Consider the following 144,179-nt stretch of genomic DNA (forward strand, 5'->3'; position numbering starts at 1 on the left):
GTAAACCTTTTGAAGTTTTTTGTGATGCCTCTCATCAGGGATTAGGATGTGTACTGATGCAGGAGAAGAAGGTAGTGGCGTATGCATCAAGACAACTCAAAGTTCATGAGAAGAATTACCCCACTCATGACTTGGAGTTAGCGGCTGTGGTATTTGCTTTGAAGATTTGGAGACACTATCTGTATGGCGCGCAGTTTCAGGTGTTCAGTGATCATAAGAGTTTGAAATACCTCTTTGATCAGAAGGAGCTTAATATGAGGCAAAGGCGATGGATGGAGTTTCTTAAAGATTATGACTTTGATCTCCTTTATCACCCTGGGAAGGCAAATGTGGTGGCGGATGCTTTGAGCAGGAAGTCAGTTTATATTTCAGCCTTAATGGTCAGAGAGCTTGAGTTGGTAGAAAGCTTCAGAAATTTGAGGTTACAAGTAGAATTTGAAACCGACATCATCAGATGCAGTAATTTGGTGGTGTCCAATGACTTATTGAAGCGTATTAAAGAAGAGCAGTCGAAGGATGTTGAGCTCCAAACGTCATCCAGTTTGATTGGGACTGAACAAGGAAAAGATTTTGCATTGGGGGCTGATGGTATCTTAAGGTTCAAGGGCAGAGTATGTATCCCTAACAATTCAGAAATGAAGAGGTTAATCCTTGAGGAGGGTCATAAAAGCCGTTTTAGCATGCATCTTGGCATGACTAAAATGTATCAAGACCTCAAGGAGTCTTTTTGGTGGTCTGGTATGAAGAGAGATGTAGCTGAGTTTGTTGCCTCTTGTTTAACATGTCAAAAGGCTAAGATAGAGCATCAGAGACCGGGAGGTTTGTTGCAACCATTAGAAATTCCAGAATGGAAATGGGATAGCATCGCTATGGACTTTGTTACCCATTTGCCACGCACTGTCCGAAGACATGATGCAATATGGGTAATAGTGGACCGATTGACCAAGAGTGCCCACTTCTTGGCAATTGATTTGAGAATGTCTATGGCGAGATTGGCGCAATTGTATGTTAAGGAGATAGTAAGGTTGCATGGAGTGCCTTCAAGTATCGTATCAGACAGAGACCCGAGGTTCACATCCAGGTTTTGGCAAACCCTTCAGAGTGAGATGGGAAGCAGACTTCAGATGAGCTCAGCTTATCATCCCCAAACAGATGGACAGTCTGAGCGGACGATCCAATCGCTTGAAGATTTGCTGAGGACTTGTATTTTGGATCACCTAGGGGTATGGGATGAGATATTGCCACTGGTTGAGTTCACTTACAACAACAGCTACCAGGCTAGTATCGGCATGGCACCATTTGAAGCGTTATATGGGAGACGCTGCAGAACACCTCTCTGCTGGTTTCAGGATGGAGAAGCAATTTTGACAGGACCAGAAATAGTTCAGCAGACTACAGAGAAGGTAAAACTTATACAAGAAAGGATGCGAGCATCTCAGAATAGGCAGAAGTCCTATGCTGATCGGAGGCGCCGACCGTTAGAATTTGCAGTTGGGGATCATGTGTTCCTCCGAGTGACTCCTACTACTGGTGTAGGAAGAGCTATTCGTGCTAGGAAACTGTCTCCTAGATATCTTGGTCCTTACCAGATCCTACGACGTATAGGACCAGTAGCATATGAGATGGCTATGCCACCTCAGTTAGCAAACTTGCATCCAGTATTCCATGTATCTCAACTGAGAAAATACATGTCTGATCCTTCTCATGTGCTTGAAGTTGACGATGTGCAAGTCAGAGCAGATTTGTCAATTGAGGTGCAACCAATAAGAATTGAGGAGAGTCAAAACAAGCAACTTAGAGGAAGAACTGTTAGACTTGTAAAAGTTATCTGGAACAGTGAAATGGGCGACTGTCACGCCCCATTAATTATTCTGCTTAGTCACCTCCCTGCTTCCATTAATACGTGTGACACGTGTTCTGTGCCATTAAAGAAGCACCACGCCCTCACTCTGCATGCCACCGCCAGGTGTCAAATTGGAAGGTTCTGAGTTTGATAGTGGAAGCCAAGTGGCAGCGCAGGAGAGAATGTCCTTTTTGACTTGGGAAGAGAAACTAATTTTCTGAAACACTCTTCCCTTCTCTGCGTGCTCTTTCATCTTCCTCAGAAAACCAAACCCTCATTTTTCTCCTCCTTCTCTCTAGAACTCTCCGTCTTCCCTCTTCTGCAACTCACCCTCCTTTTCTCCGTTCACGTTTCAGCACCGTGAGAATCAGCACTGCACCGTGAGCTTTCCATCAAACCGATTGGTTTTGGATTCTGAAACGGGTAAGTTTCACGTCCTCAACCACTCTTCATTTTCCACATGCAAGCTCGTTTTAAATCTGCATGCACCTTCTCTGAACCAGTATTGGTTTTCTGAATTTTTAGTTGAAGAGTTTTTGGGTTTTTGAACGAAAAAGGGTAGAAGAGTTGATACTGGGATCTGGTTTTCTTTAAGAACGAAAGCACGTTTCCAATCCAGGTAAGGGAAGCTTATTGGTTTAATTCATGTGATGCCTGTACTGCATGCGCGTTATGTGATGTTTGAAAGTATGATTTCTGATATTTGACTTTTGAGTATATGAATATGATGCTGAAATGATATGTGAAAGTGTTGCATGTATGTACTGGGAACTATACGTTTGTGTGTATGAATGTTCTGTAAATTGTATGTAATGTGACCCTGAAAATTGATGCTGGTATATGATGTTGATTCAAAGATTGAGAAGTTTAGAGTATACTGTGATATGATTAATTGAATGAATGTAAGTTATAACTGGAAAATGAGTTACTGTAAAAGAGGATTTTTATATGAAAAGTGCATGAAATTGAACGTTCGTTATCGATACGGTCATTGACCGTTCGGTATTAGCAGTAAATTCTTGACGTAGTCGGACCCTTTCATTTGGAAAGGACTCCCTTTGAGGACGAACGCCCTCTTAAATAGCTTTACGTTTGAGCACTTGGCCAATGTACTCTTTATGAGTGTTGCGTGAGATTTGAGAAGCTTGATAACCTCCTTTTGAACACTTAGTCAAATTGCAAGACATGAATTTTAAACATCTTAACTTATAGAAATCCCAAACTTCTGAAATTTTGAATCAATGGAAATTCCCTATCTAAAAGCGTATGTCCTGAAGTGGAGCTCGGTCTTAGACCGAACGCTCGTCCTAAACAGTGTAAATGATAAGTAGCGCTCGGTCTGATACCGAACGCTCGTCCAAATGCGTGTGTGATAAAGAACGCTCGGTCATATACCGAACGTTCGTTCAGTCTCTCAATTATTAGCGAAAGGTAATAGCGTTCGTCCCAAATTTGAAATAGCGTTCGTCCATAATTTAAATAGCGTTCGTCCAAAAGTTCTATTGACGTTCGTCCAAATGTTCTCAGTGACGTTCGTCCAAAATTCATCAAAAGTCTTTTCGCGCTCGTCATTGACTGGCGGTTATCTCTTGAATTACATTGTGTTCGGATTCTTTATTTAAACAATTTGTGATACATCTATCCATTTGATTCATTCCAGAGTTATTGAATTTGGATTTTTCTAAGTAAATTATAAATCATTCTAGATTCAGTTCATCTAACTGATTCAAGTTCGTGAACGAGCCTATTGATATTACATTAACGTTCGTCCTCTATTACAAAGGGGGCTGGACGTTCGTTCTTTTATGGAAGTAAAACTAAGAATGAAAGTGTGAATAAGATGAAAGGTTATTATGTGCGAACACCATGAGAATTGAAATTGTGATTGTTGGATTTGAACGAGCGTTCCAGGGTGGAACGACTCTTGAATGGAATTTGAGATTTGTAAGTATGAACGTGGTAAGCTTAGATGGTGGTTCATCCTGATATTCCGTGAATGCTCGTTCTCAAGTAGAGATGAGTATGTCATGCGTGGGAATGGCAGGAGGTCTAGTCCATAACTGTAACTTGGACAGAAAAGACTAACCTCAGGTGGCTAACTGATGAGTATTCCAGTCACTCACCTGGGTGCACGGACACCTTAGCTACACAGGATTCATACATGTCCGGACGGTCTGTCTAGTATCAGGAATTTGTTTGAGTTAATGTATGAATTGGATGCATGTGTGGTGAATTATTTGTTAATGTATATGATGTGTATAAACTGTATGTTGACTTGAATTAAATTCAATAAGCTTACCCTTGCATTTCCATTGTGTTGTATTGTATATGTATATCCGTCTTGTCAAATGCAATGATCATCCGTTGTGGATGTGAGCAGATGGTGGGGCGTCCCTTGAGCAAATGCTGGAAGAAGAAAATTTGGATGAAGCCAACTTGGTTGAAGTTGAAGTGAAGGCCGAGCAGTGAATGTGTTCGGTTTTTTTTAGTTATTGTAATTAGTTTAATAGGATCAGAGTGACTGTGAGTGAGCGCTCTTTTGATTATGTGTATAGTTAGACGTTCGGTAATGGTTTTGAAAACCGTTCGTCCTTATTCTTTTGTAAGCGCTCGTATATTAATCTATATGAAAGGCCGTTCGGCCATTTTTGCTCACTGCTTACTGTATTATTAAACTGTTTTGCCATATTGATTAATGTGATTATTCTAAGTATATAGTTGATGACTGTATATTTCCGGGATGTTACATTATTGGTATCAGAGCAGTTTTGTTCTCTTAAGGACGCTGTAGGTTATGAGTGCATTGCATTTTGCTGTGTGCTTTTTTAATGTTTAATGAGTTACTGTTTTAACTCTTAGACATGACTAACGTTCGTTTTCTCTGATCCAGAAAACGATGGCGCCTAGATTACCTCCTCCCCCACAACCAAACGAGTCTGATGCACCTAATCACACTAGGTTGTTGGAGACAGTGATTGAGAGGCTGCAACAGCAAAATACTACCCTCATGGAGCAGAACGCTGCTGCTCTACAGAGTTTGGAGGCCGCACGCGCCAACTCTGAAGCCACTCAAAGACAATTGATGGAATTAATTGCCGCCACCAGAGGCACGCCAGGAGCGTCCTCTTCCAATGCTGTTCATCATACTGAATGGAGTTTAGAGAGCTTTCTTCAACACCATCCGGCCAAGTTTAGTGGGAAGGGCCTTCCGGATGAGGCAGACCAGTGGCTGCAGGATATGGAACGAATTTACAATGCTAAAAGATGTCCAGATGAGAATCGCTTGGCTTTCACGGAGTATTTGCTTACTGGAGAAGCAAGCCACTGGTGGGCGAGCGCTAAGGCTATACTGACGGACGCTCAACGTCCTATTACCTGGGAAGTGTTCAGAGGGAAGTTCTATGAAGAATACTTTCCAGATAGCGTTCGTTTTGCTAAAGAGGTGGAATTTCTTCAACTGGTACAGGGAGGGATGTCGGTTTCAGAATATACAAACAAGTTCAAACATCTAGTGAGGTTCTATACAATGGCTACTAGTGAAGAGTGGCAGTGTAGGAAGTTTGAAAACGGGCTGAGAAGTGATCTCAAGGTGTTGATCTCTAGCTTGTGCATTCGGACGTTTCCAGCCATGGTGGAGAGGGCTAAAGTATTAGAGAAAAATATGGCTGAGGCGGAACAACAGAAGAAGCAACAAGTATCAAGAGGACCAGTTCTGACAAGGACCAATTTGAATCGTAACAGGACCCCGTACGCTCGTCCAGCTCAGTCAAGTGGTTCACAAGCTATGGTAGTTGCTGGACAGTCAAACCAACAGGGGCCGGTTAGATGTTTTCAGTGTGGAGGACCTCATTTCAGATCATCATGCCCGCAATTGGTTGGAGGAAAGTATTGTAATCGGTGTAGAAGAACTGGACATCTAGAGAGTGAATGCAATATGGGTGGACGTGCAGTGATGAGGCCACCCAACACTGGAAGAAATCAGACTAGAGGTGGTGGACGAGCCCAAGCTGTTGGGCGTGTTTATGCGATCACTGGTGCAGAAGCAGCGAGCTCAGGTACGCTCGTCACTGGCACATGCTTGCTGTATGGAATAAATTGTTGTGTGTTGTTTGACTCGGGGGCGACACACTCCTTCATCTCGAAGGCGTGCGTTGATAAGTTGGGGATAGTGGAGAGCGAGATGCAGTTTGATTTGGTGGTGTCTACACCAGCTGCTGGTGAGGTGAGAACGTCTACCGTATGTGTTAGATGTCCTCTTGAGATTGAAGGGCGTAGGTATAAGGTGAACCTCATATGTTTGCCTCTCAAGGACTTAGAAGTGATTCTGGGGATGGATTGGCTTACTACCAATCACATACTCATTGATTGTGGAGCAAAGGAATTGATTTTTCCTGAAGAATATGAAGAGAAGTTGGGTGTGACACTCGGCCAGTGGAAAGAAGATATAATGGAAGGAGCCAGTTGCTTTTTGATCATGACTCACGTGGATAATGAATCTGAAGGTTCTGAACGAACGCATTCTAAGTGGAGAGAAGCACGTTCAGTAGTAGATGAATTTCTAGATGTTTTCCCTGATGAGGTGCCTGGATTGCCACCCGTTCGTGAAGTGGAGTTTACCATTGATCTGGTAACAACCGCAGCTCCCATATCCGTTCAACCATATAGAATGGCGCCTGCTGAATTGGTTGAGCTTAAAAAGCAAATTGAAGAATTGATGGACAAGAGGTTCATCCGTCCAAGCGTGTCCCCTTGGGGAGCGCCAGTGTTGTTGGTAAAGAAGAAGGATGGCAGCTCTCGGCTTTGTATTGATTATCGTCAATTGAATAAGCTGACCATCAAGAACAAATACCCACTACCTCGCATTGACGACTTGCTGGATCAATTGCATGGAGCGAGCGTTTTCTCAAAGATAGATTTGAGATCGGGCTATCACCAAATTCGTGTTAAGGAAGGAGACATCCAGAAGACAGCCTTCCGTTCACGTTACGGACACTATGAGTACGTGGTAATGCCGTTCGGTGTGACGAACGCTCCAGCAGTCTTCATGGACTACATGAACCGCATCTTCAGGCCATATTTAGACAAGTTTGTAGTGGTGTTCATTGATGATATTCTCATCTACTCTAAGAGCTGTGAAGAACATGAAGAGCACTTGAGATTGGTACTTGGAGTGTTGAGAGAAAAAGAGCTGTATGCTAAGTTGTCTAAATGTGAATTCTGGATGAAGGAGGTACAGTTCTTGGGTCATGTGGTGTCCGCGGGTGGAATCTCAGTTGATCCGGCTAAGGTACGAGCAGTTTTAGAATGGGAAAGCCCACGTTCGGTCACGGAAGTGAGGAGCTTTGTTGGATTGGCGGGTTACTACAGGCGTTTCATAGAAGGATTTTCTAAGATAGTAGGCCCGTTAACACAGCTGACCAGGAAGGATCATCCATTTGCCTGGACCGATAAGTGTGAATCCAGTTTTCAAGAGTTGAAGAATAAGTTGACGAACGCTCCAGTTCTAGTGATTCCTGACACTGCCAAACCATTTGAGGTTTACTGTGATGCATCTCACCAAGGTTTGGGGTGCGTTCTCATGCAAGAGAAGAAGGCAGTGGCGTATGCCTCTCGGCAGTTGAAGATACATGAGAGGAATTATCCAACCCATGATTTAGAACTGGCAGCAGTAGTCTTTGCCTTGAAGATTTGGAGGCATTACTTGTATGGATCCGTTTTCCAAGTCTTCAGTGATCATAAGAGTCTCAAGTATCTCTTTGATCAAAAAGAGTTGAATATGAGGCAAAGAAGGTGGCTGGAATTTCTTAAGGATTATGACTTTGAGTTGCTTTATCACCCTGGTAAAGCGAACGTTGTGGCGGATGCTCTAAGTAGGAAGGCGGTTCATGTCTCGGCAATGATGGTTAAAGAGCTAAGTTTGGTGGAGAGTTTCCGAGACCTGAGGTTGCAGTTCGAGTTGGAGCCGAACAGTATTAAATGCTGCACCTTAAGGATATCAAGTGATGTGTTCGACCGAATCTGGAGGAAACAGCGAGAGGACGAGGAATTGGTGAAGATTTTTAGTGCGCTCGGTACAGATCAAACCAAGCATTTTAACGCTGGAACGGACGGCATGTTACGTTACAGGGGACGTACGTGCATTCCCAATGATGGCGAGCTGAAGAGAATTATTTTAGAAGAAGGTCATCACAGCCGTCTTAGCATGCATCCAGGCATGACTAAGATGTATCAAGATCTCAGGAAGTCGTTCTGGTGGCCAGGGATGAAGAGTGACGTTTCACGTTTTGTGGCATCATGCCTAACTTGCCAACGTGCCAAAGCTGAATATCAAAGACCGGGCGGCCTACTGCAACCTTTGGAGATTCCAGAATGGAAGTGGGACAGCATCTCAATGGATTTCGTGACACACTTGCCTCGCACATTCAAGAATCACGATTCCATTTGGGTGATAGTGGATCGCTTAACAAAGAGTGCTCACTTCCTACCAGTTAACCTGAAGATGTCTTTGACTAACTTGGCAAAGCTCTACATTAAAGAGATCGTTCGTCTACATGGAGTGCCATCCAGCATCATCTCTGACCGAGACACAAGGTTCACCTCTCGGTTTTGGCAGTCTTTGCAAAATGAACTTGGCAGCAAACTCCAAATGAGTTCAGCATACCACCCTCAAACGGACGGTCAATCCGAGAGAACGATCCAGACGTTAGAGGACTTGTTGAGGACATGCGTACTTGATCACATGGGCGTTTGGGATGAAGTCTTGCCTTTAGTTGAGTTCACCTACAACAACAGTTTCCAGTCAAGCATTGGAATGGCTCCCTTTGAAGCGCTTTACGGACGCAAATGCCGCACACCTCTTTGCTGGTTCCAAGAAGGAGAGAACATATTAACAGGACCGGAGCTTGTTCAACAAACAACTGAGAAGGTGAAATTAATTCAAGACAGATTGAGGACGTCCAGAAGCAGGCAGAAATCATACGCAGATAAGAGGAGACGACCTTTGGAGTTCAAAGCTGGTGATCACGTTTTCTTGAGGCTGCATCCAACTACTGGAGTAGGAAGAGCATTGAGATCAAAGAAATTATCTCCCAAGTTCGTAGGGCCGTACCAGATCACAAGGAAGATTGGACCAGTTGCATACGAGATGGCTTTACCTCCACAGTTGTCCAACCTTCATCCAGTGTTTCACGTCTCGCAACTTCGGAAGTACGTAGCTGATCCCTCGCACATATTGGAGCTGGAAAACATTCAACTTCGCCAAGATCGAACGTTTGAAATGAAGCCAATTCGCATTGAAGACGAACGCACCAGGCTATACAAAGGGAAGGATGTCGTTTGGTGAAAGTGTTGTGGGACGACAAAACTGGTGATTCTACTTGGGAAGTTGAGGATGCCATGAAGGACCTATACCCTCATCTATTCCCTGGTAAGTCTTCCATTTTCGAGGACGAAAATTTTTTAGTTAGGGGGATTGTCACGCCCCATTAATTATTCTGCTTAGTCACCTCCCTGCTTCCATTAATACGTGTGACACGTGTTCTGTGCCATTAAAGAAGCACACGCCCTCACTCTGCATGCCACCGCCAGGTGTCAAATTGGAAGGTTCTGAGTTTGATAGTGGAAGCCAAGTGGCAGCGCAGGAGAGAATGTCCGTTTGACTTGGGAAGAGAAACTAATTTTCTGAAACACTCTTCCCTTCTCTGCGTGCTCTTTCATCTTCCTCAGAAAACCAAACCCTCATTTTTCTCCTCCTTCTCTCTAGAACTCTCCGTCTTCCCTCTTCTGCAACTCACCCTCCTTTTCTCCGTTCACGTTTCAGCACCGTGAGAATCAGCACTGCACCGTGAGCTTTCCATCAAACCGATTGGTTTTGGATTCTGAAACGGGTAAGTTTCACGTCCTCAACCACTCTTCATTTTCCACATGCAAGCTCGTTTTAAATCTGCATGCACCTTCTCTGAACCAGTATTGGTTTTCTGAATTTTTAGTTGAAGAGTTTTTGGGTTTTGAACGAAAAAGGGTAGAAGAGTTGATACTGGGATCTGGTTTTCTTTTAAAGAACGAAAGCACGTTTCCAATCCAGGTAAGGGAAGCTTATTGGTTTAATTCATGTGATGCCTGTACTGCATGCGCGTTATGTGATGTTTGAAAGTATGATTTCTGATATTTGACTTTTGAGTATATGAATATGATGCTGAAATGATATGTGAAAGTGTTGCATGTATGTACTGGGAACTATACGTTTGTGTGTATGAATGTTCTGTAAATTGTATGTAATGTGACCCTGAAAATTGATGCTGGTATATGATGTTGATTCAAAGATTGAGAAGTTTAGAGTATACTGTGATATGATTAATTGAATGAATGTAAGTTATAACTGGAAAATGAGTTACTGTAAAAGAGGATTTTTATATGAAAAGTGCATGAAATTGAACGTTCGTTATCGATACGGTCATTGACCGTTCGGTATTAGCAGTAAATTCTTGACGTAGTCGGACCCTTTCATTTGGAAAGGACTCCCTTTGAGGACGAACGCCCTCTTAAATAGCTTTACGTTTGAGCACTTGGCCAAATGTACTCTTTATGAGTGTTGCGTGAGATTTGAGAAGCTTGATAACCTCCTTTTGAACACTTAGTCAAATTGCAAGACATGAATTTTAAACATCTTAACTTATAGAAATCCCAAACTTCTGAAATTTTGAATCAATGGAAATTCCCTATCTAAAAGCGTATGTCCTGAAGTGGAGCTCGGTCTTAGACCGAACGCTCGTCCTAAACAGTGTAAATGATAAGTAGCGCTCGGTCTGATACCGAACGCTCGTCCAAATGCGTGTGTGATAAAGAACGCTCGGTCATATACCGAACGTTCGTTCAGTCTCTCAATTATTAGCGAAAGGTAATAGCGTTCGTCCCAAATTTGAAATAGCGTTCGTCCATAATTTAAATAGCGTTCGTCCAAAAGTTCTATTGACGTTCGTCCAAATGTTCTCAGTGACGTTCGTCCAAAATTCATCAAAAGTCTATTTTCGCGCTCGTCATTGACTGGCGGTTATCTCTTGAATTACATTGTGTTCAGATTCTTTATTTAAACAATTTGTGATACATCTATCCATTTGATTCATTCCAGAGTTATTGAATTTGGATTTTTCTAAGTAAATTATAAATCATTCTAGATTCAGTTCATCTAACTGATTCAAGTTCGTGAACGAGCCTATTGATATTACATTAACGTTCGTCCTCTATTACAAAGGGGGCTGGACGTTCGTTCTTTTATGAAAGTAAAACTAAGAATGAAAGTGTGAATAAGATGAAAGGTTATTATGTGCGAACACCATGAGAATTGAAATTGTGATTGTTGGATTTGAACGAGCGTTCCAGGGTGGAACGACTCTTGAATGGAATTTGAGATTTGTAAGTATGAACGTGGTAAGCTTAGATGGTGGTTCATCCTGATATTCCGTGAATGCTCGTTCTCAAGTAGAGATGAGTATGTCATGCGTGGGAATGGCAGGAGGTCTAGTCCATAACTGTAACTTGGACAGAAAAGACTAACCTCAGGTGGCTAACTGATGAGTATTCCAGTCACTCACCTGGGTGCACGGACACCTTAGCTACACAGGATTCATACATGTCCGGACGGTCTGTCTAGTATCAGGAATTTGTTTGAGTTAATGTATGAATTGGATGCATGTGTGGTGAATTATTTGTTAATGTATATGATGTGTATAAACTGTATGTTGACTTGAATTAAATTCAATAAGCTTACCCTTGCATTTCCATTGTGTTGTATTGTATATGTATATCCGTCTTGTCAAATGCAATGATCATCCGTTGTGGATGTGAGCAGATGGTGGGGCGTCCCTTGAGCAAATGCTGGAAGAAGAAAATTTGGATGAAGCCAACTTGGTTGAAGTTGAAGTGAAGGCCGAGCAGTGAATGTGTTCGGTTTTTTTTAGTTATTGTGATTAGTTTAATAGGATCAGAGTGACTGTGAGTGAGCGCTCTTTTGATTATGTGTATAGTTAGACGTTCGGTAATGGTTTTGAAAACCGTTCGTCCTTATTCTTTTGTAAACGCTCGTATATTAATCTATATGAAAGGCCGTTCGGCCATTTTTGCTCACTGCTTACTGTGTTATTAAACTGTTTTGCCATATTGATTAATGTGATTATTCTAAGTATATAGTTGATGACTGTATATTTCCGGGATGTTACAGCGACTCTACGTGGGAACTAGAGGAAGAGATGAGAGAAACTTATCCCCACTTGTTTCAATAAGACAAATTTTCGAGGACGAAAATTTTTGTTGTTGGGGAGAATGTAAGGAATCGTAAATAATAATAATAATAATAATAATAAAAAAAAAAAAAAAAAAAAAAAAAAAAAAGAAGAGAGAACGGGAAGGAAGGAACGTGCGCTGCCACAAAGGGACAGTGAACGTTGATTCCCCTTTGAAAACAAAACAACAACGGGGGAAAGGGGGAAGGAAGGAACGTTGGCCACAAGGAGACAGCCAACGTTGCTTCCCCATTCAAAAACAAGAAAAGGAAAGAGAAGAAGAGGGGAAGACGGAAGAGTTTGGGAAGTTAAAAAGAAGCTTTGGAGTTCTGCCGGGAGGGAAAATTCTGACTGCCAAATTTGAGAGGGGAGAAGTGGGAGCTGCTGTTGAAGCTGCAAGGAGGCTTTGGTGGTGCATTTGGAAGAGTTGAAGAGTGGCTGGAAGTTCTGGGAAAGAGGAGAAGTGAAGAACTTTTGAAGTTGGAAGGAGATCAAACTCTCTGGAAGTGATTCAAGGAAGTCTTCAAGAGGTAAGGGGAGCTAGATATTTTGTGTGATTAATTGTATGTGCTTTGTATGATGTAAATCTGGGTAAAATCTGGGAAGAAAGGGTTGAATTTGATGTTTCTGGAAATCTGCAATTCTGCAGAAATTCTGCAGAACCGTTCGTTCAATTTGGTTTCAAATTGGACGTTCGTCCCAAAATGGCTTAGCCAAATTTGTGAACGTTCGTTTATTTGCTGAACGTTCGTCCAAATAGACAAATTTGTGAACGTTCGTTATTTTTCTGAACGTTCGTCCTAGTAAGGTAGGACGTTCGTTCAATATGTTCGGTAGTCGTTGGAGAGCGTTCGTTTGGGGAAGCTCGTTCAAAGTTGGTGAAAATGAACAGTGGACGTTCGTCCCATTCGCTATGCGCGTCCGTCCTTAAATCCAAGTGTTCGGCATTGAGCGATTCGTTCTGTATGTGTGAACGTTCGTCCGCAAAAGCTCGTCGCGCGTTCGTCCAAGTTCCTGAACGTTCGGCCTGTTAGGAGTTCGGCCTGTTGTTGAGCTGAGCGTTCGTCCAAGGAAGCGGCCTGCTGAGCGTTCGTCCAATCGGCTTGCTAAGCGTTCGTCCAAAGAAGTATTCGGCCTGAGCGTTCGTCCAGACGCCTAAGAACGTTCGTCCAGATATTGAACGTTCGTCCAAGTTGCGCGTTCGGTCTCATGCTGTTAGGAGTTCGTTAGCGTTCGTTCTTGTTGAGTTTTAGTGATACTAGCGTTCGTTCTTAGTAGATTTTGTTTCTGTATGTATAAATAGTAAGCGTTCGGTTTTGTCAAGGTTTGATCTTTGAGCGCTCGTTCAGTATTGAATTTGGTGTTCGGTAGTTGAGCGTTCGGCCTAAGTAATTGATCTTGAGCGTTCGGCCTTAGTTTGTGAGCGTTCGGCCATAGTTTGTGAGCGTTCGGTATTATTTAAATTCTGAATGTAGCGTTCGTCCTCGGCCTGAGCGTTCGTCTTAAGAAGTGGTGTGTTGAGCGTTCGTTCAAGGTGATTAGCGTTCGTCAATTTGGTATTTCGCGTTCGTTCATTTGAAAATTAGCGTTCGTCCTTTTGGCTCAATAGCGTTCGTCCAATTAGGATAATGACGTTCGTCAGGAACGCTCGGAAGATGGCATTTGGTGAATAGTATTCAGTCCAATGATGGTCCGTTAAATAGTGTTCGACTATAAGTTCCCTTGCTTTTCGGTTGGATTAAATGTGCAAATATTTAGAATGAATATTCTGATGTAATTTATGTGAAAATATGTGAATGTATGAAATATGTTGGATTTGTTGTGATAATATGGTGGTATCTGAATATTCATAATTGTGGTTAAGTTTCAAAGTAACAATATGATTCATGGACGTAATTCCATGATCCTCAAGGAGAGGATACATGGTGGTATTTTGGGGTTGTATAGAATGATTACATGGTAGCTCAGTTTTGGGGGTCATCCTGAAGCTCCAATGGTCTTTCTTCTCATGTAGAGAGGATTGAACCATGTGGTGAGGAGTAGCAGGAGGTCCTAGTCTTGGGTGCTTCCACATGACCCAAGGTGAGTGATAACGGATTAACCTCGTGATTGTGGCCAGGCGGTAGTGCCTAAAGTTCCATCAGGCGGTAGTGCCTAATGTTCCACCAGGCGGTAGTGCCTAATGTTCCACCAGGCGGGAGTGCCTAATGTTCCACCAGGCGGTAGTGCCTAATGTTCCACCAGGCGGGAGTGCCTAATGTTCCACCAGGCGGGAGTGCCTAATGTTCCACCAGGCGGTAGTGCCTAATGTTCCACAAGGCGGTAGTGCCAGGGCGGGAGTGCCCAAATTTCATAAAGCCACCACGAGTGCAAGACCCGCCATAGCTCGGTAATCATTCTAGTCCGGACGAGTCGGTATATAAAGGAACAAGTCAGGGTATAAAGTAACAAGTCTTGTGATGTCAGTTTACCATGTTTGGATGAATGTTTACATGTCATGGGAGTGTGTGAATATGGATCAATGAGTATGCTTTAATTGTTATTTTATATGAACCTATGAATGATTTCATGAATTAATTGTGCTAGGAGATAACATGTTTTTATATCTAGCTCACCCTTGCATTGTTTGTGTTGTGTGCCAATTTGGATATGTTATTCGGCGATGATCATCCACTTGGATGGGAGCAGATGGCGGGGAGGATACCTTGGGAGCAGCTCTTGATGGAGACGGCAGTGCTGCAACCTAGCATTACTAATTCTTATTTCGTGGACTCGTTTAATTACATTTGCGTGTATTTTAAGTTTTAAATTTTCCGTAATTTCCATGGGAGATTCCAATAATCGTATTGTCAAATTCCGCACTATTCTGAGGATGACTGTAATCCTTAAATTACTCTTGACTGCTTTCCTATATTATGCATGATGACGTCTTTATTATATATGAATGATGTATATAATTGGGATGTCACAGAGACCAAACAATCAAGGAAGATATGGAGATAGTTTTGTACCTGCCCATCGAGAAAGAGGAAGAGGTGGTTATCAAGAAAGAAGTAATGTTAATTGCTTCCACTGTGGAAAATATGGCCACAGAGTAGCAGATTGCAAATTCCGACAGCAAGCAAACATTGCTGAAAATCAGTACGAGGATATTGGTGAGAATTCTAATAACCCACAAAGTTTATTTTTGACAAGCAATAACTTCTCAGAAGATGAAAATATCTGGTACTTAGATACTGGGTGTAGTAATCATATGTGTGGAAAAAAGGAATTATTTTCTTTGCTAGATGAAACAGTTACTTCAACTGTTAAGTTTGGCAACAGCAATATTCCAATTTTGGGAAAAGGCCAAATAATGATTAGCTTGAAAGATGGTTCACAGAATTTCATTTCTGATGTTTTTTATGCTCCTGGTCTTCATCATAATTTATTAAGCATGGGACAACTATCAGAAAAAGGATACAACATGCAGATTCATCATGGGAACTGCACGTTGATTGACAAGAGTGGAAGATTTATAGCCAAGGTAAATATGACTCCAAATCGCCTATTCCCTTTGAAAATTCAACATGAAAAATATCCTTGTTTGAGTTCTATCATACCAAATGATGATTGGTTGTGGCATATGCGCTTTGGACACTTTCATTTTTCTGGATTAAACTATCTGTCAAAGAAAGAATATGTTTCTGGTTTGCCTATTATAAATATTCCCAAGAATGTGTGTGAGACTTGCCAATTGGGAAAGAAACACAGAGAATCATTTCCTACAGGAAAGTCATGGAGAGCAAGAAAGCCACTGGAGATTGTTCATTCAGATTTATGCACAGTTGAAATCCCAACACATGGTGGTAGTAAGTACTTTATTACCTTTATTGATGATTTCAGCAGAAAAACATGGGTACATTTTTTGAAGCAGAAATCAGATGCTTGTGATGCCTTTAAGTCATTTAAGGCATTTGTGGAGAAACAAAGTGGCTGCAAGATTAAAGCATTGAGAACAGACAGAGGTCAATAATATCTTGTCTGTGCAGATTATTTTGAGCAACATGGAATTCATCATCAACTAACAACCAGATACACTCCCCAACAGAATGGAGTTGCCGAAAGAAAGAACAAGACCATCATGGATATGGTAAGGTGCATGTTAAAAGCAAAACAAATGCCTAGAGAATTTTGGGCAGAAGCTGTTGTTACCGCTGTGTATATCCTGAACAGATGTCCAACAAAGAGTGTTTGTGAGAAAACACCAGAAGAAGCCTGGAGCGGAAGGAGACCATCAATTTGACATCTCAAAGTTTTTGGGTGTATAGCATATGCCCATGTACCAGATCAGCTAAGGAAGAAGCTCGATGATAAAGGAGAAAAAAGTGTGTTCATTGGCTACTGCACAAATTCAAAGGCATACAGGCTCTACAATCCGGAGACAGAGAAGGTAATTATCAGCAGAGATGTGACCTTTGATGAAGAAGGAATGTGGGATTGGTCATCCAAATCCCAAAATAAGCCTACAACAATTCTAGAAAATTATGAAGAGGAGAATGGACATGTAGATTCAACACCTGATGAGCCAGAAACATCAAGCAGACCACAGAGGCAACGGAGACTACCAGCCAGATTAGAGGATTATGTTGTGGGTAATGACAATGACCCATTTAATGAAGAAATTATCAATTTTGCCTTATTTGCAGATTGCGAGCCTGTATCATTTGAAGAAGCGTCAAATAATCAACATTGGAGAAAAGCAATGGATGAAGAAATTCATGCCATTGAGAAGAATCAAACATGGGAGCTGACAGACTTACCAGCAGACAAAAGGCCAATTGGAGTGAAGTGGGTGTACAAAACTAAGTACAAGCCCAGTGGAGAAATTGATCGTTTCAAAGCAAGGTTGGTAGCAAAAGGGTACAAACAAAAGCCAGGAATTGATTATTTTGAGGTATTTGCTCCTCTAGCAAGGTTAGATACAATTCGTATGCTCATTTCTCTATCAGCTCAAAATAATTGGAAAATTCATCAAATGGATGTTAAATCTGCTTTTCTGAATGGTACTTTGGAAGAAGAAGTATATGTTGAGCAGCCTGGAGGATATGAAATTAAAGGAAAAGAAAATAAAGTCTACAGATTAAAGAAAGCATTATATGGCTTGAAGCAGGCACCCAGAGCGTGGTACAAAAGGATTAATTCCTATTTTTACAACATGGATTTCAGAGATGTCCATTTGAGCACACTTTATATATTAAAGTTGTTGATCCATATGATATTATTATAGTATGCCTTTATGTTGATGATTTAATTTTTACTGGCAATAATCCAAAGATGATTGTAGAATTCAGGGAGGCCATGGTTCAAGATTTTGAGATGACAGATTTGGGTCTAATGTCATATTTTCTTGGCATTGAGGTTGTTCAGCAGAATGATGGAATTTTTATATCTCAAAAGAAGTATGCTACAGACATTTTGAAGAAATTCAAAATGGAGTATTCAAAGCCAATATCAATACCTGTTGAGGAAAAGTTGAAATTGAAAAGAGATAGTGATGAAAGAAGGGTTGATTCAACATACTACAAAAGTTTGATTGGAAGTCTGAGATACTTAACTGCCACTAGACCAGATATTGTATTTGGAGTAGGATTGCTCAGTAGATTCATGGAAGAGCCACGTGCAAGTCATTTACAAGGGGCAAAAAGAATTCTCAGATACATCAAAGGTACTCTGACTGAGGGGATTTTTTATGCTAATAATTCTAATGTAAAGCTGGTTGGATACACATATAGTGACTGGGCAGGAGATATTGAAACAAGGAAAAGCACGTCGGGATACACGTTTCATCTAGGCACTGGAGTTGTATCATGGTCCTCAAAGAAGCAGCCAACAATTGCACTCTCAACAGCCGAAGCAGAATATATAGCTGTAACAAGTTGTGCTACAAAAGCAATATGGATGAGAAGGATGCTTGAAGCTATGCATCAGAAGCAAGATACTCCTACAGTAATACATTGTGATAACAAGTCTGCAATTGCACTATCCAAAAATCCAGTTTTTCATGGACGATCCAAGCACATTGACATTCGGTTTCACAAGATCCGAGAACTAGTAGCTGAGAAAGAAGTAGTAATCGAATATCTTCCAACTGAAGAACAAGTTGCAGATATTTTTACAAAGCCACTGAAAACTGAGTTATTTTACAAGTTGAAGAAAATGCTTGGAATGATAGAAACTTGATTTAAGGGAGGCAATGTCAGAAATAAATCAAGTATATGCACCGCATCCTTTTATTGGACCATATAATACCTCATCTGAAAGCTTCCAATTCTCATTGGTTTATTAGGAGGCAACAAAGTTGTAGGCACCGTTTACGGAAAAGCTCAAAACTGAAAAGTTGCTGACAAATCACGTGGTGTAGCTTTCTTTGTAGTTAGGAAACATTTACTATTATTATATTATAATTGTAGCCTATAAAAAAGGGCAACTCTAAAATGCACTGAAATGCACAAGTTTGTTAAGTGAATGAAATATCAAACTCTTCTTCTGTTTCTTACTTTGTATGAGTGTCTTTAGAAAATATTAATCCCACTGATATCATGTTATGCTTTTGGTGTGTCATTTTAATTGGTTCTCACAACAGTTATATAATTCTTTTAACCAACTCAATCTAACTTGGGGACCACAACATTATCTCAGCTTAGATGTAGCACTTGCCAATCCATGCCTAATAGGTTGAAGATCATATCCCGAGTCGCTTCATAGTATAGGACTTCGTTCAAACATAATTATCTCACTATATGCAGATGTAGCAGCGTAGACACATAATTTAGTATGACGTTTATCTCACCAACAAGGAGATGAAAAGAGTTTGTCTCTTTATGTCATCTCTCAACGAATGTCAATATCAATCCTTTATCGGCATAACAGTAAGAAATATTGCACAGAGGCACCAAACTAGAATTCATACAAAATTTTGAACAACCAAATGACATGTTCTAAATTTGTTTAATTTTTTTCCATGTCAGACCAAGTCGATTTTCTCTTAGTTCTAAACAAAACAATTGGATATAAAGTTCAAATAACTCATCAACCATTAAAATTAAAAAAATAAAATAAAATTCAACTACTTAACTAACATGACCTTACAATAACACAAATGCAACATGATGAATATAGCTCGTCAATAATAATATATCATTACTTCATGTTATTATTGAACAACATCATCTCTCCTCAATAAAATTCTCTTACTCCTCATGAAAATCAAAATAACTTAATGTTTCAACTTTTTCAAGAAGATATCTTTCACCAGCAGATGTTATAAGTCTCATTTTGCCTTAACATTGTGAAAAACTTAGTCAGATATGTTAATAAACTTCTCATTCTTATAATTTTTATAACAAACAAATTCATAACAAATTAAAACCAATACAAGTAAAAAGTAACTAATTTAAAAAGAATAAATAAACAAAACTATAACACAAATAAATAAGTAAAATTAAAAAAATATATAAATACTTACGTACGGTTAAAAAGTTTTATCAATCGAAATCCAATTAATAAATTTGATAATCCTTTAATCAAATTTCAAAATTTCATAAAATCTATTTCGAAATTCCCTCCTATTTCTCCAAATCTATAACCCTACTCCTATATCCTCAATTTCTAAGTTCATATACACTGTTCTAATAATTTAAAATGAAATGTAAACGAAGATATCTAAACAAATATATACCTTGTAATCTTGGAGTGAATGAATCTGTAGTGTAGACGTGTATGAACAAACGCTAGTGTTATTAAGTAACTCACAAGAGCATCAACAAAGTAAGTTGTGGTGCTGGGATTGGAGAACAAAATGGAGCTAGGAGTTGCGATGATAAGTTAAAGAAATGTGAGAGTAAAAGTAGGTGAATGGGGTTATTATAGGAAAGAGAATTTTTTTTACAAGGATAGTTTTGGCATTACGAGTTTAGAGTTACAGGGAGAATTTTAAGAGGTGCTTGGAGAAGTCACAGCATTTCCTGGTTCAATTCGATTCAAAATTTCAATTTGCGAAGATCTTCTTCGATGGATCGCCGGAAAAGCAGCAGGAAAACGACGGCGTCGAAAGCCTCAGCCGTGGAAGCGTCACCTTCAATCTCAGTTTCTGAGGCTTTTATAGTAAACGCGTTGTGCGTCGTTGGTCTGGCCTTCGCATTTTGGGCTGCCAACACTGTCTTCTCCATCGACATCGTTTCTCATTCTTCTCTCACACTCTTCCTCATCTCGGTACTTTCAATTCGTTTTTTCTGTAAAATTTTCGTTCACTTTTTCTTTGTTTCTTTCACATTTTCTCATTCTATGGCGTCGTTTAGATTGTAGAGCTCCCGATCGTGATCCTTCTATACAGTCGATATCGACAAAATCCCCAACAATGCTCGGTAATTCGTGCTCCTTAATTTCTCAGAAACCGAGTAATTCTCCGATTTCTGGGGATATTCTAAGTTTTAATGTTGTTTTCTTGCGATTTCTATTCTTTGCAGTACCTAAGAGCTGTTGGAAGAGGTGTTCTTGGGGTGCCTGTAGGTGAGTCTAAACTTCTTTTTTCCCTTTTTGATGATGCATTTTTCAATTTCAGGCTTAGTATAGTAAGTTGTTAAAGACGAGGATCAAAGTTTGTCTTGGTAAAACACTGTTTTGGTCCTTGAAATTGAAATTCTATACCACAGTCTCTCAAATTAAGCACACTCAAATGAGACTTGAAAATATTAAATAAATCTCTAATTCTTACACGTATAAGGTAATATTTCTTACGAGTCACAACTTTTTTAATAATGGACCAAAGTGATTTGCAGATTACACTTTCAGGGACTCAAATGGCGTTTTAGCCTAAGTTAGTTTTACTAATAAATCTTCTTCATGAAAATTTGTTTTTATTCATTCTAATATTTTTTTTTTATTCTGCAGGGGCATTGTTGAATTTTTTAGGAGCTATCGCTTTGGGGGCGCCTGTTAAATTTCAGTATGTTAAAGTAGTTACATCACAGTACAGTGTTTTTTTTTGTAACATAAGGTCGTTGTTGATGAGAAAAAGGATTAGTTGTAATTACTATTGTTCCTTTAAAGCGAGACAAGTTGTGTTATCTTTAATTTGTTGCCTCTTCTATTATGTAATTAAAAATAGCTTTTCATTTTTTATTTTGAAGATCACCACAAATAACCGGAGCATGTTTTGACTTTGCAATTTTACTTGAGACAGGTATCTTCCGAAGACTATAAATTGGGCTCTCATGATGTCGGTATTCACGGTAAGTGACTATTTCATTTCTGTTCTGTAGCAATTACAGCTTCTGGGAGATTGTTTTGATGTTTTTTATTGGACATGTGATAAGCACCCAAAAATTTTGGGGGAGCCAGTCTTTAAAACTAGCCATTAAGGAAGGAAGAACCAAACACTTAAATACTCCACCAAACATATCATACTACTCGATATAGGACTTAGACACTCAATAGTATCAAAGTTCCTATCAATTTGTCTCATATATTATTCTGCCCTTTTTTTCTTCGTGATACTTTGCATTTTGTCTGGATATTCTTTTCTTTTTTTGATAGGAATGAGAAGAGATGGAGATTTTATGAGAGAAGGAAGAGAATTACTTAGTTAAATAACCTAACTGCATATCATCCGGAGTCAGACGGACAAACGGAGGTTTTAAACCGTGTATTGGAGGGATATCTTTAGTGTTTTTGTTCGGAACAACTGAAAGGATAGATGACAGTTTTACCCTGGGCTGAGTATTGGTACAATACTAGCTATCAGGGAGCAATCAGGAGGGAGCAATCAGGTGCACCCTGTTTGAGACGGTTTATGGGCGGCCACCTCCATCCTTTCAAAGATTTATACTTGGAGAGTCACTGGTGGAAGCGGTGAGCCAAGAGTTGCAGACCCAAGATGAGGCTTTGAGACCGATGAAGTTCCATTTAGAGAGGGCACAGGAGTTAATGGTAAAACAAGCCAACAAGGGAAGGCGGCCGGCGAATGTTGAAGTAGGTGACTGGGTCTACTTGAAGATAAGACCCCATCGACAATCTTCCATGCCCACCAGACTTCACCCGAAGTTAGCGGCCAGGTATTTTGGACCGTTTCAGTTGATTCAGCAAGTGGGAGAGGTAGCCTATAAGCTTCAATTACCCGAGACAGCACACATCCATCCTGTCTTTCATGTCTCACAATTAAAGAAGGCAATAGGAGAACAGAGAGTGGAGAAGGAATTGCCTCCAGAGTTGCAGGCCGATGGACCATCATTTTGGGCGGTGAGGGTTCTGGGAAGGAGATTGACACAGAAAGGGGAAGAGGAAGTGCCACAACTGTTGATAGAATGGCAGGAAGGAGGACAAGACGGGGCAACATGGGAAGAGGAAGTTGCTATTCGGGAACAGTACCCCGATTTCAACCTTGGGGGCAAGGTTGAACTTCAGGCAGAGGGCAATGATAGGAATGAGAAGAGATGCAGAGTTTATGAGAGAAGGAAGAGAATTACTTAGTTAAATAACCTAACTGCTTATTACAGTTAGGAAGGATGGGAATAACGGTTGTATAAATAGTTGGGTGTTTAGGAAGAGAAGGACTTTTGGTAGTTGATTGATTAACAGGCTTTGTCCTGTGAAAGGGGTTACGCCCTTGTTTCTGTAAGTGTACAGAGAATTCTTTTGTGAATAATACACAAAATTGTTTCCATTCTTGTTATCTTTCTATTCTGAGAGGTGAACTAGAGGGTTCTTGATTAGGTTTCTTAATCAGAAACCTATCATTTTTACTGTTTGAACAGTGGCGCCGGCGGACGGACCGGAAAGAAGCGACGTGTCGCGTCTGGTGTGGAGGCTTCGGAGGAAGAGACCACCAGGGTTGGTTGCGCTTCTCAAGGCGCACCTAACCCTTGACTTCGCCGGAGGCGGTGACAGCGACGAACAGAAGAGCGAACAACAAAAATGACAGAGAGATGATGTCGTCGACGATAGACGAAGAAGACACAAGGGTCTGGCTCTTGATACCAACTTGAAGTTGAGAGAAAATGAAAAGTCTTATATTTTGATTAAGCAAGTCTGATACAACTTACTACTGTATTTATAGAAGACAGTAGTTCTGAAAGATAAAAGGGCGGGAAGCCCTTAACAAAACCCTAACATAAATATTAATAATAAAATAAAGACATTATACTTCAATAGAAAAAAAAAGCCACCATTTGTGAAATCTTCAACTTATTAGTTATTTCTACTATACGATAATTAAAATTGGATGGTTTCCACTTCGTATCTGTTTGAGAACTTGTTTGCTCCTTAGGCGTCAGCTTAGTCTTTTACAAGGTAAAGAAAACCCCATCCATTTGTCAGGTGCTACTTGTTATTCTTGATCATGTACAACATACATTTAATGCAATTGTAGAAGTTTCCAGATTGTAGCCTATAACTCTCTGAGACTTGCATATTTGTGACCTATGACTTCGTTTCATTCTTCTGCAAATGATGATATCTATATGATCTCACACTCAGAGGGTCTACTCCAACTTTAATGGGAATCTAATGATCAATATCTCTAGTAGGTGTAATGTCTTTTATTTCTAAAAAAACCTCAGAAAACTCAAGCAACAATTCCTATAGTTGCTTTCTCTAGACAACTCTTGCTATATGATATGTATTTTTCCATTCCTATAGAACTAACGTCACTATCTCTATCCACAGTCCTTAGAGATTTGGAAGAAATAAGAGTTTTGGATAGACTGGGATCTCTAATAATAATGTTTTGACACTGATGCATAAAAGACACTAGTAACTCCTTCCAATTTACCTTTTCCTCCCCTTAGTCACTAACCTTGCTACTCCAATAATCACATCCACTTCTCCTAATTTGAACTAGGAAAAAACATATCTTTCATCTCATAAGAATAGAGCTCCAAATTTTTGTAACTTGAGTAGATTTTTTATTGCCATCCCCAAATCATAGTAAGGTTGTGTATTGTTCAATTTAGAGACCTAGCTATTTTACCAATTTAGTGAACACGAAATTATAGTTGGCTCCACTATCAATTAATATGATCACTTTTGCCTCTACCACTGTTTCTAGATCTCCTCGTCAAAGCCTCTGAAAGATCCTTCCGAAAAAGATTCTTGGTTTTTCGTTGCCAATACTGAAACCAATGTACAACATCACCTTCCATGTTGATCAAGGCCAACTTTAAGCATTCTGTAAGTTTGATTTATTGCATTTTGAAAATAAAAAATTCTACTTTTGCCAGCCATTGTAAAGGATCTTGATCCTCAAAAGGAGGTAATTTTATGCATATTGATGAATGGTACTTTTTGTAAGAATTTTCCTTGGAAGGCATTCATAATCAACTCATAGAGATTAGGCGGTGTGACATCATAAAGATGGGTCTAGTACAAGATACTTGAGAAGTGTGTCTATTCTTCTTGACTTGTGAAAGATCAATTTTTGCTTTGTGCTTTTAAGAATCTATTTTTTACTTTAACACCTAGCGTAGCATGCATGTAATTGTGCTTGCTATGTCTATTTTGAACATGTATGGTGTTTGGACGAGACATTTCATGTCTTTTGTATATTTGTCTTGTAAGAGTTGCTTCTGCTGATTTGATCTTCTAGTAGAGCAATATGTCTTTTGATGGCATGGACGTCTAGTTTAAACATAGGCAATTAGCACTTCTTAAGTTTGATGCATTAGTGTCACTCCCTTGTCCTTGTTTAACATGTGTCTATTGTGCAGTCTGATCTTGTGGTTTTTACTTTAAGGTTGACTTGCATCTTGTCAACAACTTGTTCTTTGTTCATGATCTAATACTGTCTTTTGTTTTTGTCTAATACTTGTTTTCACTATTTAGCTTATATTAGACAAACCAAAAGTTTCTTGTTTGGCATGATCAAACTTGGGTGCGAATGGCCAAATTATGAGAATAAGATTTGCGTCTTATCAATGTTAGCAATATCAGATATCAAAAAATATCGGCCACCCACAAATCCGTTATCAGTCTTCTCCTAGCCTCTTCTCCCAGCTGCTGCTGCATTTTCTCTTCCACTTGCTGCTGCTTATCTCTTTATCCACTTCACTTTTTTGCCATCACCATTCCACCACCGCCAGCAGCCATGCAAAAAGTCGTCATGGAAAACCAGCTTCGCCACCACCTTGTTGGGAAGCTGTCACCAGTTTCCGCCATGGCTGAAATTTGATAACACTGCATCTTGTAATGGCCTGACTTGTATTTTTTCTTGACAGTTACAACTAACTACATTTTAACCTCTATGTTCCTCCTATAATAGACCTGTAAGGTCATTTCCACTTCATTTTGGTCTTGTCACCATTCTTAACACAAACACCATTTCAATTATTATGACCCACTAAATTTATATTTTCAAGTTTTGAAATTAGTTTTCAAAGGTTACTTATTTAGTCCTCTTCCTTTTCCGTGAATGAATTGCAAATTTACAACTTTTGTTGGGATGAACATTTTTTAAATTGTGGTCCCATGTTTATGTGTACTTTATAAATTCATATTTGATGTTATTTCAGACAGTTCCAGCATCATGTGTTCTTGGTTCATCATGGGCTGATTGGAGACGTATATTTGCTCAAACAAAGTAGGTTTCTTTTGGCTAATAATTTCTTATTCATAACATGTTTGTTCGTATGAAGTTTCTTTATTGGGATTTTGATGAATATATTTAATGTTGTATGTTGAATACTTTTTTTATAGTGTTGGGTTTATTTGGTCCTTCAATTATTTACTTTTAGTTACATTATTGTTATTCTTATGATATTTTTAGGCCAAATGGATCTATAGAGTACTTGATTTGTTTACCAGCTCATGGAGCAGTTATTGGGGCTTGGTTTGGGGCTTGGCCAATGCCACTTGACTGGGAGAGGCCATGGCAGGTAATTGATTTCTTTGTTATAGTGCTTTGTCTTTAAATTCATTGACAATTTTGTTAAGCAAATAGGAAGACCAATTCTTACCAAATTCATGTTATTTCAAAAGCCTCTATGCACAACCTCTTCACCTCTTCACTTGTTTTTACTATAAGTATTAACATTTTATCCAGTTTGTACTTTATTGGAGATCCCATATCGGCTAAAGCTATGATCCACTTATAAAATGTTGGTGGGTGTCTTGTAAGTCAGTTTTGTGACATTGAGTTGGATTTAAAGTTCGTTTTCTATGATGGTATCAGAGCTAGCCTTAGTAGATCTATTGGGTCTATCATGTCAATCGTTATCATGTTGTTGAACCACTCCCAAATATATAGTCCCACACTTGAGATGTCTAGTCTTCAACTTGAGTAGATATGTTGGAGATCCCATATCAATTTGGGATATGACTAAATTATGGTATATGATGATTTTGACAACATTGCTTCAAGGTTTGTTTTGGGAGTGGAAAATTTTCATTAGCATGAGAGACAACAACTGTCAAGCCCTTTGAGAATATTTCTTTTTTGTCCTGTTTATAATACTATTGCGAGGAAGGTAAATATACTTAAATCTAGAATGTGGAAATATTGTAATTTAAGATATTGAGTCAAATTCATTTGTTTTTCTGTTTGGTTTTGTTTATTTATAGGGATTTGGGTATCATGGAATGCCAGTCCAATAAATACTATAAAATACTCAGTGCAGTATTTGATTGTTTGGTTTTCCCTTAGTAGTTAGCTTTTGAAGATAGACCCAATGTGCTTGGGTGTGAATTAATTGGTGGTGCCAAATCTAGTTGTTAGTTTCTTGGAAAGAGATACCCACATAGGGTTCTAACAAGTGAAAGTGTCATTGAGTAAAGTGTTATAGTGTAAAAGTCATTGAGAAGCTGACTCTGTTGAACGATGCTATGATAGGAATTTGAAGAACAGAAAATGAATTAGAGAGCTTGATTCCCCTTTCTTAGGTTCTCACATTTGTATTGATATTGATAGTTTAGATACAATGGATGAGAGGAAAATTGTAAGAACAAAAAAGGTCATATCTAGAACCTAGGCATAGGATAAAGCACATATCAACTTTTCAATAAACTCTATTTAATATGACCTTTTCTAACACTCTCTCCTTAAGCAAGAGCATAGAAATTGTATGTCCCAACCTTCGAACAAATAAATTCAATCCTAGTACATATTTCTTTGGACAACCTCTTTTCCTAAATAAAATGATAATCGATTTCTATGTGTTTAGTCTTCTCCTGGAATACTAGATTTGAAGCAATTTGGAGAGGAACTTGATTATCATAATACATCTTCATTTGTTCATACAAGTTCACAAAGGAGAGATGCCAATTACACTATACTCAAGTTCAACTGTAGAGCGGATGACAACATTTTGTTTCTTGCTTTTCCAAGACATAATATTTCCTCCAATGAAAATACAAGATCTTGTAGAAAAGCTTCTGTCCATAGGAGAACCTGCCGTACTTTCATATAGTTAGAATCATATGAATCGCAATACGTATCGCGATTCGGTTCAAAATTCTTCTACCATGATAAATATCGGAATGTGACTCGTTTTATGCCTTGAATTGTGACATGAATCGGATTGGAATTGTATGATTCACGATTCAATTTTGTTACACCCGATTCAGCTATGCATACACTTCACGAAGTGACACACACTGCATATGCTTTATGACACGGGAAATGAAGTGTAAAGAACAGAAAAAAAGAAGGTTATACGATAGATGAAAATATTCTGAGATGGCAGCAGTGGAAAAGAAAACAAGTTGGAGAAGAGAACATGTTTGCATGTACCCCTCACTATTTCAAACGAATACTAACAAATTCAAACTGAGACATATTCTAAATCTACCTCAACAGCACACTTACACAGTATTTTTAATCTCTCACTTTTGTGAAAGTTTCTGTTAGGACCTGGCGAGTGTACGAAAGGAGAAGATATAGGAAGGACGAACGTGCGGGACGACCACAAGTGAGGTCGAGCGCCCATAGCGAGCAGGGCGAGGACGGACGTCCTCAGCGAGAGGAGGACGAACGAGAGGGACGACCAGAAGTGAGGACGAGCGCCCATAGCGAGCAGGGCGAGGACGGACGTCCTCAGCGAGAGGAGGACGAACGAGAGGGACGACCAGAAGTGAGGACGAGCGCCCATAGCGAGCAGGGCGAGGACGGACGTCCTCAGCGAGAGGAGGACGAACGAGAGGGACGACCAGAAATGAGGACGAGCGCCCATAGCGAGCAGGGCGAGGACGGACGTCCTCAGCGAGAGGAAGACGAACGTCCTGAACAAAGGGAGGCGAGGACGAACGTCCTAAACCTAAGTATGGACGAACGTCATGGTCAAATGGAAACGACGACGTACGTCTAAATGACGAGCAGAAGATCAGGCGTGGTCAGCAGAGGATTACAATAATAAATACAGAAGATAAGGATGGAATGATCCTTACCAGATAACTCTAATAAAGGGGCAATTATTATTATTATTCCCTACCTTTTTTAGAATAAAGGATTAGTATTAACAAGGGAAGAACCCAGAGCTTAGGGTGTGTTTTTTATTTAGTATTTGAATACTGTTAGAGAGGTTATGCTCTCGTGAGACTGAAGGAGATCCTGCTCCCAGTCAATAATTGTATTACGTGACCACCTGAATATTAATAACAAAGGAGTTTGATTCTTTACGTTCGTTCATTCACGTAGAAAGGCTAGTTACGTGGTCAGTCACGTAACAATTGGTCCGACCTGCCGGATCCTAGAGGAGGGAGGAAATCGTCATGGAGGGAAGGATGAACGCGATGGAGGGAAGGATGGAGACCATAGAAATCTCCATGGGTGGACTGGAATCGGCAGTCCAGGAACTGGTGAGGATATTAGGGGAGCAAGGTCGAAGGGATGATAGACACCTGGATGGGAGTCAGAGCTCCGTCAACGGGAGAAGGAACGACGAGGACGAAAGGGACGGCGGCGTAGACGGTGGACGCCGAGAGGAGCAGCCACATTGGAAGAGGAGAGTCGAGTTACCCTTGTTCGAAGGCAGTGAGCCTATGAACTGGATTTATAGGGCGGATAAATTTTTTGCACTACAAGGGGTACCAGAGGACGAAAAACTGCGCCTGGCATACGTTAGCATGGAGGGAATAGCGGGACATTGGTTCCGGTTTTGGAGGGAGAAGGCTAGGAACCGAACATGGGACGGCCTAAAAGAGGCGTTGGTGGTTCGGTTTGGAGGCAACAATCGAGGAACGGTCTTCGAGAGACTGGCATCCTGTAAACAGACAGGATCCGTGGGAGACTATATCCAAGAATTTGAGGTATTGGTGGGCCAAGCAGGGAAAATACCCGAAGCTCAATTGATGGGGTATTTCATGGCAGGACTACAGGAGAGCGTTCGTAACCACCTCAGGTTGCTTGACCCAAAGGAGTTCATGGACGTCATGAGACTAGCAAGGGACGTGGAGGCGTTCCAAGGGGGAGCAAGGGCAAGCGGGGGATTCACCAACAAAGGGCAAGTGTGGGGGAAACCGAGCGGCTCAGTAGCAAGGGTGGATAATGGCCGTCCAACGCAGAACCGAACGAGTATCCTTGAAAGAGGAGGAGGTCCAAGGAGAGAAGGAGAACGTACGTCCTCTAACACGCATGGCAGGAACGTGCGGGACTTACCGTACGCGGAGTACGTCAAGCGTAGGGAGGAGGGAAGGTGTTTCAAGTGTGGAGGACCGTTCGGTCCGGGGCACCGCTGTCCAGAAAGGGGACTGAGGATGCTAATATTGGCCGAAGACGAGGATCCGGGAGGAGAAGAAGAAGTGGAGGGTGAACTCGCATCAATGGAGCTATCTGCTCTTTCCGCTGGAGGGCTTACTCAGCCCAGAACTATGAAGCTGCATGGACAGATAGGAATGAAACAGGTTTTGATTCTAATTGACAGTGGTGCCAGCCACAATTTCATAAGCAAGGAATTGGTTAACGAATTGGCATTAACCGTAGTAGACACGCCATCCTATAGGGTGAGTTTGGGGGATGGACGGAGAAAGGAGACGATGGGGTGCTGTGAGGCAGTATCGATCCACATGGGGCAGGTTGTGATCAAGGAACGGTTCCACTTGTTCGAATTGGGCGGAGTGGATGTGATACTAGGGGTGGAATGGCTGGCAAAGCTGGGTGAGGTGACAGTAAATTGGGGGCAGCTAACTATGGCGTTCGTTCAGGAAGGGCGCAAGAAGACCATTCAGGGAGACCCTACATTAACTAGGAGGTTGGTGGAACCAGCCGCGTTGCTCAAAATGAAGGACGTCGAAGTTTGGTTGTTGATGTGGGAGCTTGGGGAGACAAAAAAGGAGGAGCAAAGACCGTACGTTCCTGAGACAGAGACGTTCGGTCCGGAATTAACAAAGAAGCAGGCGTTCGACATGGGGCGGGTATTGGAACGATACGCGGACGTATTTCATGAGCCACACGGATTACCACCCGACAGGGGCATGGTCCATCAAATTCCCTTAAAAGAAGGGACGGACCCCGTGAACGTGAGACCGTACAGATATCCCCACATGATGAAGGGGGAGATTGAGAAACAGGTGGCGGAAATGCTAAAAGCAGGCGTGATAAGGCCAAGCACCAGTCCATATTCTAGCCCGGTAATATTGGTCAAAAAGAAGGATGGCAGCTGGAGGTTTTGTGTGGATTACAGAGCATTAAACCGAGCCACTGTACCGGATAAATTCCCCATTCCATTGATAGAAGAGTTGCTGGACGAACTAAGGGGGGCCAAATACTTTTCAAAGGTGGACCTGAAGTCGGGCTATCATCAGATACGAATGGGAGCAGGTGACGTGGAGAAAACAGCTTTCCGAACACATCAGGGCCACTATGAATTCATGGTAATGCCGTTCGGTCTCACCAACGCACCAGCCACTTTTCAGAGCGCTATGAACACACTGTTGCAGCCTTATTTGCGGAAATTCGTATTGGTATTCTTTGATGATATACTGGTGTATAGCCGTACCTGGGAAGAACACTTGGAGCATGTGGGGACGGTGCTGAGTGAGCTCGTGACAAATAGATGGGTAGCCAACAGGAAGAAGTGTGATTTCGGCAGAACCCAAATAGGTTACTTGGGCCACCGCATATCCGAGAAGGGGGTAGAGATGGACGAGGACAAGGTACGGGCTGTGATGGAGTGGGAGAAACCGAAGACGGTGAAGGCCTTGCGGGGATTCCTGGGACTAACGGGATATTATAGGAGGTTTGTGAAGGATTATGGGAAGATTGCCAGACCATTGACTGACTTGCTTAAGAAGGGCCAGTTTGCGTGGACGGAACAAGCAGAAGCAGCCATGCTAAGTCTGAAGAAGGCCATCACGACAGCTCCTGTCTTGACGCTGCCTGACTTTGATCAGCCGTTTCACATTGAGTGTGACGCATCCGGGAAGGGTATTGGCGCGGTTCTCATGCAAGGCAAACAACCCATAGCTTTCTTCAGCAAAGCGTTATCTGAAGGGTCGTTAGGAAAATCGATATATGAAAAGGAATTAATGGCGCTGGTTTTAGCCATACAACACTGGCGACCGTACCTATTGGGGCAAAGGTTTGTGGTTCACACGGATCAGAGGAGTTTGAAGTACCTCTTGGAGCAACGCATCACCACTCAGAATCAGCAGAACTGGCTCGCGAAGCTCCTGGGGTACGACTTTGAAATTGTGTACAAGTCAGGGGTAACCAACAAAGTGGCGGACGCCCTATCCCGCAAGAACGAGGATGAGCTGCAGGACGAGAAGGAATTAACGGTAGTAACTCGACCTTATTGGCAAGATTTCAGGGAAATTTTGGAAGAAGTCGAGGCGGATGAGGAGTTGAAGAAGGTGATTGACGATTTGAAGAAGGATCCCAATTCCCACCCCTCGTTCACGCTGGAAAACGAACGCTTACACTATAAAGGGAGGCTCGTGCTGTCAGCTCGCTCAAACTGGGTACCCAAATTGATAGCCGAATTCCATACCACCCACACAGGAGGCCACTCATGGGGTTTACCGAACGTACCGCAAGGTGGCCCAATCCCTTTATTGGGTGGGAATGAAGAAAACCGTTACCGAGTTCGTGGCCAGCTGTCTGGTCTGTCAACAACACAAATACTTGACCTCTTCACCACAAGGGTTGCTGCAGCCGTTACCCATTCCCAACGCCATTTGGGAAGAGATCAGCATGGATTTTATTGTCAAACTACCCAAGTCTAGAGGATTTGATGCTGTGTTAGTGGTGGTGGACCGCCTTAGCAAGTATGGGCATTTCATACCCTTAAAACACCCTTATTCCGCACGCACTATAGCCGAAATCTTCGTGAAGGAGATCGTCCGATTGCATGGGGTGCCGCTATCTATCGTAAGCGACCGGGATCCACTGTTCTTGAGTAACTTTTGGAAGGAGCTGTTCAAGTTACAAGGCACTCAACTGAAGATGAGCACAGCCTATCACCCTGAATCTGATGGGCAAACGGAGGTTCTCAACAGGATCTTAGAAGGATATCTGAGATGTTTTTGCTCCGAACAACCCAAGGGTTGGAGCATCGTATTACCTTGGGCGGAGTACTGGTACAACACCAGTTATCAGGAGTCAGCCAAGTGCACCCCATTTGAAACTGTCTATGGGAGGCCGCCCCCCTCACTGCACAGGTTCGTCCCAGGGGAAACATTAGTGGAAGCTGTCAACCAAGAGTTACAGACCCGAGATGAAGCTCTCCGCCAGTTGAAATTCCACCTCGCGCGGGCTCAAGAATTAATGGTGAGGCAGGCCGACAGGGCAAGGAGACCGTCCCAAGTAGGGGTGGGAGATTGGGTCTATCTGAAGATTAGACCTCATCGCCAAAGTACGGTGTCGTCCATTGTACAATCCAAATTGGCCGCTCGTTATTTTGGACCTTTCCTCGTCATTCAGCAGGTGGGAGCAGTCGCCTTTAAGCTGCAACTTCCAGATTCGGCACGAATACACCCCGTGTTCCATGCGTCACAGTTGAAGAAGGCAGTAGGGGACCATCGGGTCGAACAGGAATTACCCCTCGATTTAGAGATGGAGGGACCATCTCCACGACCGGTCAGAGTTTTGGACACCAGGCAGGTGCAACAGGGGGAGGACGAGCGGCAGGAGGTCCTGATCGAATGGCAGGAGGGAGGTTCTGATGGGGCGACATGGGAAGATGCCCTCACCATCCAAGATCAATATCCCGACTTCAACCTTGGGGACAAGGTTGATCTTCAGGGGGTGGGTAATGTTAGGACCTGGCGAGTGTACGAAAGGAGAAGATATAGGAAGGACGAACGTGCGGGACGACCACAAGTGAGGTCGAGCGCCCATAGCGAGCAGGGCGAGGACGGACGTCCTCAGCGAGAGGAGGACGAACGAGAGGGACGACCAGAAGTGAGGACGAGCGCCCATAGCGAGCAGGGCGAGGACGGACGTCCTCAGCGAGAGGAGGACGAACGAGAGGGACGACCAGAAGTGAGGACGAGCGCCCTTAGCGAGCAGGGCGAGGACGGACGTCCTCAGCGAGAGGAGGACGAACGAGAGGGACGACCAGAAATGAGGACGAGCGCCCATAGCGAGCAGGGCGAGGACGGACGTCCTCAGCGAGAGGAGGACGAACGTCCTGAACAAAGGGAGGCGAGGACGAACGTCCTAAACCTAAGTATGGACGAACGTCATGGTCAAATGGAAACGACGACGTACGTCTAAATGACGAGCAGAAGATCAGGCGTGGTCAGCAGAGGATTACAATAATAAATACAGAAGATAAGGATGGAATGATCCTTACCAGATAACTCTAATAAAGGGGCAATTATTATTATTATTCCCTACCTTTTTTAGAATAAAGGATTAGTATTAACAAGGGAAGAACCCAGAGCTTAGGGTGTGTTTTTTATTTAGTATTTGAATACTGTTAGAGAGGTTATGCTCTCGTGAGACTGAAGGAGATCCTGCTCCCAGTCAATAATTGTATTACGTGACCACCTGAATATTAATAACAAAGGAGTTTGATTCTTTACGTTCGTTCATTCACGTAGAAAGGCTAGTTACGTGGTCAGTCACGTAACAGTTTCTATATTATGATTTTAATAATATTTAACTGATTCTGGAACAGCAGCTCATTCACATCAACTTTAATCCACATTAATTCTAATACCACTTTTTCTGAAACATCTAGAATTTAGATCACATGATCTTTTATTTTAACTTTATATCCTTTTATTTGTTATCTTATATTTTTTCTTATATGCAAAATTATTCTTTTGCAAATACTTCAATGAATATTTTAAAATAAGTATTGTTTACTGCACTGCATTATTGTTATTATTATTTGTTTTTTTTTATATAAGGGAAAGTTTACTATAAGAGCAAATGATAATGAAATTGAAAAGGTGGTTGAGAAGTTGAGGAAGAGGATGAAGATGAATATGAGCTGCAAGAGAATCTTATATTAGAGGAATAATATGACTTAAGTGACATTTTTCTTGAAGATGATGAATGAAAGTGTAAGATTAAGATGTAAGATTTAAATATAGGAAATAGGATCTTATTATTGTTATTATGTTTTGGTTTTATGAATTGAATATTTTGACTTCATTCTAATATATGAAATTTTTAATATTTTTTACACCACTTATTTTTACTTAAAAATATCATATTTTTTTATCATGTATCTTACTATTCATAACAGATTCGCATCACGATTAAAAAATTTGAAATGATTCACGATTCGAATCTCAATTCGATAACCATGCATATCACAACCAATGCCAATTGCAAAAGACAACAAACAAAGGTGGAGCAGGAATATGAGTGAGGATGAAGCTCGAGAGACAAAGGAGAGATAAGCCTCTCAACCAAGGTTGAGACAACATAAATAGGGGTCGAAACATGGGCATGGAATTTGGAAAACCTTATTGTTTCGACTGGATCCGGCCGGACCCTACGGAAACAAATTTCAGAATCGGACGAACGTCTCCGAGTGGTCGAGTCGGGCGGGCGGACGCTTTCTCTCCAGCGGACGGGCGGACGCTTTCTCTCCAGCGGACGGAAATGTTTCGGCTGGATCCGGCCGGACCCTACGGAAACAAATTTCAGAATCGGACGAACGTCTCCGAGTGGTCGAGTCGGGCGGGCGGACGCTTTCTCTCCAGCGGACGGGCGGACGCTTTCTCTCCAGCGGACGGGCGGACGTTCGATGACGGACGAACGCGAACAGTACTGACCGGACGAACGCTTCCTGTGCTGCTCCTCACTCCAAACTGGGCGGACGCTTTCTGTGCTGTTCCTCACTCCAAGCTGGGCGGGCGTCCTCCCTCTCCTCGGCGCTGCTCCAACCTCCCAGTTGGGGAGGGGCCGGGTACCTGCTAAAGGCACTCCGACGCTCAAGTCAGTAATATGACAGAGCGATTGTGATGCGTGTATGCATCGTTATCCAGTTCAGTTTTCAGTTCATACCTGAGACCTTTATTTATAGTGAGTTTGTAATGGGCTTTTACCTTTTGGGGGCCTCGGAACGGCCCAATAATACCTTAATCTTCATTAAGGACTTTATTGTGTCATTAGCGCAACTAAGTGCGGATCGGTTGGGATTGGTGGTCGGTCAGGGAAGTTACCCGGGGTGGGCGTCAAGTCCTTGGGCGGACGTCAACTCCTTGGGCGGACGTCCAATCTTTGGGCGGACGTCCCATCATTGGCCGAACGTCCAGCTCTTGGGCGGACGTTCAGTGAATGGGCGAACGTCCCATCTTGGACGAACGTCCCATCTCTTGGGCGGATGTCAACTCCTTGGGCGGACGTCAACTCCTTGGGCGGACGTTCCACACTGGGCGGACGTTCCACTTTTGGGCGAACGTCCCGTTTCGGGCGGACGTCCAGCTCTTGGGCGGACGTTCCACACTGGGCGGACGTTCCACTCTTGGGCGAACGTCCCGTTTCGGGCGGAAGTCCAGCTCTTGGGCGGACGTCCAGCTCTTGGGCGGACGTTCCACATTGGGCGGACGTTCCACTCTTGGGCGAACGTCCCATCTACTAGATGGCTGGGCGCTTGGTCTATGCCGGGAGGTCTTGTTAGTACATAAGCCCCCCAAGCCCGAGCATAATTTTATTGTGCGAAGGGGTTGTCCGTGCCTGGATGGGCGTCATTTTGGAAAACCGCTGGATCCATGCAAACTCGGACTACTGTTTATTTGGGCGTTCGGTCTTTGGTGCTTGACACGGGTGGCCGCTCGTCATTTTGAGCGGACATGCCATCTTGGGTGGACGTCCAAATGGGTGGACGTTCGTCATGATTGCCGTCTTAGGGCGGACGTATCATTCTGGACGGACGTTCCGTCTTGGACGTCCCTTCTTGAATGCTTGGACGCTCGTCCTATGCCGGGTGGACGCTCGTCATCTTGGATGGACATGCCATCTTGGACGGACGTCTCTTCTTGAGTAATTGGACGCTCGTCCAATCTTGGGCGGATGTGCTAGTTTAGATAGACGTCCGGCTCTTGTGTTATGCGAGTCGTCCTGGGTGGGCGCTCGACTTTGGTACTCAACATGGGTGAACGCTCGGCCTTGTGGCGCTCGAGCGGCCTCGGTACTGATTGCCATTTTGTAGGGCGGCATTGTTAACCGTTCACTCGGTCTATGTTGGGAGGGCCTATCAGTACATAAGCCCCCCAAGCCCGAGCGTAATTTTTATTGTGCGAAGGGGTTGTCCGTGCCTGGATGGGCGTCATTTTGGAAAACCGCTGGATCCATGCAAACTCGGACTACTGTTTATTTGGGCGTTCGGTCTTTGGTGCTTGACACGGGTGGCCGCTCGTCATTTTGAGCGGACATGCCATCTTGGGTGGACGTCCAAATGGGTGGACGTTCGTCATGATTGCCGTCTTAGGGCGGACGTATCATTCTGGACGGACGTTCCGTCTTGGACGTCCCTTCTTGAATGCTTGGACGCTCGTCCTATGCCGGGTGGACGCTCGTCATCTTGGATGGACATGCCATCTTGGACGGACGTCTCTTCTTGAGTAATTGGACGCTCGTCCAATCTTGGGCGGATGTGCTAGTTTAGATAGACGTCCGGCTCTTGTGTTATGCGAGTCGTCCTGGGTGGGCGCTCGACTTTGGTACTCAACATGGGTGAACGCTCGGCCTTGTGGCGCTCGAGCGGCCTCGGTACTGATTGCCATTTTGTAGGGCGGCATTGTTAACCGTTCACTCGGTCTATGTTGGGAGGGCCTATCAGTACACTTATTAAGGGAGACGTGAAGATGCTCCAGTGAGGGGAACGCGGTGTGTGGCTTTGATATGTCAAGCTACAACAAACAAAGAAGTTGCATGTGGAAAATAGTCAGAGGATGTGGCCAAGATGGTTGGACGTCGCATGACGAGACACCAAATCTGGTGGTCATCAAAGAAAAAACGGGGGTCACCAACGGTAGACAACAAATGACAATAAAACACAATGGAAATGTGTTATGTCAATGAGATGAAGCAAACTAGGTGTGCATCGTACAACAACAATGAAGGATAAGGATGGACAGCCTCAAAACAAGTACACTGGGATCAACCTGATACCAACTTGAGATGAATACAAAATAATAGAGATGAATGGGGAGCTTGATTCCCCTCGCTTATGTTTTCATATATATAATGACATTGGTAGTTTAAATACAATGGATGAGAGGAAAGAGAAAAGAAAAAGAAAGGTCATATCTAGAAACTAGATATAACACAAAGCAGATTGTAGGTTTTCAATAAAGTCTATCTAAGATGAACTATTCTACCAATGTTGTAGAGTGAAGTCATTCAGATGCTAACTCTTGTGAACCATGCTACAATATGAATTTGGGTATTATGGAATGTCTATGTCCCATGCAAGTAATATGATATGTTTGGCAAAGTATATGAGTTTTTGGTTTATTCCTATAATAGTTAGCTTTTCAAGGTGAGTTCTTTGAGTTCTTAAGTTCTTATCATCTATCTTTTTCAAGATACCATGATTATTAACCAAACCAAAACCTATAAGATTGTTATAGTTGTATAAATTGATTAAATACCAGTTTTAATAGTTTTCATATTGTTAGATGTAACAGGCTTAAACCCGTCTCTTTTTATTTTCTTATTCATAAATACATAATCCTATGTACTTTACACACGTTAGGGATTCAACCCATGCCTCTTTCTTTTATTTTAACACAAATGAAATAGTTAATTTAATTTGTTGTTTCATAGCATTAAGTTATATTTCATCTTAATTTGTAGGAATGGCCAATTTCTGTTAGCTACGGAACCATAGCTGGGTACCTGGTGGCATTGGTTGCGTCATTGGGGTTCGTTCTTTCGTGTTTTAGGTCACTACATATCAAAAGTGAATAAAGTGCAAAGTTTCTGGTTATTGTAATTGGTAAGCAACTTTACTAACATCTATTTCATTTGTTTTACTTTGTTGAAGTAATAGGCACAAGGTAGAAAAGAAGGAAAGAAAAAGTAAGACTGTTAATAATAAATTGATAATGTGATTGATGTCATATTGAACATTGATATTCGTGAATTAACATGCGATGAGTATCTTGTTTTATGCTCATGTATATTTCATCTACACATAAAGGAATATCCAATACGTTATGCATAACGTATTACGTCAAATCTTAATATTCTTTGTTTGTATTTTGCTAATAGTGATGGAGATGTAAAAAGCATAATCTATTGATGACCTAGACCTCGAAAATTGACATCTTTAGGACGAAATGAGATACATACTATTCCTCCATGTGCCTTTCTTTTTGCACCCATATAATCACCGTGTGCACCACCATAAATTCTCCAAGTCTGCCCTTGTGGTATTAAATTTGACAGCAGATGGGGATTGTAGTTTTGATGTTGTGTTGTTGTTTGTTGAGTGTTTTTACACACTTCATGTTTGTGGTGATGATGCTTGAAGCGTAGAGTGAATATTGTCACAAGATTGTGTGAAGTGAGAATTGTGAAGGAAGGGAAGTTTGGATAGATAAGTTTCTCATTTTTTTTTGTTTTGAAGTTTTTCTCTAGTTTACAATTTTGAACTTGGCTTCCAGATTGTGCAACTGAAACACTATATACAGAAGAATTTTAACTTCTGGAATGTACAATTTGTAATACCTTTCAAAAGTCTAAATGTATATTTATGAACTTGTGTCGATAAAACTGTAAGTTGGTTGTCCCATACTGACTATAGATATTTTGTGATCAACGTATTGTTATCTAGAGGCTCAATTATGATCATCATCTATGTTAGTGGGATCCAAGTATTTTTTTTCAACTATTAGGAGTTGCACGTCATTATGTTGTTCTTGCATACGATTAACTCATATATTGTATATTGGTTGGATTGTGTTAATTATCTGACTTGGGACAAATTTCCGTTGAAAACTAGTTGTGATTTGTGTCATACTTTCTTTTACTTCACGTTTGTACGAAGTGAAAAAAAAAAAGAGTTGACAAACAATAAACAATTGCATAAAATAATCAAAGGATGATTGTCACATTAAGTAAAAAAACCATAACTAAGAAGGATTTGGGTTCTATAACAAGTATCTTAAAATTAATACATGCAAAACGAAAGTATTTAAATATAAGATACTAGTTACTCGACACATATATAGCCTTATGTTAAAACATATGGTTGTTTACTATTGGAATAACCAATGAAAGAAACAATGAGTGTGTAAAAAATATGGAATTGGTTAATGTCATAACTTTTGATAGCAATCTTCAATCAAATAGTAGAGGGAACCTATGAAAAACAATTGAAGAAACAAAGCATATTTTTTAATCTTTCTTATTAGAAGTACAATTTTTAGGTCATAACCTTGAGAAGAATGTGGGATAATTGTTGTATATAATACTCGAAGATGAAAAAAAAAATCATTTTCAAGTTCATCAAGATTTAAAAGATATCTTCCATGTTGTTTAGTTCCTTTTTCAGAAGTTTGTATTGAATTTTTTGAGCTTGAGTTTGGTTTGGTCCTCATGTTTTTGTTTTTTTTCTCTTTTCAATGGACTAGTTCATGTGATAACAAATGATGAATTATAGGATATCAACTTAACTAAAATGTCATAGTTGATAATGATGTTTGACATGTATTTTAATAAAAAACAATATGAAAGATATAAGGATAAAAGAAGACGTTTAGCTAGATAAAAATTAAAATAGTATTCCTTTATTATTTACAATGTCATGAGAACAAAGAAGGATATTTCTTAATACATTAAAGAATGTGAAGATGCTAGATGGTTACTCAAGTATGATATCTTGTTGCATTGATGATGAAAACTCTAAGATCATCGGCCTTTGTGATGATTGTCACGTCCTCATGCAACATTTACTTTCAATGGTTATACACAATGTTTTGCTTGACCATGTGATTGCTTTGTCAGTAGAGTTTTCCTCTTTCTTGAAATATTTATGTTATAAAAGATAGAATGTCTTCGATCTTGACAACCAACAACATTGTATTGTTTTCGCTCTTTTCCATTTGGAAATTTTTTTTGCCTTCATGATTCTTCATTGTGATGATCCATTTAACTCTGCATATTGTAATGTATTCAATTGAATCTTAAGCACATGTTGTCATGTTTAACTCATTTCCTTCAAAGAAAGTATTGGTTAAATTATTTTTTCTTTATCATAGCATGTTAAGGACATTGATAAATTATAATATATATTACCATTCAACTTTTTAATACAACTTACTTATATTTTGTATAAGTTTATTAATTACTTTTTTTTATTTAAGGACATTAATAAATTGTGATATATATTACCGTTCAACTTTTTAATACAACTTACTTATATTATTGAAATTTTATTGAAATTTCAACTAATAAGTGTGCTAGTAAAGTGTTGAAAATGATAATTTGGACTAACATTACAAAAGGCCATTACAATGTTGCATTTTAGCCCACCACTGGATTTAGTAGTGTAGTGTGCAATTTCTCAAATTTTGATTTGAATGAAAGTTCTTAATTAAAAAAGGAAATTATTAGCTTAAGGATAATTAACAACTTTTGAAAAAATAAAAATAAAAATTAAGACACTAAAAAGAGTCATGTTTGATATCTAAATGAAGGAAAACATATTCCTCTTTAGTTAGATATCATGTTTTGTTGGGCCAGTAACTTACTTGTAAGTATTTAATATTTTACACGGTAAATAAAGTTATATTATTAAATAATTGAATAGAAGTTAATATTTTGTGTATATCTGTTGATTGTGTTAACATGATTTTATTTTCACAATATGAAGCGAGTGAAAAAAATATGTCAATATCACAGAAATTATCTTCATTTGATATTAATTTTTATGAAATTTGACATATATGGTGTAATATTTTTAGAACGAGTAAATTGATTTGACATGTATAATGTGATATGTCTAAACTATATAAAATAATTTAACATGAATATTATGATATTTTTGAACTTAGTAAACTAATTTAACATTATTTTACTAGAAATATTCTGTTAATGTTCTATTAAAATGAATGTGTAGCGATTTGTAATACATTTAACTATACGTTTATCACCTTGTATTATTTCAAGAAATTAATGATTTAATAATTTTAAAAGAAAGTTCAATTGATAATTTTCATATTGTAACCTTAAATGCATAAGAATAACTATTTTGCAATAACTACTTGTGATGTTATACAATTGCAATATAAATTTCTTCAACACGATATATCTTTAAAATTAATTATAAATAAAATAAATAATTTAATTATTGATTACAAAATTATTGAAAAATAATTAACAAATATTTTTCAGAAAATGTTAAAATTTTGATCAAAGCATTTTGCTTAATACTTTTTGAAAGCTTTAATAAATAGTAAATAGTAATAAATATGATATATCTGGATTTTATCCATTATGGATATGGTTTTGTGAAAAGAAACAATCTTTCTAGCATGCAATAGTATCGGAGAAGTTATTCTACATGAAATGAACAAAAAGAAGAAAATATAATAATAAAGGATTAGACTATACAAGATTAATGTAAGACACATGAAAAATATTTATAATTTTATTACTAGTAAAAATATATTTCTTTAGGAATGGAGAATATAATAAATTTATAAAATGTGAAAAGTTAAAAAAAAAAAGATATTTTGGTAGCTTAATTGGTAGAAAATTTTGGTAATGAATTCAAAATCTTTTCTACCTTTTTGTAAAAAAAACGAAAAAGTAAAATTAAAATTAAAATATTGATAATGGAGAAAGCATTCAAATTTGAAGTCATAATTGAGGAATCCATTATGAATCCATTATGTAAGTGAAAATTAAGAAATTAATATAAAAATACATATATTAAAAAATTGATGAATAGTAAATTTTTTTTACTATAAATAGCCATGAAGGGGAGAATAATTTTGCACAAAGAGAGGAAGAATCAAGTGAGAAACCTTGAGAAATAGAGAAGAAAGAGTTAGGAAGAAATTTTAGTTGCAAGAAGAGTAGAGACTCTGGAGGGTTTTCAGGAAAACGAATTCGGAGCAAGAGAAGTATGAAATAGAGGTAGGGAGCTAATCCTTCTTATACATGATTTTTATACATGTTATGATCATGAATATGAGTTATGAACATGTTAAAATTTTGGTAATGGTAGTTATTTATTCACTTGTATAAATTTAGTTTTCATGATTATAATTTTCTTATTTTCGAATTACTGTGGTAAAACCTTCCTTTTAATTGTTTTTACCATTGGATTTAGCTAAAAGTTTAATATATGAATCTTAAGACCTATTTCTTCACATTGACCATTGGGATCATCAATTAGAAGTCTTTACTTGGAGAAATAAATCCTGCATGTTTGAGTAAATTAATTACCTCTATAATTTGGTTACTGAGTCCTCTCGGTAAAATATAGATTCTGACCTATTTGACCGTTAGATCAATCTACAAATTTGATATATGATTCCTAAGATATATTAATACACTTTGACCGTTCGGATTTGTAATTAGAAGTCTATACTTGGAGAAATAAATCCTGCTTGTTTGAGTAAATTAATTACCTCTATAATTTGGTTACTGAGTCCTCTCGGTAAAATATAGATTCTGACCTATTTGACCGTTAGATCAATCTGCAAATTTGATATATGATTCCTAAGATATATTAATACACTTTGACCGTTCGGATTTGTAATTAGAAGTCTGTACTTGGAGAAATAAATCCTGCATGTTTAAGTAAATTAATTACCCCTATAGTTCTGTTATTGAGTTCTCTCGGTAAAATATAGATTATGACCTATTTGACCGTTAGATCAATCTGCAAATTTGATATATGATTCCTAAGATATATTTATACACGTTGACCGTTTGGATTTGTAATTAACAGTCTGTACTTGGAGAAATAAATCCTGCATGTTTGAGTAAATTAATTACCCCTATAGTTTTGTTAATGAGTTATCTCGGTAAAATATAGATTCTGACCTATTTGACTGTTAGATCAACCTCAAAATTGGATATATGATTCTTAGGATATATTACTACACTTTGACCGATCGGATTTGTAATTGGAAGTCTATGTTTTGAGAAAGAAATTTTGAAGGTTTGAAAAATCTGATGAACACTATATTTCTGTTCTTAAGTTATCATGGTAAAAACTTCATATATATTTCATTTACCGTTAGATTGAGCCCAAACTTTATTATGTAATTCATAAGACATATTAAGTCATCTTGACCATTCAGATTTGTAATTAGATGTCTGTGCTTAGAGGAATTTGTTCTGCATTTTGAGTACAATCGAAAACCAATTAAAATTTTGTCCCTGAGTTACCTTGGTAAAACCTCAATATCTATCTAGTTAACCGTTGGATCAACCGAAAATTTTAATATGTAGTTTCTAACACATAGTGAATTAAGTTGACCATTCAGATTTGAAATCGGAGTTACAGATTTAGAGATATTAATTTTGTATCTTCTCAGAGATCTCAATATTGCTTAATTTTTGTAATTGAACCATTTATAAAAAAAATTATGAATTTTAATTGTTATGGTAGGATAGAAGAATCTTAAAAACCGGAGTTGGTACATCCCTGATCATAGAGCAGCCTTGGTCCAATCCAGTAAGTTGTGACTAGTCATATGTACTGACGTTTATGGTGAGTTTGATTCGTCAAACATTTGATTCTTTTCTGGTGACCATTTATGGTGATATTTTTAGTATTGTTAATTTATTTTGTGATATATTCATTTTGCACGATTTTTGTGATGATTGTATTTTATTATATTAGATTTGAATTTATGCGTCTGAACATGATGTGATTTATGTGGGAAGTATGTGAATGTATGAGATATGTTGGATTCACTGTGATAATATGATGGTATCTGGTTATTCATGTCTTGGGTTAAGTTTCAAAGTGACAGTATGGTTCATGAACGTAATTCCATGATCCTCAAGGAGAGGATACATGGTGGTGCTCTGGTAGTGTTTAGAATGAAAGTAGGAGCTCAGTCTTGGGGGTCATCCTGAAACTCCAATGGTCTTTCTTCTCATGTAAAGGGGATTGAACCATGTGGTGAGGAGTAGTAGGAGGTCCTAGTCTTGGGTGCTTCCAGTATGATCCAAGGTGAGTGATAACGGACTAACCTCGTGAGTGTGGTAGGGTGGGGGAGCCCAAGTTTCATAAGCCACCACGAGTGCAAGACCCACCATAGCTCGACTATCATTCTAGTCCTGACGAGTCGGTTTATAAAGTAACAAGTCCTGTGATGTCATTTTACCATGTTTGAGTGATTTTTGCATGTCGTGTGAGGTTGAATAATATGCTTTTTATGTTTAGCTCACCCCTACTTGTTTGTGTTTGTGTTTGGATATGTGCGATGATCACCCACTTGGGTGAGAGCAGATGGCAAGGAGGATACTTTGGAAACCGTACTTGATGTGGATGGCAACGCTGCAGCTTAGATTCGCTAGCTTTTATTTGCTAGCTTTGAAGAACTTTTGTGCATTTAAAGTTTTAAATTCTCTGTGATTTCAAAGAAGAAACTTTAATACTCTAGTTTTCAATTTCATACTATTATAAAGATGACTGTAATCCTTAAAACTACTCTTGACTGCTTTTCTATATTATGAAATGATGACGTCTTTATTATATATGCTTCTTATATAATTGGGATGTCACAATTAACCTAACATTAGGAAAAAAGTGAAAAAATATTTATTTAAATATATATTAATTTTATTATAATTATACTAAAAAATATATATTCATTTTATTATATTAATAACAATAATAATTCATATATAATTTTAAATATATTAAGGTGATTCCATCAATTTTCATGAGACGATATTGTCAGAGAAACAATTTGATATAGCTGACCTTGATGCATTTTTGGTGGATACTTCTTTCTAATTTTGTTGCTATATTATGTATAATATAAGATAATATTCTACGCTATGTGCAAGTAATTTTCACATTTTACTTTGTATGTCAAAGGAAGATGCATGTCTCATTAAGGAATGCAAAAGTCGTCCAGTGTAATATAATTTAATTTGTAGAAAAATATGTAATCATTTTATTATAATTTCAAAAATTAAATTCATAATTATGATTAAGATGAGTAATTTGTTCCAATAATATACACACGCACCCATAATTTATTTAAACCAAAATGTTAATTATCAACAAATATTTAATTTTTTTTTTCAAAAATAATCTATTCCTATATCTCTCATAACATAACCATGCCTTGTTTAAATCGAATTAGAAGACGAGTAACTTTTATTTACTGTTGATAACTGTTCTTAATTATTTAATATTTAAAAAATAAATATTTTAAATATTTAAACTATATTATAATTAAATTTTACAGTAAATAATTTTGGATATTTAATTATATAATAAATTAAAAACGAAAATTTTTAATCATAATTTACTGTATAGATTATTTTTAACTCTTATTATTATAAATTTATTTTAATTTCTATAATAAGTTTAGATTTTGGGGGGAGGAGTAACGGTTATCTCGGATCTATTTCCCACGACTCCTCACTTATTTTCACCTTTCATCTCATTTGATTTCGTCACACAAAACCACTTTTCCGTTGAAATTCTGTTCCATACGCGATTGTAAGAAGAAGGAAGAAGATCATCGTGCAGTGGAAGATCCTTGGAAATGATGCTTTGTTGAATGGGCAATGTTACAGGACCGGTGGCGGCGAGATTGGCGTTTTTCCCGCCGGAGCCAGCGACGTATGAGATTTCGCGGGAGCGGGACGGGAGGGTGGTGATTTCCGGCGTGAGCGGGGACAAGAACTTGGAGGCTCACGTACTGGAGACGAAGGGTGGGAATAAGATCGTTGCGACGTTTTGGAAACATCCTTTTGCCAGGTTCACCTTGCTCTATTCCCATGGCAATGCCGCTGATTTAGGTCAGATGCATGACCTCTTCCTCGAACTCAGGGCACACCTCCGCGTCAATATCATGAGGTTTCTTTTTCCTCTCTTTACATTTCTCTCTCAGTGAAACCATGATTGCTTCTATGTTAGTTTATTTATTTATTTTAGGCTTTTACTTCCTCCACTTTCACAGTTTCAACAACCATGAATATTTCTTGACAGAAGAGATAATAAAATATGTAGAACATTATTAAAAAGATCTTAATGTTTTACCATTTTTAAATGAGTATTTGAATTAAAATTTTAATAACATTAATATCACGTATAACAAGCTAATTCTTAAATATTAATAGATATTAATTATAATTAGATTAGTATATATGTAACGAACACTGACCTAAATAAATGTTAAAATTAAGTAAGGTGTTACTAGCTTTAATAAGTATTAAAAATAAATTACATTAATGTTGGTTAGCTCGACACATAAATTAATATATGTTTTTATTTAAATATGTATAGAATCAAGGTGAGTTTTAAGATCTTAACTATAAAATTGTCTTTAACTCAATTTTTTGGTGAGAAAATGTCTTGCTCAATTAAGGAAGATCAAACAAATTCCTTTTTCTCAGTTGTAGCTATATCACAGTTCTTACCTAAATATTAATTTATAAAAGGGTTTTTCAATCACAATTAAAATTATGAAATCATTTTTGGAGGATCAAGACAAACAAGAATTAATAATAGGGTTTTAAAAAAAAATTAAGCGAATAATAAAATAATGTTGAAATGGATAAGATAAATTACATGTGGGAGGTTGCATCAACTTCTGGCAACATGGTGTTCAATCGCTCATGACTTCACACTGACATCACAGACCGAAAAAGAATGACTAAAGAGCTTGGAATACACAAATATTCTTATGTGTCTTTGGCATGATTTACAAGATTGTTTAACCCTAAATTTATAACAGATGGAGTGGATTTTTTCTTCACAACCGGTTCTCATACTTTCTCCTTAGGTCAAGTAACAACGCAGTGGTAACAAATAAAAGCAACCAAAATGTAAAATTATAATATAAAATAAAGAAAATTGAATTTGACCAAAAAACTTCTAGAGACTGATCTTGTAATAGAGGCCGGTTTCTTGATTTAGCAATATATTTCTAACATATTATTGGTTTGGGACTTCGTGGTTCTTGGATTCGTTTTTAGCTTTGATGCTCTTGGAGAAGATTGGAATGACCCAAACTCTGATACCATTTTGGGAAACTTAATCAAGACAAACAAAAGATTACCAAGGACCGTCCAAAACAAGCTACAAATATAAAGATATAAAAAATAAATTATGTTTCTCTAGGTTGGGTGTAGTTCAACTATGAAGTTATTGGAGAAACTTCAAAAGAAGTTGGCAAAAGCTATCATCCACCCCTTTTTCTACAAAAATATTTTCTTCTAATATTACTGCACTATCTACTCGACCTCATTAATAAGTTCACCAACGGCAAAAAGAACAACCCTCAAACTCTTCTCTGACACTTATGATTTGGACCAAACGATTTGTCACACCAATAATAGAGATTCATATCACTTCTCTTGATATGGAATATTCTTGGTTCCTATAATCCCTGACATTGTTTGACCCGAACTAGGCTTGGTCACTGACGATCTTAAGAACAATTCCCCACTCCATTGCCATATTTGTCTAAATTCATTGAACCAGTGTAAGTTCTTTGTGCTTCCTCGAAGTTTCATTCAAGACATAATTCCTCTTCCACCTTGATAACGGAAACCTAAATAAGGTTCTTGATACAAAGGTACATTGATATATTACTCATCCTTCATAGCTACCGCCACGCCTTGTACAGTTTTCAAGGCTCAAATCAGGTCCTTTAGGTCATGTGGACGAACCTGATTTCGAATATTCTGGAGTAATCCTATGAGGAAAAATACCCAATAAATTGATCTTCCAATGTCTCATTTGCTAGTGAGACCAAGATTTCAAATTTTTCGATGAAATCTTCGCTCAAATGCCATGCTTCACTTTTTCTTCAAAATCTCCTTTGTAGTGTTGTTGCAAGATCCTCCCAAGATTGGTTCCTGGATTCTTATCACAAAAATTTGAACTAATGAGATGCAATCCTTAAGAGATGAAACGATCTTGATCAATTCAAAAGGTGTTGGAGAGAAGAGACTCCATGAAAGAACATTAAAAGGTAGCGAAAACATGGGTTCCGTGGTGATTTATTTTCACAACACTGGAAACGCAAGATAGAAACAAGCACAAATTGCAAAAGGAAATATAAAATGGATTGAGAAAGAGTAAGAACATGTCACCTTCAAGAGGATTCTCAAAAGATAAGTGTATAAGGATTGGCCATTTGAAAAACAATTCAAGATAAGACTCAAAACAAAAGAAGAACTATCTCAAGAATCTGAAAGATATATCTGACAATGATTTCGTATATTCCAGAGTGATTTAAAATAGAGACATAGACTTTCTTTATATAGAAAATGGCCTAGAAGAGAAATGACCCGAACAAGTGTATAGAAAAAATAGAAAATTCAAATGTAAGTATAAGATTATACTTAAGTTATAAAGTTAGCTCAACTAATTCCTATGTTTAACACTTAACTCTTAATTAATCCTTACATATATGGTTGATTCCTTTAAATTAGGAAGAGACACACGGCAGTTCCTAAAATTAGAGAAAAATTCATTATTACACTTCCAAGAAGCACGTGTGGCACATGAAAAAGGTAAAAGTCAGTTACAATGCATCTTGTAAATCCAGTACGTCGAACCAAAATTGTTAAGCATCCACATTTTTGTAAGAAAAATAATGAAATGAAAATTAGAACTAATTTATTTGATCAAGTGTAAAAAGTATTACCAAGGAGCGCTTTCCTTTTCACTGGATTATTCAAGTTACACTTCTCTCTAGTCTAAAATAAATTGTCTTCCTTTTTCCCTTTAAGCTTCTTTTTAATGGGCTTCTTTGTGCTAACTAACTCTTAACTATAATAACTACCTTTCAAGTGTAATTATACTTTTTCATTTTAAACTCCTTTCATGATAAATCTGCCATCCTGCCTTATTATTTTGTTGTTGTGCTTGCTCCTTCCTCAGAGAATAGGATGCTTGGTTTTGAATCTTATTGAATGCAAAGTTAAGTCCTCTCTAATAAAGGTTGTGTCTGTTTCCAAACCAGTTGTTTGTGTCTTGAATTATATATTTTTTGTTCACCCTAATAGTTCATAAATGTTATTGTACATACTTGTTTGAAGTAAAATAAGTAATATTCCTTTCGGCATATAATTTTGAAACTTTATGCTACCATGCAGCTATGATTATTCAGGATATGGAGCCTCTACAGGTAAGGTAAGTATCATCCCTGATTCCTTTGCCCCAACTTTCACTTCTCTTTTATTTACTTTATTGGGTTGTTTCCAAACAAAAAATTACAAGGGATTGAATTGATCATAGATGTCTAGATTGTCCTTAGGTTTGGGATTGTGCATACCATGAAATATGATATAAAGATGCAAGATTAATAGATTAGATAATCCATTCCATTTGAATTCTACATTTTCTCCAAACCATTCTTTCCACCAATCTAACTGAATCTGTTATGTGTGATTATCTCTAACTTTGATAGCCATCAGAGTTCAACACATATTCTGACATAGAGGCTGTGTATGATTGTTTGAAGAGAGAATATGGAGTTGAGCCACAAGAGTTGATTTTGTATGGCCAATCAGTTGGCAGTGGGCCCACAATACACTTGGCTACTAAGTTACGGAATTTGAGAGGTGTTGTTATTCACAGTGGAATCCTTTCAGGGATAAGAGTCTTGTACCCTGTCAAGGTCACATTTTGGTTTGACATATTCAAAGTAAGTTTTTTCTGAGTGATCTCCTAATTCTTAATCAGTACCTATATTGAAATTTATCAGAGTTTTGTATTAACATACTTCTCTTTACTAATTTCAGAATATAGACAAAATAAGGCATGTTGACTGTCCAGTCTTAGTTATTCATGTAAGGTTATCTTTCTATCTATTTTTCTTATTATAGTTTCTGCATCATGTTTCTTGCGATGTTCAAAAGAGCTCATTGGTTTCTTTCTTCAGGTTTCCCTCCTAAATATATTATTGTTTCTTCTACTTTTTGAGTATATGATAAAATTGTTCTATATAGAATTTCATATTTGCTTGCTATATTTATCGATTAGGTAAATATGAAAACTTGGTTGAACCCGACAAGGAATTATTTTCCTGGTACTGTAGTTTATTTGACTAAAATATTTTCCCATTATACTTCTCACCAGTGTGCAGAAAGTCTTCAGATCTTGTTTCAATAATTTTAGTGAATCAGTTCATATTCTTAACAACAATTGTTAGCTGAATATCTCTTACAAAGTGCAAACAATAGATTTTAGTTCTGGAACTGAAACAGCCTAGCAATGGAGACACAAGTTAGTAACATATCTTAAGTTTTGTTTTCAGGGGGGTATCAGGCAAATTTTCCATTCGAACCTGAATTTAAAAAGCAATCAATGATTCAAACAAAAATTTGAAACATAGGCACAATATTTAATATGAAATGTTACATTTGAAACAGTTCTCCAATTATGCTTTTATTTGTCAGTTGTGTTCTGCTGCTATTGGAAGAGGATGGATCCTTACAGCACAATTTGTCCTATTATTGCTCATGCTATTATTTCTTAATCTTGAAGCCTATCCATAATCTAATCAATGCATATATTTTAGAGTATCAACGCATGTTTTCTTTTCTTAGGTTGTGGTGAAACATTGCCACAACATAAGACCCTGTTGTACATAAGTTCTTACCAGATAAGACCACAGAGCATAGTATCATTGTAGCAAAATTTGAGTCAAAATTTCAAACTTAGATGTTAGGGTCTGGATTATGTGTGACCATTGATGAGTTGAGTAGTCTGTACAAAGACCTTATCTTTGATTAAATAATGCACTTTCCGTGCAAATAGTAGTTTTATTTGTCTGGTTGTGTTTCATGGGCAGGGAACTAATGATGAAATCGTTGACTGGTCCCACGGAAAACGATTGTGGGAACTTTCGAAGGAAAAATATGACCCTTTGTGGGTAAAGGGTGGGGTCATTGCAACCTTGAGGCTTTTCCTGAGTACATCAAGCACTTGCGCAAGTTTCTAAATGCAATGGAGAAAATCTCAATCACAGGAGAAACAAACAAACCACTCACCCAAAATCCTCCTCATACTGAATCCAAACATAATTCTGAATCCAAACAAAACAAATGTTTAAGATTTGGTCTAATGAGATAGCTGGATCCGTTTCAGCTTCTAAAAGTAGGAAATCACGACCATGGCTTGATGGCAAATTCTTCACACACCTTCATATTTTCCCTCCTCCATGAATATAAAACTTATCATTTTGTCCCTTTTAAATTATGTAATTCTGAAATAAAGAATGATTTTCAAACTGTACAATTCGAAAAGTTTTCAAATTAGAAATCATTTTTTAAAGAAGATTTTTAGATTGCACCAAGTAAAAAAAATTTACTTGTGAATTGCACCATGTGGAATCTATTTTTTCTTTTAAAAAAACCCTTTTGGAGTGTAGAATCTTAAATTTGGAAACTAAAATTGACTTCTAGAAGTAGGAGAAGTTTAAGAAAGAAATAACTTTTAGATTACACAATTTCAAATCGTTTTTAACTTTTGGGTTGCTCAATCTAAAAGTTAATTTTAGCATAATTTGGAAGTTATTTTATGTTTGGACTGTAAGATCTATAAGTTATTTTTTACTTCTAAATTATATAATCCTCCAAAACTCTTATTTTAGTTTTAAGTATAATTTGAAAGTCTTTTCTAAAAAAAAAGTGACTTCCAAATTACGTTATTTTTACTTTCTGAATTTTACAATCCAAAAGTCATTCTTGATTTTGGAATTGTAAAATCTAAGAGATTTTTTTACTTGTAGGTTATACAAACCAAACAGAATAAAATAGGAATTTTTATATTCATAAGTAGCAAGATGAAAAATATGGAGGTGCGCAAAGAATTTGCCTGGTTTGATTGAAGGTTGAGAGCAACACTAATTTCAGTGAGGTCCAAGATTTGGAAGATAGTATATTACTTAAAAATTGAAGGATGTCTTTATTCCGAAACCTTTTGAAATGACCTTTTTAGTGAAGAAAGTAACAATTGAGAGTGGATAAACATCTGTTTTTGTATTCTCAGCATGCAATTATTATAAGGATATACTCACTGCACTCGGATATCTCTCTCGTAATCAGATTTTAAATATTAATAAACTTTAGCTTCTGCTCATTAAAGTTTATTTTAAAAAATATATTTTTCTATTTAAAAAATAGCTTGTATATCTCTATGTATAAATTTAACATACTATTCAGTATATAATTAAGTATTTTTATGACGTACAAAACGAGCTTATAAGGTTTTTGTCTAAAAGTAAAGGGATAACAGCCATTTTGATGTTTAATCATTAACGAGTTCAAAATAAACAACTGAATTTAAAGTTATACATTATTCGACGTTGACTTCCAAAAGTAACAAATTTAGTTTTGTTCTATGAAAATCTTAAATGGAGACTGAACTAGCGGTCATAATTTAAATATAAACTTATTAGTAACTCTACCTTTTAGCTTTTTTTATAGAAAAAGATCAGAGTCAAGAAGATTAAAAGTAAAATAATAATAGTAATAAATAATAACAATAATAATATTACCAATAATAATATTAATAGGAATAATAACAATATTAGTAGTAATATAATAATAACAATAATCATTATAATAATATTATCATTAGTTCTAACAACAATAATAAAAGTTGTGATAGCAGTTATACTAAAATTAATAATAGTAATACTACTACTAATTTGTAATACTTGTAATAGGATATATATAATTACCAATAAAGATAACTAATTTTAGCAACATAATTATGTTTGACTATTACAATTAATTTAAAAATAAAAAGTTTAAGAGATGTTTAAAAAGAAAAAAGCTTGTGAAAACATGTCTTATGGTTATGGTGATTTAAATTTGTATATAACACCAAAAACCCGTGAAAAATAATATGTGAAACAAAAATATTTTGTAAAAGAAATTAGAAAATGGACTGGGACTTAGAGATGGAAGAGAATGTCACCTGTGATAAATATCAAATGATGAGTGTAGTAAGTTTCGTCATCCGATAAAGTTTTCCATATAAAAATCAAGACAAAACTTGTTATAAATTTGATAAATGTATTATAAATAATAAATAATAAATGGATAAATCCAAATATTGTTTGTCGAGTTACCATTACATTGTTCAGAAAAATTATATTTATATACTAATTAAGACTAAAAATTTTAAAAAAATAAATATTGTGTATGTGTATGAAATAAATCTAAAACTAAGAAAGCAATAAAATTGAATTAATGAAATATATGATAAAGATTTCACCGAGATTCCAATCCATGATCCAATTTCATACAAAAATAAATCAAACAATATACTTTTAATTCGTACTCGAGCATTAACCAAATGAAACAAGCATTAATGTCTTAACAAGTCTAAACTGTAATAATAAAATCTCCAACGTCTTTGCAATTTTAATTATAAGTTCATATTAAGTTTAACATTCCCGTGTTAGGAATGACTTTTTACATTTGTGTCTAGCATGTAAAATCTATTAGTTGTCTTATCCCAATTAGGTTTTTCAGACTATTTTTCTATCACTAGGTACTACCAAATATGCATACAATAATCATCCAATTAAGAATAAAAATAAAACACAAGAGTGGTGGAAAATAAATATATTGAATAGTAATAATCACAAAGAGATAAATTACATTATGTTCAACTCCCGCTGATAAGAGAGTTAATTACTTTTATATATTTTGAACACTAAAAAAAAAAATAAGTAATGCCTATACCCTTAGAGCATAAGAAAAAACTTTAAAAGAGATACGATAAATTCTCTTTCTAAAGGCTTAAATAACTTTTAAAACTTTCAAATTAAACTCACAAAAAGAATTTTATTCAATCTTCAAAAGTAAATTTACAATTGAAAGATGCATCCTTCTATAAAGACAATGTTCTTCCTAAAGGAGAAGAAAAAACAACAATCACTTTAACTAAGTTAACTCTCTTAATCTCTTTAGTTAACTCATAATCTAGATTAGCACATAGGTTATTCCTTAAATCTAAGGAAGTAGTTCCTTTATTTATGGTGGAACTCACTATGACTGGTACTAACTATTCTCCAAAAGGCACACATTAGCTTGCAAAACTATAAAGAGTCAAGTGAAAGAGTTACAACCACCCATGAGTAGTCAAGAATTCCTTTCGATTATAGGATATTTTGAAAGAATAAATGAATATCATATAATATAATGAATCTACAAATTTACATGTCTTTTATCTTTTCTTTCGTTTATTTGAATCTTCCTTTTATAAATATTTCTTAATTTTTTTTTGTATTTATTCTTCTTTGCCACATGTTTCTTGTTTTTATACTTTATGTTTCTTTTCTCTATCTTCAACAAGCTATTTCTAATCCTTATTTACATCTTTTTTCCTATCTAAGAGGGAATTTACCCACAAATTCAAAAGCCTTATATCACATTAAAGCCACAACTCAAACCATACTCCTCATGTATATCTAATTGATTTGCGTTGTTGTTTATTCTCTTTAGGAATTGAAAAGGATTCTTAGTGCTTTGTCTCATTCTTTACCTTGTCATGTAGTTCCTTTATAAAATTTTCTCTTGCATTTACATCATTACACATCATATCCTTATGAAGAGAAAATAAATATAGAAGGATTAAAGGATTAAACACATAAACAATATCAAAAGGTGATTGAGAAGTAGTATAATGAACTACTATATTATCTACAAACTCAATATGAGGTATGTGTATTTCCCACTCTTTGAGATTTCTATAAATCATTCATCTAAGAAGATGGTTCTGTGACACCATTCATCGATCATTTGTTTTCATCTTTGTATTTTCTTTTATGGTTATGTATTGTGTTTCTTGGTTGCACAACTTTTCCCTATTTCCTTCTATTGCAAAGATATTGTCCATAAATAAACTTGTTGGAGTCTAGTAAGGGTCACATGTGTTATATCATATTTCAACAAACCTAGCATTACTCTAAGTGATTTTCATTATGTGTTTTACAACAAAATATGAAAAATAAAAGTATATTGCTTTTTTAAGTATCATATCCCATTAGATGTATTTGTTTGATAAGATCATACTCAAGCAGATAATAAGATATGTAATCTTTAACATTTCATAGTAAAAAGGATATTCTTTTTACAAGGTTTGCGAAAATCCTTTTAGTAATGATCTTGCGAATGAATAATTGTGCCAAATCAATTATTAGACTTAATATCTTTTTAATTATCGTGAAAAAAATTTAATACACAGTCAATCTTTTCTTCTTGTATATTTGACTTGTTTTCATAGTATGTATCGACAAATATATGGTGGAGTTTAAGAATGTTGTGTGATGCTCTAGCAAAACAAGTTATATAATTGATGAAGGGTTCAATTTTTCTTTGTGTCACTATTCAAAGAGATTGAATTTGTGACCATGAGTTTGTTGTTTGAAAGATGAGTTGAAAACATTGTGCAAAAAGTTTGAAATTACTCTATTAATTTTCTTGTTAAAAAATAATACCATTATAATGGTGGTCCTTTGAGGGTAGTTGAAAACACCTTGCAATGCACATCCAAATTATTGGAAAACAAATTTGCTTGTGTCATATGTGCTTATGTGCTTTTAGATGCATGCCTAAGTTTGGTGAATCATCATGTTTTTCAATATTGAGACACTTCCACTTCTGAGGAAGCGTGATGCTCATAATTCTAAGGTTGAACATATGGAAGTATAAAAAATTTACAAAGTAAAATCATCCAATAGAGTTGATATGGTAACTTTATAGTGTTGTTGTTGGTCATATCTACAAGACTCTTTTTGTAACATGGAGTCATAGTCGTGATTTAATGTTCAGAGTTACTGTAGATGCATTGCTTTTATTCAAGTTATTCATATATAAAAAAAAGATATATTATGAATTATATGAACATTATATATGATTATATTTCAGAGTTACTAGATAAAATCATTTCCCAGTATATTCAATCCTTTGGACAAGAAAAGGAACCAAATTGGTACTGCATGTTATATTTTTTGTAAGAAAATAAAATTATTTTTAAAATATAAGCAGATCTTATCTAATTTTATTTTATTTGACAATATTTTTATTTAAAATATCCTAATTTTAGTTAAATTTTTATATTCGATTGCATCATCATTATCTATACTTTTTATTTTATGACAAAACTATTTTGAAAAAATATTAGTTATTAGAAATATTTTAGTTTAATTATTTTTTGGTTCTAAGTTTGGTTAAAAATATTCAAATATATTTTTACTTGATTTTTTTTCTTTAATCAAGTACCAATTGAAAAATCGAATTAATTAGATATTTTTCCTTAATATCTTACCAACAATACTAAATACATATTATGTGTCATTTTGCAATATTTTTAATTATTCCTTTTAAAATTATTTTGTTTTCAATGTGTCAAATTCATGTCATGTGATATTATCAGTATTACATAACATTAACAGTGGGACAAGTTAATGCTAATGTTGCAGGTTACTATCTTATATTTAATTTAGTTTCTATGTATGTATTTTTGTTTCAATTCAATCACAACTTTTTTAAATTAGAATAATATTGTCCTCTCCGTATTAAAATTAAATTTATAATTTATATAAATATTATATTGATATTTTTATTAAAATTGATTTTTTAACTTATTAAGTTAAAAATAATTAAAGTAATTACATATTAAATTACTTTACAAATATTACAATAGATATTAATCAGTTAAATTATTGTATATTTTTATTTTTTAATTATGTAGTAAAAATTGATTTTTTTAATAATTTTTATTTTAAAATTTAATATTTTTAAGTCAGACATATTTATTCTATATATTATTTTATTTTAAGTTAGATAATACTTTGTTATTTACCATATAAATATTATTATATTTATTAAATAAATTTAAGTTTCATTTAAAAAGAGCATGTATTTAAAACTACTATATTGTTAATCTATATTTTTTTATAAGATTAAAAGTAATTTATTTAAATAAAATTCAATAATATGTTGATTTAAAAATAATTTTATAAATATTTAATACAAAATTAATTTTAATATAAATATAAGTATAATATTTATACAAATAATAAATTTAGTCTAATTTAAAAAGAAGCAACATTGTTTTAATTTTAAAAAAAGCTTAGAATTGAATCAAATCATAAAATGAATATAAAAAATAATTTGAATAAAAAAAATGACACATAACAGTGATATATTTACATGAGTGTCACTTGACTCACCACATACATAACACATACACAACAATTTTTTTTTAAACAAATTAAAAATAAAAAATAAATAAAATTATAAATTAGTACCTGACATATAATCTAAGGCTGTTGATAAAGTAATAACGAAAATAATCTATTTGAATTAATTTTTAAAAATTAAAATTAAGATTTTTTTCTTAGAAGAAAATAGTTTTGAAATTGTTAGTTGATGGTGGTGAGTGATTAACTCAAGACTTTGAAATTGGAATATTGCATAACAACCGACAAAGCCATTAATTTAACTTTTACTTTAATAGGTAAATTGAAAAAGAATAATTAATAATAATTAATTGGCGTAATTAGATGTTAATGATGATGATTGGGATTTGTTTAATAATTAGTGTAAGAGCATATGCCAAAACAATGCATTTCTGACTGACTAAGAACTTTCCACCTGTCTCGGTCAACCCACTAACGAAAATTAACAATAAATTCATCAAAATTATTTATTTACTTTCTTAACAACATTTCTCTATTATTCTTATAAATTATACCAACCTTTTTTTATATTTAAAATAAGCTAAATAGTCAATTTTATACATAAGTATTACATAAAAAAGTCACAACATTGTTTTGTAAAAATCTTCAATTCAGATAATTTCGTTTCAAATTTATTAATATTTAAGGTAATTAAATACGTATTTAACTTTCAGTATTTGTGTCATAAATTTCTCAAGAAGAAATTAAAATTAATATACAGTTAATTTTGAAAGAACAATCAATTATTGTAATTTTACAAAACAAAAACAAAAAATAAAAGATTCTAATAACATATTAATTTAATTTTAAACACTTGTAACATTATTATTTTTATTATACTAAAAATGACAATATTTATTTAATTTTTAAAATATTACATATATCTCTATAAAAATTTGTCATAAAAGTAAGAAATAGGCACATTTTGTACAACCCACAAAGAAAATTTCATATACTTTCACTAATATTCTTTTAAAAGCAAAAAAGAAGAAGAAAGATTGTATCCTTGGGTTAAAAATATATATTTTCCAATTATGGTTGATTATTTTAAGAGATTTTTATTATTAAGGAATTTAATTTGTTGTTGTGAATTTAAATACGATATATTATATTTATTTACTTTTATAACTACTTACTTTTGATATATGTTATGGTTTTTATGAGGTTTTCAAATAAAATTCAAATTTTATAATTTTATTTTTGTATTAATATCGATCAATATACTATATTACATAGTATGAAAGATAAAGTGAAAAATATTTTGTTAATCCTGATTAAATTTGAACCCATGTATTGAGCAATCAATGACCTATTTTAATAAAACACATGGAATTAAAAAAAATATTTAAAGGAAAATATTCTCCTGAAAAGTTTTTGACCATATTCCATGTACAGAAACCTTAAAATGGTATATACATTTAAAAAGAAACAGTTATAGCACATTACCTAAATACGAAGATTCTTGTTGAGATTTTTCTCAATTTCTAGACATGATATTTTACTGGGTTGACCACAAGGCGCACTTTGGGTAATCAATATTTAGCAGTGAATTTAAATCGCATTAAAGATGAATAAGCAAAGAAGAAGAAGTTGTGGCATTTATGTTTTGAATAATCATAGGAAGCATTGATAGTAGACATGATTGGAATGATTTGGAAAAATGATGTCTTTAGTTTTTGGTTTGACTAGGGCATAGGGGTGTTTGGAGAGAGCATTTGCATCAATGAGTTGAGCACATGAGCATTTCTATATCAGTCCCCAAAAGGGTTTAATGGGGAACATGTCACACTGGCATTGGCGTGAAGAGGAGAGAGAAATTGGGGAATGTCATGAATTAAAAACTAGAGGAGTGAATCTTCCTGCACCTCCCTCACCTCATCCTGCACCCCCAAAATTACGTATATACCCTTCAATTAATTAAAAAAGTCAAAACCTTCATTTAAAGTCAAAACTGTAATTATTAAATTTTCTAACTCCCAACCACATTCCCTTTTTTATAAATCCAGCTGGTGCGTGCACTGTTCATTCATGATAATTTTTACTGTAGCAAGTGAAATTTGGAGTTACAGCAGCAGGAGGAGGAGGAAGAAGACTGCGCCGGCGAAGGTACGCAACCGCAAAAAGACTCCGCCGCACTTCGAAGTGCGTTTTTAAATTTGGGTGACGCACTTTGAAGTGCGTTGTGTTTATTTTTTTTTTTTCATGTTTTGTTTAATTTTTTCTTGTTTTTATGCAAATTTTTTATTTAATCTTTTGTAATTATACAATGGTGGGGTGGGGTGGTGGTCTAGGTTTTTGGGAGATTTATTTATGTGAGCGTGAGGTAGAGGAAGACAGTGAGGTAGTGAGGTGTGGGTAGCATTGGTTTAGGGTTTAGGCCGCGCCGCACTTCGAAGTGCGCAATTTGTAGCCGCCGCACTTCGAAGTGCGTTTAGGAATTTGTATCCGCCGCAGTTTGAAGTGCGGTTGTGGTTTTTTTAGTGAAATTCTAATTTTTTTTAATGTTTTTCTCATTATGTTATTATTTTTAATTTAAATTTATTGTTTTATGTTTTTTTTTAATATTTTTGTTATTATGTTATTATTTTGAATTTAAATTTATTGTTTTATGTAATTTTTTTAATGTTTTTGTTATTATGTTATTAATTTTAATTTAAAATTATTGTTTTATGTTATTTTTTTAATGTTTTTGTTATTATGTTATTATTTTTAATTTAAATTTATTGTTATTATGTTATTATTTTTAATTTAAATTTATTGTTTTATGTTATTTTTTTAATGTTTTTGTTATTATGTTATTATTTTTAATTTAAATTTATTGTTTTATGTTATTTTTTTAATGTTTTTGTTATTATGTTATTTTTTATTTAAATTTATTGTTTTATGTTATTTTTTTAATTTTGTTGTTATTATGTTATTATTTTTAATTTAAATTTATTGTTTTATGTTATTTTTTAATGTTTTTGTTATTATGTTGTTATTTATAATTGAAATTTATTGTTTTATGTTATTTTTTTAATTTTTTTGTTATTATGTTATTATTTTTAATTTAAATTTATTGTTTTATGTTATTTTTTTAATGTTTTTGTTATTATGTTATTATTTATAATTGAAATTTATTGTTTTATGTTATTTTTTTAATTTTTTTGTTATTATGTTATTATTTTTAATTTAAATTTATTGTTTTATGTTATGATTATTTATTTTAAATTTTTTTCATGAATTATGGTTAGTCATTATGGAGTGATTAGGGAGTGTATTTAGGTTATATGAATTTTTAGTAATTTAGGTTATATAATTTTTTATTAGAGAGTGTTTTTGAATTTTTGATTTGTAATTTAATAAATTTTGAATTGTAATATTTATTGTAGGTCATATTTAATTATATGAGATGGATAACTATCCATATTTGGATTCTGAAATAAATTCTGATTTTATATCGGAATTTTCTTATTCTTTAAAAGAAGTGGGTGAGGGTGATTATTCAGATCAATTTTCCACTGATAAAATATTCCCAACACGCGCCGATTTAATTCAATGGGTTCGAAAGATTGCATTTGATCTTGGATTTGTTGTCGTCACTATAAGATCTGACACAGCAACTGGTGAAGCTGGTAGAAAGACATTTATTTTGTTAGGCTGTGAAAGAAGCGGGAAGTATAGGAAGTATAAGGCAGATGTTCAACCTAGTTTATCTGGCACAAGAAAATGTGAGTGTCCGTTTAGGTTGAGGGGTAAACCTAAAGGAGATGGTTGGGTGTTGAAGGTTATGTGCGGCTATCACAACCATGAATTAGCAGAGACTTTGGTCGGTCATCCTTTCGCGGGTAGGTTAAATGCGGCTGAACAATCAATTCTTGTGGACATGACTAATAGTCAAGTAAAGCCGTCAAATATTCTTTTGACTCTGAAAGAACATAATGAAGATAACGTGACAACAATAAAGCAAATATATAATGCGAGGTACACGTACAAACGATCTTTGAGAGGGTCTAGAACGGAAATGCAGCAGTTGATGATGTTGTTAGATAGAGACAAATACATCCAGAGAAGTAGATGTTTGGACGATTCTGACGTGGTAAGTGACTTGTTTTGGACACATCCCGATTCAGTGCACTTAGTCAATTCTTTTAATATTGTTTTCTTAATGGATACGACGTACAAGACGAACAAATATCGACTTCCGTTGCTCGAGATTGTGGGAGTCACATCAACTGGTTTGACATTCACAGCCGCCTTTGCATTACTTTCAAGTGAACGCCAAAGTAATTTCACTTGGGCATTGGAAAGGTTCAAAGGATTATTATTGACATCAGATGGCGGTCCACGCGTTATTATCACTGACAGAGACCTTGCTTTGATAAATGCAATTAATAATGTCTTTCCGGAGACTTATCAGATGTTATGTACATTCCACATTGCGAAAAATGTTAGAGCCAAATGCAAGATGTTAGTGGATAAGGTTGAGTCAGTGGATGTGTTGATGGAAGTGTGGCAGAATGTCATGGATTGTGACGACCAGTCTATGTTTAGTGCTTATGTTCATCGTCTTGAGTATGCCTCTTCTCCATGGCCTCTATTTTTGATTATGTCAACCGCACTTGGATAATTCCGTACAAGACATACTTTGTCAAGGCGTGGACGAACAAAGTTATGCATCTAGGCAACACTACAACAAACAGGTAATTTTTATTCTCATCGGCTTTTGTACTTATGTATTTCACATTTGTGTGTAATGTATTAATGTGATATGTGACAGGGTTGAGTCTGCGCACTGGAACCTGAAGAGATTATTGGGATCTAGTATGGGAGACCTATGCTCGTGTTGGGATGCCATGCATAACGTCATAGTCCTACAACATAACAAGATCAAGGCGTCCTTTGAACAAAGTTTGAACGTAATAAGTGATGCTTACAAAGGTTTAATATATAGAAGACTTGTTGGGCGTGTTTCACGATACGCTTTAGGACTTATTGCTGATGAAATGGAGCGAGTCAATAAAATAGGTATGGACAGTGGTCGTTGTGGATGCATTTTGAGCTCAACATACGGCCTACCATGTGCGTGTGTATTAGCACGATATCAACCTGGAATAATTCCACTTGGTGAAATTCATGTTATGTGGACCCGTTTAAGCATTTCAAGTATTGTTTCTAATGAATCGCTTCCAGAGTTTAGCATTGACCGTGAAGTTCAATTGGTACAAGAAAGATTCAAGAAGGTTGACATCGGTGAAAAGGTCAACATAAAGCAAAAAAGAAGAAGAAAGGTTGTATCCTTGGGTTAAAAATATATATTTTAATATTATGGTTGATTATTTTAAGAGATTTTTATTATTAAGGAATTTAATTTGTTGTTGTGAATTTAAATACGATATATTATATTTATTTACTTTTATAACTACTTACTTTTGATATATGTTAGGTTTTTTGGTAAAAATTGCTCTAGAGGAGCATATCTCTGGGTAGTGGGATTTGTTATCCTTTTGTATTCTGCTTCCATTAACAAAATAATCCAACATCAATGCTTACTTCATTTCTTTCTTTTTCTTCTTACTTTTAAGGTGTTGGTTTGTAACAACCTTACAACTTGGTTTTGTTTGGTTAAGTTAGGTTTAAAATTCATTTCTTAATAGATTTCAGTTAGTGGTCCAAGTGGATAAGCCTCTTAAGGTGTACACTCGAAGGCTCAAACATATAGGCCTTAATTCTCACTTTAGGTAAGAAATGGAACTGTAGGTATAAGTTAGTTACGGGACAGAGGAGATACTGAAATCTATTATATAGGGAAATAATGGAATTTTGGGATAGGGATTTTCATTTTGAAAGATAATAGTATCTGGGGCTTGGGATGCAGACTGTTTCTTCTTGTATTGCCTTTTACTGCAGAATATACTGAATTTGATAGACATTCTCTGTAAAAGTAAGCCCTATCCAACTAAGTGAGGTAAAAAGGGGCTTTTCATGAACTGAAAATGCATTCATTTGACAACCTTATATGACAGATTTTCTGAAGTTATAGATGGGACCAGAATGAATTGGGGTAACCACAGCATAAATTTCCAAATTCATCCAAATGGCCCAAATCCATACAAGTGCCTGGAAATTGTTTATTCAATCATGTAATTAATTCTCAACTTTGCATATATTCTTGTTTGACTTGTAGGTTCCTTTACCAGATAAGCCACCTGTAGAGGATTTAAAGCTAATTCAGGAGTGGAAATGTGGTCTAAGGAAGGCAAAAAAAATTAATATGGAAAGGCATTCTCTAAGATGTGACACTGAACTTAAGCTTTCTGTAAGATCTTCCTTTCATTATAGAATAACTTTCATGTGATACATTTAATCTATCCCATGATTCACTACACCAGTGATAATTAAAACCAAATAATTTATAAAACAGGTGGCAAGAAAAATGAAGGACGAGGAAGGCTTTTATTATCCACACAATCTTGACTTCCGTGGCAGAGCATATCCTATGCATCCTCACTTGAATCATTTAGGTTCTGATCTGTGTCGAGGACTACTTGAATTTGCAGAAGGGAAGCCACTGGGAAAGTGTGGACTAAGGTGGTTGAAGATACATCTAGCAAATTTGTATGCTGGTGGTATTGAGAAGCTATCTTATGACGGGCGGTTAGCATTTATAGAGAATCATATTAATGATATAATTGATTCTGCTGATAACCCTGTTAATGGAAATCGGTGGTGGTTAACTGCTGAGGATCCTTTTCAGTGCCTTACTGCTTGTATTAATCTATCAGAGGCATTAAAAAGCTCTTCACCAAATTCTTTTATCTCACATCTTCCAATTCATCAGGTAAATTCTTCATTACAAGCTTTTAAACAATGTAAAAAGGAAACTGTGCCTTTTTGGTGTTCTTTGCATATTAATCAAATCAAGTCTAAGTGTAGACCCTCAAGACAAAATTAGATTTTCAATAAAGTTTTACTATCTGAAAGGTAGCATGCAATCACAGAGAAAACCAAAAAACACGAAAAAAAGAAAATATAAATTTGGTAACCAAACACTTTAAGTGAACGCACTGTGGGTTTTTGTTGTTGCAAAACTCTATGGTATGAGATTACTTTTCAGTTTATAATTTTTTCTGTATGAATAAAAATATTTCTAGTAATGCTGCTCTAATGAATTTTTAGGACGGTTCCTGTAATGGCTTACAACACTATGCAGCACTGGGAAGAAATGAGGTAGGTTTACTTGTCTGACTTTTTTTGTTTTGCAATCACTCTTTATATAATCTGTTATTTCATTTGTTTATGATTTTTCTGTTGTTTAATGTTTTTATATAGCTTTCTTCAACATTTACACTCAGATTATTTTTCAACATTTTTTTTCCCTCTTTTAGCTTCATTCATGCTCAATTTCTTATTTAAAATCTTATTTATGTTGTATCAGAACAAAATTGATCTTAAAACAACTTTTTACCAAACATACCCAATCAAAATATTGATTTGATAATTGTTGAAATATGGGTGTATATACTGCACATTTACTGTATGTATATAGTATGTTTGTATGCATGTATGTATATACATATGTATGTTTTTGTGTGTGTGTATATATATGTATAATGGTATCAAAGCTCTAGGTTTTTCTTACAGTTGCTGCAATTTCATCGTAACAGCCTTTATTGCTGTTTTATTTTTGTAAAATCACCCATTAGACTGGCAGTTGCTAATTTGCATCTCCACGATGTTTGATCCTAAATCAACAAAAGAAGATTCCAATTTTTTACAAAAGACTGGTGAACTTCAAGGCATTAGAACTTTGTATAGGTTAAATGAGAAACTCTCTGATTCATGGTCTCATGATCTCTGCGGTAACATTTCTTGTATGAGTGTCTCGTATGGTGCTATTGTGGATTCAGTAGCCATGGATCATATGACGTACTCATCTCAACTCTTTCATTCTTATGCCCCATGTCCAAGCAATAGGAAAATTATTGTTGCCAATGACTCTTCTACAGTTGCAGGATTTGGAGATATCCTTTTACCCTCCAAACCTATTCTTAAAGATGTTCTCCATGTTCCAAAACTCTTGACAAGTCTTTTCTCCATCAAAAAATTAACATATGACCTCAATTGCTTTGAAATGTTTTCCCGATCTTTGTGTGTTTTCCAAGAGCAGGACTCAGGGAGGAGGATTGGACTTGGTCAGCAAAGAAATGGGCTCTACTACCTAGAACCATTCCAAGAATCCAAAGTTGACCGACCCATGTCTCATCTCAATATATCAAATGAGGCCACTCTTTGTTTGTATCATTGTTGCTTAGGAAATCCATCATTTTCTGTTTTTTAAAATTATGTTTTCGCCTCAATTTTAAAATCTAGGCACCTCAAAGTTGCATTGTGAGGCTTGTGAATTGGCTAAATTGATAGGATTATGAATGTATATGTAAGGAGGAAGGTTGTTAAAAAATAGGTAGTTGTCAGGAGGTTTGGAGGGGGGAGAGACTTTCAGTGAAAGTCTATATAGTGAGAGGTAGCCTTGTCTGGGAATGAGGATTCTGGTTTAGAAGAATAGAGAACATGATTATTGCTATCCTGTGTAGGAGGGAACATTGTCCCTGGAGACATTGTACAGGTTGTTTTGTTGACTACAATCTAATAATCAGAGTATTTTCAGTGTTTTGGAGTGTGATATTCCTTTCTGTGTGTGAGTGCTGATAAATAGGTTTCTTTTATCAAGAAACCTAACAAACACACCTGTGTGTCTTTCCCCATCAACAATAACAGAAGTCCACAATCTTTCCAATTAATCCATAGTGATATATGGAGACCATATACTACATGTAATATCCCTGGGGCTGTTGGTTTGTGTTTGTAACCTTTTTTGATGATTGTGCTAGAGTTACTTGGCACTATTTGCTTGAACAAAATCTAACATGAGCACTATTATTCCCATTTTTCATTCAATGATTCAAAATTATTTCGAGCTCCACATAAAAGGATTTAGGTTCCACAAGGCTAGGAATTATTTGAACGAAAATGTGTATACTTATTTTCATTCCAAAGGGATTATTCATGACTCTTAATGTCTATACTCCTCAACAGAATGGAGTGACAGAGAGGAAAAATAGGCATTTGCTTAACACCACCCAAGCACTTCTCTTTCAAGGGAAAATTTGAAAAAGTTGTTGGAGAGAAGCTGTCTTCACTGCTGTGTATATGATAAATAGGCTTTCTCTCACATAGCCTAGAGAACAAAAGTCCACTTGAAACCCTAAACTATTATCTCCTTCACTTCCAGATCTCAAATGGCCTCTTTCCTAGAATATTTGGGTCAACTTTTGTACATACCCACAACCACAATGGAGACAAACTTGATACTCTGGCAGTTAGTTGTGCCTTTCTTGGTTATTCACCAACTCAAAAAGGTTACAAATGTTATAAACTTTCTTAAAAATTGTATATCTCCATTTATGTCACTTTCATTGAAACTTAATCTTTTTCTGCAATTCTGGCTCCCAAGAAGTCCTTTCAGGAAATTGTGATGACCACCTTGAACCCTTTGTTCTGTCACATGCTCTAACTGAAGCTGATAGGATATGTAATGTGTATGTTAGGAGGAAACGTATAAAGAAAGTAGTTGTTGGCTGGTTAGGTTGAGTGAGACTTTCTATATATAGTTGGGGGTCTTTGTTTGCAGGGATGTTTTTTTGGATCATTGCCATCCTGTGAGAAGGGAACATTGTCCCTTGGATGCATTCAGGCTGTACTTGTTGCATAGAATCAATAATACGAGATCTATTTAGTGAGTTTAGGTGTTTGCAGTGGTTTTCCTGGTTTCCTCTATCTAGAAACCTAACAGAAGCCTACAAAAATGAACTTACAACTGAGCAAATTAATTCTAGGGCAGAGCACTCCAAGAGATTGTACCCATAATTTTCCCAAAAAATACTGGAATCGAATGCTCAGAGCAGCCCCAAGAGTTTGTACCCATAATTTTCTAAGATTCAAGAATGTCTTCACAAAAAGGAAGAGCATACCAAACATGTGGCAAGTCCATGAATCCAATCCACATAAAAGGATTCCCATAAAAAATACTGGAATGGTCAGAGCAGCCCCAAGATTCAACAATGTCTACACAAAAAGGAAGAGCATACCAAACATTTGACAAGTCCATAAATCCAATCCAAGTTCTGAACCTGAAACTACAAACATTTAAATCAGAATGTATACACTTTGTTTACTAAACATTTAAATCAGAATGTATACACTTTGTTTACTAAACATTTAAATCAGAATGTATACACTTTATTTACTAAACATTCACAGAAAGTGGGGGTAACAATACTTCTAGTTTATCTTGATGACATTATAGTGTCTGGAAATGATGAAAAAGAGAAGGAAGACTTGAAACAGAGACTAGTCCAGTAAATTGAACTAAATGAGCTGGGAAGACTAAAGTAGTTTTTAGGTATTGAGGTAGCAAACACTAACCAGGGAATTTTCAAATCTCAGCAAAAATATATAACCTTTTTGCTGGTAGAAATTGAGAAAATTTGGTGCAGACTAGTGTCAACTCCAATGGATCCCAATCACAAGTTATGTAAGGCTGAAGAAGAATCAGCTGGAGACAAAAAGATGTATTAGAGGCTGATTGGAATATTAATATATTTGGTTCACACACAGCCAGAAATTGCTTATTTAGTGAGTATCATCAGTTTATGCATGAACGAAGGAATCTCATCTTCAAGCTGCTTGTAGAATTCTACAGTACTTGAAGGGAAGCCCCTGAAAAGGGAAATACTGTTGAAAAGAAATGGAGGACTAACTCTTGGATCCTACACTAATGCAAGTTATGCAGGTTCTCTTGTTGATAAAACATCAACAACTGAATATTGTTACTTTCCTAGGTGAGAACATAGTGACATGGAGAAGCAAAAAACAGAATGTGGTGTCAATATCATCTGCTGAATCAGAATTTAGGTCCACAAGAGCTATGTGAGTTATTATGCATAAAAATTATCTTAGATGGCTTGAAGATTAATTTGGAGGGACCCATGAAGCTCTGCTGTGATGATAAATCAGCAATAGACAATGCACATAAATACGTTGAACATGACAGAACAATACATATAATAATAGATAGACACTTCATCAAGGAAATATTAGAAGAAGGTTTAGTATGCGTGTCATACACTTCGTCCAGGCAATTGGTGGCTGATGTGCTGACAAAAGGACTCAATACCTCAGACTTCCATAATCTCAACCAAGTTGGGAATTGAGGACATTTATTCCTCAGCTTGAGAGAGGGTGTTGAAATATGGGTATAAATACTGCATTTACTGTACAATAAATATATATCAATTAGATAATAAATATATATTTGTTTGTAAGAAATCCCTAAAATTAAGAGATTGGGATTAGGAATTTGTTTGGTAGGTTTGCTCCAGATTTAGAGCTTTTATGTCAGGAATTTATTTCCTTTACTTGTGGAAATTTATTTCTTTTATTTTAGGAGTTTTATTTCCTTTTAATAGAATTTCGTTTTTCCTTTAAAGACCTATGTATTGTTTCTTCTTGAGATCAAGAAAAGTAATTCCATAATTATTTTTTACTGCATATACATTTTTTTCACAATTGCAATGATTGATAATTACATTTGTATGACAATTAAGGTGTTTGTCACATTCTAAAATGGCTACCATAATCGTAGTCAGTGCAGAGTTCATTAATCTTTCCCACATAGATATTTGGTTACTTTATTTTTTTTTTATATGCTTCCTTCCATTACTAGAATTGTTAAGTGATAAATTATTTGATTTTATTTTCTAATCTCTGATTTACCACTCCATTTACTGGAATAAATGTACTTTCTCAGCCGGAGGCTGCAGCGGTTAACTTAGTAGCTAAGGAGAAACCTGCTGATGTATACACAGAGATTGCTGTTAGGTATATTAAACTTATTACAGTATATTCAGCTCTGGGCATTTCTTGTTACTTCCGTACTCCCTCACCTTATAAAAATGTTTACATTTATTTCTTTTCATGGAGTGGTTACATTTTTGTGTGATCTTACTTCATGACCGACTATGCTTTTGAGTAAATTATCCAAACTCAGAACTTTTGTGGTCCATCATCCCATGTATGTCCAATTAATTCTTGTCATAATTGCTTTGGAAAATTAATATTTTAGTCACTTAATTACAATATGAGTAGGGTTTATGATATAATGAGACGAGACAGCAACAAAGACCCAGATACCTTTCCAAATGCTTTGTTAGCAAAGGTGTTGATTGATCAGGTCAGTCTTTATTTAAATTTTCAAGGTTGTGCTGATTGCTAAATGATATTGATTATGTCTTTTTTATCTGTTCCTATTCTAAACTTTTGGAAATATTCAGATTGATAGGAAACTGGTCAAGCAGACGGTAATGACTTCTGTTTATGGTGTTACTTTTATTGGGGCGCGGGAGCAAATTAAGAGAAGATTAGCGGAGAAAGGTCTGATTGATGATGATAGACTTTTATATGCTGCAGCTTGCTATGCAGCTAAGGTGGGTATCAACAATATTATATTCTAGGATTTTAGCTTTTTGAGATTGCAATAGCTTCCTTGATGGGCTATTATTAATCTATGATCATTAATGTTAAACTATATGAAAGAGAGAAATTGAGATAAAGCCATGTGTCTGAGACAATATGAATGTTTTATGTATATTGAGAAAGAAGAGTAAATAAATAAAGGAAGATTTAATATCGTATGAACATAAATAAGACCTCCATAACAGATTCTCTTGTATTTTCACACTATATTGTTGGTATTCAAAAGGTCGACTTGTCTAACTATTCCACTTGGACTTCTGAATTTGGGTTATGGTTAAGTGGGTGTACCTACAAATCCTTTTTCACTACAATTGCTTAATTTGTTCATACAAAAGATGTGAACACTTGTTGATTGCTTGCATAAACTGATTAACATCAATTGCAAAAAGATAGATCAGGTATAGTAATGGTAGGGCTATGTATTGAGGTTCACGTTGATCAAAGTAACAGATTCTCTTCTATATCTCTCTAGATCAAAGTGAGGTTCACGTTGATCTGCCATTAATTTTTTATTTAGATCCATAGGGCTATATATTGTTCCAGAGTCAGTCATGCCTGTTTCTTTCAAGGTATCTAAAATATATTTCCTTTTGAGAAACTACAATACCTTCTTTTTATTGAGCCACTTCAATTCCTATAAAGTATTTAAGACATCCAAGGTGATTGCATAGGTGTTTGTTTAAGATTCTAGAAGCATCATTCTGTGTCGTGACAATGTCATCAACACAGACAAAGTAAACACATTTTCATGACAATAAAAAACTAAGGCCTTGTTCACTTGAAGGGATTTGGAGGAGAGTAATTGAAGGGATTTGAGAGGATTTGGAGATAAATTTTTTTGTTGTTTATTTGAGTGAATTTGGAGATAAATTAGAGTATATTTGGAAGTAAAATTTGTGAGAATTAGTGTAGGATTTTATTGACGTGACAGATTAAAAAAATTTACTTGCAAATCCACTCTCATTTACCTCTAAATTCACTCAAATAAACAACAAAAATATTTATTTTCAGATCCTCTCAAATCCCTTCAATTACTCTCCCCCAAATCCCTTCAAGTGAACAAGGCCTAAATGATCTACCTCATTGTATTTAAGCCCAATGGTTTGAACATGACTAAATTTTTTAAACCAATCATGAGGAGAATTGCTTGAGATCATAGAATATTGCAACTTACAAACATAGTCAAACTCCCCGTAAACATCATAAGGTTGCTACAAGTGAATCTTCTCTTCTAGATTACCATGAAGGAAATCATTTTTTGTTGCTAATTGATGAATAGGAAAATGACATATAACTATCATGGCAAAAAAGAGATGCATAATAATCATTTTGGATACGGGAGAAAAAGTATCACCATAATCAAGGTCATAGATCAAAGTATATGATTTGGTTACTAATTTAGCTTTAAGGTGCTCAACTTTATGATTTGGCCCAACTTTTGCGGTATAAACCTAGAGACAACCAAAAACCTTTTGTCCAGCAGGAAAAGGAACTAGTCCTATCTATCATTATGTTCCAGAGCTTTCATTTCAACAATTACCAGCTTGTTGCCATCCAAAATTATCAGGTGCCTTGATTACATTTCTAGGAATAGTAATATAAGATACAAAGGAGAGAAAAGGAAAAATAGGAAGAAGACAAACAATGATAGCCTGGAAAATTGGAAATAAGATGAAGATTGTGTGTCGAGCTAGGGGTACCTTTGCAAATTACATTAGGTCAATTTGAATCTTCATTATTAGAATTCGTAGTATGGAATGATGATAGTGAGGACATTGATGACAAGGACTCACCATGTACATTTGAATCCATTGTTGGTAAGTGTTAGGAGGGAGCGTTGGTCTAAGTGAGCTGTGCTAACTAGAGGAATTTGAATTATTGGGAAAAGTTGGAAAACTGTTTGGAATAGGATACACAAAGGGATTAACTAAAGGCATAGGCAAGACCTATTGGACAAAGTTATCATCTTGGGTGGAGAAAGAAGAAAGAAGTTTATTCAAAAAAGGTGACACTTGTAGACATATAATATTTTTTATTGTCAGGGCAATGACACCACAACCCTTACAAGACGAGAATATCCTAAAATCACACATTTGGTAACTCGACCTTAGACTTTATCCAAACTTGATGACACTCCATGTTTAAAATTCGCACAAGTTAAGACTTAAGGATAAATGGAAAGTAGATGTTCATTTGAAAACATTTGGAATATGGAACCTTATTGTCCAACAAAGAAGAGGAGGACATTCTATTAATAAGATAGCAAGCACTATGAGTAACATAACCCCAATGATAGATAGGTAGATTGACACCAAGCAATAAGGTACAATCAGTTTCAACTGGTTAAGATTCTTTGAGATTATCACTCCTTAAGATCTTTATTCCTTGGCCTAACTAGTTTTTGATTTCTTTAAGGAAAGACAGGTATTCAAAAGTTTGGACCAATATTTCTTTTAGTAAACCTAAGTATGACATGAATACTCATTAATAAAAGTGACAAAATAACGAAACTCAAAGGAGGTGACTATCAAATTTGTACCTGACCAAAGAGAATCACATGCTAATTGTGGTATAGAGAAGGTTGGTTGGTAAGCTAAAATACATCACTATAACTCATCCTGACATTGTCTTTGCAGTGTCTTGTGAAAACCACTAGGGTGTAGTCATACAAATCCTAAAGTATATTAAGAAGGCTCTTGGAAAATACCTTATTTACAAAGATAAGAGAAATAGTCAAATTGTTTGGTACTTTGACGATGACTAGCAGGGTCACCAAGCGATGGGGATTAAACTTTAGGGTATTGGGTTCCTGTTCGAGGTAATTTAATATCATGGAAAAGTAAGAAACAAAATACAAAACAATGACATTAGTCACTTTTGAGCTTATATGGTAAAACAATTCCTCAAAGAACTTGAATTTTAAAAAAGTTCCTAAATGCTACTTATACGTGACACCCATATGGTGGAAAAATGTGTGAAGGCACTAGGCAATAATTATGAAACTACTTTTCTTGATCTCAAAAGGAAATAACAAATTGGTATTTAAAGGAAAAATGAAATCCTAATAAAAGGAAATAAATCTCCTCAAATAAAAGAAATAAATCTCCTAAAAATAAAGGAAATAAATCTCTAGACATAAAGACTCTAAATTTTGAGTATATCTAGCAAATAAACTCCTAATCGCAATCCCTTAATTTTAGGGATTTCTTACAAAAACCTCTATATATTAAATAACCAATCTATATTTATTGTACAGTAAATGTGCAATAATTACACCCATATTTCAACACATAGAACATCACACATTACTTCTAATCCTGTCTTTCACGGGAGTGAGCTGGATTGTCATTTGATTAGGGAAAAAACTTGAGTTTGGAGATATCATCATTAGATTGGTCAACTCTAGTGCAGAGGTGGCTGACATATTCACCAGGTTTTTAGGAAGACCAAAAGATCAGTTATATTTGTAGCAAGTTGCACACATCAACATATATCTTCCAACTTGAGGAGGGGTATTATAATTATAGAAATAAGGAGTATATGTTCTATAATGAATATCTGGATAATATATCTATTATTAAGAATGTTTTTATTTATTTCCACATCATATTTTTATTATTAGGGAATATTAAATCTTTTATATTTGTTGTATTTGATTCCTTTGTCTCTGTAAATTAAGTATTCGTGCTGTCTTAGTTACATACTGTTTCAACTCGATGTCTCTCTTTCCTATAGTTCAACAATTTTTTGTTAGGTCATTTGTTCCTGGAACAGTCAATTCTTGATAGAATAGAAAAATGAAGTTTGCTTTCGCTAAAATTTCAGCATTTATGCAAAAAAAGGAAAGAAAGAAAAATCTCTATAGACATTTTCTTTATGTACTTAAACACTCTGTCTTTTTGAATCATGTTAGGAATTTTGATCAAAATTCTCGAACTTATTTTCAATAGGTGACATTGGCTGCCCTTGGAGAAGTTTTTGAGGCTGCACGTGGCATCATGAGTTGGCTTGGGGATTGTGCAAAGGTAGCTCTTTTGTCACTGTATGTTGGATTCCAAATGATGCTATTAGTCCCACAGTATACTTTTGGCATTTTTCTTGTGGGCTTATGCATGTATGTAATGTGTTTCTGCAATTTTTCTGTCTCTTTTCCTGAAAAGGGTGGCTTTGAAGCTTTGTACAGGTTAGGGCTGTCTAGAAATAATTATTTGGAATCAAAACTTTTAGTAACTTCAAAAGAACTGAACTGTCTTCCAAAATCAGTTTCAGTACTGATTTGTTATAGAAAAAGGTCAGTGCACTTGCACTAAACCTAAAATGTTTTCTATAGAAAAACAACTTATGTTGTTCGTTTCATAGAATTTTTGCTGATTTTATAATGCCCAAATTGTTGGAGACGACAGCTATAATATGAAAGTTATTATGTTTAGGAAGAGTTTTGTTACTTGTCTCTTCATTTTACATTATTAGTCTGTATGGCCCATTTTTCAGTTCTATTCAATTTGGATAAATTATTCTTACAATTTAATTCAATTTTTAAGAATTCGGTTCTGTTTGGTTATTTTTGAACAATTCTACTACAGGTGATTGCTAGTGAAAATCAGGCTGTTTGCTGGACCACTCCTCTTGGTCTTCCTGTTGTACAACCATACTGTAAAAGTGAACGTTATCAGGTGAACCTTCAGCATATCAATATTTTTTTTTTTTTATTTTGGTGGTGTTGAAATGAAGAGAAACCATGAGACATGGGTTATAAAAAGAAGAGACAACTGAATCCATATTTTCTAAAAATGAAGTAACTACTTTATCTAATATATTAATATGTCAAAAACTAACTAAATTTAAGATTATATTTGACTGAATTCTAAATTGTAATTTCTTTAACTTACAAAATCATCCTAAAACTTGCATGTATATATAATGACCTCACCAGAAAAATGATTGTCGCGTAGCTATTGGCAGAAAAAATGTAATCTTGAATTAGTTCAACTTAACTAGAAAAATAAATAAAATACTATAATCTTAAATCCTACAGTATACTTCAAGAGAAATAGTGGTTGACCAGCCAACGTCTTGTTTAGAAACCAATTCTGTAAAAATATGTAAAACTTTTGTTACTTAAATATTGTAATAACATTCTTTGGTCATCACAAGGAAGCTCCTCAAATTCATAGGTCTAACAATGATGGTAAAGGTGAATCTTTTAGCAAATCATGTGTACAAATACATGCCTCCACCTTTTCATGTGATAGAGAATTCCAATATGGCTCAAATACTCTTCCTTTTGTGCTGAATGCAGACTTAGAAATCGGCACAACACAACTAATAAATCACGTGCTATGTTTGAAAGGATTGGAAATCTGGATGAATTAATTTTCCACCAATCTAGAATATACAAATCAGCACTTATATCAAGTTCTTCCTTTAAATAATTTTGAAGCTCGGATTTATGTGAAAAGTTTTTATTCAAACCATATGGATCATTCTTGTAACTAGGTTTGTCTACATGTGCTTGTTGTGTGACATTGAGTTCCCCCTTTATGACTTTTATATTCACCAAACACCAACTTCAAAGAAATATCCAATTTTGACTTTAACAATCTTTTGTCTTTTTTGGATCAAAAAGTTGATCATTTTTGTCCATTTCATTTATCTCATTTTATATCTAGGATCTAAGACAACAACAATTAGCTGTAACATTCAATTTGTTAGAATCACCCAAATATTTCCCATTTTTTCAGCCTTATTATCTTAAATGTTGTATTGTTGATCCATTCCAAATTCTTACCACCTCTAACATGTGCATATTTCTAGAAAGATTAGAGGTACCATAGATGCTAAAGTATTTGTTGGAGATCTCATATCAACTAAAAATATAACCAAATATATGAAGGGGATGCAAATGTCGTCATAGAAATTAATGATAATTAACCTGGCAATTATCCCAGCTCTACTCACATGTATTCTAAATCTAGAGTTTTGATTCCATATTAATGTTGATATTCCAATCAATAAACACACATGACAATTACTAAAGACCGAACACATGCTCAATTACTTCAAACATTAACAGAGTTCAAGCAAAACTAATGGAATCAAAGTTTTGGTACTAAGGCTATTCTTTTTTTTTTCTTCTTATTGCACTAAAAAATGAAACATGACAATACTTAATGTACTCAACTGACTATTTATCCAATTTAAATTATAGAAAATATGAAACTATTGTCAGGTGCCAATAATTATATATTTCAATCAAATTATATGGATTTTTAAGTTTTTGGTTGATCTCCATATGTTTTACTAATGAATCTCACCATTTACGGCAGATAAGAACATCTCTTCAGCTTTTGGCTTTGCAGAGGGAGGGGACTGCTGTAAGTGTAAACATCTTTATATCCCAATTTTATTTTCTTTCTGAACTATTTTGGTTATTAAGACTGTATTCCAGGTATCTGTCAAGAAGCAGAGAAGTGCATTTCCTCCTAACTTTGTACATTCATTGGATAGTTCACACATGATGATGACTGCTCTAGCCTGCAATGATGCTGGATTATGTTTTGCAGGTTTGAAATTCTCATTTTACCAAAGATGACAACAAATATATGTGAAGTTTCCCTTTGGAGTAAAATATTAATAAATAGTAGTTGGTACTTTGTTATACTTTTTAAAGGTATTGGAATTGTTTGTTTTGTCTTGTGTTTTTTAATTGCACCACGAAGTACAGATGGAGTTGAAATCTATTACTTTTGCCATTGTGAAAAAAAGAAAGTGCAGTTTTCTTGACGCTTGCGTTTAGAGGAGTTCCTTTCTCATGGAATTTGTAGAGAGAAATAGTCTATATTCATGTGATAGAATTCCCCTTTGGTGTGTTGCCTAGGCTGAGGAACATGTATACATATATCATACTAGCATTACCTAGGGATGGCCCTAACCCATATACAAAATACATCTGCAATACATCTAACCAGATCCATTTTTTTTCTGGTGAAGTTCATCAATAGGGAAACTTATAGAATTGATATATGTATAATAAGTGATTAATTTGTTTTTTTTTTTAGAAAATTGCTTATTTGCTCTCTTTTTGTGAGATAGAAAATTCAATCTTAGTACAATAGAAGTTTCTTTAAACCAGCTTCACTATAATCAATGCTGTCAAACATGAGAGATTTCATAAATGATATAATAATTTGATATTATATGATGCTATAAATAACTTTTTATATTTTCTTACTGGAATATTATTATTAGTTTATCATATTATATATATTTTAAAATATATATTTTTCTAATACCGCTATTCTTTTATCATAACTCTACTTGGTTATATGATATATTATACCTTACATGTAATAACGAAGTTGTTGGACTTTAAATAGAGGCCCAACATAGAAACAGCAATAAAAATAACAAAGCTAAAACCCGTGACTCAACCCTCTACTGCGAGCCTTAAATCTGAAATTGCACAAGGAAATGGGAGTAGCGACAATGGCTAACAAATAGAGAGAGCCTTCCATGTGGGGAGGGAGAGAGAGAGCCATGAAATACATTAGTGCACTTGTCTCATACATTATAACAAAACAGCATGTAGAGAGGAAGAATACACACCTATTCAAGTTACATGCTTTCTAATGTTGAATGCAAATCTCTTGTGCATCATTAGTGAGATGCAATTCTCTCTGTGCTTGTTTTTTAATAAATAAAATGACTTCATCTCTTGATATCAAATTCCTCACTCCACTGTTTTTCCAAATGATCTCTTATTTCATCTCTCTCCTAGAGTATATTTAGTTGTACTTGTTTTGTTCATAATGTCTTTCCAGATTTAGAAAAAGTTTATGCTAAGGCTATTAAATTTTGGGGATATTTTCGTTTTAAAAAAGGGGGTACAAATGATATTCGCCAACTACCAAAAGATACTATGTCAATTGATGTCACCAATTCTTAGGACAACCCTTTTCTTGTCCTCCAAGAAGACCCCTATTTCCATTCAATATGTTCTCCTTGTTCCAACCTGTGGTCCTCTAATTATTTTTGGTTTTGTTAACACCAACTCAACTGATTACCAATCTGACAACTCCACCACCTCTCTTCACATACCAATACGAGGCACAAAGTTCCTCCCATTCTTTTTGAACTCTCATGATCCATATCCTCCTCCAACAAACTCTCATGCTATGGATCCTTCTATATCAACTCGTTCAATGACTCCACTTTAGATTAGCCTATTACTCGGGAAGGTATTCAATCTACACATAATCCATTTCCTATAGTTTTTTAAGTTACCATAGTGTGTCTCTATCATATTCTGTTTTTTTTTTCATTGTGTATCACCATTGTTCCTAAAATTGTTCATGAAGCACTTGATCATCCTAGATGGCGATTAACCATGATTGATGAAATGCAATAAATGTCATGTGGAAGGTTGGTTGCAGATGGGTCTATGTTGTGCAAAGTGGTGAAGTTTATCTCTTTAAAACTCAATTGGAAGCTAAAGGATATACACAAATTTATGGATTTAACTGTTGTGATACTTTTTTCTAATGTGGCCAAGATCACCACAACTAGGCTTTTTTTGGGTACTATTCGCCCATTGGCCATTTCATTAGCTTCCCTGTTAAAATGTTTTCCTTCATGGTAATTTTGAGGAAGAAATTTAGATGAACCAACCTCTTGGATTTGTTGCTCAAGAGGAGTCCAGTATAGTGTGTAAGTCTCTCAATGGTCTTAAGCAATCACCTTGAGTATGATTTGGTAATTTTAGTCATACTGTGTAGGTTTCTGGGTTGAAATGAAGTGAGACAGATCATTTAGTTTTCTATTGTTGTACTTCTTTTGGAAAGTGTGTTTATCTAATAGTCTATCTATTTTGATGATATGGTTATCATAGGGATTGATACCACTAAGATCTCTAAACTAAAGGACCACTTACTCAACCATTTTCAAATTAAAGATCTTTGTTATTTGAAGTATATTCTTGGCATAGAAGTGGCTCAATCAGAGCAAGGTATTTTTATTTCACAAAGAAAATATACTCTTGACATAAAGGAGATGGGGGTGGAAAATTGCAAGCGTATTAATATTTCTATGAATCCAAATCGGAAGTTGAAGGTAGACCTAGGTGTCAAATCAAGATGGTTATATGAGGTTGGTGGAAAAACTCATTTATCTCAATATTATAAGACCTAATATTTCTTATGTAGTTGGAGTTGTTAGTCAATTCATCCAGAATCCTCACACTGATTACTGGAGTGATGTTGTTTGCATTCTGACTCAAGGTCAAAGATTGTTATGAGAACTATTGAATATAGTAAAATTAGGTATAAGATTAATCTCCCTTGTGTTTAAAACACACATGGTAATATATTTATAACGAAGAATGATACAAGTATATATGACAACCAAACATAAATATGGTAAATAGAATATATTGTTATATTGTTAAAAAGCCATATCAACAATATTTACCAATATCAAAAGTTTGCGTTTCCCCAATTAACATAAAACACAATATGTAGATTAGGTTGGTTGTCCTATTGATAGAAGATTCACCATAAGATATTGTATATTCATTGGAGGGAATATTGTCTCCTAGAAGAGCAAGAAACAAAATCGTGTTGCTTGATCAATTGTAGAAGCTAAATATTCTGAGTTTCAAATAAGGACCAAGCACATAGAGATCTATAGTCATTTTATCATGGGAGAAGTTGTTGTTCAAGGAACTTTAACTGGATTTATCAACTCCAAGACCAACTTACAAAAATTACTAAGTTCTTGAGAGAGTCTAGAATTCAGTTTACATGTTATAAACATGGTGCATATAATTTATGTGCTCGAGTTTGAGGGCATTGTTAACATTATGGTTGTTATTGTATTGTAAAACTTTCATAAAGCTGCTTTTTGGGTATGTGTGCGTAGTCTAAGGGTGAGTTTTATATGATATACTTTTTCTTTGTAATGCACTTTTCCTTTTTCTCATAATTAAAATTTACATCACTGAGATTTGTACTCATTGGTTTTTCGTCATATCTAGTTTCGAGTAACTCATTCCTTTGAATTTGTCTTTGTTAAAATAGTGAATATACATTAGACTGTATACCGTGTGTAGGAACATACAGCGTATATGACTTTATATAGACTTATTACATCAGTTATGCATGAAGAGAGAGGATATATTTTTCCCTCTAAAATAAATAAGACATAGCTTTAGCAAACAAAATATGCTGTTCTGATTCTCAACAGTCTCATTAAATGTGTTCTGAATAGTGAGTATACAAAAGTTCTTGAAACCGTGGTTGAATCAACTTGCAATTGAAATGCTCAAGACATCTAATCTGTAAAATACCAATAACACAATATCTTACCTTAATCCATTTTTATGAATAAAAAACCCGTTTTAGTTTTCAGGTTCTATAAATATATTTACATTTATTCACATTCTAAGCTGAACTTCGATAAATTTGGAGGGGCTGGGGCCAGTGTCTGTAGAAGAAATGTCTGTTAAGAAGTGATATCTTAGTGCTTAATTATTGTGAAATTATTGTTGCAGGGGTTCATGATTCATTTTGGACCCACCCTTGCGACGTTGAGAAAATGAATCAAATTCTGAGAGAAAAATTTGTGGAGCTTTATAACATGCCCATACTTGAAAATGTAAGTACTTTCTCTGGCTCAAGAATTGTATGCTTATTTTCTTGAAGTACTTGGAATAAAACTTATTGTGGGTGAAACGATGTTTTTTTTCTCTCACTATCAAGCATATACAAATTTCAGTTGACCTTAATTGTGGGTGAAACGATGTTTTTCTATATTTAAAATATAATTATGTAAAATGAAAGCAAAACTGCAAAGGAAAAGAAACTTGCTATGTGGTTAATTTTTCTGAAACATGCCAATAGACAGATGTAACATCCCAAAATACAGTAATCACTATAATTCAGAATTAATTACAATTAACAGTAATCACAAACAGTCTTTGCATTAAAACAGGATTAAAAGCCTAACGGCATCAGTACAGAGGACGCGTATAAACGCATACAATGAAACCAAGAGTGAACGCTCTTAAATACATAAACTAACGAGCACCAAAATACATCTGAGATGAATAAGGCGAACGGCCTTACAAAAATAGGTGGCCGAACGTTATAACTATGCTAACACATACAGCCTAAATCAAACGAGCACTCTAAGGCTCGGCCTTTACTTCAACTTCAACCAGATTGGAGTCGTCCAAATTTTCTTCTTCCAGCATTGCTTCAAGGGATGCTCCACCATCTGCTCACATCCACAACGGATGATCATTGCATTTGACAAGACGGACGTACATATACAAGAGACAACACAATGGAAATGCAAGGGTAAGCTTATAATATTTAATTTATACAATCAACACATACAGTTACAATTCTAAACACACATACAGCATGTGATTCATCAAATAATAATCATAGAAAGACATATAATAAGACAGACCGTCCGGACTGTATGAACCATGTAGTTACAGGCGTCCTTGCACCCGAGTGGTGTATTAACTGATCAATCCCCAGCTGCCACTCGAGGTTAACCCTATCTGTCCGGAGTACTCAATGGACTAGAGCCTCCTGCCATTCCCACGCATGACTACCCCCTTCTACTTGAAGAGGTGTATCACGGAAAATCAGGATGGACCAAGCCAGCATTAACTAACCACAGTCATACCTTACCAATTCAATATTCAATCATATAAGAGACGTTCCTCCCTGGAACGCTCGTAAAAATCCAATTCCAATAATTCGTTCAACATATCATTCGTCCATATTAAACATTTCTCATTTTCACATTTTCATTCTATGTTCCACTCTCTTAAATTCACGAATGTTCACCATTTAATCAATAGGGACCAACATGTTACAGTACTCCTACCTTCTCGTTTCTGAACAAAAGAAACGAACCATTTATCCACTTAATACGTTTCGACACTTAATAATTTGAAGGTACTGATCTTAGAAAATATGGATGATACTTAGAAAGATTTTAAGTATAAAGACTCCAGGTAGAATCCAAAGGATACAACCAGTAAGAAAATATTTAGATAAACAACCAAATATGATTAAATTCAGAAGACAATTCTGCCAGTCCAAGAACGAACGTTAAATAACAATTTGGACGAACGCCAGTTACGTTCGCATCAGAATTCAATAATAAGGACGAGCGTTCAGTTATAAAACCGAACCCTCTTTGGACGAACGCTGGGTCAATGACCGAGCACAAATCAGAACGAACGCTTGGTATAAACCGAGCGCTATCTAGGACGAACGCTCAATCTAAGACTGAGAGCTCCTTTGGACGAACGTTCAATATAATAACGAACGCTCTGTAAAACGAACGTTCGACACTAGGTCGAACGACATTAAGGACGAACGCTCGACTTAAGGCCGAACGTCACGTATTTGTAAAGTTTCAAGTATTTATCTATACTGAGCTGAACCGAACGCTCATTCACAAAATTGGGGACGCTCGTTCTCGAGCAGAATTCCTTCCAAATGAAGGAATTCCAAATCTAAGTTATTTTGCTGAATCCCGAACGGTCTATGACCGTACAGGGACGAGCGTCACTTATCAGAGGGGAGATTAAAATTCCAGATTTCTCAAGTTTAACAGAAGTTTCCAGATTTCAAATTTATAACTTTATAACTTTCATTCCAGATTTAATTCATCACTAACATCATTCTCATACAGATTTCAACATTTTAATCATTCCAACTCTACCATAATCATACTCCATTCATTCGTAATCAAATCATCATGCATTTAAAACCACCAACAATATATACAATCCACACAAACAGTGATCGTTCATGACAGATAAATCAAGATCAGAAAACCAGATTCCATAACAGTGGTCAATCATACAGCTCAAACATCATGCAGTTCATACATGCATAATAACAGTGATCATCCATACAACTCAAACCTTACATTTTTCATTCATACAACTCAGATTACACAACATGCAGTATAAATTAAACACATAAGCTTCCCTTACCCGGATTGAAATTCAAGCTTGTTCTAGATGTATAAAATGGCTTCGTCCAACTACGTTTTGCTTAGGATTCTTGACTCTTCCAGAACCAAATCTAACCACAGATTACAGAACTCTTAGAATACCAGTTTGCATGCAACTAAAACTCTATTTTTCCAGAACCTAAGGACGAACTACGAAAGGGACTCACCAGTGTCAGTCTTTGAAGCTGTTCGGTCCAATGGATAGCTCTTAGTGCAGTGGTTGTTCCTACGGTGCTGAAAACGCGATTGGAGAAGAAACGTAAGGATTACAGCAGAGAGAAGTTTAGGGTTTTTAGAGAGAAGTTGGAGAAGATGAAAGGGTGAGTTCAGAGGTTGAAGATGAGTTCGTGCAAGTGAGAGAGAGTTTTCGAAAAGTCTGGTTTTGGTTAAACCAACGTTCAATTGGAAGAACGTGTCACAGGTTGCCACATGCACACCAAACTCTGATTTAGAAGATTCCAACGTGACAAGTGGCGTGTGTGCATGCAGAGTTTAGTGCGTTTTAATGTTTCAGAGAATGATGAGCGTGGTGCTTCGTGCACGTCAGACAGAATTGTGATCAGATTAGGAAGTGGGTTTTAAATGGCTGGGAATGAGGTGGCAAGCATTAAGGGTGAGGTGCCAGGATTAATTTAAGCTAATTATTAAGGATCTCACAACAGACATCATATGCACACGTTCATTAACAGCCATTTAAATACATGATTGGTCGTGGATTTGGCCTTATGCTATAATGGTATTTGGTTGAGGACACAAGCGCTAGAACTGGAAGGTTTCTACTGCCTGAAAATTTAAATTAAATTTATATTATGGTGGAATTGATGTCAAGTCTTGGGCGACTGTAAGTTTGCTGCCTAGGGACAAGGTCATGAATTTAAATCTTGGAAATAGACTGTTCTTATGGTTGCAAGCCTACCTGCATCGACCCTCTCCAAACCCCTCTTGGTGCGAGTCTTGTGCCTTTTATCTATCTCTTGCATTATTGTTGAATTGACTATTTATTTATTCGCTTTGTATGTATAAATTACTCTCCGTGTGAACTAGGAGCACTTAAAGCTCAGCTGATCCCACTACAAACTATTACAGATGTTGATTGAGAGAATGCTATGTTTATTATGAAAGTATCGTTGGCCAATATTAAACTAGATAACATCTAAGTTGAAAGTAAAAACTCACTCTAAAATATATTGTTCGTGTAATTCAAAACTTCTTTTCATTTTATACCAAACAAAACTCAGGCTATTTTCATGATGAAACTTTGATTTGTTGGCAGTTGCTCGAGGGCTTCGAGTCTACATATCCAGGATTGGCTTTCCCCTCATTGCCAAAGAGAGGTGAGTTTGACTTAGAGAAGGTTCTTGATTCTCCGTACTTCTTCAACTGAACAATTCTCCAGTCAACAATTATAAGTTGCAGTCAAAGTATTCGTACTTCCAATGCAAAATACGGATGAACGCATGGGTTGCAATTCATCCTTTCTGGAAATGGGAATAATGATCCAACATTTCTTCTAGAGAAGACCAGGAGGGAAAGAAAACAGGTTCTGAAAATATTTTGAAAAATTTCTTGTTCTAGAATGGCTATAGCTGGTGTCGAGATGTGTGAGACCCTTAATAATTAGCCCCATTTAATCCTGACACATCACTCTTAATGCTTTCCACCTCATTCCCAGCCATTTAAAACCACTCCCTAGACTGATCCCATTCCCTCTGACGTGCACAAAACACCACGCCCATCATTCTCTGATTTCATTAAAACGCACTAAAGTCTGCATGCAAGCATGCCACTTGTCATGTTGGAAGTTTCTGAAATCAGAGTTGGTGTGCATGTGGCTACATGTGAGTAGTTCTCAAATTTTAACGTTGGTTTAACAAAATCAGACTTTTCGAAAACACACTTTCACTTACACGAACTCATCTTCAACCTCTGAAACTCACCCTTTCATATTCTCCAACTTCTCTCTTGAAACAGTGAACTTCCTTTTTACTGTAAAAACTTATATCTCTTCTCCAATCACGATTTCAGCACCATAGGAGAGTTCGTCCAGCCTTGATCTTCATTTTGGACCGAACAGAAATTAAATCCAACCTGGTAAGTCTCTTCGCGGTAGTTCATCCTTTAGGTTTCTGGAAAATAGGATTTTTAGTTGCATGCAAACTGGTATACTGAGTGTTCTGTAAAATTTGGTTAGATTTTAGTTCGGAAGAGTCAAGATCATAAGAAAAAAAGTGTTGGACAAAGCCATTTCTACACCTAGGACAAGTTTGAATTTCAATCCGGGTAAGGGAAGTTTATATGTTTAATTTATACTGTTTGATTTATGATCTGAGATGCATATATGGAAAGCATGATGTGTGAGTATTTAGAAACGTTTACTGATATGGAATATGATTTCTGGTTTGTTTTGCATGTGTGAAAAATATGAAGTTGAGTTGTTAGAAATGATCACTGATATCTGATATGCATTCTGGTTTGGATGAATCTGTCATAAACTGATACGGCTTGTATGAATTATATTTGATGTTGAATTTGATTTAAATGCATGTTGAGTTGATTATGGATGAATGGAGAATGGCTATTGTGTGGTTGGAATGATTTTAAATGTTGAAATCTGCATGATGATGATGTTTGAAGGGAATTAAACCTGAAATGGAAGTATAAAGTTGGAAAATGGAAATCTGGAAAAATTCTGCTAAGTGTGAAAAATCTAAATTTTCTGATCATTCTCTGTTGCTAAAAGGTCGTTCGTCACTGTACGGTCTTAGACCGTTCGGTTTTTGGTTAACATGACTTAGATTGGAATTCATTCATTTGGAATGAATTCTGCTCGAGAACGAGCGTCCCCCAATTGAGTGAATGAGCGTTCGTTCTGCTCAGTATAGATCAATATTTAAAACTTTATAAATAAGTGACGTTCGGTCTTAAGTCGAGCGTTCGTCCTCAATGACGTTCGGCCTCATGTCGAGCGTTCGTCCTTATTGTTGTTCGACCTTATGTCGAACGTTAGTTCTAGAGAGCGTTCGTCCTTATACTGAACGTTCGTCCAAAGTTGGCGTTCGGTCCTATACCGAAACGCTCGTCCTATAAAGCGCTTGGGTTATAACCAGCGTTAGTGCTGATTCGTGCTTGGTCATTGACCTAGCGTTCGTCCACAGCAGGGTTCGGGTTCTAACTGAACGCTCGTCCTTATTATTGAGTTCTGAGCGAACGTAATTGATGTTCGTCCAAATTGAAATTCTGAACGTTCGTTCTTTGACTGGCAGTGCTGTTTATCTGAAATTCAATTATATTGGTTGTTTATCTAAACATTTTCTTACTGGTTTTATCCTTTGGATTCTACCTGAACTCTGTACACTCAAAATCTTTCTAAGTATCATCCACCTCTTTTAAAGATCAGTATTTTCAAATTATTAAGTATTGAAACGTATTAAGTGAGTACACGGTTCGTTTCTTTTATTCAGAAACGCGTGGTCAAAAGTACTGTAATACTTTCGTTTTATTTGATCAAAGGATGAATGTTGTAAAATGTTAAGGGAATGAAACACAGAATGAGAAAGGGAATAAAGAGAACTGGTTATTATGAACGAATGATATATTTTGAAGAAATTATTGGAAGTGGATATTAAAGAGCGTTCCAAGGAGGAACGTCTCTGATGTGTTGAATGTGAAATATTGAATGGTAAAGTATGAACCTGGATAAGTTAGGACTCGCTGTCCGTCCTGATATTCCGTGATACTCATCTTCACGTAGAAGGGGGTAGTCATGCGTGGGAATGGCAGGAGGTTCTTCGTTCATCGCTTAGATATGGGCGAGGGGCTAACCTCGAGTGGTAGCTGATTAGGTATATCCCGGCTTGTACACCACTCGGGTGCATGGACGCTTGTAACTACATGGTTCATACAGTCCGGACAGTCTGTCTTTTATATTTATTTTATGATTGCGAATTGATAATTTATGTGCTGCACGCTTGAATTGATATGTGAACGTATGTGTTAATTGTATAAATTAAATATTATAAGCTTACCCTTGCGTTTTTCCATTGTGTTGTCTATTGTCCATGTACTTCCGTCTTGTCAAATGCAATGATCATCCGTTGTGGATGTGAGCAGATGGTGGTGCATCCCTTGAAACAATGCTGGAAGAAGAAAATTTGGAGGATGCCAACTTGGTAGAAGTGGAAGTTAAATCGGAGCAGTAGAGATTAGATCCATAGTAGCTGTTAGTTATTTCTGTACTGTATTTTAACAGTTCTGTGTACAGTACTGCAGACGCGTTTTATCCAGAACTGTTTTATATTTTGATTAGTTTATGAACACTGTAATTTGCTGTTTTATTTTGGAGCAGCTACTGTAAATATTAGCCAGTAGGCTTTTATTTCTGTTTTAATGCAAAGACTGTTTATGATTACTGTTAATTGTAATTAATTCTGAATTATAGTGATTACTGTATTTTGGGATGTTACAAGATGTATTTGACATAAGGCGGCATAAGAGATAAACTTTTATCTCCCATGAAATTTATAATCACACCTTGGAGAAGGGACACGCCATAGAATTTTAATGTTGGTGATGTTCAATACCTGAATTGAGTTGCTGCTGCTCAATAGACGTGGCTACTTCTAAACGCGTGCAGCAGAATCTTCTGTACAGTGCGGAACATAGGGCTAGAGCTAAGCTTAACAGTCTGCTTGTAAAATTTATTTTAATTTATTATATATTGTAGATCAGAAGAATTTCGTTACGGATACAATCATGCTCTTATTTTTTATTTCTAATAAAATTATTTATTTACTTGAAATTCAATTTAGAAGTTTCTTATTATATTTGGTTAAATATTCATGGAGACTTGTCTTAAATTAGTTTCTTATTTTTTTTAATTGGGTTCGAAAAATTAATGCAATTGAACTTTTATTATTAATTGTTTTCTAATTGGGTTCTTATTTACGAAAAATTAATGCAATTGAACCTTTATTATTAAATTGGTTGAACGATGTTAAATGTCAATGACATGGTTTAATTAAAAGACGTGACAAATTTAGGACATTGATGTAGGGTAATGATATGGATTTTGACATTTTAAACATTAAAAATTTAGTGAAATTTAATTAAAATCAATTGGGAATGTTTTGAGCAAATTTGTATTTTGTAAAATTAGGGTTCACTTATGCACTTTAGGGGTCTATCATCCACATTGAGGTTTGATAGAGTGAAATTGCGGATTAAATGAAGGAAATTATTATTCAGTGAAGAGATTTATGTGTTTAACTTCATCTTTCGGACGTTGTTGCTTGGAATCACGAGATGGTTGCAGGTCAATCACGAGGTGGTTTGAGGTGAATTGCGTCAGAGGTGAGTAAATGTTGTATTGGGTTTCAATTTATTCATCAATGATTTCTATAGTCGTATGACTTTTGTCTTTCCAAAGATGAATATTGCGTTTGTCCCACCATGTTGACATGCCTTTCTAAGTTTATTGTGTTGCGGTCCACTTTTAAAGTTCTTTTTGGTGTGTCATTTTCAGTGCATTCTGCGTTTAATAGGTGTTGTTTTTTGTTGGTATATTATTATTCTATAGGTGTAGAAATATTTATATTGTGTTGGGTGTGATGGAGGAGGATTTTGAGGTAGTTATCTATCATGGGGAAAAGTTCTTAAACAATGTCAGACTGAAGTATGAAAGGTAAATTGATACCTTAAGTTTTGACCCAAACCTTTGGAGTTACTTTGTTGTAGTAAAGTGTAGTGAAAATGTTGAGGTATGTTGGATTCAAAGAGTTGTAGTATTGTGTAGGAGGAGGTTTTGTGGTCGATGACAGGTTGAAGCCTTTGTGTGATGACACCGGAGCCATGTACATGGTCAACTTATATAGCTTAAATGGTTAGGTTCATTTATTCGTGGTTCACATAGTGTCTGAATCTTAAGTGATACACATGCTAGAATATGTTGGTGATGAAATAGCTAAAGAAGAAGTTTCACCTGTGTTACATGAGAGTGGTGAAGGTGTACGTGTAGGTGATGGTGAATGTGAAGAAGATGGTGGTATGACATAAGAAAGGGGTCAATGTCATGTTGATGTTGAAGGTCAAACTGAAATACAGGCTAAGGTGGCTTAGTGTGAACAAGATGTTGGTGCGTCACAAGGGATAGTTGAATGTGATGTGATGTTGAACGTGAGACTGAAACAGAGGTGGTTAATTGTGAGGTAGATGTTGATGTGTCAGAAGACAAGGGTGAATGTGATGAACGTCTTAAAGGTGATATTGAAACATAGGGTGAGGTCCCTCACTACGAAGGAGATGGTGTTGAACACAAGAGAGGGATGACATGAATATGAACCTACCTCAATTGTATAGGAAGAAGTTGATGTTCGCGGTTGGAGTACGTTAGGTGATGATGGTAATGTTGATGTAAATAATGATACTATGGAGAGGCTAGCTGACATAAATGTTGAGTGTGACTTAAGAGAATGATATTATTCTGGTAGTCTGCACATTAAAGTGGAAAGCCTTTCACATGAATATGAAGGGTCATCATGGAGTGATATGTCTGATAGCAATTTTGATGATGACGATATAAGTTGTGGTAATGAGAGAGGTTTGTTAGGTAATGAATGGCAATTTGAAGAATTAATTAGTGCAACACATAGTGATGAAGAAAATAATAAGGTAGAGGGTTATGGGAAGTTCATGACCTTTTCTATGTCGAAAAGTATGGTTAATTTTAAATGGGAATTGAGGACATATTTTTGGTGAAAAATAAGATTTTTTGGATGTAAAATAAAAACCTATTCATTAGAAAATGGTAGAAATTTAAAATTTGTTAAAAATTATAAGAGAAGAATGAGGTTGATATGTGTGGGTGCAAAAGGACAACGCCCCTGGATGGCATATTGGTCAATATAGACGAATATTCATGCACTTGTAGGAAATGGAGCATCATTAGAATACCATATTGTCATTCACTAACAACAATGAAGTTTCTAATATGGATGGAGAAGACTTGATACCTTTTTGTTTTCAGAAGTCAACTTATGAAGAAATTTACTCATCAATTATCTATCATATTAACAACAAAAACACGTGGGACATTACTCCATATTCAGATGTGTGGCCTCCATAAAAAAGAATGTTGTTAGGTAGACCTAAGAAGAAAATAAGGTGAATTATATAAATACAAAGTTGTTGTTAATTATTTGACAAACGTACTACTCTCATGTACATTAAAACTCATATCTTCTCCATTAATATACTAATTATGTAGAAATTACCAAAGTTCTTAAATTATATAAAAACAAAGTTGTGACATTCCAAATATTACATAAAAGTTCAAAACAATCAAATACATAATAAAAGATGTTGCTAGCCAGATGATAATGAACGTCTATCACAAACATTTCAACTTCCTCTATTGGTGGATGCATGTTCTTTACACGACACACAAATTATCTGTAATGTCTCATTAGTACAACCCCAAGGTATAATGTCCTCGTATACATCATGAAAATCAATCATTGTTTGTTCCAACAATCCTCTCCTCACATACACGAGCTCAACAAAGTGCAACCAACAATCATCAATGATTGTTATGACAGCCTCTAGAACAACATTTGACGAGCGCGAGAGGGACTGCTCATACTCAAATTGCCTTAACATGCGTTTGGGTAGATGCTAGTGTACAATCAGACTAACTTTAATCCAACCAAAAAACATATTGATTGCCATATGCGGACAACTAATTCGATGTGATTGATAATGACTCACATCACCCCATCATATGTGAAATCATCCAAATGTGCCATTGCCTCAAGTCGGTTGAAAATCTGCCTCATTGTCACCTAAACTGCTCGTACAAGTGGACTAATGCAACAACTCCTCAAACATATTTGCCATATGACTGCAAGTATCTTAAGAGAAACAAGTACGACACACGGATGAGGGTGTCACTTTTATCCGTAAAAATAGTGCATCCAACAAGATGTAACAAGTAGCCCATGCGACGTACTCTCACTACTGGTTCTCAACACAATTGCTATATATGTCTCTTAACCAGCTCAATCTAACTTGGGGACCATGACATTGTCTCAGCTCAGATGTAGCACTTGCACAATCCACGCCTAATAGGTTAAGGATCATACCCAAAGCCGCTTCAAAGTCTAAGACTTTCATTCGAATATAATTGTCCCACTATAGGCAGATGTAGCAACACATACACATAAACTAGTATATGATGATCATCTCACCGACAAGGACATGAAAAATGTTTAACGATTTATGTCATCTCTCAACAAATGCCAATATCAAGCTCTTATTGGTGTCATCGTAAGAAATATCGCATATAGGCATCAAACCATAATTTATCACAAAATTTTGAACATGTTCTAAATTTGTTTAATTTTTGTTTCCATGTTAGACCCAGTTGATCTTCTCTCTGTTTGGTACAAACAAAGTCCCACATCAGATAAAACAAGAGATGGACATGGGTTTATATACTCATAAGATACCTCCATTGGTAAGAGGCCTTTTGGAGTGGTATCAAAAGTAAATCCGTGAGGGCTTGGCCCAAAGCGGACAATATTTTACCAGTGTGGAGATCTATGTGTGTGTTGTCCCCATGGTTCAGGTCTGGTGATCGGGCTCAGACGAGTACATCTCTCCATGATCAGGTGAAGTCGTGGCAAGTGGCGAGTGACAGATAGCTAGATAAATCATGAGAGGTGGAGAACAAGAGATGCTCAGTATTGTGTGACCGTGGATCGTGAAAGATGGCAAAGAAATGCTCAGTGTTGACCATGGTGTACTCGAAGATAAGAAAGGACTTTCGTTATAGGGGAGACCTCCATTTTACAAACCGATGTTGGAGTTCTCATTTTGACTTCACATTGTAAAGAACTTTTAGCCTAGATGCACTTCACATTCTTACCATTTCTATAACAAACAAAGTCATAATATATTAAAATCAATACACATTAAAAAAATAACTAATTTAAAAAGAATAAATAAAGAAAACTATAAGACAAAAAATAAATAAAACTAAACAAAATATATATCAACGGATAGAGCCTGATCTAGTGTTTAATGTGAGTGTGCATGGGAGGGTGTGTGTGCTTGGTCTCAAGTTCAAACCCTCCTAAAACCAAAGAGACTCCTATTTGGTTCTTATTACCTTGTAAGAATTATATATACTTTAAAGAGCATTTATCTATACTCTTTAACCAAGAGTGTGGGTAAGAGAGTATTGAGAATTCTCTTTCATTGTTGGAAGAGGACCAAAGATCATGAAGGAAGAAGCTTGGCCTTTGAAAGCAAAGAAAAAAAAGAAAGAAAATGGGGGAGATATGATGGGCAATTTACGTTTCAATGGCCTTTCTTGAAAGTGGAATAGAAAAAGATAAGAAAGCATGAAGGTGGTTTTTGAGTTTTAGTTGAGAAAGAAAAAGTGAAAGTTTGAGAGGTGTGTGTATGTGATTGCCGTGTGATGAGTGGGAGAAGTGTGAGTGGTTACGTGATGGGTAGAAAAAAAGAAAAGAAAAGAGGATGGGAATGCATGGGGTGTGTGTTACGTAGAATGAAGAGAGAAAGAGTGATTTAGGTGAGAAATGAGTGACTTAAAGTGGGACCTACTTTGGAAGTGAGAGAAAATGTAAATTTAATGGTTTTGGGGTCCATTTGAAAATATAGATATAGAAGGGAGTGTGTTTAGAGTAAGAAGGGGGTGTATTAGAATTAAGTGTTTTATTTGATGTTGGATATTAATTAAAAAGTGGAGGTGCACTAGAAATGACAATAGATATTAATCATTTAAATTATTGTATATTTTAATTTTTTTATTATATATAAAACTTGATTTTTCTTAATTATTTTTATTTTAAATTTTGATATGCAAATATTTATTCTACATTTTATTTTTTTATTTTTTATTTTAAGTTAGATAATACTTTGTTATTTATCATATAAATATTATTATATTTATTAAACAAATTTAAGTTTCATTTAAAAAAGAATAAGCATTTAAAACTACTATATTATTAGTCTATATTTTTTATAGGATTAAAATAATTCATTTAAATAAAATTCAATAATATCAATAGAGTTTATTTAAAAACAATTCTATAAATATTTAATAAAAAAATTAATTTTACTATAAATATCAATATGATATTTATACAAATAATAAATTTAGTCTAGTTTTAAAGAAAATAATATTGTTTAATTTAAAAAAAATCAGAAAAACGAATATAAAATTTAAATTAAATATAAAAAAGGACACATGATCAGTAATATGTTGCACCCTAAGTGTCAGGTGACACACCACATAATAACATATGGATGACAAAAAAGTTTTAAACAAATTAAAAATAAATAAAAATTATAAATTGATACGTGATATATAATCTAACACTGTTAGTAAAATAATAACACAAAATAATTTAATTGAATTAATTTTTCAAAATTGAAACCTCATTGAAAAAAAAGGTTTTTTCCTTAAGTTGAAGAAAATAGTTTTAAAATTGTTAGTTGATGGTGGTGAGTGGTTAACTCTGAAATGAAGACTTTGAAATTGGAATATTGCATAACAACCGACAAAGGCATGAGTTTAACTTTTACTTTAATAGGTAAATTGAATAAAGAATAACTAATAATAATTAATTGGCGTAATTAGATGTTAATGATGATGATTGAGATTTGTTTAATAATTAGTGTAAGAGCATATGCCAAAACAATGCATTTCTGACTGACTAAGAACTTTCCACCTATCTCGGTCAACCCACTAACGAAAATTAACAATAAATTCATCAAAATTATTTATTTACTTTCTTAACAACATTTCTCTATTATTCTTATAAATTATACCAACCTTTTTTTATATTTAAAATAAGGTAAATAGTCAATTTTTATATGACTATTACATAAAAAAGTCACAACATTGTTTTGTAAAAATCTTCAATTCAGATAATTTCGTTTCAAATTTATTAATATTTAAGGTAATTAAATACGTATTTAACTTTCAGTATTGGTGTCATAAACTTCTTAAGAACAAATTAAAATTAATATACAGTTAATTTTGAAAGAACAATCAATTATTATAATCTTACAAAACAAAAATAAAAAACAAAAGATTCTAATAACATATTAATTTAATTTTAAACACATGTAACATTATTATTTTTATTATACTAAAAATGACAATATTTATTTAATTTTTAAAAGAAATAGGCACATTTTGTACAACCCCGAAAAGAAAATTTCATATACTTTCACTAATATTCTTTTAAAAGCAAAAAAGAAGAAGAAAGGTTGTATCCTTGGGTTCAAAATATATATTTTCCTTATTATGGTTGATTATTTTAAGATATTTTTATTATTAAGGAATTTAATTTGTTGTTGTGAATTTAAATACGATATATTATATTTATTTACTTTTATAACTATTTACTTTTGATATATGTTATGGTTTTTATGAGGTTTTCAAATAAAATTCAAACTTTATAAATTCATGTTTATAATTTTATTTTTCTATTAATATCGATCAATATACTATATTACATAGTATGAAAGATAAAGTGAAAAATGTTTTATTAAAACCAGGTTAATCCTGAATAAATTTGAATTCATGTATTCAGTGATCAATAACCTATTTTAATAAAACCATGGATTTGCTTTTGGTATTGCTCCAAAAGGATGTATGTTATGTGTATATAAACCCATGTGTATTTCATACTTTATCCGATGTGGGACTTTGTTTGTACTCAACAAGAAAAGACCAAAAATATTTCATTTTTTACCTTATCTCAATATGTCTCGGTTATGAAACCGTTGCTATAATGTGAAAATAATCGTTGTCGTATGTCTTCGTTGCACTAGTGAACGTTGTTAATTTATATCATCTTTTCAAATATGCGGACCTAATCAAAACAAAAAAAATTATTGAACCAATTTGAGATTTTCATACCAAAATAGGGACTAAAAACATAATTAAACTTTTTTTTTATGAGCAAAGAAAACCATATATTTATAAATGGAGTACTTGGGGTACAATTACCCTTACATGATAATTACAACATGGATTGTGATAATATATCTCTTAATTACTTTTTCCTGCCAAACTTGTACATCAGCTTAGAAATATACCTACCCAACCCAACATATTGCGGAAAAAAATTACAAAATATTAGCCAATCTAAGTCCTATAAACAATAGTGCACTAACACATCAAAACACTGCATCAAACACTTATTAGAGTATTGCTTCATTCTTTACAAGGTTTTTCACACCAGTTCAACTCTCTTTCTGTAATCAGCTTTCAAAATCATTTTGTACGCCTTTACAGTGGGTATAAAACTTTGTTTTCCTTAGTGGTAGCTTCAAAATACCTACACAAAATTTGGATACAAACACAAGCATTTCCAGTATCTTATATACTATTCCCTTTCTTTCTCTATTACAAGTTATTTTATCTCTCCCTTTCTTAGCTACCCCTATGTTTAAGTTATACCTCTCTATACTACCTATGAGACATATCCAATGCACTCAATTGGGCATTGAAACCATTCTACGTATGAAAACTTCACAATAGAAATTTTGTGTTTCATCCATGTCCACACTCTTAATTTTCTCATAGAGAAATTTTTCTCTGCATCAACTTTTCCTTGCCTAAAAACAACTTTATTCCTATGACTCCAGATGTTCCATTTGACAAAAATCCATAATCCTTTCCATAGATATTTCCCTTTGTTGTTAAAAGGAAACATGGATATTTTTTTTGGAAATGAACATGTAATTGATTATGGTGTGTAGTGCTTATACCTATCCATCTATTGCACATTTTCCACACCTTGTTGGCTATGTCATAGGTAAAAATATAAACTAGTTATAGTCTCCTCTGGTAACCCACACAATGTGTAAAAGGTGTCTTGTAACATTGTTCCTCACCTCTTAATGAATCATTTACATATTAACATATTTTTCATCAGATAACAGACAAGTGTAGTACTATAGATTTGTAACTTCTTTAAATAGGAAAAATTTTATGTAAAATTATGATAATTATGCTTTATGGTTTAAGGTCGATGGTGTCCGCAAGTTTATATTTTTATGTGCTTCAAAAAAAAAGGAAAAAAGAAATCATTTACATATTAACATATTTTTCATGAGATAACGGACAAGTGTAATTACCATAGATTTGTAACTTCTTTAAATAAGAAAACTTTTATGTAAAATTATGAGAATTATGCGTTATAGTTTGAGGTCGATGGTGTCCACAAATTTATGTTTTTATGTGTTTCAAAAAATAGAAAAAAGAAATCATTTACATATTAACATATTTTTCATCATATAACAAACAAGTGTAATTATTATAGATTTATAACTTTTTTAAATAGAAAAACTTTTATGTAAAATTGTGAGAATAATGCATTATAGTTTGAGATCGATGGTGTCCATAAATTTATGTTTGTATGTACTTCAAAAAATAGAAAAAAAAAATCATTTATATATTAACATATTTTTATCATATAACAAACCATGGTAAAGATTTACAATTTCTTTAAATAGAAAACTTTTAGTAAAATTATGAGAATTATATATTATAGTATCGTGCCAAATTTATATGTCTGAATAATGAATTATAATTTAATGTTGGATTTTTAAGTGAATTAAGTTGGATGAAAGTTGGTAAATGTTGACTAAACCTTTTTCTTTGTATATTTTTAGTGTGTATTGATATCGTTTACTACATACGTTTCTTTAATTTAATATAACCTATAATTGATTTTAAAGTGTAATGTTGTGGACGTTGAATTTGAATAAGTATTATTAGAGTTTAATTTTGATTTTATTTTAGTGTGTGTATGTATTTGTTCTTTTGTGAACTCAATTTATTCTTAAGATTTTTAGAATTAAATTACTTGTTAAATGTAGTTATGAATTAATATAAATGATTCTTGATTTTAAGAATTTCCAAGCACGTCCTTAAATTCATAAACATAAATAATGAAACAATTTGTTCATTCAGAAGAAAATTAATTTTAATAATTCTAATATCAAGTAACAAATATTTTTCTTAATAAATCTTCTTTGTTTACCTATTTTCTGACCAATACTAATATTCACCAAAAAATGAAGTATAAACTTGCAATTTGCTGAGAAAGTGATTTGAGTGAGATTCAAGATTAGGAAAATAACATTCAATTTATATTTAGCTTATGTCCTGAAACAAAATTCAACAATAGGGATATTCATCCTTCAACAACTCTCATGCAGAAAAAAAGTTGCTTAAAAAAAGAAAATCATCAACTTAGTATGAAAAGAAATTGTTCAAAAGAACCAAAAGCATCAACTTGAACCTCTCTTGGTCATACAGAGTTATTAGCCAACCCTCCGTTCTTTTCCACCCGGTAGATTAGCTCGCTGCCCGCAGGATCAACATCAATGTAAACGGTTGAGTTCTCAACAATTTCTTCCTTCACAAGCATTCTAGAGAGCTCCGTCAGAACCTTTCTCTCAAGCCTCCTCTTAATTGGTCTAGCACCATAAACCTGAAACATAACAAACCTTATTAAGTACTCACAGCCTCTGTTGTGCAGTAAACAATGTTTACAATATCATCATGATAATGATACCAACCGGATCACAGCTCTCACTAAGGATATAGTCAAGAACTGCATCAGTCACTGTCATTGCAATTCCCCTCTCAGCAAGACGAGAAGCAACCTCCTTCATGTGTAACCTTGCAACCTTCCTTACTTGCTCTTGGAAAAGAGGATCAAATACAACAATTTCATCAAGCCGTTTCAACAGTTCTGGCCTAAAATTTTTTCTTACCTGTTGAAAACATATTCAGAAGACACGAGTCACAACAAAGAAAACACACAAAAAACTCAGTCATTTGTAATAAAAATTGTGCCAAGAAATATACCTCCTGCATTGCTTTATCACGAGCTGCTTGCACTGGAATATTTTCCTGAAAGTCCAGTAATGAGGTGCTCTGCCCCAATATTAGAGGTTATGATAATGACTGTGTTTCTAAAGTCCACAGTGCGGCCTTGGCCATCAGTTAACCTTCCATCATCCAAGACTTGAAGAAGAGTGTTAAACACAGATATGTGTGCCTTTTCTACTTCATCAAACAGTATCACACTTACTGCTTCAGTTAGCTGACCACCTTCTTTGTGTCCAACATACCTGAAAGTTTAAAATGTGGGTTAGTCATCCGTACTTCACACCCAAAAATCACAGTAAGCTGAAAAGGGAAAAGAGTCAATCCACTTACCCAGGTGATGCACCAATCAAGCTTGAAATAAAATGTTGCTCCATATATTCAGACATGTCAATTCTAACCAACTGATTTTCATTATCAAAAAGTTGCTCAGCGAGGGCCTTTGCAAGCTCGGTCTTTCCAACACCAGTTGGACCTAAGAACATGAAGGAGCACATTGGTTGTTGAGGTCTCCCAAGCCTGGCTCTTGATCTCAGCACAGCGTCTGCTACAGAATTAACGGCTTGTTCTTGCCCTACAACTCTCTGCTGTAATCTGTCAGCAAGACCAATCAACCTTTCTTTATCGTTTTGCCCGAGTCTTGTCACTGGTATGCCAGTCCAGTGGCTAACAACCTCAGCAATGTGTTCAGGTCCAACAGTTTCTGTCAACATTACATTTTCCTGAGTGCTCCCTTCAAGCTCTTGAATTGCAGATTCCACCTCCTGAATTGCGCCATGCCGCAAATTTGCAGCTCTAGCAAGATCATATCGCCTTTCAGCCTCTAGAGGAGCAAAGTTCAGCTCTTCTCTTTTTTGCTTTAGTCTTCGAATCTCATCTATCCTCTCCTTCTCCTTTTTGTACTTCATCATCAAAGGTTGCAGCTCATCAACACTTACTTCTCCTAAACGAGCTTTGCTGGCTTTGTCTTTCTCTTTCTCCAGAGCACGAAGTTCCACTTCTAATTGCATTCTCTTCCTTTCAAGGTTGCCAATTTCCTCTGGCTGACTATCAAGTAGGACTCTCAAATTCGCACAGGCCTCATCAACTAAATCAATTGCCTTGTCAGGAAGATGACGACCTACACAACCGAAATTATTCATTTAAATAACTTATTTAAACCTATAACCTATAACTTATTTAAATAACTTACAATTTCAATCAAAACTAATATACTGTATTGCCAATTAAAGAATACACTAAAACAGAGCAGCACATACCAGTGATGTAGCGACTAGACAATTGAACCGCAACAACCAAAGCATGATCAAGAATCCTTACACCATGGTGACCTTCGTATCTTTCTTTCAAACCACGAAGTATACTTACAGTATCAACAACACTTGGTTCTGCCACGTACACATGCTGAAACCTTCTTTCAAAGGTTGCATCCTTCTCTAAATACTTCCTATACTCCTCATGCGTAGTGGCACCAATGCACCTCAACTGACCACGCTCAAGCATAGGCTTAAACAAATTAGCAGCATCCATGAAACCCTCAGCACCAAGAAACAAATGAATCTCATCAATGAATAGAATAACTTTCCCCTCAGCCTCTTCCACCTCCTTCAAAACTGCCTTCAACCGCTCCTCAAACTCCCCTATATACTTTGCGCCCGCAACCAACGCACCCATGTCCAATGCAATGAGCCTAACATCAGCACGATTCCTAAGAACATTCTCTTTAACGATCCTCTGAGCCAACCCTTCAACCACAGCAGTTTTTCCCACACCCGGTTCACCAATCAAAACCGGGTTGTTTTTGGTACTTCTAGATAAAATTCTCATAACCCTTCGTATTTCCTCATCCCTTCCAATAACCGGGTTGAGCTTCCCTGCTTGTTCCACAAGGTCTCTTCCATAGGTATTCAAAGCCTGAAAACAGAGATATATACGATGTGAGTTATATGAACTTGTTAAATGCTTCACTCGTTTTATTAAACAAATGTTTTATATCAAACTAGTACAACTCATATTTCAAAGTTAACTAAATCATATTATTTCTTTTCAGGAATTATCATCCTACCGATATGAAATTATCAAATTATCATAGTAATCTTAAATCGTACAAAATATACTAAATTAAATTCATTGCGTTTATTCAATCGGAAAAACTAAACCGAAAATCTTATTAGCTCTTCGATAAATTATTTAAGCTAAATTTAGTACCTGAAAGGTTGTGTTACCCGTGGCGCTTTCCACTTTCCTTCCCTCCTTGCCGCGAAGCTTCTCGACTTCTGATTTCACCTTCGGTGCCGCAACACCGGCTTTCCTGAGCAACTCTATGATCTGAGAATCTTCCAGGAGGAGGAGATTGCGAGGACAACTTCTTCAGCGCTTGGCTGAACACTCTCTCCGCCGCCCGCGCTGATTCCTCTCCCGCCGCGTTGGATAGCGCCTGGGAGAAGATTCCCCCTGTCGGAGAGTAGAGAGGACGCCAGATGGAGAGGAGTGAACTGCGCGTGGCCACTGCTCGCCGCCATCTCGTGAGCACTCACGAGAGCCTCATTAGTCTTCTGCGTAAATTTCTCGGGATTCATCACTTCGCCTAGGTTTGATTCCTGAAAATTGAGAGAATAAAAGCGGAAGAACGAACGAAGAGAATTTGAATCAAGTTTGATTTGTTAGAACGAAGAGACAAAATTGAAGAATGAACAAACAGAGAATTTGAATCGATTTGAGTTTTGATGTATGGAGTTTTCGGTGATCGATGTGTGAAGTGAGAGAGAAAGGAAACGTGGCCAGTATAAGAAGTTAGACGATTATTTTCTTTATTATTTTTTCTAAATATCATTTTCAAGAAAATTATTTATGATAATTAGAATATTAGTAAATTATGCAAGCATTTATTTAAATAAATGATAGCAAATTCATGAAAAGGTGTTAATGGAAATTTTGAATAATTACATTATTATTTATCTTGTATTTAAGAGTTAAACACTCACTCATACTTTTCAAAAATCTTAATTAAATCATCAAATTAGTTTTTTTCTCTTTTAAAAAATAATTTTTTTTAAAATTATCACATATCAAATAAAAAATTTGTCACTTAAGACACAACAATACCATGTATTAAGATTGAAAAAAAATATCATATAAGTTCTTTTCTAATATAGTAGAAGTTGGTATTTAAACATATAATATGGAAAACCATTGTTTTTTAATCTCCTTGAGTGTGTATTTTCTTTAATGCATATTTTTATCAAAGGAAAACGATATTTTAATAATTTTTATTTGATAATTTTTGTTAGGTTTAATCTTTTAATAATTTTTAGGCTTAATAGATTACTTCGTCCCCAAGTTAAGAGGTGAATTTTTATTTAGTACCCGGTTTCAAAATGAAGATATTTGGTCCCCATTTTAAGAAAATTGTATAACAACCAACCAAAATAAAACCCACTCATGTTATCTACCCATTGACCACATAACTTAGATAACAAATTCTGACCTATCTTAATACAACTTGGCAAGTATAACAACCAACCAAAAACACTCTTCTCAATGTAACCCTTCTGCTCAATAGTCAACCGTTCGTTCAAAACACCTATCATCTTGGTTCTGCAGTAGTGTCTGAACACTAACTGCATACGAAGTCATGCTTACTAATTAAATACAGTCAAACAACAAATGTTTGGAAATCAAATACAATCCTACGTACCTTCTTCCTTCTATCACTTCCTTTGTCACTTTGTTCACCAAGTTCTTCCTCCATCACACTACACCAACACAAAAACTGAAATTACATTACACTAACACAATCAACTAAAACAACAAATTGGAAATCATAACAAACATTGTCAGCATTTGTTAAAACACAACAAAAAAAAAACAAAAATATAATAGTCATTTATTAATTCATATAATTCGTGCCACATAAAACAACATTTTCAAACACTCATGCTACAGGAACAGTACTGGTACCTTAGGCAAAATAAGTGGGTACCTGGGTTCCAGTTTTTGCACACCAAGGCCAACTACGTCCATCACTCTCATTTTGGGGTGGCTTGTTTGTTTTCCCTCATTTCACCTACTTCTAAGTCATCTGGGAACACTCATGTTAACATTTTTTTAACATATTCGTGCCACATAAAACAACATTTTCAAACACTCATGCTACAGGAACAGAACTGGTACCTTAGGCAAAATAAGTGGGTACCTGGGTTCCAGTTTTTGCACACCAAGGCCACCTACGTCCATCACTCTCATTTTGGGGTGGCTTGTTTGTTTTCCCTCATTTTATCTACTTCTAAGTAATCTGGGAACACTCATGTTAACATTTTTTTAACATATTCGTGCCACATAAAACAACATTTTCAAACACTCATGCTACAGGAACAGAACTGGTACCTTAGGCAAAATAAGTGGGTACCTGGGTTCCAGTTTTTGCACACCAAGGCCACCTACGTCCATCACTCTCATTTTGGGGTGGCTTGTTTGTTTTCCCTCATTTTATCTACTTCTAAGTAATCTGGGAACACTCATGTTAACATTTTTTTAACATATTCGTGCCACATAAAACAACATTTTCAAACACTCATGCTACAGGAAAAGAACTGGTACCTTAGGCAATAAAAGTGGGTACCTGGGTGCCAGTTTTTGCTCACCATGGCCAACTATGTCCACCACTCTGATTTTGGGGTGTCTTGTTTGTTTTCCCTCATTTGATCTACTTCTAAGTAATCTGGGAACACTCATGTTAACATTTTTTCAACATATTCGTGCCACATAAAACAACATTTTCAAACACTCATGCTACAGGAACAGTACTGGTACCTTAGGCAAAATAAGTGGGTACCTGGGTTCCAGTTTTTGCACACCAAGGCCAACTACGTCCACCACTCTCATTTTGGGGTGGCTTGTTTGTTTTCCCTCATTTCACCTACTTCTAAGTAATCTGGGAACACTCATGTTGACATTTTTTTAACATATTCGTGCCACATAAAACAACATTTTCAAACACTCATGCTACAGGAACATAACTGGTACCTTAGGCAAAATAAGTGGGTACCTGGGTTCCAGTTTTTGCACACTAAGGCCAACTACGTCCATCACTCTCATTTTGGGGTGGCTTGTTTGTTTTCCCTCATTTCACCTACTTCTAAGTAATTTGGGAACAATTTCTTAACATTTTATTAACAAATTCGTCTCCCATAAAAATACATTCTCTAGGACCCTTGGTTCACCAACATTACTGCTACCAAACCCGAATGAAGTGGGTTATTAGGTTGAAGTTTTTTGACAGCAAGGCCAACTAGGTCCATGACTACCAATCCAACAGAATTACAGCAACAATGCAAGATTAACCAAAGAACATGTATAAAAATGAGTAGCAGAACAACATCCACTTGGGAGACGTTTCATACATAACCAAATGAAATCCAAAAACAACATCATCCATGTATTAAACATTCATTCCACTGAAAAATCAAAAAATAAACCAACCTTGGGTGAAGACGACGTGTGGCGGTTGGAACAGAGACGATTGCCTAAGGTGTGCGTGGGACGGACAACCCGGAAAACCCCTTTTTTGGTCCACCTCACAGCCCACACTCCGGCGAAGCTCCCGCGGCACTCCGGGACAGGCACGGAAGCACCTGGGGTGAAGCGACACCTTCAACGCCTCCCTAAGTCGCTGGGCCGGAACGGAGGAAACACGATGCCGTGTTCGCGTCGAGCGCTCCACGTCGGAGCTGCGGCGCCGTGAAACGGACCCACCTGGAGGGGTTCGATCTTTTTGAACACGGCCTTCAACAATGAACGGCGGCACTCCGGCAAGGACTCCGTCTCTCTCTCTCGCTCGTGAACCCTTTCTCCAACTCTCTCGTCTCTCTGTCTAGGTCACACCATCCGTCCCCAATGTTCGCGCCGCTTCTCTCTCTACGAAGTTCGAAAATCAATTTCAAATTTGAAACGCACCTTCTAAACTGCCCGTGCCCGTCCCTCGCCACGTCACAGTTGAAGCAGGTTTTCTCAGAATGCAGCAGCTTTTTCCCATCAAAACGTGGACCGCTCAAACGCTGACACGTGTGCCGTGTTCAAATGTTGTCAAATTAAGTTGTTCGAGTATCATTTTCCTTTGCGAAAATGTTGCACAAGATTTGGCATACATATGTATTTAGAGATTAACAGCTTAGATCACGATAATGTATTTCTATTTAGGATGCTTTTTGCTTTTCTCTTCTCTGATTGTGTTGTGATTCTCCTTGCTCTGCCCAAAGGTGGTTCTCTCACAAACTACTGCTTGTCTTCTCCACAAAACACAATATTTCTGAATTTCCATTTGAAGAAGGAAGAAAGAAAAGTTCGTCATGCATTTTCATACAGCTGGCCGTTGTAAGTTCTTTATTTGTTGTTTCCACCTTCAATTTAAAAAAATATTTTATTCTTTCGAGGTGAAAATTGTGTACAATACTTGTCATTATTGAAGTTTATTCTTGGTTTGATTGTTTATTTCTGGTCATCTTAACATCATAACAAGTGTGATTGATGTAATTGGTTTTGGGTTGAAGAGGTGCCAGACACCACAGAAATTATAAGGACAAAGGGATTTGCTTACATAGTTGGTGTTGCATAATTTCATCTTAGACAAGCTCACTTACATTATTTGGAACTTCCTTTCCATATATTTTATAATTTTATATTGAAGAATAGAATTGGGTTTTGAGATTAGGAAGCATAACAAAAAATATATATACCCCAATTGCTTTAGGGCTACTAATATTTTATTTCAACTAAATAACTGACAAGTTATGAATAACTTTTAAATATTTAGAATGTTTATGAACTTGTATTTCACTCAATAAGTAATTAATTGTGAATTTAAATTTTAGAAAAGATAAATAATAAATAAATGTGTGATTATATATTATATATTTTTGTTTTCAAATATTTTTAAATATTTATATCCGTGTAATATAGTAAAGTTTTTAAAACTAAAATATATTCATAGTATAAATTTAAGTTTATAAAATATAATTATAATTTAATATAAATACTTTATTTTACAAAATTAAATAATGATATTTTTATTTGATTTATCATTTCTCGAATTTAATTTCATCTAATGTAATGAAATGCATAAAATCACCATTCATGTAAAAGGTAAGATATAGATAAAGGAAAATAAATAGCATATAGTTATTGTTTTATTGTTTAACTTATGAGTAAGAATTCTTCTTTCTTATTCTTGCATAATTAACTTAATAAACAGGCTTAATACCTTATTTTGTCCCCAGTTTCGTTCGAAAATGTTAAATTAGTTCATCTTTAAAAAGTGCGTCAATTACGTCCTCACTTAATAAAATTTGCATCAATGAAATCCCTTCCGTTAAATCCGTATAGTTAACGTCGTTTGTACGGATTTAACGGAAGAGATTTCATTGATGCAAATTTTATTAAGTGAGGACGTAATTAACGCACTTTTTAAAGAATGGACTAATTTGACATTTTGGAGTGAAACTGGGGACAAAATAAGGTATTAAGCCTAATAAATATATAAATACAACAAATAATTAGATAATAGTAAATGTTTTTTCTATGTGGTATGGATTTGTTTAACTTATTCTATCACTACAAGAAATAATGGATTTATATACAGAAGTTTATATACGGATTTAAATCCGTATATAAGATAGATATTATATACGAAATTGATATACGAAATTTAGAAAAAATGTTATATACGGATATTATATACGGTTTTTATATACGGATGTTTCGTATATAAATTCCGTATATACGGTTGGCGCGTGATAGTGGGAAAATTACTCAAGGATGGAATCCGTATATAAGTGGTATTATCTGTTTGTAATTAGAGTCAGATGTTATATGCGAATATTATATACGGATCAGGGAAATAATTATTTTAAAAAAATATATTTCTGATTAAGGGGAAGCTGGGTGTCATTTCTCAACCTCGAGCTTTCCTCTCTTTGTTGAACCCTGGACATTTCTTCTCTGTCGAACCATCACGCTTTACTTTCTCTTTCGAACCATCTTCGGTCTCAGTTCAGTGTCCTTCTGTGGAGCCATCTTCGGTGTAGGTGTTGGTCTTTGGAGTCGTCTTCGGTGTGGGTGTAGATCGTGCTTTGGTTCTTCGTCGCCTCTCTCTGTCTATTATTGTGACCTTCATCAAGCACTGTGGTTGGGGCTCATTGTTGGGTACGGTGTCGTAGTTCGGCGTTGAGTAGCTTGATCGGGTAAGTAAATCAAACCCTAATGCTTAGTAAATTTGGTTCTTCTCTGGCCATTCTTGTCATCAAGCGATTGTCATCAATCATAGGCTTAATCTCGCACTCTTCTAGTTGCAGAGGAACCCTAGGACTGTTGTTCTCGCACTCCGATTTTGGGTCGCCGTCATTCAGTCTCAGTGACTCTGGTAAGTCTAGAATGTTGTTCCTTTAATATATATCTTTATTTCTTTGGTGTGTAGTGGTTTAATGTTGTGATTATTCACAGAGAAGAAGAAGTTCGAATGTCTAAGCATCTTTTAGTGTTCGATGTTGTAGATATGTTGAATTGCTGATTGTTGTGGTAAGTAAATTTTGTTCATTCCTAAGTGATTTCATTTGTAAAAGGAGAAAATCATAAACCCTTTGTTCTTTGGTTTTTCGGGCACAAAATGGGGTTTGGTTTGGTTGGTGTGCTGTGGAATACTTTGGTGCATTGTTAGGACATTGAGTGAACATTAAGAGGCGTGTTAAGGTATGTTTACGCAATCTTTAAGGACTATAACATATAATTTATATTATTAATTATATATATGTTTTATATGGTTTTCTCTGGTTGAATTTGTGTGATATAGGACTGCAAAGGATTCGAAGGGTAAGATAAGTGGAGGAAGCTTTTGGGATTCAAAAAGGAAAGTACCACAAAAGGGTAAGTAGTTATTACGTTTTGTTTAATGAGTAAATAGCTATTCTATTCAGTTTAATGGTTTTGATGTGATTACAATATACATTGTTAATTGAGAAGCCATAAGTTAAAATACTCTAGCTTTACATACCTAATCTACATCAGGTGACTGCTACACAAAAAATTGTCCTCTGCTAATTTTATAAACAAATAAAAACCAAGGAAGGAAAAAAAATTAAAATTAAAAGCCATTGGCAATTCTCACTACTTGAATGCCCCTTTGCAATAAATCAAACACAATTTGAAGGGTCAAAGAATATGTTTAGAACCATTTACATTTCACAACTCCCTTTGCTTCAATCTCTGTCTGAGGTGTATTAGTTTTCCTTGGACCTGTTTAGGTATATCATCATCAGATAAGCCAATTTCAATCCCTTCTACTTGTTTTCTCTGTATAATATCATGGTACATTGGAAGAAACCGAGTTTGGAAAGACCTATAGGAGAAATAGGGTAGCAACACACACACAACAACCAAAAGGGTTAACAACTCCTTTTGTTTGCAGTCACAAGAGCTTGGTCGGTCTGTGCATGTTGATGAAATATTTCAGCAGACACATATTTGTCAATCAACAGGGGAATTTGTGGACGAAAGGTCTAGGCGGACCCATGTAAGTTTGTACTAACTCTATCACATTATAAATTTTTGGTTTTTAAACTTCATGTGTAATGATAATATTTATTCATTTAACAGGAACGATTTGTTGCAAAATTTTCTCAAATAAGATCTGGACTGCATCTGTTGGTGTCTCAACATCTTCTCCTCTAGACCCTGCGGAGGAGGAAAGATTGAGAAACCGATGTTGGTTAGAGGCTGCTGGTGGAAAATAAAAGGGACGCGTATACGGTATTGGAAATGTCACTTCCCAAGATGATTGTGTTGATAGTTACATCCAACAGACACAGGCATCTTCTATTGCTCAACCACAAAATTCAGAAGAAATTGTTAACCTGAAATCGCAGTTACAACAATATGGTCAGCAGCTTCAAAAGTTTGAAGGCTTTATTGGCGTCCTCCTGCCATTCCTTCCGCCTTCAGCAGCCGCAACTGCACAAGACTTTTTAAACCTTCAAAATCCTCAAGTTCAAAATGAAGTACCCAATAATGTCCAACCAGAACAGCAACCTCCAGAACAGCAACCACCACACCAGCAACCTCCCGATGAACAACCACAAGATGGAAATGATTACATGCATTATTAGGCATTTTATAGAACTTACTTCCATTACTGTTGAACTTATTTAGAACCACAACTACAATTTGTTTATGAACTTACCTAATGTTTATTCTTGTAGTTATATTGATGTAAACAATATTTATGTATTCATATACAATGTTTCCTTTGTGGATTAAATGTATCTGAAAACCTTATTGAATTTATATGTCAATGTGCAATGTATAATGTCCAGGTTTGCTTATAACAATGGTGAATGTTCACTATAATGTCCAGGTCTGCTTATATATTGTGCATGGGAAACTGCTATATACAGGGTATTTATTTAGATCTTCTTAAACCATTATATACGGAAATATCTGTATATAACTTATATACGGATAAATCCGTATATAATTTCCGTATATAAGTTATATACGGAAATTATATACGAATTTATCCGTATATAAGTTATATATGGATATTTTCGTATATAATACGTCGAATTCTGTAGGGGTTTCGACATATTATTTGTCAGCCAAAAGTTTCCCCTTTTTAATTTGAGCGGGAAATTGAAAATTCATTCACTTTATCTTAGTGCGCGAGACCCTATTCTCTTCTCAAACTTTTCTTGAACGAAGTTTGACGACCATCACATGTAATCTTTCTTTCATTTGATATAAATGCAAGTTAATTAACTACTTTATGTATAATTTTCGTTTGTTTTGACCAATTATTTTCATGTTCTTTTCCTTCATAGGCGCATTCTGCTTTTTCTCACTAGTGGAAATACTTTATTCCGACGAACCCACCTTTTGAAGGTTAGTTTTCGTTTTCGTTTTGAAGAACTTATTTGTGTTTTTTGTTGAACTTGTTTGTTGTTGTTATTTGGTTCAACTTGTTTGTTGTTGTTCTTGTTTGTTGTTGTTATTTGGTTCAACTTGTTGTTGTTCTTGTTTGATTGAACTTGTTTGTTGTTTGTTACTGTTGTTTGTTGTTGATACTATACTACACGTTCATAGTTCATCCTTTATAAAATACTAAAAATTGAAATTTGTTGCTTTTTTGCTTTTCAGGTCTTGTAGAATTGTAAAAAAAGTTCACAATTAATTAAAAAAAACAAAAAAATTGTTTAACGTCGAATATTGACAAAGTTCGACGTCAATTTGATTAAGGTCGAATTTTTAAATTCGACGTCAATTTAACGTCTCCCGATATGACGTCTACCTTGAAAGACCAAAAAACAACGACGTTATATGGTATTTTTGTGCTAGTGACGTGTGCCTTGAGGACTTGCTCCCCGATCTCTTCCTTCTTCTTTTTCTTTTCTTCATAAGCTTGCAATGAACCAACGAGTTGCTCTATTGACATGGCCTCCAAGTCTTTGGTTTCTTTGGTAATGGTGATAATATGTTCGAACTTTGGATCTAATGATCTAAGAATTTTCTCCAAAATTCTTACATTATCTAACTTCTCACCATTTCTTTTTAATTGATTAGTAACCGTTAAAACTCTTGAAAAGTAATCAGAGACTAGCTCTCTTTCTTTCATATGCAACGCTTCAAACTCTCTTATCAAAGTATGGAGACGTACCTTTTTTACTTGATTTGCTCTCATGTAAGAGATCTTAAGCTTCTCCCATGCTTCCTTGGCTGACTTGACTCCGAAAATCTTCTCAAAAGTATCTTCATGTAATCCTTGATAGATTAGATAGAGAGCTTTCTTGTCTCTCTTCCTTGAGTCTCTCAAACCCTTTTGAGCTTGAGAAAGACTCTTTACATTCTCTGGATTGGTGTGGCCCTTCTTGACTACCTCCTAGACATCATGTGCACCAAGGAGAGAAATCATCTTAAACTCCAATTATCATAGTTTCTTTTAGTGAGCATCGAGGCTTGAAAGGGAACTCCGATATTTGCCATTTCTATGAAGATCTTATGGCTCTTCATACCACTTTGTTGGGAGGAAATTTTAGAGGCTTAAAGGAAGTGTTTAAAAATTTGGGGAGGTTGGAAGATTTTGAGAGAAGGAAAGGCTTGTTGTATTGTATTGAATGCTTCTAAACTTTTTGGCTTGCTTACAAATGATACAACCATCTCCTATTTATACTAGTGGCACCTCCTCAACCAATGGTTAGGATCTTATCACCACAACATTAATCTAAAGGTTATTATTCATTCTTTAGGAATTTCTAAAACACTTCTAAAATTCTAAATTTATTTAGAAATATTTTATGGATAAACATCCTTAGATATTTTTGTAAATCATTCTAGAATCCTTTTAGATAGGATTTTTTAGAATTATATTTGCGTCTTTTATAATCTTGGACTTTTACCAAACATACAAAATCAATTTATTTTTCAAGAAAACAGTTGCAGTGGCAAACCACAAGCGCCGCAACAACTCCCAGACCTTGCCCATGACAGCAGTGGAACAAGCCGAATGCCGCAAAGTTCGAAACTTTGTCCTCTGAAGAAGAATGAAGCCCAGATTAGATTTTAGTGGGGATGAGAGAGATCTTTGTTATCAGTGCAGGAAAGGGAGTGACCTTATGGGGTAGGGAAAGAGAGGAGAAATGAAGTAAGACAAAAACATCAACATGCTTTACTTTGTTGCTCTTTAATAAAAGCTAGTAAGCTTGTTGACAGACTCTTTCTTTACTTATCTAGATCTAGTATAATAATTTGATATATATTTTTAGATCTCATAAATTTGATATTATTTTATTAAAAATATTTTATTGATATATAATATGTGGTGATTTTTAATATATATTTTATGCACAACTATATAAAGATAGTATGAAAAACTCATCAATATTTAGCTCGGACATAATGATGTTCTTTGGAGCACAATCATAATGAACTTTCTTTTTTTCCTCTCTCTCTAGAGACTCGAAAGCTTGTCTACTTGCTTGTTATTAACAATGTGGTTTAGAATAAATGGTTAACAACAGCTTCCCAAAGTTTCTTGGTCAATAGATTCAATAAAGATTTTTATTCTTATTTTCCAATTTGATAATAACATCACTAAACATAAGAGGTCTATGACAAAAAGAAGTTTGTTCTCGACCATGGTTTTGAAAGATTAAAAGGTTTAAGGCCAAGACGGAGAGGGAGTGGGGTGTTGAATTGAACTTAATTACACCTGTTATTTGTTGAAAACTTTCATTAAATCTAATTGATCAATGGAATTTCAAAACCTTTGTTATTGGATATGAACATTTTAACCGATTACAATAAATTGAAGCCCTAACAATAAAACTGGTTTTTGGTAATTCAAATTACGACACTCAAAGCAGTATTATACAATGCAAATCAAACTGAAACACTAACAATAAACTGATTTTTTTATTTGTGTTTAAACAACTGCGTTAATCATATTTGGATGTGGTAAACCAAAGATCTTGGTTTAAATCAAATGAAAATCAAGAATTTGATCAAAATGTGAAATGTATGTGTAAAACTCGAAAGAAGCAAACAAAAGTCTACCGACCCCATAAATAGTAACAAAGCCTTTTTTTTTATCCTCGATTGTTTTCTCTGATTTAAATATGACATTAGAAGAGTTTGCAGTGGTTTATTTAATGTTAACTTTGCGTATGCGAGTTATTGTGAGACAGTATGTAACATCCCAAAATACAGTAATTACCATAATTTAGAATTAATTACAATTAACAGTAAACAGCAAACAGTCTTTACATTAAATCCAGGTCTAAATAACCGAACTGCATCAGCACAAAATAAACGCGCGTAAAACGCATACAGACGAGGTCTAGAACGAACGTTCTGTGATATAAAATAACGTACATCAAAACAGAAACAGAGATATATAGGACGAACGACTTTACAAAAATACTTAGCCGAACGTACAAGCTACACTAACATTTACAGTACTATTCTAACGAGCGTTCTAAGGCTCGGCCTTTACTTCCACTTCCACCAGATTTGCATCTTCCAAATTTTCTTCTTCCAGCATTTCTTCAAGAGATGCACCACCATCTGCTCACATCCACACGGATGATCATTGCATTTTGACAAGACGAACGTACATAGATAGGAGACAACACAATGGAAATGCAAGGGTAAGCTTATATCATTTAATTCATACAACACACATACGTTGAACGTTTCAGTTTACACATACAACATGTAACTTATCATATAATTTAACATAGAATTTAAGTATATAAAGACAGACCGTCCGGACTGTATGAACCATGTAGTTACAAGCGTCCTTGCACCCAAGTGGTGTAGTAGCCGGGATATACCTAATCAGCTGCCACTTGAGGTTAATCCTTCGCCCCTGCTAAGTGAGGAACTAAGGACCTCCTGCCATTCCCACACATGACTACCCCCTTCTACGTGAAGATGAGTATCACGGAATATCAGGATGGACCGCGAGTCCTAACTTGTCCATGTTCATACTTTACCAAATTTAATATTTATCACATCTGAGACGTTCCTCCTTGGAACGCTCGTCCAATATCCATAATCATATAATCACTCCATATAGTGTTCACACTGTAATTCAATATGATTTAACATAAATTTCATCTTTAACTTTATTAGTATAAAAGGACGAACGTTCAGTCCTTTGAAGAATTGGGACGAACGTCCAAATAAGGTATTGGATGAACGGACGTGGCCATCTGATTGGTAAGTTAAAGGAACCGACTCTTATTGAAGGTATAAGGATACTTAGAAAAATTTCAGGATAGAGATCTTGAACTAGATTTAATATAAGAAGGATAATCAATAAGACTTAGAAATTTTCTTTGAAGAAGTTTGCATACAGAAACCTATGCCAGAAATTTAACGAACGTAAAGAAGATGAATATTCTAGAAATTTAACGAACGTAAGAGGATGAATATATCAATAATGGAACGAACGCTAATTTATCCAAATGTTTATTCAATAGGACGAACGCTTCGGTATAAGACCGAGCGATATTTAGGACGGACGCCCGACATAAGGCCGAACGCTATTAAGAACTAACGCTCGACATAAGGCCGAACGCTATCAAAGACGAACGTTCGACATAAGGCCGAACGCTATTAAGAACTAACGCTCGACATAAGGCCGAACGCTATCAAAGACGAACGTTCGACATAAGGCCGAACGCTATTAAGGACTAACGCTCGACAAAAGGCCGAACGCTATCACAGACGAACGTTCGACATAAGGCCGAACGCTATCAAGGACGAACGCTCGGTTAAAGAACGAACGTTACATATTTATAAAGTTTCAAATATTTAAATACCGCTGAGCTAAACCGAACGCTCAGACATCCAAATGGGGACGCTCGTTCTCGAGCAGAATTCTTTCCAAATGAAAGAATTCCAATCTAAGTTATTTTCAATGAAAACCGAACGGTCTAAGACCGAACAGTGACGAGCGTCATTTATCATAGGGACTGATATAAATTTCAGGTTTTTCAACCTTAACAGAATTTTCCAGATTTCAACATTTAAACTTTATACTATATAATTCATAGGATTCTCAAATTTATGAACTTTAAAATTTCATTCCAGTAACTTCATATTAAACATCAACATACAGATTCAATCAATTCAATCATTCCAACTATGTAACATTCATACACCTTTCATACGTATCCAAATCAACATGCAAAACAGACCAGAAATCATATCCCATATCAGTAAACGTTCATAAAGACTCAAACATCATACTTTTCATACATGCAACTCAGATCATAAAATCACGTAGTATAAATTAAACATATAAGCTTCCCTTACCTGGATAGCAGTGTTCGTTCTAATGCAACTGTTGAGTTGGTCTCTTATACGTTCTACCCTCAGTTTCACTATATACTTTCACTTGATCTAAACACCAACATCAGAGATTTCTCAGATACAGTCCATGTATGAACCGAGAACATGGTTTCGTATGAAACCCTAATGAACGAACCACTTAGAGAAGAAGACTTACCAACTTAGAATCTAGTTCTGTTCGGTTCAAACTAACGTCCGCGTCTCCAGGAACGTTCCTATGGTGCTGAAATGAGATCGGAGAAGAGAGGTGAGATTTACAGTAGAGAGAAGTTTCAGGATTTCTAGAGAGAAGTTGGAGAAGATGAAGAGGTGAGTTCAGAGGTTGAAGATGAGTGCGTGCAAGTGAGAGAGAGTTTTCGAAATTTCTGGTTTTGTTAAACTAACGTTCGTTTGGACGAACGTGTCCCAGGCTGCCACCTGCACACCAAACTCTGATTTGGAAGTCTCTCTCGTGACACGTGGTGTGCTTGCATGCAAAGATTGGTGCGTTTTTAATGTTGCAGAGAAATGATTGTGGTTCGGTTTCAGTGCAGAGCAGAGGGGTTTATCAGATTTGGAAATGGGTTTTAAATGAGATAAACATGGATTGTGGTGTGCATTAATGGTGATATGACAGAATTAATTTATGCTAATTATTAAGGGTCTCACACAGTAATATTAAAGTACCCCATGAGTTACACTTAAAATCTGTCACGATTAAGTCCCTGAAGTTCATGTGAATTCAAAATGAAAAAAAAAAAGAGTAATCGAATGTATCGTGTAAGGAGAGACCATAAGAATATGGTCTCACCTTGTTAATTTTTAAACGAGTAGATTTTACAATAAACAATACTATATCTTGAGAAGAGAGAAGAATTGTGCCTATTCAAGGGGAATTTGAATGCAGTGCTGCTTCTGCTTCTATTGTGCCTCTCCCTGGTTAGATGGTAGCAAATCATACTTCCACATTCCACATTCAATAAAGGCTTCAATTCTTCACTTTGATGCTAACCGTTTTCTTCAAATAAGGAAAACTTGCGCTTCCGAGATGTCAAATCTGAATCAAAGTCAATTAGGTCTTGTTCATTTACCCAGCGATACTTACATTTCTTCACATCCGCCTGAACAACATTCTCATAACCCAACATTCTCATAACCCAACATTTCGAAATTCCACCTCCATTCGTCATGGAGCTGAAAACCATTTATACGAAATCCGGGCTGCACAGAACATTCAATATAGTGTATCAACATGTGATCTGACTGGTCAATGACTAGATCTCTTCTAAAATCCGTTGGAATTTGTTTGTTTCGAAATTTTTTTGTTCTTGAATATTTCACTTTGGTTTCATTGTCTAGACGAAATATTACACAATACAAAACACCAAGCAAATTATCGTCGTGCGGATCGGGAGATGGACCAATGGTTAGAACATCTTTCTCCACCTTCACACCCTCATTGTTGAACCAACTCGGTATTTGACTTCCAGGCATAATACTTCCAAAGAATGGCATGGAGTAGGTCGCCTGGTACTAGCAGAGTTATTCGTTAGTAGTTGTTCTCTAGACAAAAATAAATAAATCAAAAATTCAAAGGCAAGAGGAAGGAAAGAGCATCCACACCTTAAGAATTTGTATTGTCCATGAAAAACTCTTTCTCATGCACTGTTCAATCTCAACTAATCCTGGGCAGCTGAAAATGATTAATCCTGCACTTTGATAATCACTTACCTCATCGTCATTCCAAAAATCAAGTGAATCAAATTTTGAAGATGGTAATCTCGGCAGTATGAAAGGTTCTGAGGGCAGGACAGTTTGTAAAGGGAGATCAGGCAAGTATTTCAATCGCTTGCAATGCCCTAAGTTTAAAAAATACAGTCTGAAAAGGTCCTTGAGGTTAGGCAATTCAACAAAATTGTTTCCCTCTAAACTTAGTCTTTCTAAGCAATGTAACTTTCCAATGTCCTCAGGAATTTTAACTAAGTTACAGAAGCTTAGATCGAGTTCACGCAAACAAGGGAAAAGAGAGGAGGGCGACAAACAGCTGATCAAGTGCTCTGCGTTCCTTGCCTCATCTAGTAAGCATTTACTATCTATTGAACAATCACGGACATCCAGACATTTAAGAGAATTCAGGCCCAATATAGTATTGGGTAAGATTACTAGTTTTATGCAGTTTCTCAAATTCAAAAGAACAAGCTTTCTCAGACTCTGAATCGATGGATTGAGTTTTTCGAGCTGTATGCATCCTTCAAGATTTATCCTTTCAAGATTTAGGGCCTCTGCTACATCGGGCATCTCAACTAAACTTTTGCAAAAAGAGAGATCCAGACGCTTCAAATTGGGTAACGGCTACAGAGATTGGCAAAAAAAAAACAAAATTAATAGTGACACTTGGGTTTTCTTTAATTTCTTTTTTTCCATAAATTAATCAAAGAATAAAGGAATTAAAAATAAAAAGTTTGTCATTTATTTTGTTTATTTTTAAAAGAAGTACAAATAAAAAAATTAATTTACACTACCTTTGTGCCTTCCCACAGTCGTTGAATACTGTCCCCACTCAGGATTAACTCAACCAGTTTGTGTGGCTGAAAACTTTGAGGCAAACACTCAAACGGATATCTCTTCCAAATAAGATACCCTAGTTCATTCGAAAGATGACTGAGACTTCCCGAAAACTCCACGTCCCCAACATAAAGCAATTTCAGGTGTTTAATTTTTGATAGACCATCTGCCTTGATGGTTTCATCTGTAAATCAGTTGCATGATTCCGTAAATTTAGGAGCAGTTTTGTAATTGTTGAATAGTCTATGATAATATTAGGAAGTTGCAGGTTACATGCGTGGACAGTTTTTTCTTTTCAGTTCTTTAACCTTAGGTGAGGCTATATATTAGCCAGTTTCTCATTCAATAAAACAGAGGAATTTCTTGTCACAATACAACGTTTACATACCTGGGATTTCAGCATTATCCCACTCCCAGTTAGAATTACAAACTATTGCTTCAAGGTTTCGAGTTGCCTATAACATCGCACATTGTTAGATGTATGTTTTGAAGTATTTAAATTCTAAAATAATTGCAATCTAAAATTTATAATCAAACATTTAACTTTACCTCGTTCTCTGACATAGCATCATGGAGATCTTTGAGTGCCCACAACCTACTCCACTTTATAGGCTCTTTGGGTGATTCTTCCCTAACAATACACCTGCCCAAATCCACTAGCAAGCTATGCATATGTATGAATCCATAGGGATCTTCGGTAATGAGTGATTTATCTTTGAGCACTTCTATGCTATCTTCAGGATGAAATCCACGGAAATCTAGAATTTCCTTCGCATCTTCATCATAATAAGAATTGAAGAAGCAAGCAATATCCAAAAATGTTTGTTGGTCTTTTTCATCCAGTTGAATATAACTTATGCGCAAAATATCCATAATATTTTTACTTTTATTTTCTTTTAGCGCAGCCAATACACTTTTCCATTGTGACAAACTTCGGCCAACCAAAGATGATCCAATTACTTCAATTGCCAAGGGATGGCCTTCAACATGTGATAGTATCTTAGGTGCCAACTTTTCATAATCGCTCAAAATATAATTACCTTTGATGAAAGCATTTCTATAAAATAGTTGGATAGCATCTTCCCAATTCAACGGTTGAACTTGATAAATATCATCCACTCCATGGATCTTCAATATTTGTTGATCCCTAGAAACTATGATGATTCTGCTTCCTCCACCTAAGCATTCTCGCAACAAATTGACTCTGTTTCCACTAAATATCCTCAGTTGTTGAACTTGATCAACGTTGTCAAGAACTATAAGTGCCCTTGCATTGTTCAGTCTGGACCTCACCAAACATGTTCCCTCAATAACATTGCAAATCTCTAGATTTTTCTCATTCAGACACTGAGAAATTAAATGCTTTTGTATGCCTAACGAATTAGAATCTCGATATATTTGGCTTACATCATCAATAAAACAACGATAATTATATTGACGACAAATTCTTTCATATAAAGCCCGAACAAGAGTTGTCTTTCCTATGCCACCCATTCCACTTATTCCGACAACTCGAACATCATTAAGGAGATCAAAACGCAAAATATTTCTTAAGTTTTGAACTCGAGACTCTATTCCAACTAGTTCATCCCTTGGAAGATTTAAAATATTTGGTCCCAAAATATTTATTATGGTTTGAACAATTTCTTTAATCTGTTCATCTTGTGGCCTGAAAATTTAAATGAAATGAATGCAAAACATCACGCAACACAACATGAAAAGAGTATATACATTTTTAGGATAAAATAATGACGTAAAAAATTTTAACCGTCAAACTATTATTATTATTAAACTAGTATATATTTGTACTCAATGTGCAGGTTTCCTCCTGAACCTCTGTTTTTAGATAATGACATAAGACAAATCATAATTAGCATAAAGAAAGTCGTAGAAAGCTATAAGATATTGTGATTAGCCTATGAGCAAAACTAGTTAAAAAGATGCAGAATACCGTATATATAGGCAACCGCAGTTTAATTTTTGTGAAGCACTTCCAAATATCAATAAAGCTAGATTTGTCATCAAATCAATTGATACTTCTATCATGTCCAGGTTACTAATTATTGAATTGAGAGAGAAGAGTACTCACTTATTTCGGATATCCCAACCGGAGAGATTGGCCACTTGTGTGAGAGCTTCTCTCCATCTTTGAGCTTCCTCCGTCTTCACCTTATCCTCTCTGAATCTATTTTTGTGTTCTGCAAATGCTTTCTCATAACATCCACTCTGTTTGCGCACCACCGAAGGATCAACATCGTAAAATATAGGTAAAACACGTCTTGTTGAAGTATTAACGCAGTTAAGTATCTCTGACAGTTCACGTAAGCACCAAGTGGAGAAAGCATAGTTCTTTGAGAAGACAACAACGAAAACTCGAGAGCCTTGAATGGCTTGCAGCAGCTCGGGTGCTATGGATTCACCTTTTTTGAGATATTCGTCATCTTTGAAGGCATCAATGCCTTCTCGACGGAGAGCTCCAAAGAAAGAACTAGTGAAGTTGTTGCGCGTGTCTTCACCACGAAAGCTCACAAATACATCGTATGTGTTAATTGCATGAGATGAAGAAGGGGTGTGATGGATGATGGCGTCGGACGCGGTCATACACTCGGACATGCCGGAGATGATAAGGTCCAGTTCTTTGGCACACCGGAGGATACGCCGGAGAATGTTCAAGACACGCGACTCAAATTTATTAAGGAAATCGGAAACCAAATGGAGTCGCACTCAATACCTCGAACTCTTTTCAGTATGACCACCAGCGGCGCCGCGCCGCAGACAACGGCAGGACACACTGCGACCTTGCCCTTGAGAGCAGTGGAACAAGCCGAATCCCACAAAGTCCGAAACTTTGTTCACTGAAGAATGAAGCCCGGATCGTAGATTTTAGTGGGAAAGTGAGAGATAGTTGTTATTAGAGCAGGAAAGTGAGTGGCGTGACCTTAAGGAGAAAAGAAAGAGAGGTAAAATGAAGTAAGACAAACATCAAATAGTATTAAACACAGTATTTTCGTATTATTGTCCCTGCTTACTGAAAGCAGAAATTGTTGATAGAAAAGGGTACTATTGGAATTGCTGCAGATATAGAAAGCAAATAGTCAAGAAATATAGATCCAGTCCTGCGCCTGGTGGTAGAATTCTAAAGCTAACGCGTTTTATTTTTGCCGTCTCTTTCTGTGATTTTTTCGTTGAAGCTTCTTGCAAGACAAACAGTCAAGAAATATAGATCCGAGTCCTGCGCGTGGTGGTGGAACTCTAAAGTTAATGCGTTTCACTTTTGCGTTTTTTCGTAGAAGGCAGAAAAATATTTTCTAAGAATTGATTATAATAATCACGAAATTGTATTTTACAACTTATCATTAAAGAAAATAACGAATTATAGATTTTTTTAAACTATTATTTATTATATTACTATTATGATTCCTTTTTATTATTACTCTGAATTCCTGGAGAAGTATAATTCTCAATAAAGAAAGGTTATTTGTCAACAGGCTTCACTTATGTTTCTCGTTAACAAAAGCTACTTATGTTCCTCACTAATAATTAAAAACTAGTAAAGTTTTTCTTGGTACAGAGTTTCTTTACTTATTTATCTTGATATTCTAAATCAATATTGATTTGACATATATTTTTAATCTAGTAAACTGATTTTATTTTATTTCATTAAAATATTGATATATAAAATGTGGAGATTTATAATATATATAATTAAATTTTAACCAAGTTGGATTAGATTGTTTCAATTTATTGATTATTAAATAGTTAAACTAATATTTTATATTGTATGACATCATATATGAAAACGGTTATTTTAAAATAGAACTAAATATTATTTTATTCTCTAAATTTGAAATCTGAAATTAATTATATTTTAGTTTCAAATTTATTATATAATATAATTAGGTTATTGATTTTATGAGTATAGTAAAATTATTAATACTAACATTATCATATTTTAAAATAAAATTATAATTAAAATACTTGTTATAAAATTAACATGACATAATTAGGAAATAATCTTATTTGAAACTTGAGTTTGAACTTTTCGGACAGTTATAATGGTGCTATGATTGTTCCATTTATTTGGAGAAGGCCTCTTATTGATGAGAAAGGAAAAAGCAAGATCTGTTTGTAAAAACTCTCTGACGCTTAAGTCAATAAGAGATGTTGAGACAAGATTGTTTAGAAACACAAGATGGTCCAGCAACTCATATTTTGAAGTTTAACAAACAACATTCAACGAGATAAACATAAAGAATATAATGATTGTGGTAAGATTTTATGGGTTTGATATTATGGAAACATAATCTAACCGAATGCTGAGCTAAACGCTAATGCTTAAAAGTTCAACATACAAACGTGGTGAGCCACCAAGCGTTTGACAAAACATGCTATAAGTCATTAAGAGATACACAATTATTTGGTATCTCAAACATGTTCAAGGCTTAAGTCATAAAGAGCGCCAAACACTATAAAACTCTTGATGAAGTGTCTAATCATCATTGCACTTAATCAAAATGTTAAGGCATTTGAACATTAAGTTATGCTAAGAACTGTTAGACGATATATTTATGCCTAGACGGGGTTATGAAACAAAATAAATCCAATATACTTGTCCAATTTCATTATTTAAAATAATGGAAATACTGAAGGAAATAAAACAACTCTAATTATATTGTCTTGAAATTTTAAATGCAATAACTTTAAATAAAAATCTAAAGTTTGTCCCTTATCATCTCTCGAATCTACCATGCCTCAACACCATCTACAACAGCATCTGTTCACATATAACACATTATACGATCATCACCGATAATATCATTCACAACACACAATACAAACACATATGGGGTAAGCTACCATTGAAACAATCATAATAAAAACAAGATATAACACATGGAATATATCAACCACAAACAACCACCCTATACCTAAAGGTAATAACAATAGAATTCCTAATGTTCTAACATAACAAATCAATCATATTTGATTACTTGATTCTTAACCCTTTGTCTATGCACTCATTAGCACCTTTGCTAACTACACACTATAACTATTATAGTAACATTGCTACCAACATAACATTCCCTGGAGCACTCCATACTATGATCATCATCATATATACACAACCACCATGGCCATCTTAGTCATGAACAAAGCATGAGCATCATTAAACCATAAACACCATAGTGGAAAGAGTCAGTCCCACTCCTGTACGCTACCTCATCGATTGTAGTCACTCCTACAGCCTAATCTGTAGATTTCCCATATAGATACGCTCGAGTAGTCCTGCAATCCAACTAAGGAAAATGAAATCCCACCACACAAGGACAAGGAAGACACCATCACCTCCACACAAGGAAGGTTTAATACCCGAACAACCCTTCCTATGCACACAAGGCAAATGAAGCACCTATCTACAGATAACACCATGATGTACTAGGTAGAGCAAGTAAATAAATCCTCCACTCTCATGCTAATCAATCACATGCTCAAGTACATCCCAACACTCACTTATGCTCTGATATAAACCACAAGTCAAATTTAACCCTGAACATAACCACCAATGTCATTCTTTGATCATCATCACATTCCACAACTCCTCAAGCTTGGTCCACGTATATTCTTCCTTAAATTTGTAATTTTTAACCAAAATGCACTTGGATAATCGATTATCATAAGTGATAATTGATTATTCTTGAAAAGATTGACGTTTTCACAAAAAAATACTATGATAATTGATTATCTTAGTGAAAAATTCTCAGAAATGTCACACATGAAGGATAATCGATTATCATCCCAAATAATTGACTATTACCGAAACCATACTCAGCATCAATGCGTAGATAATTGATTGTTGCCGAATCAAAACACATCCTGGACATAATTCAAGCATTCAAAACATTCATACTACAACCCTAGGTCACGAGAAATCATACCCAAAACATCATGCATGTATTTAAGCCTCACATACCATTATGAACCGATTCTAATACATATATTACATCATTTGAATCATCCAAATGCAATCATTAACATGTCATACACCAATAAAACGCAATTATATTGTATATGATTATCACCACACCCTCACAACATATATTTGCATGAAAACCCTCAAGCATTATAACTTTGTTATCTCTTAGCATCAAACCCTCTGTTGGGATAACCTAACACAACATATATAATACATTCATAAGGAAAACCCATCACAAATATGAAAAAAAACATATTCCCATGCATACACAAACCCTTAACCAACCATAACCACAAATGATCATAACCATAATCATGTATGTTGATAAGGGGAACCTAGCTTCTATACATATTGGTTTTTGATGATAAATAAGTTTAAATGATTAGAAATGGTTTTAATCATTCTTGCACAACAAAATGACATAAAAAATGTTTAAATCTTCAACATGTTAGCGCTAGATGTTTTAATCCATTCACAAGTGGTGAAGTAAGCCTATAATAGATTGAAAAGCTAGTTTTTGGTAATAATAATCGAGTACATAAGTGGTATAATTCATTAGATTAAGCAAGAAAACTTAGAAAGCTAAACATGAGCAAACCACTCTATTATAATTGATTATATAAGTTAAATAACCGATTAAAACAGAGAGAAAGGCATAATTTGTTCTATAAATAACATAATCTATTAAGAAAGGCAAATGGATGACTAACTAGGCTAAGTGGCAAAATAATTGATTATATAAGTTCTATAATCGATTAAAATAAAAACTAAGGTCTAATCCATTATATAGATAACTTAATCTGTTAAGTCTATTAGAAGAAGCAATTATATGCATAAATATTGAAATAATCGATTATATATGTGCAATAATCTGTTAAAACAAAGGCAAAAACATCATAGATTGTGCTAATAACGTAATTGATTAAACTAAGTCAGGATTTGAATTTTCTATATAAACCAGACTTGAGACCTTTTTCATTAAAGTTTTAATTTTCAAATACTAACATACTTTCTAAGTTTTGAGTACAGAGTCTCTCAAGAATAGTTCTTGGATGATTTCAAGCTTCATTGGTGATCATACATTCAAATATTCATTTAAGATCAAGTGGACTTCACTGTTGCTGATATACATGCACTATAAGAGTGTGTTCTGATTATTATATCATTCTTTCTACATTGTGTAGCACATGTGCGAGTGGGCTAGGTTAGAGATTAAGGGTTTTAATCTCTTGTATGAGGTGAAAGTGAGTGTTTTCCTCTCTTATTTGTGTTGTAATTTGATTTGAGTGTGGTGAGGATAACAATTGAGAGTTTCATTATATTCTCAACTCATATTTGATTCAGTGAAAAGCCTCTCAACTCAGGTTGTTGGGAGAAGACTGGATGTAGGCTTGTGATAAGCTTAACCAATATAAATTACTTAGTTGATTCATTTATCTTTGATTATTGATTTCAAGATTCAAGAATTGATAAAGATTTGAAAAAGATTTCAAAAAAGGTTAAATCCAATTCACCCCCTCTTGCCCCCCTCTTGGTTTGAGATATAAGGTCTACTATTTTTAACAATTGGCACTAGAGCTGGGTTGTCGAATTTTGATCGATTAAACATATCCACAAATAGGCCACCTCTATTTGCAGGTGCGAATTATCCTTTTTGGAAAATTAGAATGAAGATCTTCTTGGAATAAATAAACAAAGGTGTATGGGATGTCGTGATCAATGGACCCTATGAACCAACCAAGATAGAAAATGGGAAGACTAACCTAAATATTTTTATAAGTGGACAACAAAAGAAAGCAAAAGAGCTCACTATGATGTAAGGGCCAAGAACATAATCTCCTCTACACTTATAATTGATGAATTCTATAGAATCTCAGTTTTTGAATCAGTCATAGAAATGTGGGATGTTCTAGAGGTTACAGATGAGGGGACAAATGAAGTGAGAAAAGTTAGGAAGAACTCTTTGATTCAAGAATATGAGATGTTTAGGATGAAGAATGGTGAAACTATATATGATATGCAAAAAGGATTTACTTATATAGTGAATCACCTTCATTCTCTTGGAAAGACTTTTGACAAGGAATAACTAAACATCAAGATTCTAAAGAGTCTAAATAAAAATTGGCAACCAAAGGTCATAGCTATATTAGAATCAAGGGATCTAACTACCATGAATATGGTAAATTGTTTGGGAAACTAAGGGAACATGAGCTTGAGTTAGGAAGGTTGAAAGAAGAGGAAGAATGCGAGAAAAGGCACACAATTGCTCTCAAAACTGCTGCAAAAATATCAAGCCAAACAAGCTCCAAAAAGCATGATGCTGAAGATGAACTAGAAGCTGGAAATTCTGATGCTAAAGCAATGAGTTTCGTGGTAAAAATGTTCTCTAAATTCTTGAAATTCAAAACTAAGACTAACTCTGATTTTGCAGGAAACACAAAGTTAAATAGAAGAAAAGGAAAACCAATTGTTGCACTAACTTGCTATGAATATGACAAGGTTAGACACATTAAGCCAGAATGTCCAATGATCAAAATGAAACAAAAGTTGGAAGAGAAGAACAATCAAGACAATAGAAACCAGAGCAAGAAAAAGGCCTACATGGCTTGGGAAGATAGTGCCTCAAGCTCATTCTCGAGAGAATATGATGAGAGCATTGAAGAAGTAACTCATCTTTGATTGATGGCTGGATCAATGTCTTCACAAAGCAGCATGAGTATCTTTTAAGATGAAAGCATATAAGACAAGTATTATCAACTCCTTGATACATTCCAAGAATTACATGAAGAAGCTATAAAAATGAAATATGCAAACAATAGGCTCAAGAGTGAAAATAGGTGTCTAGAAAGTAGATTAGACAACCTAGACAAAGAAAATGAAAGGCTGAAAACTAAACTGGCAGGTTTAAAAAATGCACATAGAAAAGAGCAAAGTGAATGCTCAAGAGTGTGAAAACTTTCCAAGACAATTGGAAATAATTAAGTATCTCATGAACACTTTATCTAAGTTCACTCTAGGTAGTTCAAATCTTGAAGCCTTACTAGGAACACAAAGAAGTGTACTAAACAAGCAAGGAATTGGCTATACCAGTAAAAGTAGTAAATTGAAGTCTAGAAAATTCATTAACATTAGTAAACCTTCATCGATAACATGTTTTTACTACAATCACATTGGTTATGTATCAAAGGCTTGCTACTATAAAAATGTTGGTGTGCCTAAGGGCAAGTTTAAATGGATTCCTAAGGAATCACCACAAACACCTAACATTAAAGAACCCAAATTCATCTAGGTACCTGCATCCAAACCTTTTAACTGTTTTACAGAAGATGAATTGAAAATGTCTGTGCTTAAGGTGAAATGCAAAACTGAAACATATCTCACACTTCAAAGTGATCATGACACCTTGAGGACATCAAAATTGGTAATAGACTCTATCATTGGTAAAACATGCATATTTTCCATTCTACATTAACACTTTGACATGTATGATGTGTGCTTGATGCTAGATGCAAATAGGATGAATGAAAATATTCAAAATGACCAAATCTGCGAGTTTTAATCAATTGCATTAAGACCATAATCGATTAAACATTCTTCTCTCTTTTGTTGGAATAAAGGTCTATTACTAAAATAATCGATTAAATTAAAAATCTAATCGGTTAAAATAACTTCAGAAAGGGCTTTTCAAATTCAATTAGGTTTCCCACTTCACTTAATCAATTAAGATCGAAACTCTAATCAATTAAAATGTTTTTTCTATTCTCATTTTTAGAATCTTGAGATCAAAACTCCTCCATTGTAAAAAATCCATTCAAAACCAAACCTTCATCTTTGCTCCCAAACCTATAATCTTCATGGCCTCCTCTTCCAAACGCGCCAAAAGGGCTACTCAGAAAACCATATCAGCAAGCCCCGCTAGGTGGAGTGATGAAGAAGCCCAAACAAATTTTGAATGCTTTTGGCGCATTAGAAAAATCGTCTCGCACAAATACATGAGGATAAACTTCTATCGAAGAGAGGGGTTCATCTTCTAAGATTGGTTGGAGTATCAAGGGTTGGAAAATTTCGTAGAGATGTATGCACTAGTAAAAAATCGGGTTTTTACAGCGCACATTATGCCACGGTTCAACGAAAACCGCAGCATAATGGTGCGCGGTGGCAGTTTTGTAAATAAAACGAACATATATGCCGCGGTTCCCGGTAGAACCGCGGCATATACCCCAGTCAACCATTGCCTTTGACGCCACGTATGAATAAAAAATTAAATAACAGAGTATATGCCGCGGTTCTCTGCACAACCGCGGCATATACCCTGCCAATTTATTGCAGGTGCTGACTGGGTCAGAGAATTTGAAAAGTTGCAGGGGTTATATGCCGCGGTTCTCTGGGGAACCGCGGCATATACCCCTGTAACGTCTTAACTTCTCTGCCAGTCAGAGAATTTCAGAAGTTACAGGGGGTATATGCCGCGGTTCCCCAGAGAACCGCGACATATAACCCCTGTAACTTTTCAAATTCTGTGAAAGGCAGTTGGGGAGACAGTTGTGTTGAACACGTTTCAGGGGTATATGCCGCGGTTCTCCAGAGAACCGCGGCATATTCTCCTATATGAAATTAATTTAATATTTATTTGAAATATTTGGAGGTATATGCCGCGGTTCAGCGGGCAACCGCGGCATATAGTTTGAAAATAATTTCAAAAATGCCATTTCTGATAATTTTTTAAATTAGTATATGCCGCGGTTGGGGGTTAAACCGCGGCATATAACCCCTTTATACCGCGGTTAAGTAGTGAACCGCGGTAGATTCCCCTGTTCAGAGTTAAAAAACAAAACTTGGAACAGTGCATCGTCTTCCTCGCGCGTTCTCTCTGTTTCGCGTTTCTTCTTCCTCCCAGCACCCTTCATCTCAGATTTTGCGTTTTTAACCGTTTAAACTCAAAATTGTTCGGTCATTATTCGTTTTTGACGATAAAAACGAGTTTTAGCCGATCAAAATCGTGATTTCCTTGCGTTTTTCACCCTCTCCGCCGCCGCCGCCGTTGTGTTGCGTTTTTCACCCTCTCCGCCGCCGTTCCTCTTCCAGGTATTTATGTCCATTTGCATTTATAACGTGATTTCTTCATTAATTTTTGCATAATGCTATAGTTTTGGTAATGTATGAAGTTTCTATAGTTTTGGTAATGTATTATGGTATAATTTTTGCTTTAATTTTGATAGTGCATGAAATTGTTATAGTTTATTAATTGTTTGATTGTATGATTGAATTGATTGTATGTTGAATATATTGTATAATTGTATGATTGTAATTTTGTAGAATATTTACGTATGGATCGAAATTGGATTAATTTACCACGCATTAGTGTTGAGTACGAGAGAGGGGTAGAGGAATTTATACAATTTGCGCAACGTAATGAGGGGAGAACTGATAATGAAGTGAAGTTTAGATGTCCTTGTGTGAACTGTTTGAATGGGAGAAAGTTGAACGCAACTCAAATTAGAGAACATCTTATATGTGATGGTTTTCTAAGATGCTATACAACATGGATCTGGCACGGCGAAGAAATGGATTTTCCCACTGACTCTCAAAGTGTAAATGTTACTGATTCCACCATGGAAGAAGATCGACCGGATGAAGACAAATTGGAGGACATGATCCGCGATGTTGGAGCAGAAAATTTTGCCAAAGCTCATGTGTATGAGACGATGTCGACTGATGCAGAAACACCTTTGTATGTCGGTTCAACTAAGTTCACACGTTTGTCAGCGGTGTTAAGGCTCATGAATTTGAAGGCGAGCAATGGATGGACTGATAAGAGTTTTACAGAACTGTTGACGTTGTTGAATGAAATGTTGCCAGATGGAAATACACTTCCCACTCGTAATTATGATGCGAAGAAAATTCTTTGTCCAATGGGTATGGAGTATAAAAGGATACATGCTTGTCCCAATGACTGCATTTTGTATAGGAAAGAGTTTGAATTTTTGACAAAGTGTCCAAAATGTGGCTTATCACGATACAAGTCAAAAAACAATAGTGAAGATAATGGTCAGATAGAAAAAAATGGATCTGCTTTGAAAGTAGTTTGGTACCTTCCAATAGTGCCCAGACTTAAGCGTTTGTTTGCGAATCCCAAAGATGCTAAAAATCTTAGATGGCATGCAGATGAGAGAAAAATTGACGGGCTGCTTCGTCATCCAGCTGATTCAAAGCAATGGAAAAATATTGATCGACAATTCCCCGAATTTGGTCAAGAGTGTAGAAATCTTAGGCTTGGTTTAGCCACTGATGGAATGAACCCATTTGGTAATCTGAGTACCAATCACAGTTGTTGGCCAGTTATATTGATAATTTACAACTTATCTCCTGCATTGTGCATGAAGAGGAAGTACATGATGTTGTCTATGATGATATCTGGTCCAAAGCAGCCTGGAAATGACATAGATGTTTATCTAAGCCCACTAGTTGAAGACTTGAAGGTTTTGTGGGTTGATGGGGTTGAAATATTTGATGCATTCGCTTCAGAGACTTTTACGATGCGTGCAATGTTATTTTGCACCATTAATGACTTTCCTGCTTATGGTAATTTGTCAGGATACAGTGTCAAGGGTCATAAAGCGTGTCCTATATGTGAAGAAAACACTGCAGCTCATCAATTGAAACATGGAAGAAAGACGGTGTATCTGCGTCATCGGAGATTTCTAAAACGTAATCATCCATATAGAAGGTTAAAAAAAGCATTCAATGGAGATCAAGAGAGGGACGAAGCACCAAATCCACTTACTGGCCTTCAAGTTCTTCAAAAAGTTAATAAAATACATCATGTATTTGGGAAAACATCGAAGAAGTCATCTGTAACGACCCCTTGGAAGAAGAAATCAATATTCTTTGATCTTCCATATTGGTCAAAGTTAGATGTTCGACATTGCATAGATGTGATGCATGTAGAAAAGAATGTGTGTGATAGCTTGATTGGTACATTACTCAACATTCAGGGAAAGACAAAAGATGGAGTGAATGCTCGTTTGGATTTGGTTGACATGAATATCCGAGAAGAGTTGGCACCCAAGGAGATTGGTAAACGTACTTATTTGCCCCCTGCATGTTACACAATGTCTAGACAAGAGAAGATAAGTTTTTGTGTATGTTTAAAGAGTATCAAAGTACCACAAGGATACTCTTCAAATATTAAGAGTTTAGTGTCAATGCAGGACTTAAAGCTTGTTGGCATGAAGTCTCACGATTGTCACGTCTTAATGCAACAGTTGTTACCGGTGGCTATTCGTGGAATTTTGCCCAAAAATGTTAGGCACACCATAAACAGGTTGTGTTCATTTTTCTCGTCAATATGTAGTAAAGCCATCGATCCTACAAAGTTAGATGAACTTCAAGGCGAGATTGTTATCATCTTGTGTCAACTAGAGATGTTTTTCCCTCCATCTTTTTTTGACATCATGGTACATTTACTTGTTCATTTGGTTAGAGAAATCAAGTTGTGCGGACCGTATACTTAAGATGGATGTATCCTATTGAGCGTTATATGAAGATTTTGAAAGGGTACGTTAAAAATCCATATCGTCCTGAAGGTTCGATGATTGAAAGGTATATTGCTGAAGAAAGTATCGAGTTTTGTTCAGATTACATGACATCAACGAATCCAATAGGAGTTCCTCGCACAGCATGGTTGAATAAATTTTCTACAAGTAAAAGCATCCGAGGTGTCAATGTGGTGACAAAAGATCGCGAAGAATTGTTGCAAGCGCATCTTTATATATTGAACAACACAGATGAGGTGATCCCTTTTTTGGAGCACACAAAGCCATTGTTAAGAATAAAAATCCAAGACAATCAGAGAAATGGCAATTGATGGAGCATAACAAAACATTTATGTCTTGGTTCAAATCTGAAATTGACAAAGAGCCACATTCTTCTGAAACTTTATTGTGGCTTGCAAATGGTTTGAAGTTTGATGTCGTGTGTTGTACAGGTTATGAAGTCAATAATTGCACATTCTATACGAAGACTTTGGATGATAAAAGCACAGTACAAAATAGTGGAGTCAGTTTAGAAGCTGAGTCACTTCAATTTTCCACATCAAAAGATCAATCTCCTGTACTTGGATCAATGAGATATTATGGTATAATAGAAGAGATATGGGAGGTTGATTACACCAAGTTTTCTGTTCCATTGTTCAAGTGTAAGTGGTTTGACAATAAGAGTGGTGTGAAAGTAGATGACTCGGGTATGACACTGGTTGATTTTCGCAAGGTGGGTTATCGAGACGAACCGTTTATCATGGTACATCAAGCATCTCAAGTTTTTTATGTCAAAGATCCTGCGTCTGACCATTGGTATGTTGCTCTTCAAGGCAAAAAACAAATTGAAGTTAACGAAGACAATCTGATTAATATTGATATTGCTGACAACCATTCATTTCAAACTACAACAAATTTGGATGACCAATCCGTAGTTGACGATGATGTACATGCAATTCGGTCAGATCATGATGAGGGAATATACATATAATGAATCCATATCTTTATGTATGAATTTTCAATTTCTGTACTATTACATGTTTTGTTAATTTATATGATATTACATAAGTCTTGAAAGAAAATTTAATGTTGTTATTTATTTTGACAGATATATGGCTGATCATCCACATTCTTCAGGGGATGAGGCTCCCCCAACCAGATCCACTAGAGGACCCACTAGGATGAAACAATTATTAATCAGGAAAAATAGTGGTGAAAGAACTCCGGTGAATGTGAATGTCACCACGGGTGTGGCAACTGGCCCCCATGCAGATGACTTCCGATCATACCTTGGAGTAGTGGCACGTGATAGGATTAGCATTCTCATTCCATCTTTTGATCATGTGTCCGAGGGTGATCGGAACATTATTTGGCAAGATATATTGGTAAGTTAGTTAATAGCATTTGAATTAAAATTTGTTTATATTGATAATTTTGTACTAATACAACTTTATTATGTTTTTTTCAGATGACATTTGACATTCCAAATGTCCCAACACTTAGAAATAAGTGTTTGTCAACTGTTGCAGAAAATTTCAGAAACTTTAAAAGCAAGTTGACATCAAGGTACATCTTTGGACACCTTAAACATAAAAGTCCATGCAGTTCATATAAGTCCATTGATGAGGAGACTTGGCGGCTTTTTAAAGAGAGTCGGATGTCAGAGGAATGGCAGGTTAGTGTAGTTCATATTATTCAATTCCTCATTAACAAATATATATCATATGAACTGATTAATTAATGTGTATGTGACAGGCAATTAGAAGCAAAGCACAAGGAACAAGTGCTAAGAACAAAAACCCCCACCTATTATCTCGTGGTGGGTATAGGAAGCTTGAGGAGAAAATCCTCAAGCAAAAGGCAGATGCTATACCACCATCTAGAGTGGTAGCCCTCCTCAGCCTCCTTCTCCACCGTCTAGACATGAGAAATGGAAGTTGGCCCGTATGCGACCATCGGGCACCTACTCTTCCGACACAGCACGAGAGATTTCTGAAAAAATTGTAAGTTATCACTGTTCCTAAAATAATAAATATTGTCATTATACATACTACATTAAACTATTTAACTGATAATGGTGTTTTGTAATGTTACAGGACGCCTTGGTTGAGCAGAGCTCCCAAGGCCAATTCACTCCAGAGGGTCGCCAGGATATTCTTGCTGCTGCAATTGGACGACCTGAGCACCCTGGACGTGTACGTGCTGCAGGTCCTGGAGTAGGAATTACGGATTATTTTGGGAGCTCTTCTCGTCAGCCTTCATATTCGTACAGCGATACACAAAGGATGACAGAAGAGATCACAAAAAAGGTCCGACAAGACCTTATGCAGGAGATCAGGGCCGAGGTGAGGGCTGAATTCCAGATGCTATACCAGGAGCAGTTTCAGAGCATGCGCCCGGTGCAGTCTCCTATAGAGGAACATGTGGTCCCTCCCCCTCCCACAGGTAAACTTAATAAACATTTATGTGCAATTATTTCTATCTCTTGTATAATCTAACATTTACTCTGACAGGGAGAAGCGGCAAAGGAAGTTGTTCCGCATCAGCCATCCCAGAGGATGACATGGACGATGGTAGTCCATGTCTGCTATACATTTTAGAAGAAGATGAGATGGTGCTGGTAGCTCGTGGAACAGAGTTTAGGTCAGCGACTGTATGTCATGGTATGCAACTATTAGAGGATGAGGTGAAGGTCTCAGTGGATGAAATGATCATGCCAGATGCCTCGGTTCCACTGTCCACGGAAGAGATTTTCACTGTGGAACAAGCATATAAGTCGTTTATCACTTGGCCTAAATTTTTGGTTAAACCAGTTTCTGACCCCTCGGTATGAAATTCTTCTTTACACTTCTCAATTTTAAAGGTTTTTGATGTCAAAACTTATCTTATCTTTTCATGTAACAACAGACGCAGGAACAACAGAAGATTCCTCTATCTGAGGATGACCCTCTTTCTTCATTGCATCTACTTGCTGACATCCTTGATGATAAGCCTTTGGAGGTTGAGTATGATGCTGATGTATTTGGGCATGGCTCTGAGGTCCCAATATACCTTAATAGCCAAGATGTCCGTGAGCTTGCGTCGGGAACACAAGAGTTGAATATTTCAATTATTCAACTATGGACGATGTAAGTCTATGACCAATTATTTATATATAAAATTGATTTATATATCAAGTATCCTTATATCAAAGTTAATTTTTGATTTCAGGTATATGTCTGGGGTCACTAATAAGTTGGGGCGTTCTGATGATTATGGATTCATTGATCCCCAAGACATTCATGAATCAAATGATTTTGATCATATCAACATGAGTCTGATAAGCAGTTTTCGAAGGGGCAAGAAAATATACTTTTTGCCTTATATATCCGGGTAAGTGAACTTTGTTAACATAATAATGTTCCATATGTGATTTTAATATTTAATAGTTACGTTATTATGAATTTCAGGCGCCATTGGCAACTTCTTGTTATGTCTGTGCAAGACAACTATGCTTTGTGGTTCTGCTCATTGCACAGGCCTCCTCCCACACAACTCAGACAAGCAATTGATTGGTAAGAACCTCAATGTTTGGACTTTCTTTGTTATATAACTGAATGCTAAAACATTTTTTTATATACAGTTCTATTCCAGCAAGTATGATGATGGACGGGAGATCAATTGTTAAGAGTAGAAAGATTGCTTGGATTTCTCTCAAGGTTTGACATATGCTAAAGTCATACTTTGTTATAATTGTTTTATAACAAATGTTATTCACTAACTATTATCAACTGTGATGATATATTGTAGTGTAACAGACAAAATGGGTCATATGAGTGTGGATACTATGTAATGTATTGGATGACCCATATTGTTCGTTCTCACATCACAAGAAGCTGGGAAACGGTAATATTTAACTTTAACAAATTTTGATTTTTTAACAAATGTTGAATTCATATACACTAATTAAAATGAATTGTCTTTTGCAGAGATTCAAGACTACTACACCAGTTCCTGAGAAGTCACTACTATTCATTAGGAACGCTGCTGCGAAGTATATAGTTAGATTATACAATAGTTCTTAGATTTAGATTTAAACAATGCATTTGATTAGATAGAATTTTCTTAGACTCTCTACTTTATTTGATGTTGAAATACATTTGAACATGTGTTTGTTATGTTGAGATTGAATTTCTGTAAATGTTTTTATATGCAGGTCTGTTTTTGTGGTAGTGGATATCACAAAAACAGACCTGCAATTTTAAAAAACTGCAGGGGAATATGCCGCGGTTCTAACCACAACCGCGGCATATAAGGGGAATATGCCGCGGTTCTAACCACAACCGCGGCATATTGTGCTTCGTTTTTTTTTAAAAAACGAGACATATGGCCGCGGTTTTGACACTAACCGCGGCATATTCTTCGGCCTATATGCCGCGGTTCCCGGTTGAACCGCGGCATATAGTCCATTTTTTAATTTTTTTTTAAATTTTTTTTTTAAAAAAAAATGACTTTAGTCAGCGGTTCCCTAGACAACCGCGGCATATTCCGCAGCCTATATACCACGGTTAGAACCGCGGCATAAAGTGTCTGACTTACTACCGCGGCTGAATATGCCGCGGTTCGAGAACCGCGACGTATAGTGAAAATGAACCGCGGTAAAAGCCCCTCGCTGCACTAGTGATGGAGTGTGGTACCCCGATTTGGTAAGGGTGTTTTATGTAAATATAAAAGTTATTAATGGTAATAGAGTAAAAGGGGTAGATATTAGACTAGATGAAGATGTCTGGACATATATTGCTAGTATACGTCCAGGAGGCTATAAATCACATATAGGAATGCCTGGAGTAAATAAGCTTGCCATATATAAAGCATGCTTGAAAACCCTGAGGTGCCTAGAGATTACACATTATACAGGGCAGGAGGTTAAAAAGAGATGATTGATTGTGTGCTTTTGTCATTGCATGGATCCTATTGCCCAGGGGGAGAAATCATGCTCAACTAACTATAAAGGACATTTATCTGATTCATGCTTTGAAAGAAGACTCCAAACTGACTGTACTGCAACCATTTGTGATCACATGATCAAGGTCACAAAACAGAATATGGCATGTATTCCCTATGTAGTCTTTCTATCCAAAGTCATGTGACATTACAATGTTGATCTCACTGATGAGATAACAAGAGGATATAACAAAACTAATCTGATCTCCAACCTTGCCCTACACCACATGGGACTAAGAAAAAGTGAAATAGGGTAGCTTTCAAGGACAAACATCAGCCCATGGAAGGAGAAGATGTGGAGCCACTCAATGTGAATACTTCAAATGTTGGACCTGCCTTCAAACCCAGGACTGATTTTGAAAGGTTCTTCGTTAAGCAAATGAAGATTCAGTCGGCTAGGTTTGACAAACTTGAAAAATCTCTTGCTGAACTTCAGAAAAAGTTAGATAAGCAAAACCTGGATAATAAATTTGATGAAGACATCTTTGGAAGTGACAATGAGGAGAATATGGAAGAAGAAGGGTGCATAAACGTTTCATATTAGAATAGAAATTTAATCTATACATCATCTTCTATTTTGAGAAAATATGTAATATTCAATCATTAAGCTTTATTCTCCAGTACTTTAGTTTTCTGTGCTCTAGCTAATTAGGATTACGCTTTCATTAACAATACTTCTATTTTGAACAATACTTTTAAATATGTTGTTTGGTTAATCATATATATATATATATATATATATATATATATATATATATGTCCAGTGATTGGCACTTAAAATGTTTGGAAATTGCTTTGATGTTGACTAATTCTCATATCTAAATCTTAATGAATGTTTTAACTAGTCTATGTTAGCAATTAAGTATAATTCAGATTATAGTACATCAATCTGATATACATGTTTGAATTCAATATGTTACCAAATTGATTTCATTATGGTACATAAATATGATATTTGGGTTATATGATAAATACTGACACTGTATGTTACAGATAAAGAAGTTCTGCAGGTGTAAATCCAAGTGGAAAGGACTTTGTCTAACACATACAGTGTAGGTTTTAACCCATTAGATATACAACACAATCGATTAAGTGACCAATTGTGCAGATTTTAATTGGTTAAGCAACTAATATAATTAGTTGGATGACCAATTCTGGTCAAATATGCATTTAATGGTTATTCTGGTCTATTTTATAAGTTTAAATGGTAATTGAATACATGCTTTGAACACAATTCATTCTGTATGTGGCATCTATTACAAATTCACATTGAATTTCATTGTTCTTAAGAAAAACTGGATTTACTTACCAATGATTACATACGGATTCTAATATGTATGTAATCAGATTTTACATACAGATTTAGTAAAGTGGGTTACATTTGAATTTTTACTTACCGATAATTCTTATGTAAAATCCATATGAAACTATTGCCCGTAGTGGCGGGAAAGTTTCCTAAGGAATGAATCCGTACGTAAAGGGGCCCCAATCCGTGTGTAATGGAAAATGAATCTTCTCTACCGAAATTACATTAGGTAATCGTGAAACCCTCTCCCTCCACTTTACTCGACTTTCGTTGCCTCTTCTCTCTGAGTGAAGAACCATCTCCCTTCGGCCTCTTACAATGAAGCACTAGTGTTTGATGGGTGTTCGGCCTTCTCTTTCGACATTCGCGTTCGACCTTCTCATTTCTTTCTACCTCACTCTCCTTCATCCGTTGTGTGGTTCGGTGCATTGAGGTGACGACGTTCGTTGTTGTGGTTGGTTAAGGTGATGCCTTCGACAGTACCTTCATCTTTAATTTTGTTTGTTTGTGCCCAGAATAAAATGATGAATGCTTTGACGTTTTTCTTTTGATGTTTCTTTACCGATTAATTTCTTTAATTTGATATATTTAAGCATTTGTGGTTTGGTGGTGTTTGTACGATCATTGGGTCATTCAATTTTGGGTTGTGAATGTTTAGTTAATGAGTGGTGAATTTGGGAATTATGTTTTAGGGATCGACAGGATTTGGGAATTTTGTTTGTCTAAGATATGGAAACACTTTGTTAGTGTCTGATATTCGAATTTGTGCTGTATTGCTACGAGAGAAACTGTAGTGGTTTGATAGAAAGGGTGCTGGCGTGTGAATATGTAATTAATGTTAAGTAAGTGGTTGTTATTAGTTGCAGCTTTATATTTGTGAGAGTGGATAAGATGGGAGAATTGAGAATATGGATCCATGTTTGCCTTCAAGAAATGGGGTGGGTGGGTGAGGGAGTTTCATCTAACTTTTAGTGGATAGAAATTATTCGTTTGCATGATGTGTTTCAGCACTTTGGTCACTGTCTAACATTTGCTGAAATATCTTATGTTTTAGCTTCATTGCTTACCTCAGTAAAAGATAGTAATTTGTAATTTCGACGAGTTGTTTTATTTATGTTATTGAAGGTTTATTTTGTATTGAATACCATCAGGGAGGTTTAGAATTTGACATTTTGGTTGTGTGTTGATTACTTGCAGCCTGGACCACGTGAGGTTCCCACCAATGCCTTATGTTAGAATTATTGGTTATTGTGTATGAGTTATGTGTGTATGAGTTGTGTTCAAGTGTGTTCCAACTAAGAGTGAGTTGAAAAGGAGTGTGGTTAGTTACTTTGTTTTCTATGAATGTAAGTATAGAGGTGTTTAAGACCTCAAGTAATACATATTCCTGTATTCCATTTTAACATGGTATCAGAGTGTCTATTTTAACATGGTATTAGAGCAGGTTCTTTGATCTCTTCTGGTGGTCTTTGCTGTCTGCCAGCGGCCGATGCCGGCAGCCCCTAAAAATTTCATAACATCCATTTTCTCTTCTTCTTAAAACTCAGCACCCAGAATCAAAGAGACCTAAAGTCTCACGGGAACCCTAGAAAGACACTCCCTCTATAACAGTCAGTCGTCGCGAGCCATAACCCAATCGATCGCCCCTCTCCGCCGTCGCCAGCCACTGTCCGCCGCCGGCCACCGTCACAGTTTTGACAGGTGACCAGCGGATCTAGACCGTCTCTTCGAGCGATGGCCAACCACGTCAGTTTCGGAAGCTACTTCTCCCTCACGCGTCGCCACGAGCATCAGATCTCTCCGATCTACGCCGGCCACCCTCACGGTTTCGACCGGTGACCAGCGGATCTGGACCGTCTCCTCGAGCGACGACCAACCTCGTCGGAGTCAAGACCAGACTCCTCTTCATGCGCCGCCTGTCTTCAGCTAGTATCGGGTGCGTGTTTGTCACGCGCCGCCTTCTTGTCGGCCACCGTCATAGTCGACTGGTGTCCAGTGGATCTGGACCGTCTCTTCAAGCGCAACCTAACCCTGGTGGTCGTCGTCTCTGTCTCGTCCGCATGCGCCGTCACACGCCTCCTCTCTCAGGTAGATCTTGGACGTGTGTTCACCACGTGTCGCCTTCTCAATGTCAGCATCAAACCGCGGCATTACCAGTCGTCTCGCTGGACCTCCCTTTCTCTGTTTAGACCCTCCAGAGCAGCCATTGCTGCCATCTTCGTCTGTCTTCATCTCCGTCGTTGATGGACCAGCGTCTAGTCCTACCTTTTTTCGCTTTTGTCATCCTCCAGCTTTACCGTAGGGGGTTTCGCCTTTGTGTTGTTGTTCTTGCCTTTTTCTCACTATATTTGCCGCTTTGTCAATTTCTTAAGATTGCAAATCTTTTTTAATCTTCGGACAAGCAACTGTGATACTTCCAATCTCAATCAACAATTTCACCGTTTCTGCCATGCTGTTCACACTGAGGGGGAGTATCGTTCTAAGACAACACTGCAAAGGAAATGTCAGTCCACCATGGTTGTAATCCCTGCAGTTTTCTAACTTTCAGCTACTATTGTTGATCCCATCACCCATCCTGCAAACCAAGTATCGCAGTTTAGCATGGGTGTAGTCCCTGTAGTTTTGTAGCTTTTACTACTGTTGATCCCATCACCCATCCATCATTGATGGGGATTCAGTGTAGTCCCTGCAGTTTTATAGCTTTCAGCCACTGCAGATCCCGTCACTCATCCATCATTGATGGCGATTCGGTCCTTGCAGTTTGTCATTGTCCACCGCTGCTCTCCTTCATCAACTTTTGAAGTTGAAGTTTCACAAGCTGCTGTTAGTTCATTGACATGTGATAACCCATCTCTGTTTGCCTCACACTCTTGAAGACAAATCATCCAGTTCAAAACCGAGTTCAATTATTCCAAGCTTGGTTCATACAATTTGTATGCTCCAGCCTGAGGGGAAGTGTTAGAATTATTTGTTATTGTGTATGAGTTATGTGTGTATGAGTTGTGTTCAAGTATGTTCCAACTAAGAGTGAGTTGGAAAGGAGTGTGGTTAGTTACTTTGTTTTCTATAAATATAAGTGTAGAGGTGTTTAAGACCTCAAGTAATACATATTCCTGTATACCATTTTAACACCTTATAAAGCGGAACAAGAAGACCTCAACATTTTATCTATATCTTGCTCTAACACAATGTAAGTAAGTATTGTATTGGTAAACAGGATTATTTTTTGTGTGTTGCTTTAGAGGTTGATGAAAAATAATTAGGGCTGGAATTGAAGGATCTCATGTACTCTGTAATTCTTCTTGTGGGGTAGAACTCTGACAATATGTGAATAGACTAGATCTGGGCTCCGTCTTATTATCTAGCATAAAATCAAGCTTTTCTTGTTTGACTAAGGCATGCTTTGCTTTTGTGCTTCAAAGCTGCACAAGTTGAATTAATGGCTATTTAGTTAGTCAACAAGTAAGATGACTGCAAGTTTTGTTTATAAATGTTAATGGGAAATTATTTGTCAAACTGCATAATTATGGTGTTGACCGGACCTTGTCCAAGATTATCTTTATTCAATTTTAAGAACGTTCCTTGTGCAATTTATTCATTTCGAGTTATTTGATTTCCTAAAATAAGAAATGTAACAACTAAATTGGAGTTGACTTATTTAATCGGTGTGCTTTGTTTATGAACAATAATNTTTATTTTGGTGGTGTTGAAATGAAGAGAAACCATGAGACATGGGTTATAAAAAGAAGAGACAACTGAATCCATATTTTCTAAAAATGAAGTAACTACTTTATCTAATATATTAATATGTCAAAAACTAACTAAATTTAAGATTATATTTGACTGAATTCTAAATTGTAATTTCTTTAACTTACAAAATCATCCTAAAACTTGCATGTATATATAATGACCTCACCAGAAAAATGATTGTCGCGTAGCTATTGGCAGAAAAAATGTAATCTTGAATTAGTTCAACTTAACTAGAAAAATAAATAAAATACTATAATCTTAAATCCTACAGTATACTTCAAGAGAAATAGTGGTTGACCAGCCAACGTCTTGTTTAGAAACCAATTCTGTAAAAATATGTAAAACTTTTGTTACTTAAATATTGTAATAACATTCTTTGGTCATCACAAGGAAGCTCCTCAAATTCATAGGTCTAACAATGATGGTAAAGGTGAATCTTTTAGCAAATCATGTGTACAAATACATGCCTCCACCTTTTCATGTGATAGAGAATTCCAATATGGCTCAAATACTCTTCCTTTTGTGCTGAATGCAGACTTAGAAATCGGCACAACACAACTAATAAATCACGTGCTATGTTTGAAAGGATTGGAAATCTGGATGAATTAATTTTCCACCAATCTAGAATATACAAATCAGCACTTATATCAAGTTCTTCCTTTAAATAATTTTGAAGCTCGGATTTATGTGAAAAGTTTTTATTCAAACCATATGGATCATTCTTGTAACTAGGTTTGTCTACATGTGCTTGTTGTGTGACATTGAGTTCCCCCTTTATGACTTTTATATTCACCAAACACCAACTTCAAAGAAATATCCAATTTTGACTTTAACAATCTTTTGTCTTTTTTGGATCAAAAAGTTGATCATTTTTGTCCATTTCATTTATCTCATTTTATATCTAGGATCTAAGACAACAACAATTAGCTGTAACATTCAATTTGTTAGAATCACCCAAATATTTCCCATTTTTTCAGCCTTATTATCTTAAATGTTGTATTGTTGATCCATTCCAAATTCTTACCACCTCTAACATGTGCATATTTCTAGAAAGATTAGAGGTACCATAGATGCTAAAGTATTTGTTGGAGATCTCATATCAACTAAAAATATAACCAAATATATGAAGGGGATGCAAATGTCGTCATAGAAATTAATGATAATTAACCTGGCAATTATCCCAGCTCTACTCACATGTATTCTAAATCTAGAGTTTTGATTCCATATTAATGTTGATATTCCAATCAATAAACACACATGACAATTACTAAAGACCGAACACATGCTCAATTACTTCAAACATTAACAGAGTTCAAGCAAAACTAATGGAATCAAAGTTTTGGTACTAAGGCTATTCTTTTTTTTTTCTTCTTATTGCACTAAAAAATGAAACATGACAATACTTAATGTACTCAACTGACTATTTATCCAATTTAAATTATAGAAAATATGAAACTATTGTCAGGTGCCAATAATTATATATTTCAATCAAATTATATGGATTTTTAAGTTTTTGGTTGATCTCCATATGTTTTACTAATGAATCTCACCATTTACGGCAGATAAGAACATCTCTTCAGCTTTTGGCTTTGCAGAGGGAGGGGACTGCTGTAAGTGTAAACATCTTTATATCCCAATTTTATTTTCTTTCTGAACTATTTTGGTTATTAAGACTGTATTCCAGGTATCTGTCAAGAAGCAGAGAAGTGCATTTCCTCCTAACTTTGTACATTCATTGGATAGTTCACACATGATGATGACTGCTCTAGCCTGCAATGATGCTGGATTATGTTTTGCAGGTTTGAAATTCTCATTTTACCAAAGATGACAACAAATATATGTGAAGTTTCCCTTTGGAGTAAAATATTAATAAATAGTAGTTGGTACTTTGTTATACTTTTTAAAGGTATTGGAATTGTTTGTTTTGTCTTGTGTTTTTTAATTGCACCACGAAGTACAGATGGAGTTGAAATCTATTACTTTTGCCATTGTGAAAAAAAGAAAGTGCAGTTTTCTTGACGCTTGCGTTTAGAGGAGTTCCTTTCTCATGGAATTTGTAGAGAGAAATAGTCTATATTCATGTGATAGAATTCCCCTTTGGTGTGTTGCCTAGGCTGAGGAACATGTATACATATATCATACTAGCATTACCTAGGGATGGCCCTAACCCATATACAAAATACATCTGCAATACATCTAACCAGATCCATTTTTTTTCTGGTGAAGTTCATCAATAGGGAAACTTATAGAATTGATATATGTATAATAAGTGATTAATTTGTTTTTTTTTTTAGAAAATTGCTTATTTGCTCTCTTTTTGTGAGATAGAAAATTCAATCTTAGTACAATAGAAGTTTCTTTAAACCAGCTTCACTATAATCAATGCTGTCAAACATGAGAGATTTCATAAATGATATAATAATTTGATATTATATGATGCTATAAATAACTTTTTATATTTTCTTACTGGAATATTATTATTAGTTTATCATATATATATATTTTAAAATATATATTTTTCTAATACCGCTATTCTTTTATCATAACTCTACTTGGTTATATGATATATTATACCTTACATGTAATAACGAAGTTGTTGGACTTTAAATAGAGGCCCAACATAGAAACAGCAATAAAAATAACAAAGCTAAAACCCGTGACTCAACCCTCTACTGCGAGCCTTAAATCTGAAATTGCACAAGGAAATGGGAGTAGCGACAATGGCTAACAAATAGAGAGAGCCTTCCATGGGGAGGGAGAGAGAGAGCCATGAAATACATTAGTGCACTTGTCTCATACATTATAACAAAACAGCATGTAGAGAGGAAGAATACACACCTATTCAAGTTACATGCTTTCTAATGTTGAATGCAAATCTCTTGTGCATCATTAGTGAGATGCAATTCTCTCTGTGCTTGTTTTTTAATAAATAAAATGACTTCATCTCTTGATATCAAATTCCTCACTCCACTGTTTTTCCAAATGATCTCTTATTTCATCTCTCTCCTAGAGTATATTTAGTTGTACTTGTTTTGTTCATAATGTCTTTCCAGATTTAGAAAAAGTTTATGCTAAGGCTATTAAATTTTGGGGATATTTTCGTTTTAAAAAAGGGGGTACAAATGATATTCGCCAACTACCAAAAGATACTATGTCAATTGATGTCACCAATTCTTAGGACAACCCTTTTCTTGTCCTCCAAGAAGACCCCTATTTCCATTCAATATGTTCTCCTTGTTCCAACCTGTGGTCCTCTAATTATTTTTGGTTTTGTTAACACCAACTCAACTGATTACCAATCTGACAACTCCACCACCTCTCTTCACATACCAATACGAGGCACAAAGTTCCTCCCATTCTTTTGAACTCTCATGATCCATATCCTCCTCCAACAAACTCTCATGCTATGGATCCTTCTATATCAACTCGTTCAATGACTCCACTTTAGATTAGCCTATTACTCGGGAAGGTATTCAATCTACACATAATCCATTTCCTATAGTTTTTTAAGTTACCATAGTGTGTCTCTATCATATTCTGTTTTTTTTTTCATTGTGTATCACCATTGTTCCTAAAATTGTTCATGAAGCACTTGATCATCCTAGATGGCGATTAACCATGATTGATGAAATGCAATAAATGTCATGTGGAAGGTTGGTTGCAGATGGGTCTATGTTGTGCAAAGTGGTGAAGTTTATCTCTTTAAAACTCAATTGGAAGCTA

The 144,179-nt window shown here is 35.6% G+C and overlaps 4 protein-coding genes and 2 pseudogenes across 14 annotated transcripts; 4 read left to right on the top strand and 2 right to left on the bottom strand.

Moving 5' to 3' along the window:
- Window positions 1–19,871: 19,871 nt before the first annotated feature.
- Window positions 19,872–39,337, top strand: LOC148195312 (PIGF/3-ketodihydrosphingosine reductase fusion protein-like). Of its 2 annotated transcripts, XM_088094461.1 has the most exons (9): window positions 19,879–20,373; window positions 20,460–20,525; window positions 20,628–20,670; window positions 21,052–21,106; window positions 21,344–21,392; window positions 25,665–25,732; window positions 25,919–26,027; window positions 38,348–38,489; window positions 38,765–39,337. In XM_088094461.1, exons 1-8 carry the CDS (start codon window positions 20,173–20,175, stop codon window positions 38,459–38,461), a joined length of 705 nt encoding a protein of 234 aa, XP_087950587.1. In that variant the 5' UTR covers window positions 19,879–20,172; the 3' UTR covers window positions 38,462–38,489; window positions 38,765–39,337. The 2 variants fall into 2 exon arrangements, with proteins under 2 accessions (XP_087950588.1, XP_087950587.1); XM_088094462.1 differs by lacking the exons at window positions 38,348–38,489; window positions 38,765–39,337 and adding an exon at window positions 34,444–34,620 and having other exon boundaries at window positions 19,872–20,373.
- A 6,752-nt stretch (window positions 39,338–46,089) lies between these two features.
- LOC148195313 (uncharacterized) lies at window positions 46,090–51,947 on the top strand (annotated as a pseudogene).
- A 9,362-nt stretch (window positions 51,948–61,309) lies between these two features.
- LOC148195314 (PKS-NRPS hybrid synthetase cheA-like) lies at window positions 61,310–63,206 on the top strand. The gene is made up of 2 exons (XM_088095157.1): window positions 61,310–62,472; window positions 62,678–63,206. Exons 1-2 carry the CDS (start codon window positions 61,310–61,312, stop codon window positions 63,204–63,206), a joined length of 1,692 nt encoding a protein of 563 aa, XP_087951283.1.
- An 852-nt stretch (window positions 63,207–64,058) lies between these two features.
- LOC148195315 (DNA-directed RNA polymerase 3, chloroplastic-like) lies at window positions 64,059–88,335 on the top strand. Of its 8 annotated transcripts, none has more exons than XR_015780997.1 (14): window positions 64,059–64,216; window positions 64,322–64,738; window positions 65,077–65,127; window positions 69,767–69,837; window positions 70,105–70,189; window positions 70,290–70,442; window positions 74,442–74,516; window positions 75,075–75,164; window positions 76,818–76,865; window positions 76,940–77,054; window positions 81,038–81,141; window positions 84,806–84,866; window positions 85,558–85,623; window positions 85,724–85,807. XR_015780997.1 is itself a non-coding variant. In XM_088094976.1 (14 exons), the coding sequence occupies exons 1-13, from the start codon at window positions 64,172–64,174 to the stop codon at window positions 85,787–85,789; spliced, it is 1,386 nt and encodes a 461-aa protein (XP_087951102.1). In that variant the 5' UTR covers window positions 64,059–64,171; the 3' UTR covers window positions 85,790–85,812; window positions 87,643–87,940. The 8 variants fall into 8 exon arrangements, 5 of the variants coding, with proteins under 5 accessions (XP_087951102.1, XP_087951101.1, XP_087951104.1 ...); XR_015780995.1 differs by having other exon boundaries at window positions 84,806–85,072; window positions 85,724–85,796; XM_088094976.1 differs by lacking the exon at window positions 84,806–84,866 and adding an exon at window positions 87,643–87,940 and having other exon boundaries at window positions 85,724–85,812.
- Window positions 88,336–97,700: 9,365 nt separating this feature from the next.
- LOC148195316 (chaperone protein ClpB1-like) lies at window positions 97,701–101,239 on the bottom strand (annotated as a pseudogene). Its single transcript, XR_015781056.1, has 6 exons — window positions 100,676–101,239; window positions 99,727–100,381; window positions 98,801–99,587; window positions 98,447–98,712; window positions 98,155–98,352; window positions 97,701–98,066 (listed from the first exon to the last, which is right to left on the bottom strand). The product of XR_015781056.1 is annotated as a chaperone protein ClpB1-like (transcript).
- A 13,799-nt stretch (window positions 101,240–115,038) lies between these two features.
- LOC148195317 (disease resistance protein Roq1-like) lies at window positions 115,039–120,093 on the bottom strand. Of its 2 annotated transcripts, XM_088094681.1 has the most exons (7): window positions 118,998–120,092; window positions 117,458–118,577; window positions 117,297–117,363; window positions 116,866–117,092; window positions 115,967–116,695; window positions 115,555–115,870; window positions 115,039–115,520 (listed from the first exon to the last, which is right to left on the bottom strand). In XM_088094681.1, the coding sequence occupies exons 1-7, from the start codon at window positions 119,519–119,521 to the stop codon at window positions 115,351–115,353; spliced, it is 3,153 nt and encodes a 1,050-aa protein (XP_087950807.1). In that variant the 5' UTR covers window positions 119,522–120,092; the 3' UTR covers window positions 115,039–115,350. The 2 variants fall into 2 exon arrangements, with proteins under 2 accessions (XP_087950807.1, XP_087950806.1); XM_088094680.1 differs by having other exon boundaries at window positions 115,039–115,876; window positions 118,998–120,093.
- Between the last annotated feature and the right edge of the window lie 24,086 nt (window positions 120,094–144,179).

The sequence above is a fragment of the Vigna umbellata genome, chromosome 7, assembly GCF_029865625.1.
Source record: "Vigna umbellata cultivar VRB3 chromosome 7, Vumbellata_1.0, whole genome shotgun sequence".
In the NCBI taxonomy this organism is placed as follows: domain Eukaryota; kingdom Viridiplantae; phylum Streptophyta; class Magnoliopsida; order Fabales; family Fabaceae; genus Vigna; species Vigna umbellata.

Bases quoted from the DNA above. Each gene is read 5' to 3' on its own strand.
- LOC148195315 (XM_088094975.1), top strand. From the start codon at position 64,172: ATGGAAAGGCATTCTCTAAGATGTGACACTGAACTTAAGCTTTCT. The intron at 69,838-70,104 runs GTATATTAAACT...CAATATGAGTAG, and splicing joins TACACAGAGATTGCTGTTAG to GGTTTATGATATAATGAGAC. The intron at 74,517-75,074 runs GTAGCTCTTTTG...ATTCTACTACAG, and splicing joins GGCTTGGGGATTGTGCAAAG to GTGATTGCTAGTGAAAATCA.
- LOC148195314 (XM_088095157.1), top strand. From the start codon at position 61,310: ATGGATAACTATCCATATTTGGATTCTGAAATAAATTCTGATTTTATA. The intron at 62,473-62,677 runs GTATGCCTCTTC...GATATGTGACAG, and splicing joins GCTTATGTTCATCGTCTTGA to GGTTGAGTCTGCGCACTGGA.
- LOC148195312 (XM_088094461.1), top strand. From the start codon at position 20,173: ATGGATCGCCGGAAAAGCAGCAGGAAAACGACGGCGTCGAAAGCCTCA. The intron at 20,526-20,627 runs GTAATTCGTGCT...TATTCTTTGCAG, and splicing joins AAAATCCCCAACAATGCTCG to TACCTAAGAGCTGTTGGAAG. The intron at 25,733-25,918 runs GTAGGTTTCTTT...TGATATTTTTAG, and splicing joins CGTATATTTGCTCAAACAAA to GCCAAATGGATCTATAGAGT.
- LOC148195317 (XM_088094681.1), bottom strand. From the start codon at position 119,521: ATGTCCGAGTGTATGACCGCGTCCGACGCCATCATCCATCACACCCCT. The intron at 117,093-117,296 runs GTATGTAAACGT...ACTGATTTACAG, and splicing joins GGATAATGCTGAAATCCCAG to ATGAAACCATCAAGGCAGAT. The intron at 116,696-116,865 runs GTAGTGTAAATT...CAATCTCTGTAG, and splicing joins GACTGTGGGAAGGCACAAAG to CCGTTACCCAATTTGAAGCG.